The sequence below is a fragment of the Peromyscus californicus genome, unplaced genomic scaffold (genome assembly GCF_007827085.1).
Source record: "Peromyscus californicus insignis strain IS unplaced genomic scaffold, ASM782708v3 Scaffold_13__1_contigs__length_99412109, whole genome shotgun sequence".
Lineage (NCBI taxonomy): Eukaryota > Metazoa > Chordata > Mammalia > Rodentia > Cricetidae > Peromyscus > Peromyscus californicus.
In genome coordinates, this window is record NW_026294424.1 from 27,101,626 (window position 1) to 27,245,804 (window position 144,179).

The 144,179-nt window shown below is 47.2% G+C and overlaps 1 long non-coding RNA gene across 7 annotated transcripts; it reads left to right on the forward strand.

Moving 5' to 3' along the window:
- The first annotated feature begins 423 nt into the window (after positions 1 to 423).
- On the forward strand, positions 424 to 75,572 carry LOC128108335 (uncharacterized). Of its 7 annotated transcripts, XR_008217439.1 has the most exons (7): positions 424 to 2,389; positions 2,604 to 4,301; positions 4,995 to 5,038; positions 39,449 to 39,511; positions 40,763 to 40,857; positions 64,369 to 64,747; positions 64,850 to 65,187. It is a non-coding gene; the product is annotated as an uncharacterized LOC128108335 (long non-coding RNA). The 7 variants fall into 7 exon arrangements; XR_008217436.1 differs by lacking the exon at positions 64,850 to 65,187 and adding an exon at positions 72,991 to 75,572 and having other exon boundaries at positions 2,604 to 5,038; XR_008217433.1 differs by having other exon boundaries at positions 2,604 to 5,038.
- Positions 75,573 to 144,179: the final 68,607 nt, after the last annotated feature.

Consider the following 144,179-nt stretch of genomic DNA (forward strand, 5'->3'; position numbering starts at 1 on the left):
CAGTAACACAACTTCACAGAATTAAACAAATGCAACATAAACAAAAGTAACACAGCTTAAAATAATACTCTACAGCTGGGCGGTGGTGGCACATGCCTTTAATCCCAGCACTCGGGAGGCAGAGGCAGCAGATCTCTGTGAGTTCGAGGCCAGCCTGGTCTACAGAGCGAGATCCAGGACAGGCACCAAAACTACACAGAGAAACCCTGTCTTAAAAAACCAACAACAGCCGGGCGGTGGTGGCGCACGCCTTTAATCCCAGCACTCGGGAGGCAGAGGCAGGCGGATCTCTGTGAGTTCGAGGCCAGCCTGGTCTCCAAAGCGAGTACCAGGAAAGGCGCAAAGCTACACAGAGAAACCCTGTCTCGAAAAACCAAAAAAAAAAAAAAAAAAAAAAAAAAAAAAAAAAAAAAAAAACCAACAACAACAATAACAATAATAATAATATTCTACAACAGCAAGGAAAATTATGGGGACATGAGAAGGAAGAGGAGTCTGGCTGAAGCCTCCTACCAACCAAGAATCAAGAATTCCAATACAATTAACAACCATCATCTAAGGCCTTTCTCCCATCCAAGGCACCTGCAGAGCCTCAGAATAATCTTGTGAGAAGGGTGACTGAGATAGAGGAGGTAAGGGTCCCTTACATAACCACTGAGCAATAGGTATTAGTTACTGTCTTGTAGCTGTGACAAAAATATCCTGACAAAAGCAATGGGGGGACTTAGGGTTTATCTTGGCTCATTGTTCTAGGGTACCAAGCATCACGACAGGGAAGCCACGGCAGGGAAGCCACAGCATCAAGAGCTTGAGGTAGCTGGTCATATCGAACCCACAGTTTAGAAGTAGAGGGAGATGAGTGCTTGTATCTCTCTCTCTCTCTCTCTCTCTCTCTCTCTCTCTCTCTCTCTCAGTTTAGTGTATGACCTGGAATGATAGCACCAACATTTAGAGCAGGTCTTCTGACCTCAATTAACACCTAATCTAGGTGTCCCCTCATAGATGTGCCCAGAGATTTGTTTCCATAGTGATTCTAGATGTCACCAAGTTGACAGTCAAAATCATCTGTCCCACAGTGCATTTCAGATGCTTCCAAAGTCCTAGATATAAACTGGGCATGGTGGCATACACCCTTAATCCCAGCTCCTAGGAAGCAGAGGCACGTGGATCCCTGTGAGTCTGAGGCTAGCCTGGGCTACATAGTGAGACTCTGTCTCAAAACAAACAAAAATCCTGCATACAGCAAGCAGTAGGACATACCTGGGATTACTGCCATGTACCAAACACCTGGGTTTTTTTGTTTGTTTGTAGGTTTTTTGTTTGTTTGCTTATTTTGTTTTTTCAAGACAGGATTTTTCTGTGTACCCTGGCTGTCCTGGAATTTACTCTGTAGACCAGGCTGGCCTTGAACTCACAGAGATGTGGGGGCCTGTCTCTGCCTCCCGAGTGCTGATGACCTGATCTTTAAAGACTGACTTTGTCATGTTGCCTGAGATGGTCTTGCACTTTTGAGCTTAGGTGACCCTCCTTCCTCAACATCACAAGTATTGGGATAATAGATAGACCTGTGCCTCTGTGACCATGTGACATGAAGTCTAGATATTTGCCTACTCCTTGTCTTCCTGAGAGAAATCTGCAAGACTTGCCTCTGAACGTTCCCAGACTGCAGTGTCAGTTGGGGTTCCCCCAAATTGAAAGCACTTTCTGCCGTCATCTCTTTCATCATGAAACCCTACATGCGTGGTTCATCGGCAGCCACAGCCCTAGCGTCGGTGGGACAACACAGAGCGGCCATAAGGGAGCCAGAGCAGAGCTCGTGGAGACAGAGGCTCAGGCTGGGCGTCTGCTGTGCCTGCCCACGCTCTCCTCTAAACTGTGCGACCGAAGGAGAGAACCCATCAAGTCTCTTGAGTTGCCTTCATTTTAAAAGAGATGGGAACGGAGTTCTAGCTACAGGGTGACGGGGGTAGATGCTCCGTTTAACTGTCCTCGCCGGCGCAGCTTCCTCTGGATTGGTGCAGACGATCTTCCACCCCCTCCCCTTTTCCGGCCTAGACTAGTTGGAGGAAGTCTACAAAGCTGGTTATTTTTAGCCTTTGAGCCTAGGCTGATTCAACACCCCCCACCCCAAGCCCCGTCCTTTTCATTCCTCAGCCTGGCCCTTGAATTCCCACAGGAGCCGTCCTGGGGCTTTCAAGGCAGCGTCACAAGCCAGCAGGATGTCTGGGCTGGCGGTCGGGGGCGTGGCTGACCTGGCAATCGGAAGAGTCTGAAGGAACTCGGAGATTGGGGCTGTCACGATTTGACTGTTAGTCCATTCATTCAAGCATCAGGATGCGTCGGTGGTCTGTGTGGGGTGCTCTTTCCAAGGAAAGTACGGGGTACTCAGGTAAACGCGGAACTATTCTCTCGAGGATGCAATGCCCATTCCACAGCATTAGTTAGGAAGGAAGGAGGGAAGCAGGGAGGGAGGGAAGGAAGGAGGGAGGGGGGGTTGGGAGGGAGGGAGAGTTCTGTTGTCAGTGAAGGACAGCAGCTTCAGCAACAGAATAGATGAGTGTGCCGGCAAGGAGGGCTGGTCAAAAGCATTATTTCTCTTCCAGTCTCTCTCTACCTCGGCTGCTGCCAGAATGTGCTGTCGGCTCCGGGGGAGGGTCTTCTCCTCAGTCAGTCCTTGCAGGGACTGTCCTCACAGAGCTGCCCCAGAGGTGTGTCTCTTAGGTGATCTCAGAGTCAATCAAGCTAACCACGAAGATCGACCATTACCGTGGTCTTCCTGCCTGAGCCCTCCTGGTCCTGGGAATGCAAGTATGTGGCCCATGCCCATCACTCCTCCTTTCTATGGTGCTGTGGGGCACACAGCAGGGGAGAGGGCGCAGACATGGGGTTAAGGCAATACAAAGACTTTATTAGCTGGCCAGTGGTGGTACTGGGTGTTCGGGACTGAGCCTTTCTCAGGGTGAGCTTTTAAGCACAAAAACCACATCCTGGGTTGACACACCTCAGTTAGCAAGAACAGTTAGCCAGAAGTGGAACTACAGAAGCCAAAAGGCAAGGTTAGTATATCTCGAGACTTTCCCACACTGTGGACTGTGATGGATTAGGTCTCTGTTTTTGTTTGGGCAGGTGGTGCTGTCTACGTGTTTACAGCCTGGGTGGCTCCTCCATCATGGAGTCAGTTGTGCTAAGGTCTGGGGCCTGTTACAGTGGTCTTAAATTGTAATTAGAAGTAACATCGCACACATTGGGTAAAGCTCTCGGTTCTTCTGCTCTTTGCTCCCACCTCCTGGGGCCGTGTGTCTTTCTAATCCCCCTTTGAGACGAGTAGTCTCAAAGCTGCAGAAGAAATGGACATGAGGTCTTCTGTAAATAAGCTATTTCCATTAAAAAGCACTCCTCTAGCTGGGTGTGTTGGCTCACACCTATATTCCAGAACTGAGGCAGGAAGGCTCACATCAGTTTGAATCCAGCATCACGGACAGTGTGAAACCCTGTCTTAAAGTGAAACAGAACAATAGTCCCTTCCTCTTCTTCAAATCAGCTCTCTCATGGTCCCTGCCTCCACCATCATCAGTTCCCACGAAACACAGTGTGACCTGACAAGGTACGACAGAGTTTCCCAGTCACAGGTCATCAGTCCTGAAATGGGTCTGCATCTGCTGAAAAATACGGCCCCCAGGGGACAAGGTCTCTGCGATCAGACAGTGTGCATATGCAAGCTGAGGGCTGAGAAGTAGCCAAGAGATCTCCTCTGCAATATTCGCTGCACACCAGCTCTGCCCACGATCAAAGGAGCAAGCGGCACCTGCCTATAGCGCGCAGGTGGTCAGCACCCTCCAATTCACCCGCTTCTTGTTCGTTTGTTGAGACAAGGTCTCACTCTGTAGCTTAAGCCGTTCTCAAATTCAGGGTCCATCTGCTCCAGCTCTCTGAGTCCTGGAATTATGGTATGGGCCAGCACACCAGTCCTGAACTCTCATCCTCATCAATGTAAATCTGCTGGGGGAGCTTCCTCTTGTTCTGTATAATCACTGGGCTACTTCACATACAATCCTCCGTGTAGAATAGTGTTCCCTAGGTGTGCCTGTGTGTGTGTTCAGACAGGCAGGAGGATTTTTCAAGAGGTTGGCTAGGAGGTGTGACCTATACCTGTGGGCTACAGCTGGCCAAGTATTGGGTAATCAAACAAGGTTTAGCATGCCCCATAATATGCCAAGAAGCTACTGAATGTCTACTATGTTCCAGGAAATTAGAAGACACAATGAGAGACTGAAATGAAGAAGAACATTTCTTTTTACCTTGTGAGTTTTTACCCTTTGTGAGTTTACTGGCTCAGCTGTAGGGCACAGCCTGTGGCAGGGAATAGACATAACCCCTCTACCCACATTGGCAGTTGTAACTCTAAGCCATGTTTTTGCAACACCCAGCTCCGCACAGACCAAACTGGTTCCTGGCATCCTCAGGGATGCTACGTTTTCTCCCCAGGAATCCTGTCTTGGATGGCTGGTGGAGGGAGGCCTGGGGCGGTGGAGGGCAGGGCAGACAGATCTCAGGACTTCTGGGAAGAACTCATACTAGGACACGTAATTAGATGCATATAACTACATTGCTGGATGATCATAACTAGTCCTCTGGTGCAGAGAGAGGGTGCCAGGCACCAGGTGACACATGTCACCCACTAAATCCTCTCACAAACCTGTGAAGTACGAGCTACTCTGTCCTGTGTGCAGATGAGAACAAGGCTGGGAAGCCTCAGCCTACCCAGGGTTCTGTAGCTCAGGAAATGGAGTGCTGTTCTGCCATGCCAACTCCATGGCCCATGTCCTTCCTTACAGTAAAATTTACCCTTCTCTGTGGTGTACAGTTCTGTGGCTGTCAGCAAATGTGTACAGCTGGAGAGCTTTCACTACAGTCCAGTTGCAGAGCAGGTCCATTATCCTCAAAATTCCCTTAGAGCCTTTTGTATTTAATGCTTTCCTTTTGTTTATCCTCAGCCCTGGACACTCAGTGATGCCTTTCTGTTTGGTTATTTATTTTTGTACGTATGTGTGTATGTAGGTACATGTATGTGTGTGTGTGTGTACATACGTAGGTATATATATATTTAGTGCATGTGTGCAGGTGTGCATGTACCATATGCCTGGTGTGGAGGTCAGAGGACAAAAGCATGTGGAATCCTTACTGGCTCAGCTAGTGACGTGCTCCAAAACAACCCCTCAAAAGTAGATTCTATGTGCTGTCATCCATTTCCCACATGTGTCCCACAAAGGGCCACGCAGAGCAGCACACTGCTTCTCCCTTGGAACTCCGTATGCTCAGGAGTTCTTTCTCCCTTTCCTTGATCAATGAACATCACCTCTGCTCACTCCCTGTCATCTTTTCCTCATTCTTCTTGGGCACGAGATGGACCTGAGACTCCCTGACTCAGTGTGTGGTACCTTTGCTGCTGCTGTGATAAAACACCGTTGACCAAAGGCAACTTACCGAAGAGTGTGTTTGGCTTCTGGTTCCGGAGGGATGAGAGTTCATCATAACAGGACAGAAACATGGCACCCAGCAACAGGCACGACCGTAGGGCCGGAGCGACAGGTCACATCTTTAATCACAAGCACAAAGCAGGGAGAGCAATTGGAAGTGAGGCAAGGCTGTAAACTCTCAGCCCCGCCCCCTGAGCTGTTACCTCCAGCCAGACCACACCCCCTAAACCTCCCTGATAGCTCCACCCACTGCGGATGGAGTCCCTGGGGGCAATTCTCAAGCCACCACCCTCAGGGTGGCTTTGGTGCCTGCTGATCGTGCAGCACCCCAGCTCAGTTGCCCTCAAATGACACTTACCACTATGACCTGCTTCCAGAGAAGGCCCGAGAGTTCTTCTGTGGCCTGTTTAAGGGAGGGGGCAGGACCGTGCCACGAGACTCTCAAGTTCCTGTTGTTTTCTCAAATGCCACATTTTGGAGGTCTCCATCCTAAACCCTACTGAATTCAGTGAAAGGAATGATGATTGGCTTGGTCGTGACTGTGCAGGTCCTTCTGGGAGGTTGCCGGAGGTCAGCTCAGGCTCAGCCCAGAGCTGGTGGCAGGGAATGAACCAGATAGCATTTACTCTTTTGATCCAGCTCTGGGTGGTGAGGCTGCCCCTTGGCATTAGTGTGCTTGCATTGCCTATGGCTGAGTGTGGGGAAGGACCAGGGTGGTAACTCTTAGAGAATGAGGCCCGTTGGCATAGGGTGTCACCTCAACAACTTATGGCGGTGTTTGCTGGGCAAATGGCAAAACTGTTTGGAACCTTCCAGGATATGGTTGCTACCCCTATCTTCCTATAGCACTAAGTCAGAACTGTCTTCAGTCTGCCAGATGAACTGATAGAGAAGAGGCGTGTTCTTAGACGAGGTGACTCCAGGGAATGCGAATGGCCAGCTGCTCCAGAGGAGCTGGAGTTTAGAAGGAAACCTGGCATAGTGATGCATGCTTCTAATCCCTACACTGGGAAGCTAGGGCCTCTCAGTTTGTGCTCAATGCGACTACTAAGAATGCTGAACCAGGCGGGGCCGTGGTGACACACACCTTTAATCCCAACACTCGAGAGACAGAGGCAGGGGGATCTCTGTGAATTCGAGGCCAGCCTGGTCTACAGAGTGAGTGCCAGAACAGCCAGGGCTACACAGAAAAACCCTGTCTGGAAAAACAAAAAATCAATAGCAACAAAAACTGAACCAGGCTCAACAGTGCCTTGTTATAATCTCAGAGTTTGGGAGGCTGTTGAGGCAGGAGGTTATCTGTAAATTTGAGACCAGGTCATGCTTTAGAGTGGGTTCGAGTGCAGCCCTCGAGTGAGATCATGCCTTGAAACAAACAAACAACAAACAAAAAGAATGCTCATGGAATTTCTCCTTGGGAAAGGGCTGGCTGGGACATGAGAAAGCTCTTGAAGCTGTTTTTGCAGCCCAAGACGTCGCTGTGTCCTGGAGTATGCTGGGAGCAGGGTGCTGTTGGCTCTGGCACCGTCACCAAGAGAGGTCCTGCTTGTCCAGGCCTAGGTGCTGTGAAGTGTTCAGCCAGCCTGCTTCCTGTTATCCTTGTGTGCCAGTCTGGCCTGCCCGCTCCCTTGCCAGGGAGACAGGAAAACAAGCGAGGAAACCCTCTCCGAGCACGGGAGCCGAAGCCGGAGGCCTCGACGGCCAAGCCTTCGGGCGAACGTCTTCAAGTCTGTAGTTCGGGTCTCCTCGGTCCAGGCGGTGTGATGCTAGCACCCCAGTGAGGACTGGCGGGAATCCAAGTGTCCGCGGGGCTCGGCCTGCAGAGCCGGGAGCCGCTGTGATCACAGATGTCGTCTTGCTCAATCAGTCCTCTTAGAGCTGGGGGAAAGGTGACTACTTAGTGTGTGGCTTGTGCGCTCTGTGCGTGTCTGGGCTTGAAGGGCAGTCTCGAGTCTCCGTCTGTAGCCCTCAGCCGTGAGCCTCGGGCCTCAGGCCATTCCTGCTCAGCAGCTCTTCCACTCTGGATTTGTTTTGACGAGAAGAAAGGGAGAGGCAGCCAGGTGGCTTTCTTCCCCGAGGACAAGAAAATTGGGGTATTTCTCCCCACTTCCTGCTACTGCTTGAGGGCTACCCTGAAAGCTTCTCTCCCTGAGCTCAGCCTGCTGTCCACAGGCGGTCAAAGGAAGGGCCTAGGCCAAGAGGCTAAAACTCTTGAAGATGGAAACCTGGGGTCACAGCCCTCCAGATTTCCTGAGGATCTGTGGGGGAACCCCACGATGAAGGTGCTTATTAGAAGTTATGCCTACCATTTGTCATGTTGGTGAAGAAAGCAAACCCTCTTGAGGTTGTTTCGGGGAGATTCCAGCAAGGGACACGTGTTTCTGAAAAGGCTGCTGCCGCTGTGAAGTCCTGGCTGCCTGGGTCAAACTCTCTGAAGGTCAGCTCTTCCCACGCAGCCTGCTGCCAGAGCTCCAGGAAGGACTCCTTCCTGGTCACCTCAGGGAGCTCCTTTCCTGCTTCCTTACAGCAAGGATCCAAAAGACCGTGCTTCTTACTGCCTGCATCTTTCCCACGTTGAAGAGTATCTGTTTGAGGCTATTCTTTTACTTCCATGCGTGTGAATGTTTTGTCTGCGTGTATGGTCCACGTATGTGCTTGGTGCCTGCGGAGGCCAGAAGTGGGTGTCAGATGCCCTGGAACTGAGGTCACAGGTGGCTGTGAGCGACCACATGGCTGCTGGGAAACAAACTCGAGTCCTCTGAAGAAGCAGCCAGGGTTCTTAGCCATGGAGCCCTCTCTCCAGCACCTCTCCGCCACTTCCTGAAAGTTGAAACGGCAGAAGCCGAGGAGGAGCCAGCCATAAGCATGCAGGCAAGGGATGTGGGAGCATTTTGTCCTGGTACTTAGACGCCTCTGAGGGTGCAGGTCCTGCCAACACCTTGCTTTTGGGGTTGAGTCTCCAGAACAGTGAATCTCTATTTTTTTTTTCACCTTACTAATTGTTGTTATTATGTGTGTGTACACGTGTGGGCGCAGGTGTGCACGCTCTTGCTTGCTCATGTGCCAGCACATGCATGTGGCGGTTAGAAGTCAGCTTTTAGGAACTGGTTCTCTCCTTTTGGCCAGGTGTGTCCTGGGGTCAAATAAAGGTCAAATCAAATAAATTTTAAAAAAGTCAAATGAAATAAAAGAAAGGTCAAATAAAGCTTGGCGGCAAGCTCTGTTACCCAGTGAGATACCTCACTGACCCCTGAGTTTCTATCTTTTTTAAACATTGATTTATTGATTGTTTGGCTGTGCCATGGCGTGTGTGCAGAGGCCAGCTTGGACGAGTCTATCCTCTCCCTCAGGCATGTGGGTCCCAGGGATCAAACTCTGGTCATAGGCTCGGTCATCTTTGACCCGCTGAGCCATCTCGCTGCCTCCCCACTTCCTGTTTGTTAAGCCCCAACTGCAGCGTTTCTTCTCAGTAGCTCTAGGGCCTGAAGGGAGTGGCGGCCTGAAGGCATGGCTGGCGTGGCAAGCTTGGCAGACTTCTGTTCAAACCACGCTGTCTGATGAAAGGTGATGAAGGAACTCCTCGGCGTCTGCATCACGCTGTGCAATGCACGCTCTGTCCATCCTGGCCACTGTCACGCGGGGGGATCAGGGCATCGGAACTGTCAGGGATGCCGGGGCATGGGACAGCTGCCTCTGGAGGACAAAGTGGTACAGAGGAAGGGACTCATCCTGTGGATCTCGGGGGAGCCACGTTCAGCTTAATCTCCTGCCCGTTTTAGATAGAACCAGCCTGGTTTCGGGGGGGCCCTCGCTCCATGCTGGACTCAACGCTGTGCCTGGGAGTGGAACAAATTCTCAAGAATCCAGGGTCTTGACTGTGGGTTTTTTTTTTTTTCGGCTGGACTCCAGGGACAAGGCACGGGGAGGAGCGACAGTGTGAGATGAATGCAGCTGGGGTAAATAACTCTGTTCTCCATAGCTCGTTCCTTCATCCTCTGTGAAAGAACATAGGAAGTTCAGGGCTATGGGCACAGGTGACTGTGTGTGGTGTCTGTGGGGGTCAGACGGCAATTCACGGCAGGGAGCTTTCTCCTTCCGCAGCGTGGGTCCTGGGAATGAACCACGGGTCATCAGACCTGATAGTAAGTGCTTTTACCCACTGAGCCATTTCATTGGCCGTTTTTTTTTTTTTTTTTTTTTAATTTTTTTTTTTGAGACGAGTCTTGCCATGTGGCCTGAGCTAGCCTTGAGTTAATGGATATTTTGCATGTTTTTGATCCACGGTACTACATTTAAAAAATCATGAGGATGACAGTACCATTTTGCAGGATTGTGTTTTGCTAGTCAAACGTGGTTGGCTTATGCCTGTCATCCCCGCATCAATCCCAGAGGTTGATACAGTGAGACTGTCTTGGGTTTGAGGCTAGCCTAGTGAGTTCCATGCTAGCTTAGGTGTTGTATGACTTTTCCTGGGGAGCCAAGGACGAACATCAAGGCTCTGACACAGACCACGGGAACAATTTCAACCCAAGTGTGGCTTTAGTGAACCGGGGAGTTGCTTATTACTTGCAGGAGTGTGGATGAGGAGGACTTAGAGGGTGCGGATGACTCAGCCACAGCTGCATTCTGAAAAAGCCCATCCCAGCAGGAGTGACTCAGAAGACAGTTCTTGAAAGCTGTATCCCTGCTCTCTGTAAGACTTCCAAGTAGCTTAGCCAGTCAGAGGCCCCTTTCCCCAGCGATTGTTACTGCTTATACAACCCTAGGAAGGGCCCTGTGAGTCTTGTAACTTTTAGGAGTTTCCTGAGCCTTGTAAATTTCATTTACTTCCTGGCCTTGTATGTTTTGCCTATTTTCTGATCTTATGAGATTCCCTCCTCCTCCCTCGAGGAAGGACTGTTTAACTTTCAAGGTAACAGCTATATAAGGTTGGATTGCAGAGTGAGATCCCTTTCTCACACACACACACACACACACACACACACACACACACACACACATATACACAAAGTACTTTAAGTACTTATCTTCACATGCTACATAAGCTTTTTGTATTTCAAGAAATTATGATTGAGGGGAAAGAGAGATGGCTCAGTGTCAAGAGCACTGGCTGTTCTTCCAGAGGACCTGGGTTCAGTTTCTAGCACCTACACACCCCCTCACAACCATCTGTAACTCCAGGGAATCCTATGCCTTCTTCTGGCCTCTGTAGGCACTGTATGCATATGGCGCACAGATATGCATGCTGCAAAAAAACTCATACATAAAGTAAATATGCAAATAATATTATTATTATGCAAAACAATGCTTACTGCTTATCCTCAAACTTTTCAGGCAATATAAAAAGGCAGGTAGGGACTGTGGATGTGGCTCAGTTGGTAGAGGGCTTCCCTAGCATGAAAAAAGCCCTTGATTTGATACCTAGGACCACATAAACTAGATGTGGTGGTACATGCCTGTAATCCAGCACTCAGGTGGAGACAGCAGAATTAGAAGGTCTGGGTTATCCTCAGCTACATGATCCAACTCAGGCCAGCATGGGATACAAAAGACCTTGCCTTAAAAACAATAAAACAAACAAGCAAACAAACAAACTCACTCGAACCTGTGAAAATCATTAACCAGTATATGGTAGCACACATTTGTAATCCAAGCACGCTGGAGGCAGAGGTAGGGGGATTTAGAAGCCTTAGGAAGGAGGTTAAATATACCCCAGATGTCTGGACTTTGTCTTCAGAAGTAACCCTGTCAGAGTCGGTTGTCCATTTGACACACCTGGGAAGAGGGAATGTCAGCTGAGGAATCCTCCATCGGACTGGCCTGTGGGCATGCCTGTGGGACATTTTATTAATTGCTGATTTAAGTAGGAGGGCCCAGCCCACTGTGGGCGGTACCATCCCCAAGACAGATGGGCCTGGGCTACTTAGAAGAGATAGCTGAGCAAGCCAAGGGGAACAAGTCAGTGAGCATCATGACTTCCCGGTCTCTGCTTTAGTTCCTACTTCAGCTTCCCTGGATGATGGCCTGTGACCCGAAAGATGAAATAAACCCTTTTGATTTAGTTAGGGTGTTTATTGCTGAGAAAAGACACCATGACCAAAAGCAATTTGGGGAGGAAAGGGTTTAATTCATCTTATAGCTTGTTGTCCATTATCCAGGGAAGTCAGGGTAGGAACTCAAGGCAGGAACCTGGAGAGTCTTCACAGCACCCCTGCAGGAGACCTAATGTCTAAGGAAGTCTTCACAGCACCGCTGCAGGAGACCTAATGTCTAAGATGGACTTCACAGCACCCCTGCAGGGGACCTAATGTCTAAGGGAGTCTTCACAGCACCCCTGCAGGAGACCTAATGTCTAAGAGAGCCTTCACAGTACCCCTGCAGGAGACCTAATGTCTAAGGGAGTCTTCACAGCACCCCTGCAGGGAGGGTCCTGCTGCTTGGTATTCGAAGAGACTGGAGAGGTGAAGGAAAGGCAGCCCGGGATTGTCATTATCACTATCCAGGGGATTTCTGGAGGCTCTGTACACTGGATTTTATTTCAACAGCCATGGGAGCCCATGGCGGTGTCTTTCTTTTCTTTTTGTCTCCCTCCCTCCCTCCCTCCCTCCCTCCCTCCCTCCCTCCCTGTCTCCCTCCCTCCCTCCCTGTCTCCCTCCCTCCCTCCCTCCCTCCCTGTCTCCCTCCCTCCCTCCCTGTCTCCCTCCCTCCCTCCCTGTCTCCCTCCCTCCCTCCCTGTCTCCCTCCCTCCCTTCCTGTCTCCTTCCTTCCCTCTCTCTGTCCCTTTTTTCCTTCCTTCCCTCCTTCCCTTTCTTTTTTGAGACAGGTTCTAGTTAACACCCCTTCAAACTTGGGATTCTCCTGCTTCCTCCAGGTTTGGGGCTGAGGACAGAATCTTCAGAAGGAGGGGCTTGGGCACATTTGCACTCCCAGAAAGTCAGGTGGCAGGCGGTGGCCAGGGACCCTCTGGATGCAGTCTAAGGCTCCTCAGGAACCCTTTGATGGGGGTGGGGTGGGGTTTCCCCTGAGGCAGTCGGCAGGCTCCAGGCTCAGTTGTTTGCACAGGACTCACAGGGGCCTGTACCCCCTTCCTGTTCTCTGGATCTCTTCCTCCTGTAGGCTAGAGGCTCCCTCTGGTTTCCCAGGGAAGGGGTACCTGGAGGTGGGGAGAGCAGTGAGGACCCCGTGCTTGTCCTGCAGGCTGCTTTGTGATACAGGCTTCCTTCCTCCTCACTGTTTTTAGGGAAGGCTGAAAATAAACACATTTGTGATACTGACATGTAATTCACACTTTCTTGACAAGTTAACTTAAACTGCAGCCATGGCCTAGAGAGGATCGTTCTGATTTGAAATCTTCCAATGTAGCCATCTTGTTCCTTCTAAGCTAAGGGGCCAAGGAGGAGGGGGCAGACTGCAGACACACACACACACACACACACACACACACACACACACACACACACACACACACACACACACACACACACACACACACACACACACACACACACACACCAGCATTCAGCTACCAAGTCAAGATGTGAAACTGCTGGGGATTCCAGAAACCCTGGGCTTCCCCCATAAACCATGCTTGTTCAACTTCCCACCCTTCTCCTCTCCTCCCCTCTTCTCCTCTCCCCTCCCCTCTCCTCCCTTCCCTTCTTTCCTCCCCTCCCCTCCTCTCCCCTCCCCTCCTCTCCCCTCCCCTCCTCTCCCCTCCCCTCCTCTCCCCTCCCCTCTCCTCCCCTCCCCCCTCTCTCCTCCCTTCCCTTCTTTCCTCCCCTCTCCTTCTCTCCCCTCCCCTCTCCTCCCCTCTTCTCCTCCCCCCTCCCCTCTCCTCCCTTCCCTTCTTTCCTCCCCTCTGGTCCCAGCTTGCTGGAGTTGTACCACTTTGCCTCATAGTTTCTTTTTCTTTCTTTCTCCTCCTGCCCTCCCTCCCTCCTTCCTTCCTTCCTTCCTTCCTTCCTTCCTTCCTTCCTTCCTTCCTTCCCTCCCTCCCTCCCTCCCTCCCTCCCTCCCTCCCTCCCTCCTTCCTTCCTTCCTTCCTTCCTTCCTTCCTTTTTTCTTTTTTGGTTTGTTGAGACAGGGTTTCTCTGTGCAGCCCTGGCTGTGCTGGAACTCCCTCTGTAGACCAGGCTGGCCTCACCACCGCCGCCTGGCTTCACGCTGTCCTTCTGCGTGGCGTCCTCCTTACAGTCATCCTATGAGCAGGAGCTCAGGCACACACTTAATACCAGCCTGAGAGGATTTAAGAACGAGTCCATGGCCAAATATTTCCTGAAAGCTCCTGTAGCTCCCCCAAATGCCCACTCACCTCTCAAAACACGGACACACAGGCACACTTCTCTCCAAAGAAGAGAAGCAGAATACAGCCTCTCCTTAATAAGTTTAGGTTTCAGTGAAGAAATAGGACCAAGGTCGGGGAGATGGATAAGTCATGGAAGTGTATGTGGCGAAAGTGTGAGGTCTAGAGTTCAATTCCCGGAACCCAAGGGAGAAGCTATTTGCTGTGGTGCACTCGTGAAATCCCAGTGCTGGGGGTGTTGAGACAAGTGAATCCTTGGGCCTCGGTGGCCAGCCAGCCTCGTCTAATAGCAGACCCCCAGATCCCAGGGACAGATTTTGTCTTAAAACAAGGAGGTCTACTCTTGAGAAACATCTGAGGTTGACCTCTGGCCTCCTCATACACAGGTACATGTGTGTATACATGGACACATGTGCGTGCATGCACATATATACACATACACATATACACACACACACATGCACCCATGCACGCATACAAGTAAACGGATATTTAGCAGGTAATTAGTGTGTCTGCCAGAATTCAGGAGTTAATAATTGATAGAAATATTATATTTTCTGAAAGATTTATTTGCACAATGCTCAGCAAAAATACAAATGCCAATTAAAGATTTTTATTAGAAGAGTTACAAACAGAAATCCAGAAAATGTTCTAATGCTTTAGTTCAGACATTTAGAAAATGCTGGCTCAGTTACAGTTCATGCTGGTTCAGTAGGGTTATGTTGACTTTTAGAGGAATCTTTGTGAGTGAATCCACAATTTAGGGGAAAAAAATGATCACTTCAGTGCACTTCCAGGTTTTTACAAATGACAAATCTTTGAATCGTTGGCCTATAGTTCAGGCGGCTCCAGTTCCTGGTTCCGATGGACCCACACTAGACATTTTTCAAATATGGCTTAGAAGGACAAATTTAGTCTAAAGAATTGATTTTTTTTTTTTTTTACGGAGGCAAGAGGGGTTGGTTAATTATAGCCTTTTTTGAAGTGGGGGTTGTATGTGTGAGGTGGGTTGTTGTTGTTGTTTTGAGACATAGTCTCAAGTAGTCCAGGCTGGCCTTGAATTCACTTTGTAGCTAAAATGACTGAACTTCTGGATCCTGCCTCTGCCTCCCATGGCTGGGATTCTAGGTCTGCAGCACCTTGTACCTCACTTTGTAGGTGAGGTAACTGCAGTCCCAAGATGAGAGGTTCCTGTAGCCAGTAATGATGAAGCCAACTTTAAACTCAGTTGCTAGGATTCCAGAGTCTACCATATGTGGGGTTTTTCAATGACGGAAAAGCTAATTGATGCCAAAGTGGAATTTACTTCCAGCTCCTATTAGTTGACCCCTCCCTGAATAGTGCTTGCTTCAGGCCTGGCTTTATCCAAGCGCTCACCCGTCAGGGGCTGGTGCTCCTTCGAATCAGCTCATTCTCAGGCAGCCTCTCTTCCTGTGGCATTCCAGCAACGCTAGGTGCATGGCATCATCAGTTTCAGGAACGGACCAGGAAGGAGATCTCTCCGGTACTTCCAGCGTAAGTCTTAGGACCGACCGAGTCCCACTCCTGGCAGTTGGGCAAGAGATCATGTCTGAGCACTTCACCGTGAAGACATGCCCAATCTGGGTCCTGTAGCAACTGATCTGTGAGTCTGAGGGTAGGGCAAGCTGGCCTCTCCAGAACAGATAGTTTTAGTTATGGAGTGACTTGGCCTTTCCACAGGCTCTTTCAGCTCCTTACCTGGGGGATCTGTTCTGAAGAGACTCCACTCAAGATGCTGTTTGTGGTTAATATTGTCAGCTCGGCAAGCTCTAGAAGGACCCAGGAGACAAAGCTCTGGGCGTGGCTGTCGGGGATTATCAGGTTAGGTTGATGGGGAAGACACTTAACTGTGGGCGGCACCATTCCCTAGGCTGCTGTTCTGGACTGAAAGAAAAGGAGCGTTCCAGCAGAGTGCCAGCACTATCGGTCTGTGCTTCCTGGCTGCAGACGTATATGACCACCGTCGCACATTCCTGACACCATGCCTTCCCACCACTGTTGTCTGCTCCCTCGACCTGTGAACCCAAATAAATCCTTCTTTCCTTAAGTGGCTTTGGCCAGATATTTTGTCATGCAACGGAGGTTAAATAATACGCTATTAAAAGAGGCAGGATGAATACTGAACAAGGACAAATTTTGGACTGGCTAGGCATGGAATCTATGATTTTTATAGTTCTACTCAGGGGATTGGAGCAGGAAGAGCATGGGTTTGAGGCTAGCCTGGGCTACATATCGAACCCTGACTCAAAACAACCCCCCAAACAGAAACATTTTGGGATGGTTGTGATGAATAATTATGCCTTTTGCTCATTTGTTCACGTTTCATTCTTGATTTGGGGTTTTGTAAATGTGAGTAAATTGCCTAGGACCACAGGGCCAAACAGTGACATTGCTGTGTAGCCATACAGAGACCAAACAGAGAGTGAGTGCAGGCAGAGTCAGGAGACTGCCTGCCTGCCTGGGCTCTGTCTTCTCACCGGTCACCTCCCTCCTTTCTTCTCAGCATGGACAGACAGACAGGCTACAGGCCCACAGACCACTTCGGTGGAGGAGTGCATTTGGCCACAGCTGGGGGGTAGAGGCTGGAGCTTCCTTGAAGTGGGAACTTGGGGACTTACGGGGACTCCTCTACTATGGCCACTGGGCTAACATGAGGTGTTGGCTTAAACCTTTGGCAATTATTCTTCATTCTAGAAAGTCCCTGGTTTATTAACAGCACCATAGATTTCCCCCCCTTCGGGCAGCACAGTTTCCTTAGTTTGGGATCTGTTTAAAGAACTCACCAGTCCACAAGTCTCAGAACAAACAAACAAACACGAAACAAAACAAAATTCTGGATGTAAGCAGAGACACAGCCCAGGGCTGGGGGCAAGGATGGACTTCAAAGGAAGGAGAGCCTGGGGCCTGGACGCAGGGAGCAGTCCAAAGACATTGAAGCCATGCCTCTCTCTCCCTCCTCCCTCCCTTTTGTTCATCCTCCATTCTTTCCTTCTTCTTCTCCATTCTTAATTTGGTTGGCTTATAATCATTAAGAGTTACAAAGTATCCATTAGAAGTAAAAGTTTTGAGCCGGGTAGTGGTGGTGCACACCTATAATCCCAGCACTCGGGAGGCAGAGCCAGGCAGATATCTGTGAGTTCGAGGCCAGCCTGGTCTAGAGAGTGAGATCCAGGACAGGCACCAAAACTACATGGAGAAACCCTGTCTTGAAAAACCAAAAAAAAAAAAAAAAAAAAAAAAAAAAGGGAAAAAGTTTTGTGCAGGGTTTCAAGAAGGCAGGATGCCCCCCAGCAAGACACCTATAATTGCTTTCCAAACATTTAGCATAGACCAAGGGTATTGCATTTGTGCTGTTTGGTGTAAGTGACAACTCCAGAGGTAGCAGCTTTTGCCAAAACTGCATGGTCAGGTCAGGGAGCAGGTTGCTGCACTGGAATCAGGCAGCTTAGGCAGCTACTTTAGGTAGATTGATGGCCAAGACCAGAATTTGCTCGCTTTCTCTCTGTCTCTCTGTCTCTCTGTCTCTCTGTCTCTCTGTCTCTCTGTCTCTCTCTCTCTCTCTCTCTCTCTCTCTCTCTGTGTGCTTGCAGAGGTTGGAGCAAACCTTGGGCATCATCCCACAAGAGTCACCCGTCTTGTTTTTGAGGGAGGGTCTGTCACTTGGCCTACAGCTTGCCAGCTAAGCTAGGGCTGGCTGCCTAGCAAGCCCTGCAAACACCCGCCTCTTCCTTCCCAGGGCTGGGATCACTGCACTTACTTGCATTTATTTATTTGTTTGTGTGTTTGTTTGCTTATTTATTCTGTTTTGGTTTTCTGAGACAGAGTTTCTCTGTGTAGTCTTGGAACTTGCTTTGGACTATGTTGGCCTCAAACTTGCAGAGATCCACCTGCCTCTGGCTCCCCACTGCCCGGCACTGTACCTGCTTTTAAATGTGAGCTCTAAGAATCAAACCTAGATCTCTTGCTTACAAGCAAGTATTTTATTGACTGAGCTATCCTCCCAGCCCAGTTATTTATTTATTTATTTATTTATTTATTTATTTATTTATTTATTTATTTATTCATTCATTCATCTATCTATCATCTATCTATTTATTCATTTATTTATTTGTTTATTTATTTTTGGGTGAGGTCTCATTCTGTAGCTTAGGCTGGCCTTGAACTTGTGATTATCTTCTTGCCTCCCCCACTACCCACCCACCCTACTAGGGTTTCAACCATGAGCCACCATGCTTGACTAATTCTGCCTTTTAAAAAGAATTTAAGGTTTGGGATATGGCTTAGTTTTCCAACATGCACAAAGCCCTTGAGTTTGCTCAGCACTGCATAAAACAGAGTGAATGTCTAAGTATAAGTCTATAACCTTAGCACTGGGAAAGTGAAGGTAGGGTAAAGACCATCCTAACAAGTATGAGGCCTAGCCTGTGCTATGTGAGACCCTGTCATGTGAGTATGAGGCCTAGCCTGGACTATGTGAGACCCTGTCATGTGAGTATGTGGCCTAGCCTGTGCTATGTGAGACCCTGTCATGTGAGTATGAGGCCTAGCCTGTGCTATGTGAGACTGTCCTAATATGAAACAAAGCAAACACCAAACAACAAACAGTTCATTAAATGAGTCAGGTAGCCTTTTTAGAGCATCGCTCTCACTCTGAGCACTGCGTTTTATCTAGGCTGCTGCGTCATCGGGTCCTTTTTATTACGGGCCAGAGCTCTGCTGTGGGTGTGAATCAGTTTTTCTTCATTAGATGACACACAATGGGTTCTTTCCAGTTATGGCTATTATCAGTAAGCCTGTTATAAACATTTATATTTTATTATAACTTTTAGATTTGTTTATTTTATGTATATGGGTGTTTTACCTGCATGCATGTATGTGTTATCGCGTGTGGACCTGGTACCCTCTGAGGTCAGAAGAGGGTGTCATAACCTTTGGAACTGAAGTTACAGATGGTTGTAGGCCACCATGTGGGTGCTAGGAAACAAACCTGGGTCCTCTGGGAGAGTAGCCTGTGTTCTCAACCTCGGAGCGACTCATCTTTCCAGCCCCTCTGTTTTGTCTTTTGAGACAGGCTCTTCCTTATGTAGTGTGGGGCTGGTGTGGCACTCACTTTGTAGAACGGGCTGACTTAAAACTTGAGGCACTCTCCGAACCTCTGCTTCCTGGAGGTGCTGGAGTTACAGTCACGTAACTGGTTTCTGGAGAGTCAGAGGCAGGAGGATAAGAAATTTAAGGTTTAGACCGAGCATGATGTCTTATGCCTGTAATCCCAGCACGAGAGAGGGGGAGAGAGAGAGAGAGAGAGAGAGAGAGAGAGAGGTGATTCTCTTTGGTGGGGGGTTTTAGACAGGGTTTCTCTGAGTAGTCCTGGCTGTCCTGGAACTCACTCTGTAGACCAGGCTGGCCTTGAACTCACAGAGATCTGCCTGCCTCTGCCTCCCCAGTGCTGGGATGAAAGGCATGCACTTTGGGAGCAGAGCCAAGAGGAGAGTTGTAAATTCAGCCTGGCCTGATCTGTAATAGTGCGTTCCAGACCAGCCAGGGCTACATAGTAGCAAGATACTGTTCTAGTATTAAAAAGTTCAAGGCCTGCTTTGACTACAGAGTAAGTTTAAGGCCCGCCTGGGCAATATAGTGAGACTCCACCTCAAAATAAAAAGCCAAGAGGCTTGGGACATAGCTCTATGGTAGCACTTGCCTAGCATGAATGAAGTTTAGTCCTTAACACTGAAAGGGAAAAGAAAATTCTTCGAAAATATTGTTGCTCAGAACAATCCCTTCAGGTTGACTCTAGGACTGACTGATGGATGGATTATTTTTGAGGTAAAATCTTGTTATTTGGGCTGTCCTGGAAATCACTGTGCTTAAATCTCAACTTAAGTTGATTCTCCTGCCTCAGCCTCCCAAGTACTAGGATTACAAGCATGCACTACTCCTGGGAAACAGGCAGGGCCCCTGCTGACCTCTGGACTGCGGGGGGGGGGGGGGGGGGGGGGGGGGGGGGGGATCATGAGGGCGTGTCTGTCGGCTCCTACTTTATGCCTGGGCTCTAGCTGGTGGATGGCACACAGAAGGAATCCAATAGCATTTTATTGAATGAACTTGGCAGGAGTAAATGATGCTAGATATGTAAGTGTTGGAGGAAATTTAATATGTAAAATAAGAAAAAAATATCAAAAAGGGAGCAGTGATTTGTATTTTTTGTTGTTTTGGGGGGACAGAGTCTCACTATGTAGCATAGACTGGCCTTGAACTGGTGAAACCTTTTCCTTGGCCATCAAGTGCTTGGATTAGAGGTGTGCTCTACCCCAGCGGGACCATGTCTTCATGGCTCCAAAAGTCCTGAAGAGGACATGCTGTGGGACAGTAAGTTGGTTCCTTTATAGAATTACTAACTTGTATATGGAGAGGTCTAAGACTTTAAAAATGGAGGGAGAGTTGGTTTTGTTGTTGTTGTTTGTTTTTGTTTTTGCTTTTTCTTTTGTAACTCAAAAAAAAAAAAAAATCTAAGGAGGGAGACAGGGAAAGTGGATTTTCTTTGTACCTGTACCCCATACACTCTGAGATTTCTGTGAGCTGTAGGTGCTGTTAGCCAGGGCCACGATTCCTTGCCTTGGATTAGGTCTTTCCTTGGGGACAGAAGTTCCCTTCAGACTCCAGGGTCTTCTCAGCCATAGTCCTCAAACACGGGCTAACTAAGCCAGAAAGGATCTCTTCTATTGGCCACCTCCAAGCACACACGTTTCTCCGTGGACGGGCATTTTCCCTTCTCTCCTCTTCCTCCTCCCCACCTTCCTTTTGTGTTTTATAGTGCTGGGTATGAGCCCAGGGCCTTGCTTTCAAAGCACTCTACCGTGAGCCTCACCCCTAGCCAACTGCTCATGAGGAAGAGTCTTTCCTTTTTAAAATGTTTTCCTTTGGCAACTTCATGCATGCATATATAATATATTTTGGTCATATTCACTCTTATCTATTCCCCTCTCTCTCTTACCCCCTCCTCCTCCCACGGAACCACCTTCCTCTTTCCAATAAGCCCCCTCTTATTTACATCTCTTTTTTAGTGTGTGTGTGTGTGTGACTCACTGACACTTTTTAAAAATAAACTTTCATTTATTTATGTTGTGTACAAGCGTGAGGTGGGGGGAGGGGCACAAGTACCACAGATCTTGTGTGGAGGTCAGAGGATAGCTTCCGGGAGTCAGTTCTCTCTTTCCACCATGTGAGTCCTCGGTATTGAACTCAGGCTTGGCAGCAAGCACCTTTGTGTGATGAGCCATCTCACCCCAGATACTGAGTTTAACTAGGGTTGCTTGTGTGAGCATGGGTGGGGGTCACAGGCAGCTCGCCAGTGGCTACATCACTGAAGAAAGTGATACAGTCTCCCCGGAAAAGTAAAAGCTGCACAGCTACACTGTGAGAGAGAACATTTTCAGAAGTTTCTAGAGGGTGAATGACCCTTGCACCAACATCGTCCTCAGTTTGGGTTTTTGTGGGGGAACATGGTCATTCTCTGGATGTCTCTCTCTGTCTCTTTCTCCTGCTGGAACAGTGTCCTCCGTTCTGTGGCTACACGTATTTACTGAGATGAGTCTACATGTAGCGAGAAGGGATAAATGCTCAAGAAAACCCATGCAATCAATTGCAATACAATTTGAGAGTTCAATTTCCTGAGACCAAAAAGATACTTCACCAACCTCTGTTTTGTGTGTTTGCAAATCTGGCATGTTCACATATGAAACACCGAGAGTCTAGCTAATTGCTAAGTTATTCTAGGCCAGAAATATGAATTGGAGCTAACATTCAAATAGACAAAAGTTCCCTTCTCCCATATCCCCAAAATAACAATATAGTAACTAATCTCTCTTTGTATTAGGGACTCTTTCTTCTTGTCTGTAAAAAATGGTGGTTGACATGCTTATGCCCTTAGTGGGAGTGAGGAAAAGGGTTTGAAATGAAACAATGTTTCATGTGGTAGATCAGAAGCTGACCAATAAAGTATTGCAGCATTTATAGGGACCAACCCTGTGGTTATTGTTGCAACTGTGTATAATTATATCTTATTTTAATTTCCTTTAGTTTTGAAGAGCTCGGAGATTTTCCTGGGAGGGGGGCAGTACAGAGACCTTCATGGACCCTGCGGGGTGGGGAGCTGACAGGAAAGTGGCGTGGTTAAGGGGCAGGCACCTGGACCAGTGAGGAAAGAGAAGACCTCAGTTTAGGAACAAATATGGTCTGGAAGGTTTTGTTCTGGGCGTGGGGGGTGTGGCTCAGGTGGTAAGTGCCCTCAGCATGTGTGAGTCCTGGGTTCAATGCCAGCACCACACTGACTGGTAATTCCAGCCCTGGGGAGGGGTAGGGAGGAGGGGAGAATTTAAGGTCATCCTTGAATATAGGGGGGGGGGGGGGGTTCCGGACAACCTGAAATGTAGGAGACTCTAAAACACTACAACAGCCCAAATCTGAGAAACCTAGAAAAACAACAAAAAACCCTTTCTGTTCCTTTAGTGTTTGTGTTAGCATGCTACTTCCACACGATAAGGGCTCCTATTAGGGTATTTTCACGTATGTGTATAATGCATTTTGTTTAGGTTTTTTTTTTTTTTAGAGGCAGGTCTCTCTATATGTATTCCTGGCTGGTCTGTAGACCAGGCTGGCCTTGAACTCACAGAGCTCCTCCTGCCTCTGTTTCCTGAGTGAGGTGATTTGATGTAGGCCACCACAGCCAGTTTATATAAAGTGTTTCGGCATACTCACCCCATTGCCCTTTCCTGTCCCTCTCTCCCTCCTTCCTGACCCACTTCCTCTTCCAACTCATCTCCCTTCTACTGCCATGTCTTTTCTACACACAGTAATTTCTATAAACCAGAACACGTAATTAAAATGAAATCTACACAAAGACAGAGTGTCCTTTTCTTTGTGCATCTGGGAGTCCCCCGGAGGACCCCGAACTCCTTTCCAATCCACTGTCCTTTATAGAACTCAATCAAACCTGCCCCTGACCCCCAGCTCATGCATGGTTTGGAGATTATTCTCATCTGTAACTTCAGAATGGGGTTGTGTGAAAATGTGGGGGTTGTTTTTTTTTGGTTCTTATATTGAGGCTTGGACCCAGGGTTCTGTACACACAGGGCAAGTGCTTCTCATGGAATCTTGATCCCTGTTTTGAGACAAGGCCTCATTAAGTTGCCTAGGCTGGCCTTGAACCTGGGGTCCTCTTGCCTCAGCTCCCGCACCCCTCGACCAGTAGCTGGAGTTACAGGTTTGCACCACCAGGCTCAGCTGAACACTGTGCTTGGCCTCTGAATGGGCTCGGAGAGTCCACAGGCACCTTGACTGTCGATAATTAGGCATGTTTGTAGTCAGATTGAATACTGGGCATAATACCGGAAACAGGGGAAGCAGGGATCATGGCCCCGATGCAGAGACAGTATCTATTTTCCCTTTGCGACTTTTGTATTTTTGGGGTGGAACTGGGCCTTGAACTCACTGTGTCACATGTACTAGGAAAGTGCCATGCCTCTGAGTGACGCTCTCCCCTCCCCTTTTCACTTTTTATTTTGAGACAGGGCCTTGTGAAGTGGCCTAGGTGGGCGGTGCGTTTGTTCTGCAGACCACAGAGGTCTTAAACTTTCAATCCCTTGCCTCAGCCTCTCAAGTAAATGGGGATTACAGGTCTGTGCTATCAGGTCTGGTCCATTCTGTTTTTAGGTAGAAATAGAAGTTTCACCAAAGCATAATGCTACCCAGCTAAACATCCTAGAAGACCAGCCTGCCTTGCGGCTAGGAATGTCAATAGGATGGTAGATACTATATGTGTGATCTCCAGGGCATGCCTTTGAAGGAGGCAGAATATTCTGGACTTCCCCCACCCTGTCCCCTTGGCAAGGACAGAGTGTGGGCTTTATTATGAGACATCTTAGACTATGCATAGAACTAAGAAACTGAGGGGAAACGTAGGTGACACTCTCACCCACCTCCAATGCTCTCAATTAACCTCCACTCCCTGGTCCCCACACCTTGGCCCATAGGTATCCCAAATCTTGTGTTTGGGAAGATGCGCTCTCCTGGCTCCACACATAGGTATCTTGTGAAGAAACTCTTTTGGAAAACATGTCTTTTCGGTGATGGCAATTGTGTGCCCTCAGATGGCAGATTAAGAAAGCAGAAAAACGCCTGGCATGGAGGCTGGGGAATGCATTTTGGTTGGTAGAAGGCTTGTCCAGCATGCACAAAGCCCTAGTTTTGATTTCTAGCTGTGCATAAGCTGGGTGTGGTGGTGCTTGCCTATGATCCCAGGACTGGGGAGAAAGAAGCAAGAGGATCAGAAATTCAAGGTCATCCCCCGCTAGCTATGGGGTTTGAGGCCAGCCTGAGATATATGAGCCCCTGTCTCAAAAAAGAGGTATGGGAGGATCATGAGTTCAAAGCCTGCCTGGGCTACATGATGAAACTGTGTCAGGAATGAGTTGTGTGAGAACAGAGTAACAAGCTATTAACAGGAAGGAGACAAGCGTCCGAAGCCAGCACCTGGCTTTGTGCAGGGGAGAGCTGTGCACTTAGCTCTCTTGTGTCTTTTTTACCTTTGAAGGGTCTTGGGTCTGCAGGAAGTGAAGGCTGGCATTCTCTGGTGCAGAGAGCACCGTGTGAGTGGCCGGTCCTAGGCGCTTCTTAGACCGAGGCCCTCAGACTGACTGGCTCGCCCTTGTTCTTATGTCCTGAGCACCAAGCCATCTGCTGCCGCCATTTGGTTTCACACCTGGATCTCCTACAGTGAAAACGCTTGGAGTGCTTCCGGTCTTTGTGATGTGGGTGGCTCATAGCAAAAAAAAAAGTAGCTTCAGGTTAGAGTCTGGCAGAGTCTCTGGCAGAGTGAATAACGCAGATCATGACGTCATTGGATTCAGGCTCAGGCAGTTGCTCACTCTGTTTCTCTTTGTAACTTGACATGTGCATTCTGGGGTTGGCCTCAGGCTTGGATAAGTTGCAGTAAAAAGAGACTTGGAACTCATGGCTGCCCTAACCATGTGTCTTTTTCTTTTTTCTTCCTCCTCCTCTTTCTTCTTGAGACAGGGTCTTATGCCAGGTGGTGGTGGTGGCGGCGGCGGGTGGCGGCGGCGCACGCCTTTAATCCCAGCACTCTGGAGGCATAGGCAGGGAGATTTCTGAGTTTGAAGCCAGCCTGGTCTACATAGTTTCAGGACAGCCAGGACTACACAGAGAAATGCTGTCTCAAACAAACAAACAAACAAATAAACAAAGAACAGGATCTTGTGATATTACTGAGGTTGGCCTCCTCAAACCCATGATCTTCCTACCTCAGCCTACCGAGTGCTGGGATTAAAACCAACTGTCTGTCTGTCTATCTATCTATCTATCTATCTATCTATCTATCTATCTATCTATCTGTCTATTTATCTATCTATCATCTATATCTCATCTATTTTTGATGCTGGAGTCTTCCCCACATGCTTGCTAATCATTCTACCATGGAGCTACACCCCAGCTCAGTTCTGTGACTACAGATGTGTACCACTGAGGCCCTCAGCAGGTTTTATTTTGGGGACTGGAAAGCTCTGTATTTTTAACTTGAAGCTATCAGAACGACTTAGCGTAAGAAGAGCAAGCATTTCCCAGGCAGACCCTTGGCTATATTAACCAAATAGTACGTTATCTTGAGCATGATGAATCATCCGTTAAGAGAAGATGGGGGAACTAAGCGCTTTTGTGAAGCGCCAACTGAAAGGATGATCGGTGGTGCTGGTTGGAAGACGGAAGAGTCACAGTCATGGCAGAACCCAGTATTAGTTTTTAGAACCCTAATGGAGGGCGGGGGGGGGGGGGAGGGGGGAGCCAGGCCTGGGAACAGAACAGGAACAGAGAGAGGAAACACAAGGAGAGGCTCAGAGAGAAAGCGTGGGGGTCCGTGTGTGGCTTTTTAAGGCAGAGATTGCATGACCACCTGGCGGTACTCAGTCGCCCGTGCCCCCCTGGTGATGTAAGACATTAGACCCGGAAGAGTGAGAGCAGGATCCGAACACCAACCAGGGCCTGGGTTGTAAGCATAGGGTGCCCTTCTTTCGCATTTCTAGAAAGGGGTATCCTAGAGAACCCTGATTGGAAGTGACATTGTAGACAGGTAGTGGTGGTGGCACGCCTTTGATCCCAGCATTCAGGAGGCAGAGGCAGGTGGAGCTCTGAGTTCAAGGCCAGCCTGGTCTACAGAGTGAATTCCAATTCTAAGACAGCTAGGGCTATGCGGAGAAACCTTGTCTTGAAAAAAAGAGCTCAAAGAAAGGGAGGAAGCAGCTGAAAGTGGAGGTGAGCAACTGTATTTTAGATCTCAGGGGCAAAGGCCAGAGGTCAGAGTTTAAATAAAACCAGCTCGGGCTACAGAACAAAACCCTGTCACCGCAAACAAGTTGGGAAGAGGGATAGAAAGAGAGGAACTGAGAAAGTTCCTGTTGACTTCAGAGTTAAGCCAGTGCAAGCAAAACCGTCATGCGGGGGTCGTCCTTTGACGCCTTGGAGGGACCCGAAGGGAACCAGGTGACAGGAGACAGCTGTTGGTGGGGTAGAAACAAGTGGGTGTCCAGATTCTGGGTCCCAGGGTTCTTACAGAGCAACGGGATGGTTTTGACACTCGAGTGAGCCAACATCCCGCTTCAGACACAAGTTCCCAGATAACCAGCCCGTAAAGAGCGTTACTTTGTCAGTCTTAGAGGTTCAGGCTTATCGCTGTCTGGCCCTGCAGCTTGTGGGCTCTGTGTGGGTAGGACACCTTGTGGCGGGAGCCCTGATGGAGTGAACTCACGGAATGGCTGAGTTGCCAAAGGGAGAGGAGGACATGAGTTCCACAGTCCCCATCAAGGGCATACCTCCGATGACCCCAACTCTCCCACTAGGCTTTGCCTCCCAAAGGGTCTCTCTCCTATGAGCACTACCCTGGGAGTACCACCTTTTGCCACAGGAGCCTCGAGGCGCCGCTTAAGATCAAGCTGCAGGCCTTAGCTTGGTTTCCCCCTCTGTTAAGTCAGGTGAGCTGAACCGGACTTGAGGTAGTTGAGGAAAAGCCTTGCGCTGTGGCCTGTGACTCCTCCCTAGCTCCTACGTGAAGACATTTTAAACCACTCAGCAGATGAAGTTGAGTTTTGTTACATAGCTTGAGCAGACTGAGACATGGTGTTTATCCACTCATGGACCAGATTGTGAGCACTCCATGTTGACAAGGTTCTCCCCTCCCTGTCCCTCGGTACAGAAGACAGAGTTACAAAGGAGGTCACAGCCTCGAAACTATCAGTAGGGGGTGCAGCAGGAAACGCTGCTGTCACCCCCATCAGCTGCCCCCCCTCAACAGCCACCCCCTTTGGGGTCTTTCCTCTCCTTTGCCCTCATTCCCCGGGCAGCACAACTCAGCAGCATCCTGGGCTCTTAGGGGTCCTGTGGCTGTTGTTAGAGCAACTGCTTTCTAGACAGGACCAACAGTCCTTGGGGGTTTCTCCTCGGCTTTTCAATACTTGCTCCTCCAACGTGGAGTCCATCAAGCTCCCCTGCCTCTGGCCTTGCAGCTAGAGAAACTCTCGACTTCTGGAAAGCCGGGTCTCTGCAGGTTTGAAGGCTTTATAGGAAGAAAAAGTCAAGAACAGAGGCAAAGGGGTCTTTCCTGGGGTAAAGGTGTTGCTAGCCTGAAGGCCTTCCTTTGCCTTTTGCTCCTTCCTGCCCTTTCTGGAGGACCTGGGGTGAGGGTGGGGTTGGCCACGGAGCTCTGCCAGTGACACCGCCCTCCTCATTTTTGGTAGCATCAGTCTCAACTTTCTCTGCTGTTTGCATCCTGATGCGAGATTCAGAGGCCAGGTTTATACAGCGGCCCGGCTGGCGGGAGAATCAAAGCAGTCATGACTCACACTTTCATACTCCTTGGCTCCAGCCTGTTAGCAGTTCCTGGACCAACTTGTAACCACTTTGCTGGGCCCAGTGCAGGCAAAGAAAAGGAACTTAGCAAACGGGGAAGGGTAGGCAGCCTGCCACAGCTTGCCGCAGCCTGTACCCGGGCCTGGGCCTGTGATGTGGTCAGGCCACTGAGTGCCTCGCTCTGTAGGCCTCCCCAGCTCTGCACAGACAGGCCAGGGCATACACCAAGAGGGGCCCACTGGCGCCTGGATCTGTTCCTAGGTCCCTTGAAGGGTGGGGCAAGCTGGCTTGTGTGTTCCCAGTGCCACCCTGGGGGGGGGGGCTCTGTGGGGTGGGGAGGCCAAGGAGGAAGAAGGAGCCAGGTGTGTTGGTCAGCCTCCAGTAAGTGTGCCGTGGGCTCAGTGATTTCCCGCGCACCCTCCTTCTGCAGGGAGGGCCTTCCCTCAGGATTTTAAACCTCTTCAGGGGAGGAGAGCTGGTCTCCAGCTCTCTAATGTAAATCTACAGGCCAGGAAACGTACGTGGGGCCTGAAACCAACTTAGTGGAGAAAAGGTTACCAAATCAACCTTAAGTGTTAGGTGTAGTAATGGCACTGTAGTTATATAAGAGAATTTTTTTTTTTTCAAACACAGGAGGGTCTCCCAGCATTGCTCAAGCTGGCCTGGAGTTCACTGTGTAGTACAGGGTGGTCATGAACTAGCGCCGGATCTCCCGTCTTGGCCTCCCAAGTGCTGGGGCTGTGGACGTATCCCCACGTCTGGTGGGACTGTGCTGTCTGTAGGGTGCATGGTGAACTATTCAGTGGCGAGCGTGTAGTCACTAACTTGTCCTCCAGTTCCAATCCTGTTTCTGCATGTGCAGGAGTGTTTACTGGGGGACAGGAAGTGGCCTGGTGATGTGGTCACCGTGGTGGTTCGAGTAAGAACGGCCCCCAGTAGGCTCATATATTGAGTACTTAGTCACCAGGGAGTGGAACTCTCTGATAGGATTGGAAGGATTAGGAATGTGGCCTTGTTGACGGACGTGTGTCACTGGGGGTGGGCTTTGAGGTTTCAAAAAGCCCATGTCAGGCCCAGCCTCGACCTCTCTGCCTGCTGATCAGGATCTGGCTCTCAGCTACTTCTCCTGCATGCTGCCATGCTCCCTGCCATGATGATAATGGATTGAACCTCTGAAACTGTAAAGTTCAATGCTTTTCTTTCTAAGAGTTGCCGTGGTCATGGTGTCTCTTCACAGCAACAGAACACTGACTAAGACAGTACCTGTCGCTAGGTCTGGGCCCTTGCTTATCAACAGGGGTTGATTTTACTTACATTTTTGCTTGTAACAACTGGTATGGCGTGGGGATACCAGCAGTGTCTGTGGACAGAGGCCAGGACACATCTGAACAGCTTATAACGCAAAGACTGGCCCTCCACCAGCAGGCAGTGCGGAATGACGGCATGCTGAGGCTGATGGGGCCCTGCTAGGTGAGGGGTATTTTGTATTTCTACAACTATTTTGTAGGTTTGGAAACTTCCAAGAATAAATACAAATAAATTAGTGAAGCAAAGTAGACAGATAAAATGGTAACAGTAATTATTGCTTAGTGAAACTTCTTTTGGTGCATGTCTATTTCTAACGTTTATTTTTATTTTTAATTGTGATGTGTGTGGGGTATATGTATGTAAGTGTACATATGTCTGGAACCAGAGTTTAGGAGATTGTGAGCTGTCGTGTGGGTGCTGAAACTCGAAAACAGTTCCTCTGTAAAAACAGTATGTTTTTACATACTCCAAGCCGAAGGTACATCTCTGTTTGTTAACACTTGATTGCAATATAAAAGTATTTCTTTATGGGGACTGTCCTCAAATATTGAAAAATATTGCTTAATCTGTACCCTGGCTCCACAGGCTGTGGGAGATAGAGAGAAGGCTGCTTGAACTCCACCCACTTCAACTCATCCGTAATGGCATTATAATCTTACTCTGTGTGATTGCGTTGTGCTGTGCAGTGTGCTTAGGCAATGTGTCTTGTTTATTCTCCAAAGGGTAGGGGCTGGTGAGTTGGCTCAAAGGGTTAAAAAAAATCAATCCACCCACCCTGACCTGTGATCAGATCCCGGAATCCATTTTAAAAGCCGATGTGGTGGTCCTCATGTCACTAAGCCTCAAAAGGTGGAAGGTGAATGTCAGTTTCTGCGAGCTGTCCTCTGATCTCCGTTCACTCACACACACACACACACACACACACACACACACACACACACACACACACACACCCCTAACTGAAAATAAAGACATTTTTGAAAGGTAGTCCTGCTGTGAGTGATGTGGTCTTTCTCTCCATATTCTGCCAGTGAGGTCTTGGCTGAGAAACAACAGAACTGGAATTGGGTCCTTGAGATGCCAAATCTAAGCTCTTAATTTTGTGTTACACATTCTGCCCCCAACATCCTCAGACCTTCTGCCTTTGGTGTTGCTTGCTTGGGAAGTGGCAAGAGTCTCTTCCTCCTAAGGTGGGATGTGCCCTGTGCCTGCTTGGGGCCCAGCCTCTGGACGAAACCTGTGTGTGTGTGATGGCTATTTTTGGGTCCCTGAATAAAGATGGGGGCTCATCTTGAGGTGTAAATAATTTACTGGAAGATAAAGTTTTAGGGATGCATGACTAAAAGGCAACCTGTGATCATGAAAACATTGTCCTCAAACTGGAACTTGACCGAGTTGAATGAACCTATGTACAAATTTCACCAGAGCCCATAGTGTAGACGAATTTCTAAATGGTCTTATTAAATAAAAAACACCCCGGGCAGTGGTGGTGCACGCCTTTAGTCCCAACACTTGGGAGGTAGAGGCAGGTGGATCTCTGTGAGTTCGAGGCCAGCCTGGTCTCCAAAGCGCAAAACTACACAGAGAAACCCTGTCTCGAAAAACAAAACAAACAAAACAAAACAAACAAACAAACAAAAAACACGGAGCCAAATATAGGAATGAAAGCCTTAGAGATAAAGGAAATAGGGAATGCCACCAGCCAACCTCATCTCACCAACTCTGTAGCTTCCAAATGCGAGCTACTTCCTGTCTACCCACGCCCTTATTGCCTTGCTGTTCTGCCCTCTCATTGGCTCTTAGCCCAGCTACCTCACTTCCTTGTCACTGTCTGTCTTTACAGACCTCCAGGTCTCTATGGTTGGTACTGGGTTTAAAGGCGTGTGTCACCATGCTTGGCTCTGTGCCCTAGTATGGCCTTGAACACACAGAGACCTTGCCTGCTAAGTGATCAGATTAATGGTGTGTGCTGCCTGACTTTGTTTACTTAAAATGGCTGGCCTTTCCCCCCTGATCTCCAGGCAAGCTTTATTTATCAAAGCACAAATAAAATATCACCACATTTCAGCACAAATAAAATATCACCACACCAGCGTGCTGTTTGAGGGGTGGTAGTGAGACACTCACAGCCTTCCTTCCATCTGGGCAATTTTTAGAGTGTGAGTAACTGTTCAGTGACTTGCCTGGGGTCCATAATGGTGGCCCCCTCCCCTGCATGATCAGAGAATTTAGGGTCCAAAGTAAGTGAGGTCATGGTACTGCGTTCTCAGTCCTGACCTATTTCCAAAAATGACTTTGCACAGAGAACTCTAATCCTAGTTAGCATATTTGTTTACAAAGTTGTCATTGGCTGAGGTCACAGTCCAGTAGCAGAGCGCTAGCATGCTAGGTTTTCACCATTAGCCAGGTTTGGTAGTACGCACCGATCATGCCAGCACTTGACAAACTGAGGCAGGAGGATGAAGAGCTCCAGGCCACCCTGGGCTGCCTGACAAGAGCTTTCCCCTCCACCCACATTGGTTTTCCTCTTCACACTTTGGGAAACGAGTGGCTTGCTCTCTGTGAGTGGTGCGTGTCCTCGACTGCACCGACACTGGTAGATTGCTCGCAGCAGGAGGTTGTGCAAGCTGGATAGAGAGAATAGTTATTTTAACAGTTATGTGGGTGAGTGGATGGATGCCCTAGACCTACTCGGGGCCGTGTGTTGTGGCACCTGTAATCCCAACACTCGGAAAGTGGAGGCAAGATCAGGAGTTCAGGTCCTCTTTATCTACATGTTGAGTTCTAGGCCAAGCCTGGGCTACGTTCGATGATGCTGCAAAGCCGCAGGAATGTATCATAAGAACTCAGCTGGTTATGGCAAAGTCACTACCTGGAGGAATCAGGGAATTCCTCCAGAGGAAGCCAAATCCCAAGGAGTTTTGGTGTTACTTGGCTTGTTATATATCAACTGTCTTCTGTTATGAAAATCATGTGTGCCTTCATAGTTTTCCCCATTGACTTTTCCCTAAGAAGGGCTAACAGTGTGCACTGATCACTCTCTGGACATACACATTCCAGGTATTTGGAGAACAGCCTCAGGAAAGGCTTTCTCTGGAATCAGATATCTCCCTTAGCCACTTTCAAGGACTAGCAATGATAACAGTCCACGTGCAAGTCTCCTGATTTAAGGTAAATTCCACAAGGAGACACCACCTAGGTCAGGTGGACGTTAAGTAATAGCTTTACACAATTCAGCTCGGACCCTCCTTTCTTACAGCCTTACTAACTTTATAGACCTCTAACTCCTTACCTAACCACTTCTAGGAATATTTAGATAACCTTCTGTGCTGACAGCTATGCTCAGCCAGAACCCCAGTTTAAGCCTCCCTGTAATTATCATCATTGGCAGCATCCGGCCAGGTCCATCCCCAGATGGAGGAAAGTACCTTATCAGAGATACCTCTGTACTCTCTAAGAACAGACTTAACCATCCAGGCTACCTGTTTGAGAAGGCCTGGCGGATGTGCCAATTAAGCTTTACTTCCTCCTTTCCCAAATCTTACCTCTGGTTCCAGATCTCCCTTTAGCTATCACCAGAGGCATCTAGCTGTACACAGGTTGCCTAGCGACTGAGCACACTTTCCCCCACCCTGCAGAAAAACTGGCAGATAGCTTGGACAGATAGGAGCCACAGGAAAAAAGAAGACAGTTTTATTTTCTCCCATTGACCTAGCAACTTACAGATTCTTAACATTTTCTACCAATCACGTTTAAGACTATAGTTGAGCACATAAGAGCCCTCTTCTTAGACATTACCTGAATTCAGCCTTTAGTTAATTCATTTCCCCATTGGTCACTTCCTTTGGGGTTGCAAATGATAATGGTTATTGCCTCTCAATGTGATTCTTATCACCCTTCCATTTGACCCTGGAAGCCTGGCTTTATATACCAGGACTTCCAGGGCACGGGGAGACAGAGAAGAGAAAAGAGAATGGAAGAACTAGATGAGTAAGAACTTGAGAGGAACAAACTGAGATGGGGAAGAACTAGATTGAAGGGCTAGAAGAGAGGACTAGAGGAACGAGATGGAAGATGAGGAAGAGCCAGATGGGAAAGCCCTAGCTGGGTAAGAACAAGGTAAAAAGGACCTAGATGAGGCAGAATTAAGACAAGAGAATTAAGAAAAGGGCCTAGATGAGGCAGAATTAAGACGAGAGAATTAAGATAGAACTTAGAGGGAACAGTAGATAAACAGAGAGAAATCAGGCAAGAAAGGAGCTAGACATGAGAACAGAACTGAAGCTGTGTATAAAGGATGTTATGCCAGAGGAATTAAAGCAAGTGGACTATAGAGCTCGGTGTGCTGAGATTCTATTTCCTGAAAATAGTCCTCGCCATTAGTAGTTCTCTCTCCTGAGCCCCTGGGATGTATAATATTAAGGCTGGTCCCGCTAATATTATACAAGAGTTCGACACTGTGTCAACAGGACAAAGCATTTCTGCTTGGGTCTACGACGGCTCTAGTGGGCTGTGCACACGGACTCCTGAGGAGGACAACAGGAGACATGTTCTCCCGGGTGGAAGGCGCGGGCGGGCCCAGTCTGGGGCCGTCTGTGTTTTGTTGCTGTTGGTCTTGCTTCACGTTTTTAATCTTTTTTGGAGATTATTTCAGATTTATTTTATGTGCATGAGTATTTTGTTTGCATGTGGACCATACACATGCCTGGTGCCTGAGGAGGGCCAGAAAAGGGCAACAGACCCCTGGGTCTAGAGTTGCGGAGGTTGTAAGCAAACTTGTGGATCCTCTGCAAGACCATGCGCTGTGATGTCATCTGGGCTCCGAACCAGTGATCTGTGGCCATGTGGGATGAGATGGCATCTCTGAGGGCCGGAGTCCTGTCTTCAACTCCTACTGAAGGGTCCTCTGACAAGGGGTTTGTTGGGTCTGTGCGACGGTGGCCAACCCAGAACCTCAGGGTTGTGTGCTCAGCAAACGTCTGTCTTCATCTCTCTTCCTGCTGCCTTGGAAAGTTAGAGATGGCTTTAACTCTCATCTGTGATGTGACACACTGTGATGTCACCTGTGATGTCACCCATAGTGTGATGTCACCTGTGATGTCACACACGCTGTGATGTCACCTGTGATGTAACACACGCTGTGATGTCACCCAGGGTGTGTGTCACCTGTGATGTCACATACGCTGTGATATAACACACACTGTAGCGTCACCTGTGATGTGACACACTGTGATGTCACCTGTGATGTAACACACTGTAATGTCACCTGTGATGTGACATGCTGTGATGTCACCTGTGATGTAACACATGCTGTGATGTCATCCATGGTGTGATGTCACCTGTGATGTCACCCATGGTGTGATGTCACCTGTGATGTCACATATGCTGTGATATAACACACTGTAGCATCACCTGTGATGTGATATGCGCTGTGATGCCATCTGTGAAGTGACATGTTGTGATGTCACCTGTGATGTGACATGTCATGATGTCACCTGTGATGTAACACGCACTGTGATGTCACGCCAGTCCTCACAACACATTGTTTTCACAGTAATCATGACAAAGTTGAGTCACCAACGGCTTTGTGAGTCAGTGGGGGAAGGCTTGAGGTAGCATCCCTCCCCTGCAATTTTACTGTAAAATTTATGTACCATGCAGACTCCCTGAGTTTAATGTTAGCTAACCTTTTAAAAAGAACACCCATTGCTGACGTCGTACTGCTGAGAGGCCATCACCACTACTCACTTCTAGGATTTTTCTGATCTGTTGGGGTGTAGTGGTGGGATAAGATGGGCCGTTCACTTAAAGACTGTACGCCGTCACCACCGATTGCATGTATATTTGCTTCTCTACTGCCGTGACGAAACACTGTGACCAAGAAGGCTTACAGAAGAGCAGTGTGTTTGGGCTAACAGTTCCAGAGGTGAGGGTCCACGACCCATCACGGTGGAGCATGTGGCAGCAGACAAGTGTAGTTGTGGGAGCTGGAAGCTGAGAGTTCACTTCCGGAACCACAAGTGGGAAGGTGAGAGTGAACTTGGAATGGTGCATGGGTGGAAACCCCAAAGCCTGCCCCCGGGGACGTGCTTCCTATAGCAAGGCCACACCTCCTAAACCTTCCCAAACAGGGCCACCAACTGGGGATCAGATATTCAAATATCTGAGCCTATGTGTGGCATCCAAACCACCTGCAGATCACCCCCATCCAGTTTTGTGTGGAGATCCTCCTTCCTTGCCACTGAGAGCTGGGATTTTGGGGTGTACCACCATGCCTAGCTCATGTGACTGCCAGCTCTGGTTTTCCACACAGTCTCAACCTCTCTGCTGACAGGTGCATCTGTGGTGTAGGTTTCTTCTTCTCTTTTCTTCTTGCAAGTGTATGTGTGTGTGCACATTTGGATGTGTTGAGGGTGCACATGTGTGTATATATGTGTGAAGGCCCAAGGCCGATGCTGGTGTCTTTTTCAACCATCTCTACCTTCTGTGTTGAGGTGGGGTCCTTTGATGACCCCAGAGGTCCCCATTTCTGTTAACCTTGGTCTGGGGATTCCTGCCCCTGCCTCCTGTGTACAGGGGTTGTGGAAGGGCCACCGTGCCCACTGGGCTTTTATGTGGGTTCTGGGGACCCACACTCAGGTCCTCACACTTGATTTACCTACTGAGCCATCTCCCCAGCCCCATGCAGAGAGGTTCCTGCTGCTTCTGGCATTTTCTCTCCAAGCCCTTGACACCCACCTGCGTGTCTGGATGCTGACACCCTCCTGGTGACGTCAGGCAGTGGTGACGAGCTATGATTACCCACCTATCTGGTAACAACTGTGTGACACATACTGGTTTGGAAATGTGAAAAGTGTGGGTCTGAAAGCTGGTGAACTCAGCAGTCACTGCCCGGCCCCCACCACGCTGCAGCACTTCCTGTGACTCAGTCCTTACTCAGACCTCTGGTGGCATCTTTTGAAGCTCTCTGAACTCATGGTGCTTTGGACAGACCCTATTACTATCCCCATAATTATTTCTTTTCTTCTACTCACCACATCTTCTGTGCCATCGAGAGTATCCAGTCCTCTGGAACCATAAACCGTAATAAATTCTCTCTTCAATTGGCTTTTGGTCATAGTGTTTGTCTTAGTCGGTGTTCTATTGCTGTGAAGAGACACCATGACCACAACTCTTTCTTTTTGTTTGTTTGAGATCCACCTGCTTCTGCCTCCCGAGTGCTGGGATTAAAGGTCTGCACCACCACCGCCCGGCACCACAACTCTTATAAAGAAAACATTTAATTGAGGTGGCTTGCTTACAGTTTCAGGTTCAGTCCATTATCATCATAGTGGGGAGCACGGTGGTGTTCAGGCAGACATACTGGAGGAACAGCTGAGAGTCCTACGTCTTGATCCACAGGCAGCACTATAAAAGGAGGGACTATAGCACTGGGCATGGCTTGAGCATATAAGACCTCAAAGCCGCCCCCACAGTGACACACTTCCTCCAAAAAAGCCACACCTACTCCAACAAAGCCACACCTCCTAATCGTACCGCTCCCTATAGGCCAAGTATTCAAACACTGTGAGTCTATGGGGGCCATACCTGTTCAAACCACCGTGGTATTTTACCTTACAAACAGAAAGGAAACTATTATGGATGTGTTCTTGAATTCTGTTTGCAAGTATTTAAATGAGAATTTTTATTCTATGTTCATCAGGGAGATTGACCTATAATCTCCTTTTTTCAGTTGGGTCTTTATCTGGTTTTGGTATCAGGGTAATCCTGGCTTCATAAAAATGTTGGGGGTCGGAGGTCGGGGAGATGGACCTATGCGTAAGAGCGCTGGCTGCTTTTCTAGAGGACCCAGGTTTGATTCTCAGCATCAACATGGCAACACCCAACCCTCTGTACCTCCATTTACAGAGGATCCAAAGACCTCTTCTGTCCTCCATGGCATCCACACACACAGCACACAGACATACATGTAGCGAAACACCTATATAAATACAAAATAATAAAATTAAATAAGAAAGCATTTAGGAGTGTTTCTTTTGTATTTTCAAGAATAATGTGAGGAATATTGTTATTAGCTCTTCTTTGAAGGTTTGGTAGAATTCTGCACGGAATTTTTCTGACCCCGACCTGTTTTCCACTGGGAGATTTTGAATTACCGTTTTACCTCAACGTTGTTGTACATCCGCTCAAACTGTTTACTTCTTCTTGGTTTAACTTTAGTTTGTCAGATGCCTCTAGAAGCCCATAGATTTAGATTTTTCCACTTTTAGTGAATTAAAAATATTTCAAGTATCTCCTCATGAGTCTCTGAATTTTGTACGGTTGATCTATTCAGAGGTGGGGTGTTGAAGTCTCCTGCCATTATTGTGTGAGAGTTAATCTGTTATTTTAAATCTAGTAGTGTTTGCTTTACAAAATTGGATGAGCCTCTGGATGCATTTAAAATTATAATTTCCTCCTAACGGATCGTTCTCTTGGTCCGTGTGAGGTAAGCCCTCTTCCTTTCTTCTGACAGGATCTGATTTGAAGTCTATTTGTCAGACTGTTTCCCGACCCTATTCGCTTGGTACATTTTCCTTTTACTTTAAGGTAGCATTTATTTGATGATATTTTTCTTGGAGGCAGCACAGAAGATTCTGTTTTCCTTTTCTTTTGTTTTGTTGCTGTTTTCGTATTTTTGAGGCAGGGTTTCTCTGTGTTGCCCTGGCTGTCCTGGAACTCGCTTTGTAGCACAGGCTGGCCTCGAACTGAGATTCACCTGCCTCTGCCTGTGAATGCTGGGATTTAAGTGTGCACACCACCACTGCCGTCAGGCCATTTCTAGTTCTTTATTAAGTTCTAGTTTCATCTCTTCAGCTGCCTTCTTTATTTTATTCAGTGTCTGTTTGTGTTCTTGTAAAAAGTTCTGGAGTCCTCTTGACGTTGCTTGTTTTCCAAATTTGTAACCATTCTTTTGAATTCTGTATCTGGAATTCCTTCTAAGTCATTGTGATCAGGACTATTAATACAGAGTTAGTAAATGTTTGAAGGAGACAACTAATCTTGGTTTTTTAACGTTATATATATTTTTGTTCTGGTTTCTGCCCATCTAGGGTTAGATCCTTGGTTAATAGTGGGTGTTGCTCACACCTTAAATCCCAGAACTCAGGAAGCAGAGGCAGACTAGGCCAGCCTGGTCACATATCTAGGCCAGCCTGGTCTACATAGTTCTGGGCCAGCCTGGTCTACACAGTGAGGGACTCTCTCTCTCAAAATGCCAAAGTCGATTTTGTTCTGTTGCTCTGGTCCCTGTAATTCAGCTTGTCGCTCTTCCAGTGGACGGGACGTGCTCTCAGTGTCCAGGGGAGACGAGCTGGAGCACAGTGCGATCCTTGTCTTCTTCTAGATGCGTTGTTATGTTATCTGTATAATGTAGACGTTATGCTCCTTCTCCTCATCTGTTACACTAATTTTCCGGGTCCCTGGCTTCACCTGCAGTGTGCCCTGTAGGTCGAGTGCTGCCTGTGGCAGTGGTGATTTCCACACACTCTTTAGGTGGCTTAGGGAGTCAAAGGCTCTGATAGTCCTGCATGTGCTGATGTGCTAGTCGATAAGGGTCCTGAGAAGTTTCTGCACCCCATAAGCCTCTCCACCGACGCAGCAATCCAAATCAGACCAAATCAAACCGAATTAGAAAAGCCCCGGTTTAGTAGGTAAAACGCACTGGATGCTTTCCCACCCCCAAGAGAGGAGATGGGAAGAGAGACCGAAAAACCACGTGTCTGTTTTCTGGGGTGCAGTTTCAATACTCTGTGGGGGTGGTCTCGGGATCTCTGGGGGAGGAGCTGAATTTGGTGGGCTTGAGACCCGGCAGGGTGTGGGGAGGGTTGCTAAGGTGGGGGAGGGGAGCTGAGGTGGGGTTTCCACCAGAGCAGGTGCGAGTCAGAAAGGGCAGGAGAGGGAAGCCATCATTCTGAAACTAGTTACTAGGATTAGGTTGTTAGGTGCCTGCTTGTATTCTAGTGAGTGTGCCTGTGTGCACGTGAGCATGCAAGCTCGCATCACAGTGTTTCCCATTGCATGCGAGTATTGTGCACGTGTGTGTGCATGTGTGCATGCGCATGCATGAGTGTGCATGTGTGTGCATGTGTGTGCATGTGTGCCTGTGTGTTTGCACACATGCATCATGTACATGTTTGCGCATGTGTACGTGTGTGTGCATGAGTGTGCATGTGTGCGCATGTGCATGTGCATGTATGCATGTAAGCTTGCAAATGGGAGTGTGTGTGTGTGTGTGTGTGTGTGTGTGTGTATGTGTGTGTGTGTGCCTGTGTCTACCTGTGTGTATGTTCATATATACGTGTGTGTGTGTGTATGTGTGTTTAGGGGTGTTTTTGGGGTGTATGGACTGTGATGTGCTGGTTGGTTATTTTTTGTCAACTTGACACACCAGGATCCTCTGGAAAGAGAACCACAATGGAGAAATCGTCATCCTCACCCCCATCCTGGCCTGCAGGTAAGGCTGTGGATCATTTTCTTGGTTCATGGTTGATGTGGGAGTGTCCAGCACATGTGGACCGTGCCACCTCTGGACAGATGCTCTGGGGGTGGAAGAGGCAGCACAAGCCTGGAGACTCACGGCCAGCACCACTCCCCCATGGCCTCTGCTCCCATGTCTGTCTCAGGTTCCTGCCCCTTAGCTCCCGCTTTGGCATCCATCAGCGGTGGGCTGTGACCAGGATGTGTCCCCACGTAACCCGCTTTCTCCCCGGGTTGTTTTTGGTCACTGTGTTGATCAAGTAACAGAAAGCCTGAGACCAGGCTAGCCTAGAACTTTCAGGATTGTCCTGCCTGACCCTACGGAGTGCTCTGGCTTTGTCCATGGCCAGCTAGTCCTCAGCATCTACACCTGCTGCTTGGTGACTCTTCACCAGGGACAGAGGATTGGTCATCCCACCATGCTGGTTGTTTTCGCTATTTTAGGGGGGGCCCACCACCCAGCTCCCAAATAAATCACACACGGAGGCTTAGTTTTAATTACGAATGCCCAGCCTTAGCTGCCCAGCCTTAGCTGGCTTAGTTTCTGGCCAGCTTTCCTTAACTTAAATTATCCCGTCCACCTTCAGCCTCCACCATCACTGATTTCTTTCTCACAAAGGTAACTAGGATTTTTCAGCAACTCCCTCCCCGAGTACTTTGGGATGTAAGTCAAATGGAGGAGCTGGAAGCCCACTCACAGAAACCTGGCAGCTTGCCTTGGCGTCCTCAGCTGTGAGGTGGACGCAGTGGTCCTGGGTTAGAGCCCCAGGGTTGGCCTGTTGCAGCCACTTATGAGGCAGCTTGAGCGGACCAGGAAGGCAGCTTAGCACACTCAGGAGGTGCAGTGGCTAAGGCCGCTGAGGCCAGAAAGATGAGGGGTGGTTAGTGTGATGGGAAATGTCATCTTTAAGCTTCAAGGACCTGGAAAGGGACTTGGTAGCTGTCTGTTCACACCAGGGCAGCAGGAGCGGTGTTTAGAGGCCCATGGGTGGTTTTCGTGAATCTTTACAGTGGGGATGTTTGACTGTGTGTTGCTCCTTGGTTTACAGGAGTTTCCAGAGTGGGCAGTGTGTACAGGGGTACTACCCAGCCTGGGTATGCAGTCGGCGGCATTGCTGGTCTCTGCTGCTGCTAAGAGGCAGTGGCAGGTTCTGGGGAAGAGACCCAGGATTTGGGGGTGCAGATGATTGCCAGAGTGTGTTTACCCTTAAATCTGCCTACATCCCAGGTGCCAGATGTTTGCACCAGCTGCCCAGGGTGGCGGTGCCGCCTGTAATCCAGGAACATTTGTAGTCCAGTGGGTGGTCCTTGTGGACATGAAAGGTAAGTTTTGGTCTCCTTAAACCAAGCAAAGGTAGTCCGTTCTCTCCAGGTGGCTCTGCTCTCACCTGCAAAAGCTAAAAGTGACCCGCTCTGACGTGACTGGCCCTGTAACAGGCTTGCAGCCAGGGGCACAATTACTGGCAGCTTTTTCTCCCATCTGGAGCTGAGGTGTTGTAGGTGGGCTCTGTGGCCTCCCGGGTTTATTCAGAATACATCCCTCCGGGCCCTGATTTCTCAGAGTATGTATGGGCTGGGAATGTGTGTGCCCACTACCTGGCTTTTTCTCTGAATAGCCTGGGTTTGGTGTAATGCATGTAGTCCAAGGGTATGACTTGCCTGAACAAGGTTCCTGATGGAACTTTCTTTTTTCAGAACCAGGTCTATGTTTCCTTTGACAGAATCGCACTGCTCTAAACCCCTAAGGACAATTGTGTCCTAGACCACGCGGTTAACCTGCAAGTGAACTGTTCCCCCTCCTGTCTCTGCTAACGGAGGAATCTCAGCAAGCGCCCGGCCCCTGCTCAGCTTCATGCATATTACATCTCTGCTTTTGCAATGCATGCACGATCCATACTGGAGGGATATTTATTTCCAGACCCGCCACATGCTCCCCGAGGCAGCCCCCACACAGATTTTAATTGCTAAACCGACTTATTCTGACTCAGTGTCTGCTTAGTAAAATGTCTGGAGATACAAAGAAGGGGGAGGTAGGGGAGCTGGGCCAGATGCTGTCTATGACTAACAGGACATCCACCAGAGGGGGCTGAACAGCTCGCTGGCCTGTCACAGGTGGGTGGGTTTCTCGGAGCTCTTAGCTGTACCCCGTTGTGCTAAAATTGTAGTTTGTGAATAAGCGTTCGAGCCGGGCTGGGCTGACTCAAGGGCGGTGACGGTTTCTGAGGAATGCCTTCAGGTCACAGGCTGCTCCAGCTCGTGGGGTGCTGCTGCCTGGGCTCTTGTCCCTCATTCCCTCATCTCTTCGGTGGTGCCGGCCAGTGGTCTCTGAGAAAAGCAGAGCGGGGCACTGGGGACACCGGTTTCAGGGTGAGGTTTGGAAACTGCCTGCCATCCTCACCTTTTCTCTCCTCTTTTTCTTTTGTGTGTGTGTGGGAGGGACACACACACACACACACACACACACACACACACACACACACACAGAGCAGGGGGTGGGAGGGGTTGATTCATATAACTCAGATTGGCCTGGGATTTATGATCCCCCTGCCTCAGAGAACTGGGATTACAATCAGGCACCATTCCTGGCCCAAATCCTCCACACTTTCATTTACGGCCTTTGGCTCACACTCCAAGGCTGGCATGGGTGCCTGTGCGAGCTCCTTGTCTCCGGTCGGTGGGAACCCACACAGGCTCAGCGGCGGCGGCTTGTGCGGCGGGTCACGTAAAATGCTCATTGTCCCCGTCCCAGCTCGTGTCGTCTTGAGCCTTTGTGACACAGAATTCGTGTCATAGAATTGCTTCTAAGAAAGAGCTCCAGTAACGATGGAAGGCATGCGGAGGTGAACAGCTGGGATCCTTTCTCCATTAATAACTGACTGGGAATTCACTCGTCGTATTTTGAAAGAACAGAGCAGCAGGTCCTGAGGGCCCAGGTTTTAGTAACACAACTTTTTGAGAAAGAGAATGGAGAAATCTTAGCGTGCTGGGAGGAGGCCAAGGCTGCTGGACACTGCAAACACCACAGTCCAGCCAACGTCAGTTGGGGCAACATCGCCACCCCCCCCCAACGTTTGGTTCCAGTTGCAGACACCTTTGTCACAGTTCACAGGGCCCTGCTGTCGTTTCATGGGTAACATCTGGGACACTAAAGATCCCACAGTGCAAAGGTCAGCGAAGAACCGTCTAGCCCTAGCATTGGCAGGGCCACTCTGGAGACTTGTTGACAGGGCTGCGCAGCGTAGCAGTTTTGCTCGCATGCCCTTCTGCGGCCTGCCTATGACATGGTCTGTGTAACCCCCACCAACCCCCTGGAGAGGACTGTGTGTGCCGGGCACAGTGTTGTGATGAACAGGAACTCAGGTACAACTGAGGCCAGCTGGGGTGTGTCCGAAGGCAGCCGTTCTGTCTAGGGCCCTCGGTCTCTCCCAAGCAGTGTTTGATGGTGACCTTTGTCCTCAACAAGTGCCAGCGTCCACTGGGGACCCAGGAATCCGAGAAGAGGTGAATGTTCCCATGGGGTCCATGCCATGCCCTGTGCTGGTGAGATCTAGGGCCCACATGCTGTTTCAAAATCTTGCTGGTTTCTCTCCCATGAGCCTCCCACTCAAGGACAGTCCAGTCCTGTTTGGAGACCATGACAGACTGGAACTGAGAGAGCCCAAGGCTTGTGTCCCTTCTCAGCAATGACTATTCATGACTGACCTGAAGATTTCTGCTAAAAAATCCCCCGCCTCCAGCCCCAGGAATTCCTGCTCAGAGGCGCTCTGGGGGAGTGAGGGTTGAGTTCTCTCTTCTTTGGAGAAGAGAGAATCTTCTAGGCCTCACAATGCAATCTTTCTCACTGTGATGACTATTTTTGGTTGTTAACTTGACTACACTGGAATTAACTAAAACCCCAGAGGCTGGGTACACTTGTGAGGGATTTTTTTGTTTGTTCTTATTTTTTGAGACAGGGTTTCTCTGTGTAGCCCTGGCTGTCCTGGAACTCGCTCTGTAGACCAGGCTGGCCTCACACTCATAGGATCCGCCTGCCTCTGCCTCCCGAGTGCTGGGATCAGAGGCATGTGCCACCACCTTCTGGCAGGATTTTTTTTTTTTAATTAAAATAATTGAAGTAGGAAGACCTACTTTTGATCCAGATCTTTTGAGATGGAAAGACCCACCTCTAATCTGTCCACAGCTTCTGCTGGCAGCCCGTATAAAGGTCGTGGAAGAAGGAAGCTTTTGCTCTTTTCCTGCTTGGCTTTTTGTTCTTGATGGCAAGTCCATCCCTTCACTGGCATTATAGTCTGCTCCCTCAGGGTTCTGGCATATAGTGGAGACCAGCTGAGACATTCAGCCTTGTGGACTGAACAATTACTGGATTCTTGGACCTTTTTATCGGGGACTAAGGGGGTCCAACCCCTCGATAGTCCCCTCCCAGGGTCTGGGAAGAATCTACAACCAGCTGATAATTAATCTTTGATGAGAAGAAATGAATCTATGTACACGAAACTCCTTAGTCCATATACTTTATTATTCTGTGTCAGTTACAAGCTTGTATTCTGCTCTCATATTTAGGTCTTTTCTTGCCTGATTTCTCTCTACACTTGTCCGCGGTCCCCTCTGGGTTCTATCTTAATTCCTTCATCTTGTTCTGCTCCTTCTAGGTTCTCATCCATCTTGTTCCTTCCCATATCATCTTTTCTCCCATCTCTTTCTCTCTCCTCATCTCGTTCTTCCTCATCTCGTTCTTCCCCATCTGGCTCATCCTCATCTTCCATCTTGTTCCTCTAGTACTCTCTTCTAGCCCTTCAATCTAGTTCTTCCCCATCTCAGTTTGTTCCTCTCAAGTTCTTACCCGTCTAGTTCTTCCATTCTCTTTTCTCTTCTCCGACCCCCGTGCCCTGGAAGTCCTGGTATATAAAGCCAGGCTTCCAGGGTCAAACGGAGGGGTGATAAGAATCACATTGAGAGGCAATAACCGTTAATTATGATTTGCAACCCCAAAGGAAGTGACCAATGGGGAAATGAATTAACTAAAGGCTGAATTCAGGTAATATCTAAGAAGAGGGCTCTTATGTGCTCAACTATAATCTTAAACGTGATTGGTAGAAAATGTTAAGAATCTATAAGTTGCTAGGTCAATGGGAGAAAATAAAACTGTCTTCTTTTTTCCTGTGGCTCCTATCTGTCCAAGCTATCTGCCAGTTTTTTCTGCAGGGTGGGGGAAAGTGTGCTCAGTCGCTAGGCAACCTGTGTACAGCTAGATGCCTCTGGTGATAGTTAAAGGGAGATCTGGAACCAGAGGTAAGATTTGGGAAAGGAGGAAGTAAAGCTTAATTGGCACATCCGCCAGGCCTTCTCAAACAGGTAGCCTGGATGTTAAGTCTGTTCTTAGAGAATACAGAGGTATCTCTGATAAAGTACTCTTCTCCATCTGGGGACGGACCTGGCCAGATGCTGCTAATGATGATAATTACAGGGAGGCTTGAACTGGGGTTCTGGCTGAGCATAGCTGTCAGTGCAGGAGGTTATCTAAATATTCCTAGAAGTGGTTAGGTAAGGAGTTAGCGGTCTATAAAGTTAGTAAGGCTGTAAGAAAGAGGGGTCCGAGCTGAATTGTGTAAAGCTATTAATGAACATCCACCTGACCTAGGTGGTGTCTCCTTGTGGAATTTACCTTAAATCAGGAGACTTGCACGTGGACTGTTATCATTGCTAGTCCTTGAAAGTGGCTAAGGGAGATATCTGATTCCAGAGAAAGCCTTTCCTGAGGCTGTTCTCCAAATACCTGGAATGTGTATGTCCAGAGAGTGATCAGTGCACACTGTTAGCCCTTCTTAGGGAAAAGTCAATGGGGATAACTATGAAGGCACACATGATTTTCATAACAGAGGACAGCTGATATATAACAAGCCAAGTAACACCAAAACTCCTTGGAATTTGGCTTCCTCTGGAGGAATTCCCTGATCCCTCCAGGTAGTGACTTTGCCATAACCAGCTGAGTTCTTATGATATATTCCTGCGGCCTGCAGCACCTTTTGTTGGTAGACAGCCTCTGTTGGACTAGTTGGACCACAGTCTATAAGTCACTCTAATAAATCCCCTTCCTCTGTATCTAGATTCATTCTGTATGTGCTGGAGTGATCGCAAGGGCCTGTGACCTGGGTGACAAGCCCTGGATTGAGTAAGTCGTGTGTGTCTGTTCTATTATTTTATACACATTACCGTAATTAAGATGTAGGCACTGAGAGGCTAGAGATGGCCTCACTAGCCGAGTGCTCACTGCTCTTGCCGGAGACTAAGTTCAATTCCCAGCACCCCACAGGGTAGCTCACTTGCAACTCCAGCTTTGAGGGAATCAAATCTTCTCACACACACATGCTCTCTCACACACACACACACACACACACACACACACACACACGCACATGCACACGCACATGCACACGCACGCTTACACACGCTCTCATATAATTAAAAACATACAGCAAAAATGAGGACACTGATTAGCAATCCCCTCTTCTTCCTGCCTCAAGCTCCAGCCAGTGTTGAATCACCCCCTTGGTTTGCTTTGGGTCCCTCCGGCTCCTCTCTCTTTGATCAGGAACCTCGTCTCTCAGTTATTCCTTCACAGTCTTCTAAAGCGTTCCTTAATTCCGTAATCTCTGTCACCAGAGCCTGCCCTTATTGTTCCTCAACTCACAGGTGGCCACCTCACCACACAGTCTTCACAGGTGGTCACCTTGCCACACAGTCTTCATAGGTGGTCACTTTGCCACACAGTCTTCATAGGTGGCCACCTCACCACACAGTCTTCACAGGTGGTTACCTTGCCACACAGTCTTCACAGGTGGCCACCTTGCCACACAGTCTTCATAGGTGGTCACCTTGCCACACGGTCTTCACAGGTGGTCACCTTGCCACGAAGTCTGCAAGGCCTAACCCCTGACTGTCTAGCAGCCACCGAGTAAACCTTCCTCCTGCTCTACATAATTCCATGGTGGAAAAGCATCTGGGGCTTCCAGTCCCCTCTGCCTGCTATTCAGCTGGCTTCACGGAATGGAATTAAGAACTATTTTGTGGGCTGGGTGAGACTGCTCCGTGGGTATTTGTCAACCCTGATGACTTGAGTTGAGGGATCCCCAGGATCCACATGGTGGCAGGAGAAAGCACTCCAGCGAAGTGTCTTGTGACCTCCACAGAAGAGCCGTGGCACATGTATGTGCATGCATACCCCCCCCCCCCCAGTAATTTTAAAACATATAGTAAGAAGCTATTTTGTACTAGGCGTGGTGGGCCTGCCTGGAATACAGGCGAAAGTTCAACGTAGCCAATTCAAGGCCAGCCTGGACTAAATGAGATCTTGTTTTGAACAACAGAAAAGCCACCCATCCACAAACAATAGTAAAACCCCAAAACAAAACCTTATCTCTCAAACATAAAAACAAGAGCCGTGGCCGGGCGGTGGTGGCACACGCCTTTAATCCCAGCACTCGGGAGGCAGAGCCAGGCGGATCGCTGTGAGTTCGAGGCCAGCCTGGGCTACCAAGTGAGTTCCAGGAAAGGCGCAAAGCTACACAGAGAAACCCTGTCTCGAAAAACCAAAAAAAAAAAAAAAAAAAAAAAAAAACAAAACAAAAAAAAACAAGAACCGTAATTTTTATATTCTTATATTCTAAAAAACAACTGAAAAACCACGGTTGTGTCCCATCTACATACCAGTTATCTAATATCCATCCTATAGAATTACTGATATTATACTCTTTAGAATAAAAGGGGTCAATAAACACATACACTCAGCCATGCCTCGGATTGAATGTTTGTTACTCCAGGGCTCAGAGGGTAGAGGCAGGAGGATCAGGCGTTCTAGGCTCCGTTACATAGTAAGTTCGAGGTCAACGACAACTATATGAGATCCTGTTTCAAAAACTAAAAACAAAATAAAGCAAGTATTACCACCACCACCACCACCACCACCACCACCACCACCACCACCACCACCACCACCACCGAAACAACCCTCCCCTCCTGTACACATGATGTGAAACCGAGGTAGCAAAGATCAGAAAGTCTTTTTCGTGCTCGCCAAATTTTTATTGTTTTAAAAGAAGTTACCCCAAACCTCAGGGCTCTACAGAATTTTGTTCATTGGAGTTTTGCCAGGCCACCCGCAGCGGCGCAAACAGGCGCGCTGGCTCCCTCTCGTGGTCAGCAGGCAGAAGACCCGGGAAGAAAAGGGAGCAGACTCCTGAGGCTGTTTCCCTGAACTAGACCCTGGCAGTGTGGTCCGCAAACCGGAGTCTGAGCAAGTGTTGTATTTTGCGGGGTAAGGTAAAAAGGATTGCCCACTGGAGGGCGGTTATGAGACGTAGACGGCGGAATGTGCAGGTAAACAAACAAACACACGCTATTTGTACAATTCAACCGCAGCAAACTTTCCTATTCCAAGGAACAAACACTCCAGGCGTCTCTCTTCCCCCTGCTGCCATCTCACAATGGGAAGATGCAAAGGACGCGGCCTGAGTTCCCCTGGCCAGGGCTCCTCAGCATAGCCTGGCCCCACCTTCGAGCCCCCGGGGCTGCATGGGCCCCCGTGTCTCCGTTCGGTCCCGGTCAGGAGTTCCACTCACTCCAGGCCTCTCTGCCAAGTCGAAGTGACTGTACCCAGGGAGACGGGTCTGAGCCTGAGACATTTTCTCTCAAATGCGTGAGGCCCATGGGGCTGCGCCCGCGGGACTGAGAAGATGTCACAGTGAGGCACAGCGACCTTTGGCCCGTTCACTCCCTGCCACCCTGTTTTGTGGTCCCTAGCTTGTGTTTTTTTTGGTTTTCAATACCTGGTCTCACGTAGTCCGGGGTGGTCTCAGACTGAGCAGGTAGCTGAAGATGACTCTGACCTGGACCTCCCGCCTCCGGCTCCAGTGTTACCACCCGGTTCGTGGTCCTTTGCTTTGATGGTGAAGAGGCAGAACCATTTCTATCCGACAGCTCACGATGGTGGCACTCATGGGTCCCCAAGATCCAACTGCCTTCCGGTCTTAGTATAGAGGTCAGTGATTCCAGGAAGGCCGTCTTTGAGTCCCTCAGGCAGGGTGAGGTAGTTCTGCCATGGTTCCCTAACGCTCTGTCACTTCTAGGGAGATAGGACGTTCTGGAAGAATCGATTATGTGAACATGGAGAACACTCTCGTTAGATGTGGGCAGGGGGGACCCTGCCTGGGTGCTACACCTTGGAGGGTGACTTGTCTTTCTTCGGTCCACTAGTCTTCATGGGTGAGACTGTTAGGGCGCCTGTGCCTCCCTGCCATGCTTTGGGTATGTCAGCCCAGAATGCCTTCTTCCGGGGTCTATAGGGGCCTTCCCTAGCTTTTCCTTCCCTAAATGTCACTGTGCTGCTGGCCTGCAAGCCCCCAGACGTGTGTGCGCGCGTGTGCGTGTGTGTGTGTGTGTGTGTGTGTGTGTGTGTGTGTGTGTGTGTGTGTGTGCGCGCGCGCGCAGCTTTGGGGTGGGTGGATGCCAGTGTTGGATCATGCGCACAAGGCCGGGAGGCCCTTAAGTTCAGGATGAATGCAGGATAGAGGAGGTGGCTGAAAGCGGGGTGTTTCGCTGATAAACTCGGTGGGCAGGGAATGAGGAGGTGGGGAAGAGGCGGGGTGGAGCACATGGAGGGAGAGGCCCTGTGGGGACTGACCGGCTGCAGTTGAAGGAGCTGATACCTGGCGGAGAGCAAGACCTCTGGCCTCCAGCTACACCTGAGTCACTTTCTGTTTTACCTGTGTCATGGGCTGCAGCTGACTTGCCTCCAGGCAGCAGCTGTCTGTGTCTTATTTCCCCTGCTTGACCTTGGGGCTTCAGGGAAGGCTTCCCGTGTGATGAAATTCTGGGACCAGTTTCAAGAATGAGAAAGGACCTTCCAGGGAAGTAGAGATTTCTAGAGAGTAGTGATAACATGGTCATGAAGAGCCCCCAGTTAGATGTGGGCAGGAGGGACGCTGCCTGGGTGCTGCACCTCAGAGGGAGAGCCCCCAGTTAGATGTGGGCAGGAGGGATGCTGCCTGGGTGCTGCACCTCAGAGGGAGAGCCCCCAGTTAGATGTGGGCAGGGGGGACGCTGCCTGGGTGCTGCACCTCAGAGGCAGCTCTGCCCCTCATGGGTGAGAAGTCTGCAGGACAGTGACCATGTGCATCCCGGCTCTGGATCTGTCGGCCCACAGTGTCAAGGAGCCCTTGGACATTGAGGGAAAGAGGAACATTGGTGTCTTGGGTGACAACGGTAGCATATGTCACCTGGTTATCAAAGAGGCTCAGAGTGTCCATAGCCTTGGAGTTTCTAACACCACAGGGGACATCCCGTGCTAGCAATTTCAGTGGGCTAGCGAGGCAGGCCCCCAGGTGTCAGTGGGCCCGGGAGAGGGTGGGAGGCCAGAAACAGGAAGCAGAGAGCAGAGACAACCAAGAAAAGATCAATTTCCAACAACGGCTCAAAGGAACAAGAAATGTCTGGAGGGAGAGGCAGAAGGGGCCGAATGGTCGTCTTAGTTCTGTGATGCGTTTAATGGAATTACAGAGTGTGTGTTTAAAGAAAGCGAGTAATATAGTGCAGTAATGTGTGGATGAAAACCAAATTTCAGAGCCAAGTGGGAGTCAGGGCCGATGGGAAGTCACGGATAGCCAACCATTACTCCAGGGGCGGTGGTGGAACCCAGGGGACAGGGGACATCTGACATGGCATGACAAGGCTCCTGTTGGGACGAGAGGGAAGGGCAGAGAGCGGGGTGGTGAGAGGGAGGGAGGAGAGAGGCCAGTGAGCAGCGGGGACCACCACGAGAGGTTCACTGGGTGGCACAGGTCTGGATGAGGCCTGGGGGTGGAGGGATGTCCCCGTGAAGGGGAACTGTGAGCCTGGGGCTTCACGGTCCTTCCTCGTATGCTGCAATCTCTTGAGGTGATGGCCGGTGTGCTGTTCTCCACAGAGGTGAGACAAAGGGACCTTGGCCGTGGGAGCTGTTTGGGTGTCGGAGAGAACATCCGAGGGAGGGAGATGGATGTTCTAGAAGCGGCAACTGGGAACAGGAAGCAGATCTGTGCTATTTCCTGCCCTGGGCCCTGGGAGTGTGGGAGAGTGAGCAGCCTCCCCCTTGGGAAGCAGACGGGGGTGTGTGGCAGGGGGTTAGTCTTCATGGGAACAAGTTCTTTAGGATATTCTGGGTGGAGAAGGGACTGGGGAAAGTGAGGTGATGTTAGTGGCTTGGGTCCAGAGTGTGTGCGCGCGCGCGCGCGTGCGTGTGTGCGTGCCTGCGTGTGTGTGTGTGTGTGTGTGTGTGTGTGTGTGTGTGTGTGTGTGTGTGTGTGCAGCTTGGATGAAAGTGGGGATGGGTGAGAGGTGAGTGGAGAAACGGGCTGGTGAGATTGGCCTCCGTGCTCCTGTCTTCAGGAGCCTAGTTTTGTTGGGAAAATTGACTGAAGTCCCAGGCACGTCTAGGCAGGGTGTGAAGAGAGAAGCTGACCCCACCTGACGAGGCGTGGCCAGGGATCATAACAGCAAGCCAAGTCTGTGGGCTTGGAAATCTGTCAGCTCAGGAGCTGGGAGTCCACAGTGAAGGGCAGGGTTGGCTCCGAGGGTCACAGGAGACTGTTCCAGTTCTCCTGCCTGTGTGCCGGTCTCCAAGTTTTACTTTGTAATTTCATTGTGTGTGTGTGTGTGTGTGTGTGTGTGTGTGTGTGTGTGTGTGTGTATGGAGGACAGAGGGTTTTCTCCTACCCAGGGCCCAGGGATGGAACTCAGGTCCTCAGGCTTGGTGGCAGGAGCCCTCCCATGCTGAGCCATTTTACTGGCCCAAGTCTCACTTTTTTATCACAATAACAACCATGTAGGACAGGGACTGGCCCTGCCAATCTCATTTCTAATGACTTCTGTAAAAGTGTGTCTCTAAATAAGAGCGCTACCAGAAGCCCGGCTTATGTCTGTAATGTCAGCTCTTGGAAGACCGAGGCAGAAGGATTACCATGAATTTAAGACCAACCTGGACCACAGAATGAGACCCTGTCTCACTTTCCCCTTAAAAAGAAAACAGGAAGCAGTGTTAGTGTTACCTAGTTCTGATCTGGAGAGGGTCGCCCACCCCACCGCATAGTCGTGGACCCAGTAAACAAGGCTGGGTAAGGATTGATGGGTGAGGGCTGATTTAACCCCCTCCTCCAGGGGTGCTCACATCAGCGAGGCGAGCCTCAGAGGCCAGGGCAGGCCTGCAATGGGTCAAAAGAGGGCAGCCTGGGCTACTTAAGGGCTGGGAGAGAAGTGGCACTGCAGGGGTGACCCGGGGTGTGGTGTAGACACATCACTGCGGGGGTGACCCGGGGTGTGGTGTAGACACATCACTGCAGGAGTGACCCGGGGTGTGGTGTAGACACATCACTGCAGGAGTGACCCGGGGTGTGGTGTAGACACATCACTGCAGGGGTGACCCGGGGTGTGGTGTAGACACATCACTGCAGGAGTGACCCGGGGTGTGGTGTAGACACATCACTGCAGGAGTGACCCGGGGTGTGGTGTAGACACATCACTGCAGGAGTGACCCGGGGTGTGGTGTAGACACATCACTGCAGGAGTGACCCGGGGTGTCGTGTAGACACATCACTGCAGGGGTGACCCGGGGTGTGGTGTAGACACATCACTGCAGGAGTGACCCGGGGTGTGGTGTAGACACATCACTGCAGGAGTGACCCGGAGTGTCGTGTAGACACATCACTGCAGGGGTGACCCGGGGTGTCATGGAGACACGTCACTGCAGGAGTGTGACCCGGGGTGTCGTGGAGACACATCACTGCAGGAGTGACCCGGGGTGTCGCGGAGACACGTCACTGCAGGAGTGTGACCCGGGGTGTGGTGGAGACACATCACTGTAGCAGTGACCCGGGGTGTCGTGTAGATGTGTTAGCGATGCTTGCACACAGCACTTCAGGGCACACCAGTGTGGACGTGTGAAGAGAATTAAGCAGAACTGTCCCTCAAGGAACCCACACTCTTCACTGTCACTCATTCTTTCACAGAGTGTCCCCCCTACCCACCCCTGCCTTATCTTAGCCCCCACAATTAATCCATGCTAAAATCCCTTTCTGGCAGGGCAGTGGTGGCGCACACCTTTAATCCCAGCCGGGACAGGAGGATCTCTGTGAGTTCCAGGCCAGCCTGCCTGGTTGACAAAGTGAGTTCCAGAACAGACAGGACTACACAGAGAAACCCTGTTAAAAAAAAAAAAAAAAAAGGAAAGAAAAGAAACCCAAAAATCAAAACCTTTTTCTGAGCTCTGTGTTTAAAAGCACTGGTTGCTCTTCCAGAGCAGAGGACCTGGGTTCAATTCCCAGAGACAGCTTATAACCACGTGTGACTCTAACTCTGAGGTATCTGGTGTCCTCTTCTGGCCTGCCTGGGCACCAGGCACACGTGTTCTGCACAGACATTCGTGCAGGCAATGTTTTTTTTTTTAATTTTTTGAGACAGGGTTTCTCTGTGTAGCCCTGGTTGTCTTTGATCTCGCTCTGTAGCCCAGGCTGGACTCAAACTCACAGAGATCCACCTGCCTCTGCCTCCCGAGTGCTGGGATTAAAGGTGTGCGCCACCACCGCATGGCACAAAATTTAATAACAAATAAATTATAAAAAATTAAAAAAATGTTTTTGTATAGGTGGTATGTGTATGTTTGTGTGGTGTGTGTGCATGAGTGAATGAGTGTGTGCATTTGTGTATTTGTGTCTCTGTGTGTGTGTGAGGTGTGTTTATGTATGTGTTTGTATGTGGTGTGTATATGTGGTGTGTGTGTATTTGTGTGTGGTACATGTGTGTGGTGCGTGTGAATGAGTGTGTGCGTATTTGTGTTTCTGTGTGTGTGAGGTATGTTTGTGTGTGTGTGTGTGTGTATATATTGTCTCTTTTGTTTATTTGGATGTTTATTTGGATGTCTTCTTGATTGCTCTCTACTCTATCTTTTGAAACAGTGTCCTTTACTGAACCTCTATTTGGTAGTTACTGGCTGGCCAACAAGGTCTGGGGACCTGCCTGTCTCTATGTCCCCTGCCAGGATTACAGATGGAGGTAGCCATGCCTGGCTCTTTTGTGTGGATGTTGGAGATCTCCACTCAGTTTAACAATAACCACAAACAACTTTAATTTATGTGCATGGATGTTTTGCCTGCATGTATGTCTGTTCATCATTTACATTCCTAGTTCCCAGGAGAGGCCAGAACAGGTTGTCAAGCCCCCATGGAACTGGAATTATGGTTATGAGCTGCCATGTGAGTGCTGGGAATCAAACCCAGGTCCTCGGCAAGGGCAGCCAGTGCTCTTAACCACTGATCTCTCCATCTCTCCAGTTTCTGTTCACTGTAACATATGGTCTCCTTCTGTGGCCCAGAGCAGCCTTGGGTTTGTGTCTCAGCCTCTGGAGTACCAAGATCACGTGGCTCATCCTTGTGCCTGAATTATTTCAGGATTTAAAAATGGAGCCTGGGCCGATTTGATGCATCAGATAAACCTGCATCTGCGGATCACGTCACATGGTGACCTTTTGCATTTAGACTTCTTGGTGAGGGTCATCCAGGTCAAGAACTGGCTTCTCAGACAGGCAGACAGGCCCTGTATCAGGTCTTTTTTTCCGTTGCTATAATGAAACACTATGACCAGGTAACTATCTGGAGAGAGTTGAATTGGGTTTACGGCTCCAGTAGGTTAGCCTGTGACCTCAGGGTGAACCCTGGTGGCAGCTGGCTAAGAGCTCACATCTGGATCCACAAGAAGAAGGCAGAATACACACTGGGAATGGCTTTTGAACCTTCAAAACACCCCCAGTGACACATCTCCTCCAGCTCTACCACACTTCCCCAGACAGTTCCACCAGCTGGGGTCCATGTGTTCAAATACAGCCTGCGGGGGGCCATGCTCATTCAGATCACTCCAGGCTCCTTCGGGACACTTGCCTTGGTTTATCGACACCCTGGTGGCATCCTTGGGAATCCTCATGGTGCTGGATCCTTCCCTGGCCAGCAGTCCAGATGGACACTTGTTCTTTCGTTCTGCCAGAGCTAGGTGTGTTTGGTGCTGGTCTGGACGGGTGACTCCAGCTATGGTGTGCTGCAGCCCCGATTTCTGACTTGAATGAAATCCCCAGGGGGTTGTTGGGTTTTTGGTTCAGCCTCAGCAAGTCCTTCTGCTTCAGAATGGGAGGGGCAGGGGTGGGGCTCGCTTCCCACCGGTCTTGCTGGCACTCACACCGAGCAGGACTGAGCAAGTCCTTGTACCTTGTCTTCAACAGGAATGTTAACTGGGATGTGGCGAGGAGCCACGAGAGGCCTGCGGATAGGGCTGGCTCTGGTGTTGTGGTGGGGCAGCTGACTGTCACAGATGGACCACAGGGGCCTCAGGGGTTAGTGGCCGGGGTGAGGCAAGCTTCGGGGGGGATTATTGCTTTTACATGTAAACGGCCACATGAGTTAGGGGCTGCTGTCTTCAAGCGCTAGTTCTAGAGGCTTCTCTCAGGTGGTGGTCAAAGGATGGGAATGTACCTCATGCTAGCACACCAGGGTGAGCGGACTGCCAGAATCTCAAGCCCTCAGGAGGCTGAGGCAGGAGGATGGTGAGCTCCAGGCCTGCTTGCTGCAGAGTGAGAGACTGGGGAAGAGAGACAGAGACACACGGAGAGAAACTGAGAGACACAGTAAGAGACAGAGAGTTGGCCCTGACGGCCAGTACAGCACAGCCTCAGCCCTCTCTCTCAAGCCCAAGCCCAAGTGTCCTGGTCAGAAAACGGGGCCAAACAGCCAAACGGACGCCTTGTGTGAGCTACTTAAAAACTGCGGAATTAAAGCTGAGTGTCACGCGTGGCCTGGGGGAGGGGTGTGGGCCACTATTATCCCCCTGAGCCACAGCCTGGGAGGCAGCTGCCTCCGAGTGTCCTTCCGTGAGGCTCCACCTGGATCGTCTCTGTGAACTCTGTTCCTGCAGGGAGGGCTGTGCGAGCGCAGGGCCTCAGAGCCGCGGTTTGAGTCAGGCCCCTGCCAAGGCCGGTTCCGAGGAGAGGTGTGTGGAAGGCCGGCCTGACCCAGTGCGGCCATCAGGATGGCCACTTGGCAGCCCGCGTGAGGATGCGGCCGTCCGCAGGCTGAGAACACCCTCAGCTCACCCCGCACACCTCCATCTTGAGCTTCAAGCTCCAGAATTAGGAGAAAATAAGCGTTTGTCACGTAAGCGAAGCACACGGGACCAGTTTTACCTTATATTGTCATGGCAACTCCAGAAACTGAGTGCTTGGGATTCCTGTCACCTGCTTCGTTTACGACGAGGAGAATTTGAGGGATGCTTTTAAAACACACATTTACTTATTAAATTTCAAAATTAGGCTTGTTTATTTGTGTGTGTATGCATGTGCGTGTGTGTGCATCTGTGTGCTGTAGGACACATATGGAGCTCAGAGTACAACCTAGGGGAGTGGTTTCAGCTTCCGACGCATGCCTGCCTAGGATTGACTTCAGGTCCTGGTTTGACAGCAAATTCCTTTACCCGGGAGCCTTCTCACTTCTAACTGGCCCTATTAGTGTGTGTGCACACATGTATGTGTGTGTGTGTGTGTGTGTGTGTGTACATATGCATGTACATGAGTGCACTCAAGTGTGTGTGCATATGTGCTTGTGAGCGTGTGAGTTTGCACATGTATGTGAGCACTCCTGTGTGCATGTGTATGTGTGTGTGCATGTGTGAATTTGCACCTGTGTGTGTATGTGTTTGTGTGCTCCAGCGAGCATGCACGTGCTTGGGCCTGTCACACACCATGGTGAATGTGTGGAGGTCAGAGGGGAACTCTGAGGTCACTTCTTTTCTTTATGTGGTTCTGGGAATTGAACTCAGGTTTCAAGCATGTTACCCGCTCAGCCCTCTGGCTGGTACAATGCCTTTTTAAAAAGACTTTTTCTTGAATCCTGAATCTAGGTAGAATTAAGAAAAAATTTTTTGTTGACAAAAATTTTTTTTTAAATGTTCTATTTTCTTTCGTTTTAATTTTTATTTTATGTGCATTGGTGTTTTGTCTGATGTATGTCTGTGACAGTGTCAGTTCCCTGGAGCTGGAGTTACAGACAGCTATGAGCTGCCATGTGGGTGCTGGGAATTGAACCCTGGTCCTCTGGAAGAGCAGCCAGTGCTCTTAACCACTGAGCCATCTCTCCAGCCCGACAAAAATTTTTATACAACGTATTTTGTTTTCCCTCCCCTGTGCCTCCCAGGTCCTCCCTGCCTCCCTTACCACCCAATTTTATCTCTCTTTAGAGCATACAAACGAAAAACCAAACCAAGAATAAAACAAAACACCCACAAAATCCACCCAAACACCCTCAAAACCACCAAAGCAGAGATCAAAATAAACGAGCAAAAGACCAGCAAGACAGGAAAAAAGTTTACAGAAACACCCGAGTGAGTTTTGTGTTGGCGTGAGGCCCGCCCTGAAGTGTGGTTAACACACACAGTGACGCTCCCCGGGGAAAACGAGACACCCCAGAACCGATGCACATGAACCCAGAGAGCCGGTGGCAGCACCAACCAGACCCGGCAGGTTCGGGGCAGACGGTCCCGCACCGAGACGGGGTGGTAGACGCGGCTCCCTCCCCACAAGTTAGAATCGGCTGGCTGCCGAGCCGCGTTTCTTTTCAAAACTTTGGGGACAGCGGCACCTAGTGGTCATTCTTTTGTATACAATTTCTGTGGCTCTCCCCAAGGCCCCGCACTAGTGTTTCAGGGCAGTACAGCTTTTCTTTTCTTTTCTTTTCTTTCTTTTTGGCTTTTCAAGACACAGCTTCTCTGTGTTACAGCCCTGGCTGTCCAGGAATTCACTTTGTAAACCAGGCTGGCCTCAAACTCACAGGGATCCACCTGCCTCTGCCTTCCCAAGTGCTGGGATTAAAGGTGTGTACCACCACCCAGTCCTTTTTTAAAAATTTTTGATGCTCAGGCTTCACCTCAACAAATGTCAGACTCCCTGGGTGTGGGAGTCCAGCACTGTCGTAAACAAACACCCAACAAACAAACAAACAACCCTTTCTGCATTATTCTGAAGCTCAGCCCAGGTTGTGAGAATCAGAGCTCGCAGTCTCCACAGCTGATTCCGGTTTGTAGAAGTGTGACTACACTGGTCACTGGTCGGAGAGATGGCACAGCGAGGTTGCTGTCTTGTTTGAGATATTTATTTGCTTGTTTTGGCGAGGCAACCTCTGACTTCTTAGTGTTGGGATTCCTGACACCGGACACCATTCCCAGCTTCTGCTTGTAATTTTAAAAATGTATTGGAGGTCAGTGGGGGTGTGAGTGTTGTCTGTGTGTGTGTGTGTGTGGGGGGGAGTCTGGTGCACCAGCATTTCCCAGGAGCCTGGCACAGGGCTGGGAAGTGTGTGCTCACATTCACTTCTGTGAACTGGATGAGTGAACGGTACTGCCTTCTCCCATACTGCTTAATTATAAATAAGACTTTCACACAATGGATACAGCAGTTGTGTGGTGGAGTTCAGACTGTAACGGGCTCAGCTGAAGGTGACGTGGTCTGTCACGTGACACGCTCATTTGTTTTGTAAGGGCTTTGCTCTCTCTGATCCTAAGAGAGGGTTTTTCTGGGGTTGATAGAGCACATTTGCTAAGAGTGGACTAAGCAGTCAGTGCTCCTCCAGGCTTTCCCCATTCCCTTCACGTGGAAGGGTGGTCTAGCACAGTCTTTCAAATCCAATCAAGCATCCACTTGAAATTTTTCTAGTTTTGAGGTTATTTCTTATAAAATATTCAGTGGCAAGCTGAGCAGGATGGCATGGTCTGTAATCCCGAAGCCGGAGACTCATGAGTTCCAGGCCAGCCCGGGCTACCTAGCTAGACACAAAACAACCAAACCAAGCTAACGTGAATGGCACAGCACACTCAGGAGCTCATTTTCCTGCACGAGCTGCAGGGTCAACAGCTAACACTATTTCCTTTAAATCCACACACCTGTCTCACCCACTGGACTGTGGGCGCCGTGGCCCTGTGGGTCAGTCACTTCTCTGTTGCTCAGATAGAACACCATGACCTGGAGCAATGTATAGAAGGAAGAGCTTATTTGGGGATTACGGTTCCACAAGGGTAAGAGTCCGTCATGGTGGGGAGACACAGCAGTAAGCGGCAGGCATGTTGACCAGAGCAGGAAGCCAAGAGCTCACGTCTTCAAATGCAAGTACAGAGAGAGTGAGTGAGCTGGAAGTAGGCTGTGGCTGTGGTATCCCAAAGCCCACCCCAGGAATGCACTTCCTCCAGCAAGGCTCCACTCCCTAAAGAGAACTAGCTTGGAACAGATTTCTTGGAGAGCTTTGCTCCAGCGTGGAGGCCCTGACTTGCCCTTCGTGGGTGTGGGTGGGACTTGCCTTCCAGGCCAAGCTGGAGACCCCAAGCCTGGTGTGACATGTACCTCTGCAGGTCCCAACGGTCAGGTGGTGGAGACTTGTCTAGGTTACATGGTTGGATTTTGCCTCTTAGATTAAAAAGAGAAACAAGACACTGGCCGCTTGTCTTCTTCCTCTGTTCTGTAGGGAACTTTCTGCTTTTGCTTTCTTACCTGCTACAAATCATTTTGTTTGCTAAAATAAGCCTCAATTGCTTCCTCACTTAATAAAGCTAAAACCAAAATAAAGTGCTTTCCGTGAGGGAGGGGTGGCTGGGGCGCCCCTCCAGGTAGAGTGGGCGTTTTCATCCTAGAGCCTAGGCAGGCTCTGTGTATGGCTGTTTCTGTCCTGAACTTATATATGTGTATCATGTGCATACCCGATGCCCTTAGAGCCAGAAGAGAGCCTGAGATCTCCTAGAACTATAGGTAAGGATGGCTGTGAGCCACATGTAAGTGCTGGGAACTGAACCTGGGTCTGCTTCAAGAACAGCAAGTGTCCTTAACTGCTGAGCAGGCTCTCCAGTGCCAAGATTTAAAAAACATATTTTAGATAATATATGAATGGGTGCAGTTCTGTGTGTGTGAGTACATGTGCCCCGGGAGGCCAGCAGAGGGTGTCGGATCCCCTGGAACTGGGGTTACACTTGTTAGTGAGAGGCCTGATAGAGACTTGGTCCTTTGAAGGTCAGTATGTGCTCTTAATACTGAGCCATCTCTCCAGTCCCTGCCCCGCAATCCAAGTTTCTTGGCTACAGAGATGTGAACATGTCCAGAGGCCCAGATTGTGTGTGTGTGTGTGTGTGTGTGTGTGTGTGTGTGTGTGTGTGTGTGTTGAAGAGGTGGTGTTATTATCTTGGTTGAAGACAGTCACAGGTTTCCCTCTAAAGAGACCGTTATGTTCTCTTGAGTGCAGGCTGGATCCCAGACTTGTTCTAACAGATATTCAATGTGGAGGAAGTTAAAGGTCTAGCCGGCCAGGGCTTGCCAGAGGTCCCGATGCTCCCCTCTGGAGGTGACCGCTGTCGTTGTCTAAGGCTACTGGCTGTCTCCTATGATGCAGGGTGCTGAGTTCAGCTTGACCTTGGGCTGCTGCTGCTCGAGATGTGGGCAGAAGCTGGCGGCGGCTGCGTCTGGGGGAAGGGCCGGGATCTTTGCAGGTAAACTTTAAAGGGATGGAGGGCAGTAGCAAAGCAGAGTTCTGACAGCTCTGGGGCTCTCATGCACACCGGTGCGCGGGGCTGGTGTGCAGGGCTGGTTTCAGGGCTGCGCTGGTTGTCAGGCCTGGCCTAACATGCTGCACACGTGAGCCGTCTTCAGCCCTTGTAGCTGCTCCCTCACAGAAGAACTCCCCTCCAACCAACTGAAGCGGCAAAGACAATGTACCGGGAGGACGCACAGGTGGGCCAGTGGTAGGCACTTCCGGGGCTCTTGTACGCCAAGCGGGCACTCTGCCACAGAGCTGTGTCCAACACCTTTTTCTTTTCATTTTTGAGATGTCCGGGCCGGGCTTGAACTTGTGATTTTCCTGCCTCGGTTTCCACAGACACAGCATGGCAGGTGAGCACCAGCGGGTGTGGCTCCCAGGGGCCTCTCTTTCAGAAGTTGGGGTCCTGAGCTCTGGTTAGACTCGGGGTGGAGATGGGTCCCCCCTGTTATGACAGCAGGCTGCTCTCGGCACCTGTGAGCTTTTCACCCACAGTTCCTCTGTTTCTGCCACTTGGCTCTCTCAGTGCCCAGGGGACCTTTCTCTGTCATCCCCAAACTCGGGGGACCACCTTCTTTCTGCAGCTTCTACTTAAGTGGTTTTGTTTTTTCTTTTGACAGAGTCTCGCCGTATAGCCCTGGCTGGCCTGGAACTCCCTCTGTAGACTAGGCTAAGCTCAGAGAGATCGGCCTGGCTCTGTCTCCCAAGTGCTGGGATTAAAGGCGTGCGCTTCCACGCAAACGCTCTGCCCATTCTGCATTTGCTTGGGTGTTAGGGGCTCACCAGAGTGTGCTTGGCTTGTGCTGGGCTTGTGTGAAGGACTCTGCCTTCTCTCATGCATGGGCACAGTGGGACATGGCAGACTTCAGTACACACTTGAGGTGTAATTGAATCGAAGGCCCAGGAATGGCTCAAGAGCTCTGGCATCGCCCCTTCCTGGTGGGAAGGCATGGGACCAGCACAGCTGTGCTTCTGCAGTCAGGAAAGTGATGCAGCAAGGCTGCTCGCTGGAGCATCCCTTGGCTTTGGGGAAGGAAGTCCAGCTGTGGGTTACAACATGGACCTGGAGACGCTGGGCTGACAAGCTCATCACAGGAAGGCAAACCCTGCATGATCCAACTTACACGAGGTTCCTGAAGCCCCGACACTCTTAGAAAGTGTGGGGGGGGTGTGTGCTTCCAGGGCTGAGGGGAGAAGGGGAATGGGAATAGAGTGAAGGGGTAGGTGGGAAGGGTTCTGGAGGCCGCAGGCATTAGTTATGTTGCTGGACTGAGCATTTAAAAGTAGTTAAGGGGAAGTCTTCTGCGCTGTATGTTTTTATACCGTAATTATAGAAATTATTTATTGTGTAGTGCTGGGAATGGCACACCAGGTAAGCACTCTGTACTGATAACATCCCTTGCCCTGTGCTATAATAGCCATAATAATAATGAAAGGTAATGAGAGTTCAGAACAGGATCACATACGCGCCTGTTAGGTCTTGAGAGACAAGGCTGTGCTGGGAGGTGGGGGCGGGGTGGGGGTGGTGGGGTGAGGCGGGAGGTGGAACTGCTTCATCATCTGGCTCTGATTTGTGAGATCTCACTTGCTCATCAAACTCTGGGCTACCCCATGGCATCTCCATGCTACCTAACCTCCTGTCCTTTGCTGGCTGTGGTGTGGCCCTTTCTCCGCCACCCAGCTGCCAGGCCACAGCTGGAAGCAAAGGCACCAGCTCGTTCACTGCCGCGTTGGTCCTCAGCAGTGGGCAGACACTAGAGCAGCCAGGGTGAAGGATGCAGTTCAGTGAGATTTCCCTCGGCTACAGTAGAGGCCACAGAGGCTGTAGAGACTGCCCTGGCAAAGGCTCTCAGCACAGTGGGTGGCCTCACACCTAGCTTGTCATCCTCCTGCCTCCTCTTCCCAGCTCTTACCTGGGCTTGCCAACTAGTTAGCACTTCTGCTGAACAGAAGGGGCCTTGCGCCTCATTCCCACCTCACAGAGCCTTGCTGTCTTCCCAGGGTGCCGGTGGGGGTGGCGATGGGGGTGAGGAACCACCAGGGCTCCTCTGTTCTGAGAAAGTCCTCCGAGCTGGCTGTGTACATCTAGGAACAACAGGATGAAAACTAATGCCCAGCCCAGCCCTTTCTGCCTTTCCTGTTGGCATGTGATGTTTTACAAAACTGTTTCTCCCTGCAGTGATGCGCATCCCCACACTTCCTCTCTCTTTATTTACTTACATTTTTATTTTTTCTCTGTGTCTTTCACATCATACCATGCAGGCGTTCATCTGGTTCGAGGCCCCTGGTCTCTGCTACACCATCATCAATGGGCCCTCACTGGGACTTGTCCTGGACATCCTGTTGCTGCCCTGTGTCGTGGATATCCTGCAGTCCTGGGTCCACAGGATCGACACACACACACACACACACACACACACACACACACACACACACACACTCTCCAGCAGATCACAGATGGGGTAGAGGTTGGGGTGCACCAACACATAACCTTGGTTCTGAGTCTGGGTAGTTGCAGGGTTGGCCAGCTCTCCCTGTCTTCCCCACCAGGGTGGGCTTTCCAGCATTGTCCTGTCTAATATACCCCCTTGCATCGACCAGTGTGGGGTGAAGGGGCAGGGTCAGTTCTCTGGTTCAAGTCCTCAGAGTGGGCTCTGCCACACCTACACCTTCAGGGCCAGCTCTACCCCACATTTTCTCTTTACTCGTTTTGAACTACTTTTGCAACCAAGGTTAGTTATCCTTAAAAAGGTGTTTTCAGACTTGGAGAAAATGAAAGACTTAAAAAATCAGAAGATTTGGATGTGTTAGAAAGCAGAAATAAGCCGGGTGGTGGTGGCGCACGCCTTTAATCCCAGCACTCGGGAGGCAGAGCCAGGCGGATCTCTGTGAGTTCAAGGCCAGCCTGGGCTACAGAGTGAGTTCTAGGAAAGGCGAAAAGCTATAAAAAAACTAAGAACCCGTCCTGACCGCGCTGCCCAGAGCCATTCTGAACCCCGCTGTGGGATCGGTGCTCAAGAGGATGCAGAAGTGAAGGGCGGGCCTGAGGCAGGGAGGAGGCCATCCTGGAGATGTCTGCTGCTGGGGTTGGTCCTCTGTGTGAAATACATGACTTCAACACTTTGGTAGCTGGACCTTGGTTCTCAGTCTCAGGAGGAGGAAGTGGCCAGATAAGGGCATAGACCTTGATGGCTGACTTTGGGGATGTAATCTGATGGTTTAGCAAGGCAGCGGGAATGGGGGAGAAGGGCAAGGTCTGCCGGAGCCATGCTCACCATGCTGTAGTTGGCCAGAGACCCTTCAAAGGCCATGTAAGAAGTGTGAGGCAGAGTTTGGCATGTGGGAAGCCCATGCCCTGTGAGCTGGATGCCTCAGAGCATCCAGATCTGGTGCCTGGTAACTCCAGGGGGAACTGCTACTATACACCCTACCGGAAAGAAAGTTAGCTTCAGAGTGGTCATTTACCCAGATGACCCAGGCCCGGCAAATCCAGGAGCTGAGCCTCAGCTCTCTCTGAATCTTCCTTATTTATAGTTAGTGCAGGCTTTATGGTCTCTACGTGCTCGGCATCCGTTCTTGCTCAGGCTGCTTTGGGAGTGACGCTCTTGGTTTTGTGTTGAGCCTTGCACTGTATCAGCTGCTTAGTTATAAAACTAACAACCTTCAGAGTCATGAAGGCTGGTGTCTCAGGGGACGGAAATAGAAATTCCCGCTCTGCACCCCCATTCCAAGCCACCACTTGATCCGCCCAGCCCCGACGGCCTCTTCCTTCGTGAACCAGTGGCTGAGATCCAAGGAACAGAATGGGCTTGAGTCAAGTTCCACTCTGGTAGGATACACCTTCTCAGAATAAAGAGTAGAGGGCTGAGGGATCCATGGAAACCTGAGCTCTGCGGGAAGGTGGGACAGCAGGAGGTGGGTGCTCGGTAGACAGCCCATGCAGAAACGGGAGGAATGGGCTGAGGAACCAGTGAGGGGGTGGCACAGCTACCCAGAGTCCCTACTGGAACTTCATTGCCAAGCACCATGCCTTCTGGCTCCCCCATTGCCTGAATCCAGAAACAGTTCTCTCGGAACACTGTTTTTAATGAATTCCTCATAGTAGGTAACTAAGTAACTTTTTTTATCACATTTCACCAACAGCCCTGCCTGATACTCGTTAGGGCCTCCAAGGAAACACAACAAATTCTATCCTATTTCCCAGGACCCTCTGGGTTCCCAGACAAATGGAGGCACACAGCCAAGGATACCGATCGTGGTCAGGACGCCGTCAGTACTGAAATGGAAGAGTTGCAGCTGTAACTCAGTGTTAGAGTCACAGGGACTGCAGGCAGAAGCCTTGAATCTGACCCATGCGGGCAACTAGCTGTAGCTGGCACCAAGTTGGGTGACTCCTGACCTGGAGGACTGGTGGAGACTCTCCTTGCTGCAGCTCATGGCTTGAAAGGATGGAGGGAGGAGCCAGCCAGGGATTCCTTGACTCTTCTCACATTGACCAGGCAGGCCAGTCACCCTCCCCGGAGAAAAACGGACTTAAAGTGTGGAGGCCAGCCAGGGGACATCTCTCTCCAAGGAAAGCACAGGTGAGCACATACCCTCTCTCTTCACAAACTTTAAAAATATGACTGGTTTACTTTTATATGTATTTACATTTGCCTGTATATCTGTGCACTGCCTTCATACAGGGCCCACAGAAGCCAGAAGACGGCACCAGATCCCTTGGAACTGGAGTTAGAGATAGTTGTTGATTGCCACATGGGTGCTGGGAACTGAACCCTGATCCTCTGGAAGAGCAGCCAGTGCTCTTAACTGCTGAACCGTCTCTCCAGCTTGGTATAGTCTCTCTTAACAGAATATAGCATTTCACAGCCCTCTCTCCATTCATCTGATCTGTTTTACAAAAATGAATTTATACCACACATCCAGCTTTTCTGTCTAACAGCATGCCATGGATATTTTTCTGTATTTCTGTATATATACACCACCATTCTCTAAGTGGCTATGTGGTATCCTGTTATTTGATTTATCACGATTTATTAAATTCCTCTTAGCTTTAAATACTAAAGTATTAAGTATTGTATTTCCCCACCAATACAAGTGCTGTCCGTGTCACCACTCAAAATCCTCCTGTGATTTCCTTGGAACGGTCATGGAGGTGAGATAATGTTACAAGTGATTATTGGCTCCAAAGAGATGGTACATGTAAGGGTTTTAATTATCTTTTCCAGATTGCTGTGCAGAAATGTGTTAAATTATATTTTTACCAATAGTACACGGGGAAAAAAAATCCTCTGCTCATTTTATCAATGCTGGCTGGGGAGGTAGCTGAGTAAGTGGAGTGTGCATTCTGTGCGAGCGTGAGGACCTGAGTTCAATCCCCAGGACCCATGTAAAAAGCCAGGACTTGGAGTCCCTGCTCTGGGGAGGAGACATCCCTGGGACTCAGACCAGTCAGTCTAGTGTTCTTGGTAAACTCCAGGCTAGTGAGAGACCCTGTCCCCAAAACAAAGCAAAAAGTGCTCTAGATTCTGTTTGTCACATTTATATACTGTAGCTGGAGTTTTTCTGGTCCTGCCTGGCCCACGGTCAGGACAACTCTCTTTCACCTGCCAGTCCTGCAGCCGCTCAGACCCGACCAAGTAAACACAGAGACTTACATTGGTTACAAACTGTATGGCCGTGGCAGGCTTCTTGCTATCTAATTCTTCTATCTTAAATTAACCCATTTCTATTAATCTATACTTTGCCACGTGGCTCGTGGCTTACCGGTACCTTACATCTCCTGACATCTCCTGTGGCTGGCAGTGTCTCTCTGCCTCAGCCTTCCACTTCCCAGAATTCTCCTCTCTGCTTGTCCCGCCTATATTTCCTGCCTGCCTACTGGCCAATCAGTGTTTTATTTATTAACCAATCAGAGCAACACATTTGACATACAGAACATCCCACAGCAATATACTATTGAGTTTAAGGGAATTTAGCTTTCAGAAGGGACACATTACTGTTTAGCATAGTGGAGATTAAGCAGAATCATCATTGCTCATTTGGGAAGAAACGTCACAGAACTTGGTCACTTTTCCAAGAAGTGTCAGCAGTCAGTACAGGGTCTTTATCCTCAAAGGTATTTTGAGGAAGAATGATGCAGTTTTCTTTTTTTTTTTTTTTTTTTTTTTTTTGGTTTTTCGAGACAGGGTTTCTCTGTGTAGCTTTGCGCCTTTCCTGGAACTCACTTGGTAGCCCAGGCTGGCCTTGAACTCACAGAGATCCGCCTGGCTCTGCCTCCTGAGTGCTGGGATTAAAGGCGTGCGCCACCACCTCCCGGCGATGCAGTTTTCTTATGATATGCTTTATTTCCATCCTAGAGCTACTTCACTTTTAAAAAAATAATGTCCTCCAGGAAGCTGTCTTTATGATAAGGGCATGTGTCATCTGCTCTGTCTATGGCCACTGCCAGCTTTACTGTGGAATGAATGACTTACTAAGAATCAAGAAAGGAGAAATGTGTACCTCCAAAATCGTAGTTTTAAGTTATTTTGAAGTAAAATCTTTATATCCTGATGAAATTGAAAGATTCTTTAAAAATTAAAACTGTTTCAAATGCAAAGCAAAAACTAAGATAAAAACAAGGTGGGTAGCACCTGAGGAATGATACATGAGGATACCCTCCGACTGCCACATGAAAGCGCACACGTGTAGTGGCACCTACATCCACGTGCGCACACATGAACACACACAGTTTATGTGGTGGGAAAACTTAACTGTTTTGATTTGTAATTCTTGCTTAACAAGGTTGGATACTGTGTGTTCGTATGCCTGTCACTCATTTTCTGTCTTTTGCTCCTTTGCTTTTCTGGTGATGTGTTTTTATCTTGACTAAAAAGATCTTTTTTTCTCCATTTTTTTGGTTTTTTTGAGACAGGGTTTTCTGGTGTAGTCTTGGCTGTCCTAGAACTCACTCTGTAGACCCGGCTGGCCTTGAACTCACAGAGATCCTCCTGCCTCTGCCTCCTGAGTGCTGGGATTAAAGTCTGACTAGAAGGATCTTTGAGCCTGGCACACAGCTGTGATCCCTGTGTAATCACTGTGTAAAGCAGAGGCAGAGGCAGGAGGATTGTGAGTTTAAGGCCTGTCTGGGCTATTGTTGAAAAACAGTCTTTGTATATAAAGGACAGCAGCTTGTATCCTTCAATTTTCTCTCCCATTTGCAGTGCAGATTTCTGATCTTATTGAATTTATCTGACAACACCCCCCCCCACGCCCCAAAAAAGAGTTTCTATGATTCTGGTGATCAGGATACTGATAAGAACCTTCTGGTTGTCACCTTTGACACTGTTTCCATAGGCTCTTTAACTTCTAAAAAGAGGGCCTCAGATGCCCATGAGCCACATGTGGGGAATATGCTTTCCGTTTGTTTTCTTGAGAGAATCTTGCCAGGGAGCTGAGGTGGGAGCCATCACCTCCAGCTTGAAGTCTACGTTTACCCCCACAGTCACTCCGTGGGGGGTTGTGTTCCTTCCAGGTCTTGATCTAATGTCCTTCAGACTCTTCTGTAGGGTTCCTCTCCTAGGCTTAGTTTAGGGAATTCCTGGTGTTTGCTCTAATAATATAACAGAAGGCAGAGCTTCACCTGAGTGTGGTGGTTCACACGGATCTCCCAGCACTTGGGGACTGATGTAGGAGAGTTGCTAAGAGTCTGAGATTAGCCTGGGCTACACAACAACACCTTATCTCAGAACAACATCCTCCTAAACAAACAAGTCAGGCAAACAAACAAACAAATGCACACAAGCATAGCTCAGGGAGACCCAGTGTTAGTAAACCAGAGCCTCAGTAGCTGAGGGCTGGACGAGGTCATGAGCAGCTCTGGGAGGAGACAGGAGGACACTTTAGCAAGAATGTAGAGGCTAATGTCCAGGTGGAGGCTAAATAGAACTGGGGCCTGGGAAACTGAAGGATGTGCTTTCTGTGATGGTATGCGTGCATGCGTGTGTGCGTGTGTGCAGGCCTGTGTCCATGTACACAAATGGGTGGATGCTAGCATGACAGATGTGCCAAGGATTTGCTGTAGTAGGGTCCTGTTGTTGCTGTAACAGATGAACACAAACTTAGAGGCTTGAAACAAACACATGTATATTCTCTAAGTTTTGGAGGTGAAAACGCCGAAATTAAGATGTGAGCAGGGCTGCTCTGTTTCTTGGCTAGCTGTCCGTTTAACCTCACAGCCTGGGAAATAGCAGTCACCTGCAGATCTCTCCTTCTCTCTGACCTCTGCTCCTGGCCTTGAATCTAGCACCTTTCTCTCTGCCCCTCCAGGTGAGGAGGATGGAACCAGGGCTATGGGCCATGCATATGGTAGGCTAGTGATGTCCTGCGTGGAGTTTAGTTCCAGCCGTCCTGTTTTCCTCCCCCATGAGGACTGTGTGAGTCTACACCGGCTCTTAGGATGATCCAGGAAAACCTCTCCATCTCACTATCCATCACTTAATCCCCTTTGTTATGTAAACTTATGTGACCACAGGCTTTGGGGATCATGATTTCTGAGATAAAGTGTCTTGTGGAGCCCAGGCTAATCTCAGACTCTTAGCAACACTCCTGCCTCGTCTTTGGGGACATCCTTATGTCCACATGGGGGTGTGCTACCTTCTACTCCAGGGCTGATTCAGGGAGAGTAAGGGCGATGATGGTGATGATGAGGAGAGTGTCTGTTAAGGAACTTTGAATCAAGAGCCCCGAATTACCACTTACTAGACATATCTGTAGGAGATGCAGACAATTTACCCATCCTCCGGAGGCAGAGAAGTCACGACTGTAAATCAGGAAATGTCAACAGTAGGAAGAGTCAACCACATAGCAGCTAAACCAAGAACCACGGATTTCTGTGGAGCCCTTCCTTTGGAAAAGGGTTTTCTAGCTCTTCACAGTCTGGGATGAATTTACATACTTGTCAAGAAATATTTATTTATGTATTTGCTGTTACTGTTATTTTTTTGGTGAGGTTAGGGAGTATTGAGATGGAGTCTCTTATAACTCAGGCTGATCTTGAACTTGCTGTGTAGCAGATGACTTGGAACTCTTGAAAAATTACTTAGTTTGATTTTTTTTATGTGTGTGTGTGTGTGTGTGTGTGTGTGTGTGTGTGTGTGTGTGTGTATGTGTGTATGTGTCTTTCTGTGCACGTGCCCAGTATGTGGCTGCAGTGGGAGCCAGAAGAGACCGCCTTGTTTCCTTCTTGACTGTGTTGACGCGCCTTCCCTTATCACTCACTAGTGTGCTATTTCATCTCCACGAGCTTCTGTATTTCCTGTCCTTTCGATTGCTATTGATTCAGGCTTTAGTCCATTATAGTCAGATAGAATACAAGGATACTTGTTGAGATTTGCTTTGTGCTCTGTAGATGTATAATTATGTCTGTATGATCAATGATTCCATTTAGCATCAATTTATTTATTTATTCCTTTATTTTGGTTTTTCGAGACAGGGTTTCTCTGTGTAGCTTTGGAGCCTTTCCTGGAACTCACTCTGTGCCCAGGCTGGCCTCAAACTCATAGAGATCAATTTCTTTATTTAAAAAATATTTATTTTTAATTATGTGTATGTGTGTGTTATCAGTGTGTATGTGTGTATGCACACATGAGTGCAGGTGCCCTTGGAGGCCAAAGGAGAGCATTGGAACCCCTGGAGCTGGAGTTACAGATAGTTGGGAGCCACTCAGATCAGCCGCCTCACGCGGGTGCTGAGAACTGAACTCAGGTCCTTGGTAAGAACAGTAAAAGCTCTTAACCCTGAGACGTCTCTCCTGCCCTGACCTGAAGTCTGGACCTTCCTGCTTCCACCTCCACAGTGCTGAGATTCCAGATGTGAGCCAGTGCTCCCACCTCCACAGTGCTGAGATTCCAGATGTGAGCCAGGGCTCCCACCTCCACAGTGCTGAGATTCCAGATGTGAGCCAGGGCTCCCACCTCCACAGTGTTGAGATTCCAGATGTGAGCCAGTGCTGACACATTGCTTTTGCTCTCTGATAGACGATAAGTGCTCAAGGAGAGCTATCCTAACATCTGCACCTCCTGATGCACCCCTAAAACAAAGCAGCAGTCAGGATGAAGGAAACCAAGCGTAAAAGATGGGGTGGTGGCTGGGTGTGTGAGGAGGAACCTGAGGAGGAACTGGAGGAACCCTGAGCTCACCATGGCTTCCTTGTCAACACCCGCCAGCCGGCGAAGAAGCTTGCCAGCAAGCCTAGACACAGCCTTGCTGGTGTCTCCTCAGATACACCAAGTTACTGTGGGAACCCTGGAAGGTCATGGGGTCAAGAGGAAGTGGGAGGAGCTGAGCAACACACTGACTGCCTTGAGGAAAGTGTATATACACAGGATTAAAAAAACATGTAAAATCAAATTAACATTTGTATAGCATATATTTTCTATAATTCTGCCTTTAATTATCACACGACTATTATGTTTAAATGTTTGTAACTTATTTAAAAATTTTAATATTAGTATATGGTTGGGTCTTTAATTGGCATTTAAAATTTAATTTTTTTTTTTTTTTTTTTTGGTTTTTCGAGACAGGGTTTCTCTGTGTAGCTTTGCGCCTTTTCCTGGAACTCACTTGGTAGCCCAGGCTGGCCTCGAACTCACAGAGATCCGCCTGGCTCTGCCTCCCGAGTGCTGGGATTAAAGGCGTGCGCCACCACCGCCCGGCTTAAAATTTAATTTTTTTAAAAATTGTTTTCAAGATAGGGTTTGTCTGTATAGTTCTGGCTTGCTTTGTAGACAAGGCTGGAACTTGCTTTGTAAACAGGCTGGCTTTGAACTTAGAACTCCACCTGCCTCTGCCTCCCAAGTACTGGGATTAAAGGTGTGCACCATCAGGTCTGGCTTAAAATTTTTTTTTTATGTGTATGATGTTGTGCCTGTATGTCTATTCACCATGTACATGTCTGGTGCCTGTAGAGACCAGAAGAAGGCATCAGATCTCCTGAAATTGGAGTTACAGATGGATGTGAGCAGCTACGTGAGTACTGGGAACCAAACCCAGGTCCTCTGCAAAAGCAACAAGTACTAGCTGCTGAACCATCTCTCTATCTCCCCTGAAAGGGGCTTCCTTAAACTGTGCACACATGCACAGAGGCATATATGTCTATATAAATTGCATTTATGTAGTGTGTGTGTGTGCATATGCGCACATGCACAGAGGCGTATATGTATATTATAAAATTGCATTTATGTAGTGTGTGCGTGCATATGCACACATGCACAGAGGCGTGTATGTATATTATAAAATTGCATTTATGTAGTGTGTGTGTGTATATGCACACATGCACAGAGGCGTGTATGTATATTATAAAATTGCATTTATGTAGTGTGTGTGCGCATATGCACACATGCCTAGGTACTCATGTGAGAGGACAACTTGCTCTAGTCAGGTCTCTCCTTCCACCGTGTGGAACAAGGAACAGACTCAGCAGCAGTCTTGGTGCCAAGCACATTAACCTGCTGAGCCATCTTGATGGCCCCCGGTCTCTGATTTTTGAAGCAGGGCCTTACTACATAGGTCAGGATGATCTGGAACTCATGATCTTCCTGCCTCAGCCTCCATATATGCCTGGGTTAGAGGAGTGTACCTCACTGGTTTGTGTCAAGTTGACAAAAAACTAGCCAGCCCAGTGGTTCATCCACACGCTCTGGAACACAGGAGTCTTTTTTTTTTTTTTCCAGTTGTCTGACCAGAAAGAATTGGAGTGTTCTCTGAAGGTGTGCTGTTCGTGTCTGTCTCAGTCTCCTGACTTGGGACCCTCTGTGTGAGAGCTGTGTGATTCAAGAGGGCTGAGGTCACACATGTGCTGAGTGTCTTCAGGTCTTGGCCACCTTTTCTGATCTGCCTGCTACTGTCCACTTTGGTGTTCCGGGAGGATTTTATACTGTAACCAGCAGGAAGGAGTCTAGGATGCAATTTCCTAATCTTGATTGGCATTTGGAGTCCTCATACGTCCGAGTCAATGCTCGCTCTGCATCTGCTTCCGAGGTGTCAGCCATTTAATTCACTGTTTCCTGGCCTGGTGCTTCCTGCCTGGCCCCCCTTTCCCTCTCTCTTCAGCTTCCCTCAGTTCTCTGCTGTGATTCCTTCTGGAACACGGCTGAACGTAGTCCCAAGGTTCTCTTCCTATGGGTCTTTGCAGCAGTCACTGTCATTGTGCACATGTGTGTGTGTGTGTGTGTGTGTGTGTGTGTGTGTGTGTGTGTGTAGTATCTTGAGTTCAATGTCTATTGGTAGAAGTATTAAGGCAACTCCACGTAGTTAAAAGGGAGGTTTATTTTGTGGGGTAACTTATAAGTGAAGTGATAGGTTACAGGGTCCAGGAAAGGTGTAGCACAGTCCAGTGGTGTTCCCTGGAGAACTCTGCTTGGATCTACCTTCAGTGTCCAGGATCCAGGAAACAAGAGGGCTGGCACATCTGGATCTCAGGTCTTAAGGGCTTTTCTCTGGGCCTCACCTTGTAGGCATGACAGTTACCGGAAGCCTCAATGCGGGTAGTACTCAGGGCAAAGCTGGAACATCTACTCACTAAGCTCTCTAACACAGTGTATCCTCAAATCACATAGGTTTTAGAGACTCCAAGACCTTTATGAAGAGGGTAGTGGAGATCTTTTCTAAAGCCCCTCTCGTTCTGAAGACAGGTGTGCACATTGTATTATGTAGGTTTTTGTCTTCCGTTTAGCCTTGTCTTTGTTTATGGAAGCTTTTTTTGGCTTGCTTTCCCTGCTCTATTTGTGTACTTGAGCTGAACCTTCCTACAGAATGTGGACTTTTCATTCTACTGCTGTCTTAGAATCCAGGTGGAAAGACAGATACGTGCACATCCCACCCAGAAAGTGAGCCTGCATCAGGAAATGAGCTGCATCAGGAAGTGAGCCTGCATCAGGAAGTGAGCTGCATCAGGAAGTGAGCCTGCATCAGGAAGTGAGCCTGCATCAGGAAGTGAGCCTGCATCAGGAAGTGAGCCTGCATCAGGAAGTGAGCCTGCATCAGGAAGTGAGCTGTATCAGGAAGTGAGCCTGCATCAGGAATTGAGCCTGCATCAGGAAGTGAGCTGTATCAGGAAGTGAGCTGCATCAGGAAGTGAGCCTGCATCAGGAATTGAGCCTGCATCAGGAAGTGAGCCTGCATCAGGAAGTGAGTCTATGTCAGGAAGTGAGCCTGCATCAGGAAATGAGCTGCATCAGGAAGTGAGCTGCATCAGGAAGTGAGCCTGCATCAGGAATTGAGCCTGCATCAGGAAGTGAGCTGTATCAGGAAGTGAGCTGCATCAGGAAGTGAGCCTGCATCAGGAATTGAGCCTGCATCAGGAAGTGAGCCTGCATCAGGAAGTGAGTCTATGTCAGGAAGTGAGCCTGCATCAGGAAATGAGCTGCATCAGGAAGTGAGCTGCATCAGGAAGTGAGCTGCATCAGGAAGTGAGCCTGCATCAGGAAGTGAGCTGCATCAGGAAGTGAGCCTGCATCAGGAAGTGAGCCTGCATCAGGAATTGAGCCTGCATCAGGAAGTGAGCCTGCATCAGGAAGTGAGTCTGCATCAGGAAGTGAGCCTGCATTAGGAAGTGAGCTGCATCAGGAAGTGAGCTGCATCAGGAAGTGAGCCTGCATCAGGAAGTGAGCCTGCATCAGGAAGTGAGCCTGCATCAGGAAGTGAGCTGCATCAGGAAGTGAGCCTGCATCAGGAAGTGAGCTGTATCAGGAAGTGAGCTGCATCAGGAAGTGAGCCTGCATCAGGAAGTGAGCCTGCATCAGGAAGTGAGCCTGCATTAGGAAGTGAGCCTGCATCAGGAAGTGAGCCTGCATCAGGAAGTGAGCTGCATCAGGAAGTGAGCCACTTCCCGTTAGTATCACCCTTCATTCTGAGCACTCACAAGAGAGAAGTGTGAGAACTACCACAAATTCAGAGGAAAAATTTCAAGTTCAACTCCTGAATGTTTTCCCTTGAGTAGAGGTCTTGCTCTGTAGCCCAGGCTGGCCTTGAATTCAGGACCACCTTCTTGCTTCAGACTTTCAAGTGCTGGAATCATAGGCGTCAGCCCTCACACCCAGCTAACTTCCTTCTGGACTGCCTTTTGCCATTAGCTCTGATGTTAGCTATGCCCCCAAGGAGGAGGTGGTTTCTCTCTAGGAGGGTGGGGGCAGGTATGTACTTTCCTAGGATTTTCCTTCCTGTTTTGGAGCCTTCAGCTAAAGAAGGGAGCATTTGCATGCTGGTCACAGGGCCAGGCAGATGGCAATTTTCTGAGGCACCTGTTTTCCAGCTGTTTGTACCCCTCCAAGGAGGGCAGAGTGTACATGAATAAATAGAAAAAAATTCCACAGACTCTGGTTAGGATGCTAGTAAGTAGACAAATAGAATAAATGTTAAACAAAAATCAGTGCCTAGGGATATTTGTGTATATGTCATATTTTGCCCAGTGTGCATGTATTAATCTTTCACTGGGAAGGGTGAATTGGCATTAACTTAATCTGGTGCCATGCTCAGAAGTCCCTGGGCCCATTTTCCATTTGGAGTGAAATCAAGAAGATTAGGATGTAAGCCTGATCCTTTTTTTCTCCCATACCTTGTGAAAGACAAGCCTCTTGTGTTTTGGGGTGATGTAATTTTCTTCATGGGAGAGGAGCATGCGGTTAGTGCTTGTCTCCCCTCTGAGTCTGCCTTTTGATTCAATTATCCTGTAGGAGTAATCTTTTAGTAGAGTGTTCTGTTGTAGCTTTAATGCCATTTCTGATTTTGCCTATGTGGACAGGCCTGAGTCTCCTCCAAGTGTTCAATTAGGATAAGTTACGAGAACCCAGTGGGGGACGTGACATTGGATATTATACCAAAGCCATTTATGCTCTCAAATAATGATGTCTCTTTTCTAGAAACACATAATTATATTTGGAATTCATGATAACGTTCTCCAGTATTTCAAAATCCAGACCACAAACAGATAAAGTATCAGGGGAAGGCAAATGCTTTTGATGTGTCCGAGTTAATTTCCTTCCCAAGTCATTGTGCTTTGTCTAACAGTAAGTGAATGAGCACTCACCAAAACATGAGAAGGTTGTTGTTCAAGTGTTCCGCTCTGAACATTGCCCAGATTCACTTGAACATACTCTGTCAACGAGAAGAATGCTGAGGAGGGATAGCACAGGCCCAGAAGAGGTTGGAAACCTAAATTAGGCATTGCCTCTAAACATTTTAAAGATGTTTATTTAAGTTATAGAAATAATACATGAACAGTTACTTAATATAAAAAAGTGCAAATAATACTTGCTTAAATATATTACAACATGAAGTAAAAAAATTCTGTGAGAAATTTGGGAATATATCTTTTCATGGCTAATACCTATAATTTAGCATTTTAAAAAAATAATAAACTAATTTTGTAGCTGCCCATTAAAGTATGTAATTTATTATTTCAGTTTCTCTTTCTAATATTTTGCATTTTGGTTTGCCTTCTTTAGCAAGGAGATTTATTATGTAATCTTCTAAAGTGTAGCACTTTTGTTTTTGCCCACTAATGTCTCTATTTTTGCAGTTTGCTCTGATGAATCCATCACTGTGGTATCTCACACTTTTTTTCACAAGTGTCTTAATCTCCTGCTAAACCGTAAGCTCCTTGAATAGTGCAAGTCTGAATCCTGTGTTTTCTTGTTCTATGACATTGAAAGAACATTGCATACAGTAGTTGTTAAGTAAATGCTTTCACTCCACAGACATGATAGACCTGCAGATGAACATTAGATTAATTCCCATCTGCTTCCCTGGGGTTCATGTTATTCTCAGGAGATGATGGTGCTGGTGGTACAAATCTTTGCTATTTCCAGCAGCGGTTGTGATTTGACTTGACTCTGTTCTCTCTCTCTCTCTCTCTCTCTCTCTCTCTCTCTCTCTCTCTCTCTCTCTCTCTCTCTCTCTCTCTCTCTGGAAGAAGGGTTTATTTGAACTCATGATTTAAGAAGGGTGTATACAGTTCATTACTGTGGGGCAGGCAGGCAGGCAGCAGGACCAGAAGGCACTCGGCACAGGGCTGTCATCCAGGACTCGTGATAGTCCTCTGGGCTCCAGCAGCTCTGGGTAGCCCTGCCTCCCCGGCTCTGCTGCCTGCAGCATACACACAGTTCTTGGGACCAGCTCCACTCTACACCTACAGCTTTCACTGGTGGGTGTCACATGGCCTTGGCGTCTCTATTGCAATTTAGGCTCCATTTTCCATCTTCTGCAATGACCTCTCAGGACCTCCTGGCGGGGAGTCCATCCTTACCACACACTGCCTGGCTTCGGCAGATTTATGGAACCCCGATATAGGCTCCGTGGTCTGTCCACTGCCACATCTTGCATGTCTGCAGAGCCAACACTGTGTTGACAGCACTGCTGAATTCTGCTCCAGCTCCCTTCTACCGAGGCTGTGACGACCCCTGGCTCCATCAGGGAAAACTCTCTTCTCAACAGTTGCACAGGACGCCCCTTCAGAAGCGTTCTCAGGTCATGCTTAAATCATTGGAAGTTCCACAGATTAGAGCCTTCGATTGGTGGGCTCTTGCCTGCAGTGTCCCAGGGCAGAGCAAGAGGTTTCTCTGTAACGACGTGAGTCTGTCTGTCAATCACAGTTGCTTTCCCAGCATTCCCTGTCTACGGCTTTCAGCCCCTCGTGCCCCTTTCCTTGCGGACCTGCGCAGTTTCTATCTCTCCGCCACACAGGCTGTCTTCGCTGTGGACCTGGTGACAGTTATTGCAGGAAGCGATAGCCATGTCACAGTACGACACTGGATGTTAAATTGCCTTGAAGTTTGCTCTTCCGAACAACCTACCCAGTCAGCTTTAATCCAGTCTTCCGCGAGTTCTCAGGACATGGGCAGAAGACAGGCGGATTCTTTGTCGGGTTGTAACATGCGTGGCAGCTAATCTAGTTCCCAACAGATTTTGTTCTTCTCGGAAACTTCGTGATCCAGGCCTCCTCTGGCTGCATTTCCTTTTTTTTAAAAAAATTTATTTTTTGGTTTTTAGAGACAGAGTTTCTTTGTGTAACAGCCCTGGCTGTCCTGGAACTCCCTCTGTAGACCAGGCTAGACTTGAATTCACAGAGGTCCACCTGCCTCTGCTTCCCGAGTGCTGGGATGAAAGGTGTGCGGCCCCCCCCCCCCACTTCTGCCTGCATTCTGGCTTTCCAAATTCTTACCAGAGTGTCCCATTCAACTCTACTTTCTAGGATTTCTTTGACCACTGCTCCAAACTCTTCCACATTCTCCTAACAACCAGTTCCAAAGGTCTAAGGACCACACAGTCAGCAATGGCCCCACCCCTCCGTGCGAATTTCCTGCGCTAGCTACTTACCTTGTTGTGACAAAATATTGGACAAGCCAGTAAAAGAAGGCAGGTTTGATTTTGGCTAATGTGAAGCCATTAATGGTTAAGAATGTTAGACCTTCTTAAACGAAGGGACACAGTCCATCACGGTGGCAAGCGCCTGGTGGCTGTCACACTTCATCTGCAGTTAGGAAGTAGTGATTCTTTTTTAACGAAAGAATAAGCTAGGTATGGTGGCCCGTGTCTATAATCTCAGCACGGAAGAGGCCGGGGCAGACGCACTGTTGCAAGCCCCAGAGTGAGACTTGGTCTCCAAACAAAAACCAAACAAAGAATCTGTTGAGTTTCATCTTATGAAGAGTTTGGGAAAAGGGAAATGAAACCAACATTTAGGTTTGAAAGTGGGGTAGAGGCCAAGCACCCTCTCTTCTATGATGCCATTCTCCCCTCCCCACCCTCCTCGTATACATATGGTCCCCAAGCTCTGGAATTACATCAGGGTCAAGGTGAACATCCCCTCCTCTGTAGAGAGGACTGCGAAGTCTGAAAGTCTGCTGGTGTCAGAGGGAAAACTGGGTTTTCAGACTGATTCCACGGAGTAATTTTTGTCAGTGGTGACAAGGACAGAGGCATGGCTGTGTGCCAGTCGCCCACAGCAGTCTTAGCAATTCTCTCTTTTGGAGACCCCAACTTAGGGAAAACCAGATCCTTGGCTTTGATGCAGAAGGGAATTTCAAGATGAGCCAGTATGAAGCCGAATTGGAATTTATTGAGACTTCAATAATAGAGCTTCATCATGAGGGTTGAGAGAGAGGAGGCACCGGGAAGGAGGTCGTAAGACACAGGAGAGCACGGACGTGGGCTTCCCCGAGAGTCACTCTACACAATAGCCATTGTCTTTACAGTAGCTATATGTAAGATTTGTTATTTTTAATGCCATTATCTTCAAAAGGTTGTTAAGGAATTCAGATGAGCTCACAGGGTGGGTCTGGAGGTGTACCTGACAGGGTTATGACTGACAGCATAAAAGTCTAAATCACAGAGACGCAGGAAGGTGGGCCGGCTTCATTATAAACAAAGCTAATAGTCTCATTTGAGATTCTCAGAAAATGTGTGGGAGGGAGATGAGGAACTACCCAAGGTCATAGGCATTCAAACCTTAAGCCTGGCTCACTGCTACTTCACATAAAATACCTGTCTAGGAAAAGAATGTCAACTCTGTCAGCAACCTTAACAGCAAATGCCACTTGTGTTGAAATTCTTGCTCATTCTCTGGTGAAAAGTTCTAAGGTGAGAGGCTCCTGTCCTTTCCTGCCTCACCATAATTTCCCCTGTTCATGTCATTTCACTTGTTTTGTTCTTTGTTATTCAAATGATAGATTTATAATTTGTTTATAATTATAAATAGTCAGATTATATAAATTAATGTGCAGTCAAATTGGTTTTCCCATCCTAAGGATATAAATACTTTAATGTTATTAAGAATAGGTTCTAGCCGGGTGGTGGTGGTGCACGCCTTTAATCCCAGCACTCGGGAGGCAGAGCCAGGTGGATCTCTGTGAGTTTGAGGCCAGCCTGGGTTACCAAGTGAGTTCCAGGAAAGGCGCAAAGCTACAGAGAAACCCTGTCTCGAAAAACAAAAAAACAAAAAAACAAAAAAAAGAATAGGTTCTAGGGGCTGGAGAGATGGCTCAGTGGTTAAGAGTGCTTGCTGCTCTTCCAGAGGACCCGGGTTCAATTCCCATCACCCACATCAGGTGGCTCACAACTTCCTGTAACTCCAGCCTCAGGGGATCTGACCAACACTGTCTTCTGGCCTTTGTGGGCACCTGAAGACTCTTGCTGTGTGCATGTGCTCTTAACCACACACACATGCATAAATAAAAATTCTAATAAATATAGATGATTACATGTAAATGAGACACCCCATATGAGAGTTCCTTTTGGAGAATCAAGCTCCCCCCCCATAACTGTTAAGTAACCTACAAAACCATTTTTTATAGTTTAAGTTGTCCTGGCTAGTTTTATGTCAACTTGACACAAGCTAGAGTCATCTGAACCCCAACTGAGAAAATGCTGCCGTAAGATCCAGCTATAAGGACTTTTCTTAATTAGTAATTGATGGGAGAGGGACCCCCATTGTGGGTGAGGCCATCCCTGGGCTGGTGGTACTGGGTTCTATAAGAAAGCAGGCTGAGCAAGATATGGGAAGCAATCCAATAAGTAGCACCCCTCCATGGCCTCTGCATTAGCTCCTGCCTCCAGTTTCCTGTCCTGTTTGAGTTCCTGTCATGACTTCCTTTGATGATGAACAGTGCTGTGGAAGTGTAAGCCAAATAAACCCCTTCCTTCCCAAGTTGCTTCAGTCATGGTGTTTTGTTGCAGCAATAGAAACCCTAAGATGTAAGTTGACAATCCGATGAGGCATTCTGTGGAATAAAGAATGAAATAGACGTGGTGGTAGGAGCAGAGGCAGGAGGATTGTCAGTTATAGGCCAGCCTGGGCTACAGTAGAGTAAGACTTTAAAAGACAGACAAACAAAATAAATATCAGAAGCAAGCAAGCAGGCAAACAACAACCCCCCTAAACCCTAAACAACAACAAAACCTCCATAAAGAAATAGAAGAAAATGTAACCGTGATTTCAAGGAAAATCCAATAAAGCTTGGCAGCAGCTCCCAATGGCTCCCTTGTTGCATTTTTTGGATAACAGGGATGAAGAAAACAATGAAGATGAAATTCCAGGAAATAACCCAATCAGGTGTTGCTTAATGGGGTCTACTATCATTAAAATCCAATTCGATTCATTTGGAGAGTGAAATACCACAAGTGCAGCTCCACCAGAATGGCTCTTGGAAGATGGAATTTGTATAAGCTGGGTTAATTCCTTGATCACCAATTTAAATAAAAATTGATAAAACATGAGGAGGTTGGCAGGCGTGAAGGCCTGGGATAGCAGCGAGGATACCAGAAGGTGCCTTTCCTGCCAAAGGGAATTGGCATAGGCTGCAGCCTCAGAGCCCACATCCTGGAAAACACAAGCTGTGGAGACAGAAGACAGATCACCTGTGTCCAGCTGTGGAGCAGGAACCCTGCAGGCCCGTGCAGCTCACAGGGGACCTGCTCCTCTGACCCGCACATGTGGCTCTGTGGGCAGAAATGTGTGTGTCTTTCTGTGTAGAGCTGTGCTTCCTGTTAGCTGGTGAGCAGCTTAATGGCTTGTCATTAACAGGTTATATTTTTGGAAAACACAACAGGCAACAGAGTCTCTCTGGGACAAGCTACTCTGTCTCAAGCAGAGCCCCTCTCAAATGTAGCAGTTAGGCAGTCGCTCAGTGATCCAGGTTTTTACACAAAAATGGCTCCCTGGAGGTCTGAAAGAGTTAGGAGTCTCTGCAGGGGCCCGCTGGACTTGTCACAGGCTGGGCTGGAGACATTGGGGGCATTGTGTTAGGAAACTTTAATTATGAGGACTTGGCCTTGGACTTGACCTATTTTGACAATTGGCTATAATGAGTAAAAATTGGGATATTTGTTTCTGCTTGGAAAGTTCTTGTAGGATTCTATAGGCAAAGTGAGATTTCAAAGGCGTGCTTATATTGTTCTTGACAAGCTTTTAATTGCTTCACATACAAAAAATTGTTGGCATAGTATTTAGGATTTTAGTGCATTCAGTAATAAGACCCGATAAAAATCCCTATTAGCTTTGCTTGAGTTGCCTGTGTATGGTGTAGGATGCTTTGAGCTGAAAGGTTTGGAGAGTGTAGGTCAGAATGATATAAACAAGGTAGACAATCTTTCATCTTGAGTAATTAGAACCCCAAAGTAGGGAAACTTTAAGGATTGACGCAAAATTTATACCTTGAAAACACCCTGCTGTCTCTATCTGCCCGGCCCCTCATTTTGTCCTTGGCGAGCTTAGGGTCTTCTCCTTTGAGTTTGAACATCAAAACAGATATGAGTGTGGTCAAGCAGAAGGGCATTCTGCGTGTTGCCTTTTATTTTCAAGGAAACACTTTCTAGAAATTCCTCTACCTACTTCCTGTCTATCTCGTTGTTCAGGACTGGTTTATCATACCTTCCCTAAGTCAACAGTAGCGTGGTGTGCTTACACGGATAGCTGTCAGTCCGCTTTGGAGCTGTGGACCAGTCAGCGTGCACTCCTAGGTCGGGAACAGTGGTGGGGGGTGGGGGGGGAGGCGAGTTTCTTACCCGAATCCTGCACATGTGTATGGATGCTTGTCTAAGGATAGCCAACTCCTTCAGTGTGTGATGTCCAGGAGCAGCTGCCGAGACAGTTAGGGCTGCAAAATGTCAATAGGGCGTTTGCTTTCTATGAAGAGAAGCGGGAGGGAAAAGGATCGGCCAGAGAGAAGTTGACTGTACACAGTATGCTTAATAATACCTTGATGGTGGCGGAACGCTCTGCGATGAGTGTTTACTGTCAACATTCTGCACTGGGTTGCAACAGCAAGGATCTTATGTCCAGGAGAGAGCTGATCACGTGTTGGATCCTGGGCAAGTCAGCTGTCTGCTGCTGGGGAAACCAGGGAGGGTGCACTCCCTATGGCTAGGCAGAAGGTCTATGGATCTTGGTGCTATATCCTACCCAGTGTTTATGGCCCAGTGCACATAATTAAAACAATTCTCCAAAATGCATTTATTTAAAGGGATTCAATTGTCTCTTGGGCCATGAATGCACTGTGGTCTTTTTTCTTTACTCCCCTCTCAGGTGCTGTGGAGCGTCTTAACTGTATGCTAAGTGAAATAAACCAATTACAAGAGGCAAATTCTGTAGGTACCATGGTACCTGTAATCCCAGTACTAGGGAGGCTGAGACAGAGGATGGGGAGTTTGAGAACAGCCTGGATCATGTAACGAGGCCCTGTCTCAAAAGCAGCTAACAAATCAATCAATCAAACAAACAACCGAAGACAATGGTAAAATGAAATGATGGCTGAGATGTTAAGAGCACCTGCCACGCACGGAGATGCTCAGGAGCACGGATTCCAGCACCCTCACAAGCTGGTTACTGGCATGTCTGAAACCCAAGCACCGGTGGAAGGGGTTCAGACAGGGTCATTGGGACTTGCTGGCTCCCGTCCTAGCCAACAGAAGAAGACAGGACAGGGTGAAACGAACCACTAGCTCCAGGTTCAGGGAGAGATCCTTCTTCATGGAATAAGACAGAGAGGACAGAGGGAGATACCTGGTGATGTCCCTGAGCTTCTGTGCATACACAGGCATGCACCTGCTCATGCGTGTGTGTGTGTGTGTGTGTGTGTGTGTGTGTGTGTGTGTATCAACCCAACCAACCCTCCGTCTATCTTGTACTATCTTAATAAGATGTCTAAAATAGTCCCCAACCCACCACTTCCTGAACTTCCTTAATATGCTTTCTAACTAAAGTAGTCACATTTATGGAGACAAAGTAGAAGGTTGCCGCCAAGATCTGGGGATGGGGAGAGGAGAGCTGTTACCTAAAGGCTAGAGTGTCTGTTCTGCAGGATGAAGACGTTCTGGAAGCCTCTCTCATAACAATGCGAGTGTGCTTAGCACGGCTGACCTGTAATGTAAAAAATGGTTAAGATTGCATTTAAAATTATTTCTCTTTTCTTTTTGAGATTGTAATATAATTACATTTCCCTCTTCCCTTCCTCCTCACAAACTCCCATCTACCACTCTTTGCTGTCTTTCAAATTCATGGCCCCCTTTCCATGAATTGTTGTTAGATTACCAGGCACTCCTGCCTTGAGCATCTGGTGAGGCGTTCCCCACTCTTTGAGGAGAAGGACCCACTCCTGCTTTTCTCTGATTTATTGTGCTTGTTTACGCTCTGAGATCACCACAAGTCAGTTGTTGATGTGAAACCGTTCTGAGGCCACTTTCCTGCTTTGGTTCTGGCCTGTGAAGTCTCTCTAGCCAAAGTATGTAGAAAACCGTCCTTGATGCCCGAAGTGAGGCCTGGATGAAAGACCAAGGGGCACACGTCAGGAGGGCCCTCATGTAGCCTGGCATGCCCATAGCCTGCACTTAGAACTCCTGAAATGCAGGGTCTGTGTCTTCTGCGTGTGTCTCAGCGTGCCACTGGCCCGACAGGAGCTACTAAAACGTCTTTGAATCAAGGACTGAGTGAATGAATGAGTGGGGCTGCGTGTGCCTTCTTCCAAGTAAAGGGGGGGTTAGTGGTTTTTAGGGGTGACTGCAGGTTAAGCTATCACTCAAATTAGACTTTTAAAGATTGCTCCTATTCCCTTTGGGTGTCCCATGTGTTCTCAGGACAGGCTGTCTGGTGGCTTTGCTCCACAGTGCGTGCTGACTGATGGACTGGCTTTTTCAAGGGCATTTGCTTCTTGCCCCACTTGCATTGTGAAAAGGAAGGGCTGTTTTTGTTAAGGGAATTTTCAGGTGCAACTTGTTGGGAGGGGTTCTCTGAGGCAGTTTGTCCCTTCCTGGGCCCCCAGATCCACCGAGTACTTAATCCACATTGCTTACGCTGTAGGTTGACTCTGGTAATCCTTACTCTACCTGCAATTATCAGGCTGTCAGGAGGATGATGTGGGATGATGAGAAGGACTTTGAAAGTTAAAAAGCTTCTCAGAGATGCAGACTGTTAATCCACAGCTGTCAGAGAGGTGCATCCCTTGAAAACAGCCCCACCTCTGAGGAGATGGGGACAGCTGGGAAGAAGTATCATTTATGGCTTCCTCCTACCTCCTGGCCCACTTCAAATCCTCTAACACGGCATGGTGGGCAGGTCTACTGGTGGATGTTGGGGGACGATAGAGCCTTGCCTTTGTGCTCCTGTCCCATTACTTCAGGACAAGTCTTAGCTTGGAACCAGCTGTAAGCTTCGGGAGGTTGAGTGAGTGGATTCCCTGCATTTGATTTGGCTGTGTGAGGGGAGAAGAGTTTCTTCAGGGACAAGGTGGGGTGCAAGGGAGGACAGCTGGGGGCTCGGAGGAGACAGGAGCTGCAGCTTGAGTCTGGAATCCCTTCTTGTTTCTGCTTTTGTTCTGCTGTGGTCTTGCCTTTGGCCCTGAGGGTGGATGGGGTGGGCGAGCAGGCAGGTGGGAGGCTCAAGCCCTGGGTCAGCTGCCTGACCTTCCTTCCTTCCTTCCTTCCTTCCTTCCTTCCTTCCTTCCTTCCTTCCTTCCTTCCTTCCTTCCTTCCTTTCTTTCTTTCTTTCTTTCTTTCTTCCTTTCTTTCTTTCTTTCGGGCCTCACTGTGTAGATCTGACTAGAACGTGCTGTGTAGACCAGGTTGGCCTTGAACTAGCAGAGATCTGCCTGACTCTGCTGGGATTAAAGGCGCGACTCATCATGCCTGGGCTTCGAAGTATTGCTGCTTCCAATACTTGTTTGAAGCAGGAGAGAGAGGTCCCTGCAGCCCCTTTTACCTCCCTGGCACCTTCACCCTTTTCTTGAGTGAGGCCGGAAGGAGCTCTAGAGCAAGCTGGCCACAGCTGGCACATGGAGACTGCTGTCCTTGAGAAGAGCCCTACATGGGAAGGGTCTTGCTGGCAGCTGTAGGGGGATGGATGTGTTCACGTCAGGAAACAGCTTTGTTTCTGACAGTACTATAAGAGATAATCTGGATTCTGGAAACTTCTACGGCATTGTGGAGTATCCCTAGAAGGTGACTCAGTTCTTTCCATGGAGTTCCCCTTCCTCTTTCGCCATTACTATTCAAATCCACTCACCCTCCAGGGCTCTCTGTTCAAATCCCACCCCCTCCTATACTTCCAGAATAGTGTGCACTGTATTTCATGAGCACCCAGAATCTTGCATACACAAACACACAAATGGCCCCTGGTTACCTGAAACTCCACTGGACAATTTATTGATCTTACCAGTTTACTTCGTGTGTCTTAAGGACTGCCCTCTGTCTTTACAGCTTACGTTCTTTTTTTTTGAGACAGGGTTTCTCTGTGTAGTCCTGGTTCTCCTGGAACTCGCTCTATAGACCAGGCTGGCCTCAAACTCAGAGATCTGCCTGCCTCTGACTCCCAAGTCCTGGGATTAAAAGGTGTGCGCCACCACCAGCAGCACAGCTTATATTCTTAAAATTGACTTCTTTTGAACAACCCTATGTCCACTTTTCACACATTTTTCAATTCTGGATTTTGTACTGAACACTGCTGCTTAAGAATAACCTATTGCTTTTCTTTTTTTCCTGTTTGTGAGTAATGACAGGCCATGGAAGGGGAGCCATGACCCCAAGGGGAGAGGAGTAACCTTCCCTACACCTCAGAGCTACTCTCCCCCACCCTCTCTGTCATCCAGAAACCCATTAGGGTTGCCTCATGCTTGGCAGTTCTCATGGCACATGTTGTCTCTTTGTGATCTCTTGCCTCTTTTCACGTCTGTCCTGAAACAGCTGGAGTCATAGGGTGACATGCAGGCTAGTCAGAGTGCAGGGGCGTGTCCTGGGCATGGGAGAGGATCCCTGGCAATTTAGCCACACTAGGGGAGTTGCCTGGTGGTCATGACAGAAAGGGAATCAAAGTGCTCTGAGGTTCCATGGGTACACAGATGTTTGCACACCTGGTCTGGGTGTACAGTAGACTTTGCAGCGTGATGTTCTAGATGGAGCAATCAGTGCTGTGAATGTCTTTCTTCTGGTTCTCTGAGATTTTAATATTAATAATTTCTACAAGAAATGAAGGTTAAAATACTACTGTTGTTTACTTCTCTGGGGTGTATCCATTCTGCCTGTGCTCAGTTACCAACTGTGTGTATCCCCTTTGCGTCCAGGCTGGCACCCAGGCTTCATCAGGGGGTTCCAGGATCATGCCTATTCCTTCTGCTCTGAGGTGGAGAGTAGCAGGTGGCTGGCTGTGTGGAGCTGAGAAAGGCCAGCCTGATCTCTCTGTGGGCACTTTGCACTCCAGATGTCCCGGTGAATCAGACGGAGGGAGCATGGCTCAGCCATACGTGAACTCGGCTTTCCCCCTCTGAGCACACGTCTGATCTAGTTTCGCCTGGGAACACTTGACTTCAGTGGTCTTGGAAAGTCAGCTGTGGTCCCAAGGCCTGACTCTGGGGAACATGGCTAGAGACCTGGAGCAGAAGTGGATGGTAACGGTGAGAGGTTGTAGGTCATAGGTGACCCCAGTCATGATTGACGTGGAGCTGAACTGAGTCTTGACTGAGCACACGGCCTGTACACAGGTGCCAGATGGCCGGAGGGTTGCTCACCAGCAAGGCTACGCAACTGGAGCTGGCAGAGTCTAGAGAGGAGTGCTCAGGGTTGAGGCTAGAAGTCTGGGTGGCAAAAATCAATCTGTGTAGCTCAGGTCCAAGTGCCCCTGGATGACAGAGGGTTGGCACATGGATTTCTGTAGTTTCTAAGACTGGAGACTGGCACCATCCTTAGTGAGGATGCTCTCTGGGCCAGAGAGTCATCACATGGCCCTGTCCCTGGTGCCACGTGAAAGGGTTCACTCCTAGACTGGACACTTTCTATGCCTTCATGGAAAATCCACACTCGCTGCCCTTCACTGTGGTACTCATGTGCGCAAATTCCTTCTGTGCGAATGAATAGAAAACAAAGTCTCACATTATTTTCCAGAAATTCTAAATGTATATGAACACTTGGTCAGCTGTGGCCACGCCAGATTCTCTCTTTTTCTTCCTCCTTCCTGTGCCTTCTTGGATTTTTTTTTTTATCACTATCACATGAGTCAGAATGGGTGTATCACTTTTAATTATGGTTGATTACCATTCATGTTGGAACAGCTACCTTGTAATGCCATCTCCTATCAGGAAATAAATGCCGACTTAGTGACCTGCGGGAGAGAGCTGGCGACCCTTCTCACTGGGGAGACGGCAGCCAGCCGCCTGGCGCTTGTTGAATTAAGAAGTGTGACTATAGTAATTAGCAGGCACTATCCGGCGCGGGCTAGAGTAGATTCTGGGTGAGCACAGTTGCCATGCACGCTGACCTCAGTGTGGAAGAAAGGAGGGATTTGGGATTGGGGCCTAGGGGGCTGGGGCAGGGGTCACAAGAGAGAAAGTCAATAGCAGAAACCAATTTGGTGTCTCCGAGCTTGTAATAGGGTTTACTGTGGGCCTGTGGACCTCGGAGGCGTCACCTGTGTACAAGCTTGTTGACAGTCCGGCAGCCTTTGAGGTATGCTTGGGACCGGAAGAGTTAAGTCTTGACTGCTTCGCCTGTAGTATGTGCTTAATGGAACCCACACGAGAAGGGGGAGTCGCGGCGTTGAAATAGCAGTGAGCCACAGATGGGAATGATACGTGATGACTAGCAGTTGTACAATTTATGGAAAAAATGCGCACACAGATCTTTTAGGAAGTGTAAATAAAACAGATGGATTTATGGGGGGGGGGTATGTTTAACTCACCCAGCTCCCATATCAACAAATGCTGCCCTCAAGGTAAATGAAAAAAAAAAAAAAGTTCTGAGCTTGTATTAGTCACACCCATTTATTTTTGGCAAATTTGTGTGCTATTTGGAAGTTGGCAGGAACAAGAACGTTAGGGCCAACATTCGGTCTTGCTTCAGGAGTTTCTATGAACATGAATGCCTGGAGTTTACATAGGCTTATGCTGTCTCCATAGCAACCCGTGTTTGTTGTGAAAATATAGCCTTTTAAAGTCAAAAGTCCGTATGTTAGCTCCGAATTCAACATGCTATCTAATTCTGGTGTTTTAAAACATTTCTAGGACTGTTCTACTTTCAACATTGGACTGGGTCGGAAGGTGAGCTGAGGGGTGTCCTTGGAATCTCTGCATTGGGAACCCCCTGATTATAGGAGCTAACTTTAACATTTTTTTTTTCCAAATGGAACCGCATGATATGGACTGTAGATCATAGAGGAGCTGGGGGAGGCCTGAGGGGTGAAGCATTAAAGAGAAAGGGTTGTGGTAGATTGTATTTCCCCCCTAGGGTGTCTGCAACTTGGGGGAGACCTTGGCAGGCAGCTATAATCATTACTATACCACCAATGTGGCATCTTGGGGAGACCTTGGGGATATCATCTGGCTGCTTTGTTCTTCCATACCCTGAGAATCGAGAGGAGCTGCTGGGGTGCTGGCAAAAAAGAGGTGTGTCCAGCTTGATGCCCACACGGCTTCGTGTGGTGTGGGTCATTCTTGATGGGGTTCTTAGTGGAATTCTGGTCAGATTCCAGGTGTGGGTGGGACCATTTACTGGTCTGTCCAGGGAAAGGGTGAACTTTTTGTGAAGGTATGGCATCCTTTCAGACCACGCTCGTTGGGTTGTGAGGCCCTATGTCTCTTGGCAATGTGTTCTTGTATCCTTAGGACTTCTTGGGGTCCTCCTATTCGCCCCTCCAAAAATTGCTGTCAGAGCACGGTAGGGTCAACTGCTAAACCCGGGTGTGAGAGAGGGGTGCTTCAAGAAAGAGCAATGGGGGGGGGTGCTGGAGAGATGGCTCAGTGGTTAAGAGCACCGACTGCTCTTCCAGAGGTCCTGAGTTCAATTCCCAGCACCCACATGGTGACTCACAACCACTTGTAATGAGATCTGGTGCCCTCTTCTGGCCTGCAGGGACACATGCAGGCAGAATACTATATACATAATAAATCAATAAACCTAAAAAAAAGAAAGAAAGAACAATGGGTCTGGAACAGGCTTGGGCGCCATATTGCTCTCTGGGACCTGCTTCTTATGGGTGATTGTTGAGTGTATGGAAACTCTTTAATCACCTGTTCTAGTTTAAGAATAAAAAAAGAATACTTTTCAAATGAGATAAATTTGTTAGACTGTCAACTGCTACTCAAATGTAAGTTTACTATTGCTGTCACTTTAATAAAAGATGGCAAATAATTATCTGTGTGTGTCCCAGTTTTTCTCATTGGGTGGTAGTTGCTTATTGTGCTGTGCCAAAGACTCTGAGATCATCTCATGGGGCAGAATTACTGAGATCGATTAGTCATGTCTGCCACTGTCACAGGGAGAGTAGAAGGGTATACACCAGTGTGAAATGTTGGCATTCCTAGTTCATTTGCTTTTAACAGAGGTAGAGACTATGAAACAGGATACATCTATAACAATACAATTTGAAATATCAGCATATGTGTAAAGCTTTGCTTTGAGGAAGCGAGTTCCAGGATGTCTACAGTGTATGTGGTTCTTACTCTGTGTATGGTAGACAGTGCTGGAATTATTCCCTGTGGTCCTGGTCAGGGAGGTACTAACCAAGACCACCATTTCTTCTCTTCCAGTTGTTTAGTGGATCATATATGCTTTGCTTTTCTACACTGTGACATTTGATAGGATTCAGTTCAGCCCCTGGCTCTTCATTGTCCTCTCCGTATCTAGATGACAGAGTCTGTCCTTAATTTTCGATATTGGCTTGAAATCAGGGCCTTGAATATGCTAAGCATGTGCCCTACCCTTGAGCCACACCCCCGAGATGGAACTTGGTATGCACAGATCTCTAACTGTGCAGATATTTTAGCTGTATATCCATTCATCTATGAAACTAAACAGAGGAAAGGAATTCTGTCCCATATTTTCTGTCTCCTTGGTTCCTCATCTAATGTAGGAGATATTATGATATGCTAAGCAAACTTCAAGTTGATTATTATTTTTTTCTGAACTTGTATTCATTTTAAAATTGAAGTCTTTGAATAGAGGTTGAGGCAGACGGATCACCTAAGCCTTTAAAGTTGTCCTGGTCTATATACTGAGTTCCAGGACAGCCAGGGCTACACAGTAAGACCCAGATTCAGAGAGTAAGACCCAGATTCAGAGAGTAAAACAAACAAGGCCACAAACAAAAAGGTGTCTTTAGGGACCCAAAGATGTAATTATAATCTAATATAAAAGGAAAACCCCAAGCTAGATGTGCTGGTGCAAGTCTGTGACATGGAGGCAGGAGGTGACAAGTTCGTCATCCTTAGCTGCATAGTGAGTTTAAACAAAAAGGAAAGTCAAGATTGTGTAATTATGTTGAAAGTGTTGTCTATATTATTTAAAAATTGTATCTAAGTATTTATGCTGAAATAAATACTGACAAGAAAGGCAGTAAAATGGTAACATCAATTATTACTTCTAGAACTAATGTTATGACTGGTAGGTAATTATTGTTCATGGAGGGCAAATTTTGAAAGGCATTTTCTGCTTTTGGTGGTGGTAGTATTGCCTGTAAGTAGCTAAGTGTCCCTCTCACTGCCACACACACACACACACACACACACACACACACACACACACACACACACACACTGAGACCCTCATGCTGCTGTCTTTAACTCGGGATTGACTTTGAAGATTTTAAAATCAGTGGTCAACAGATGCAGAGACCCACAGCCAAATATTAGGTGGAGAGACAGCCCAGTTTTGAGATCTTCATCAGGTCCCTCCCCTGGTAGCTTGGGGAGCCCTGAGGAAGAGGGAAGGAAGAATTGTAGGAGTCAGAGGGATCCAGGAGAACACGGCCTACAGAATCAACTAAGCAGGGCTCATAGGGGCTCCCAGAGGCTGAAGTGACAATCATGGACCCTGAGTGGGTCTGAGCTAGGTCCTTTGCATATGTTATAGTTGTTAGCTTGGTGTTTTTGTGGGACTCCCAGCAGTGGGAGTGGGGGTGTCTCTGACTCTTTTGCCTGCTCTTGGGACCTTTTTCCTCCTACTGGGTTGCCTTGTTCAGCCTTGACACGAGGGTTTGTGTCCAGTTTTATAGTAACTTGTTGTGCCATGTTTGGTTGATGTCCCTGGGAGGCCTGCTCTTCTCTGAAGGACAATGGAGGAGGAGTGGATTTGGGGGAGAGGAGAGCTGGGAGGGGGCTGGGAGGAGTGGAGGTAGGGGAAGATGTGGTAGGGATGTGTTGTATGAAAGAAGAGTAAGTTAAAAACACTTTCTGGCCAAGGTTGTCATTTGGATTTCCCAAGTTTAGGGCCACTTGTAACACGAAAATGACAAACTTACAGGGAAACCTGACTCAGACACCCAGGAATTCTCCTCACGCTGCATCCTGCCTTTAGCGTTATTTCCTTTTGCGCACCCTGGCAGGCCTTGAGAATGGAATTGACATTGGTGGTGTTCTTTCCTCCCGAAAACCCCCTGTGCCGCGGACCTCCTTCCCTGGGCGGTTGTGAAGTGTGGTCTGTACTCATCAGGGTTCTTTCCAGGGTGAGTCTGTTAGGCTTCTAGGATTCTTTAACCCAGGAGAAGTGACCGCAGCATGCCACAAGGGCTCTGCAGGGGCACTTTATAAATCTATTGTGCTTGCTTGTGTTAATTGACATTTACATGCCCCAAATCTTTATATAGCAATGGGATAATAGCCTTTAAGGCTATAGTTACTATTTTGGGTCAGGCTTACTTGTAAAATGGGATCTTTTTATTGGGAAGCTGTTTTCAGTTAGAGGAGTATATAAAACCCTTTGAAAGACAGAATTTCAATTTTGTGGTTGCTTTCTTATATAGTTTAAATGGTAAAATCATTGCACTTAAATATATTATATACATATAACACACACATGCACATATGCTTAGAACAGGTTAAAATCATACGCTGAAGCCTGACTTCTTTTATTTTAAATTATTTGATTACTTATTGTGTATAGGTGTTTTGTCTTTATGCATGCCTGTGTACTGTGTGGGTGCCTGGTTTCTGCACAGGCCATATAAGAGGGCATTAGATTACCTGGAGCTGGAGTTACAGATGGTATGAGCTGCCATATGGGTGCTGGGAACTGAACTGTGGTCCTTTGGAAGAGCAGCCAGTGCTCTTAATTGCTGAGGCATTCCTCCAGTCTCTGAAACCAGACTTCTTGATGGAGAACCACAAAGCTGAGCAGAATTTGACCTAATGTGCAACTTTTCTTGTGACTAGTAGTATCTTTAACTTTTGAGAGTCAGGTTCCCTATGAATTGTGTGCTCCCAAGGTACTATGTCTAGTGTTGTGTAAAAGTGTAGAGGACACAGGTTGTATGGCTACAAAGAGAAGTCAGAGTATACTGGTGTGTATTGAAATAGGTTTCAGAGCACTAAGCTCAGAAATTTCTGTTCTTAGAGACAGAATGCCAACTTGGCATAGTAAGAGGCCCAAGGCCCCAGAGCTGGCTGTCTTGTTTTGTGATCTTGGATCAAGCAAAGTGAGTGGATTGTGGGTAGCCCATTCTGCTAGATCTGATGTGGGGTGGTAGCTGGAGTCAGCTGACTTAGAATTGCATGATGTTTAACAGTTTCCCACCAAGCAGACAGGTCAGGAAGTTCCCATAGCCTGTAGGTTATTTTATCAGAAAAGGCTGCTCCTATAATACCTGAGAACATGGCGTTGTTTTTTATGTGTAGAAAACCTGCCTCCTGCATCCCCATCTTGTGGCTTCCATAGTTGCTGGAAGAGGAGTTGGTTAGTGTGATGGTTGGAATGTGAGATATCCCACATGGGCTCATATATTTGGATGGTTGGTTCCCAGCTGGGAAGGCTGTAGGAGGTTATGGAAAGTTTAGAACATGGAACCTCGCTGGGGGAAGTGGGTCACTAGGGATGAGCCTTTGGATATTGTACCTCCTTCTGGTTCTGGCTTGTATCTCTGCCTCCTAGTTAGTTGCGAATGTGAGGCCCCACTGCTATATGCTCTTGTGACTCTAGAGCTGTTCTGCATGCTCTGATTGGCTGAGAGCCCTCTGAAACTGTGATCCTGAATAAACCTAACTAATGGAGATACACAGAGGCTGTTTCCTTTACAGTGGGGTTACATTTTGATAGCCCCATCATAAGGTGAAACATCATAACTCAAGCATGGATTTAAAATTCATAACCTGATGAACATTACAGCTTAATAATACAGTGATTGGCGCTGGTTGTCTTACTCTTGCCCAACCTTGTGACAGAGGATTGTGTTGCCCAAGGAAAGAATAAAATTCAAAATCCAAAGTGTGGTTTCTATTGAATATGAGTGATTTTTTACACATCACCATGAAATATTGTAAGTTAAATCACTGTGAGGCCAGGATTCTCTACACTCAGGTGATAGAGCATTTTAGTCAGGAGGGAAGCCCATTGTGGAACACTCACTCACTCAAGTCAAGAATGGATGTTATCTCTCATAGGAGGGAGCAGGTAGATGGTCATTGTTTCAACTGCTGTTGAGAGGTCACTGGTGTGCCTAGCAGCATAGCAGCTTGGTGAAGTTAGGCTTGGTGCAGTCATGAGTCCGGTGGAAGTGAGGCTGGGAGATGAGGGAGAGGATGGCAAATGTAGGCAATCCAAGATGTTTGTGGAGGAAAGAATCGAGAATGTAGTAGCTAAAGGGACACGTGGGTGTGAAGGTGAGATAGTGAGGGTAATGTGGGGAAGATGAGACTAAAAGGTAGAAGCATATAGGGCATGAAGAAGGTAACAGATAATGGAAGGTTCTAGAAAGGGCAAGAAGAGATGGGAACTAGTTATGCAAGGCTGGATTGATTCCACATAGGTATGTTAGTGAAGTTGGACTAGAATGTGTGGATGTTGAAAGGTCTGTCAGTTCGGTGCTGAGTGACTGGTAGAGTTCCTTCTTTATGAATTCTTTTGACTCTCTGGAAAAAGAGCAAGGCTGTCTACAGAGAGTAAGGTAAGATTTGCATGATAAACCAGCTTCGATGAAGACTGGGGATGTCTGCAGAGAGAATTAAATTGTCCTTCTAGTACTTCATAATTTCTACATTGCCTCTATGCACCTCGTTTCATGTCATTTTACCCAGTCATACACTATGTTGTATTTTTTATTTTTAAGATGAGAAAAAGATCTAAATTGGGCTTAAGCTACTCCGGGAGCCATGCTTTCTCATTTGGTCCCAGGAGAGTCTGGTAGGCAGCTCACCTTAGCCAGCTTAGTGGCTGTTCTCTTTTTGGATCTGCAGTGCACTAGAACCTCTTTCCAAGTTCTCCTTGCTCAGGAAACTATGCATCATCTAGACTGTGCTTCTGAGGAGAACAGGAATTCTTTGGGAAATCTAACAAAGTAACTTTTTTTTTTTTTGGTTTTTCGAGACAGGGTTTCTCTGTGTAGCTTTGCGCCTTTCCTGGATCTCGCGCTGTAGACCAGGCTGGCCTTGAACTTACAGAGATCCTCCTGCCTCTGCCTCCTGAGTGCTGGGATTAAAGGCGTGCGCCACCACTGCCCGGCTACAAAGTAACTTTTTACATGGCCGGTGTCTTGTTTTGAATTTTGGAGACAGGGTTTTACAATATAACCCAGGCTGGTCTTGAACTCCCTATGTAGCTCAGGCTGGCCTCAAACTCATAATCCTCTTGCCTCAGGGATTATAGGCACTTACTATTATACCTGGTACACGGCAAGGGTTTTTTTCAAGTGAGTGGAGGAATTTGGATGGAGCCCTCCCGACCCTCCTGACCTCTGCATTTGTCTGGAGCTTTGGAGCAAATCAGGAAGCAATGTTCAAGTCACTGTGCTGACTTTGGGTCATGAGTAGCCCTTAGCTTTTAGACGTGGTGTTAGTTTCCAGTCAGAGTCACATTTGCTTTCCATTGATAGCAGGGCTGCCACAAAAGCTCAGTCAGGCTGGCGGAGGTCTGGCTGTGGAACGGTTGGCGATGTTTGCCAAGGCACAGGACCTGTGGAGATTACTGACTTTGATCTAGTTGGAGGCCGAAGAGCACATGGGGTTCAGAGTTACATCCATGCAGTTAGACTGTTGAGTTCTCCTTTGGTTGACAAACTAGACAAAAGCATGATGGGTAGCCTGAATGCCTTCAGTTCCCATTTACTCACTACTGTGAAATTCCTATGCGGTTTTGAGGGATCTGACACACTGTTCACTGACTCCGTGTTATTCATCTACACAACAGTCTTTTCTTCTTGGGAAATTTATAGCTCAGCAATTATAGCTCTGTTAACATACCAAGGAAACTGATAACGCGGTGAAGCAGCCGCAGCAAGCTAACCATGTTATTGCTTGGATGTAGACTGTTCCTCACAGTTCCCCTCCATCCCGCCCCGCCTCCTGCCTTCCTTCCTTTCTTCCTACATTGTTTGTGTTCATCCATGTGTGTGGAGGCTGGAGGTTGACGGCAGGTATTCGTCTATTGCTGTCTGCTTTTATTTTTTAGACCGGGTCTCTCACTGAACCTGGAGTTGACTGTTTTGGCGAGACTCGCTGGCCAGTGAGTCCTGGGATCTGCAGAATAGAAGAAATGGATGGATTTCATTAAGTAGAAGTTAAGCAATTTTGTCCACTGAGAAGACAAAGTTAACAGATAATGATTTTGGAAAACACATTTGTAAAGTATCAGATTCCAAGAGATAACGATTTAGAATTTCCAAGGAACTATGACAGGTCAACACCAGGAAGACAGAAACTGTTATGGAAAAGCAGTCAAAGGGGTGAATTGGCAGCTTACAAGGGAACGTCATGGCTGACAGGCATGTGGAGCAAACCCGATCACTAGTGGGTTGTGTAAAAACAATGAGCCATGCTGTGGCCATTGGATCACAGAGCCGTGGAAGTGGACTATGTTTCTTTCCCAGGCTGCTGTACTGCATTACCAGAGGCTAATGGTGTAAAGAAACTGGTGGCTTTAGTGACCTATGATTTTATAGGTTGTCTGCTGACTTGGCTCCGTTTAAGGCTATTGAAGGATGCTCTGTTCTGTCTCCCTACTAGCTGCTGGTGATGGCTGGCCATCTGGACATCTCCCTGGCTTACAGACGTTTCACCTCAGGCTCTGTCTTCAGTTTCACATGGCATTCTCTCTGTGTCTCCCCACGGTCCTCTCAGCGTGTCTGTCTGTCTGTCTGTGCTCCAATCTTCCCCTTTTCTGTGGACACCAGTCATATTGGCTAAAGACCCTCTTTAATGACATCACCTTTGTTGTCTGAAGTGACTACTTCCTTGAATGGTCACACTCTGAGCTACTGGGAATTGGAACTACAGCATATGTGTATATTGTGTGTGTGTGTGTGTGTGTGTGTGTGTGTGTGTGTGTGTGTGTGTGTGTGTGTGTAGGGTGGGATAGAGGCAGTTATTTTAATTCTGAACATGTAGTATTGGTTGCTGTTTTGGGATGTGGGTCTCAGAAACTCCCAGGCTCTGTTGACTGGAGGTGGGACAATCCCATGGCTATAGGCCTGTCAGTAATTAGCCAAACTAAGTTACACACACCAAATAGTTTGACTTTCCTTTCTTGGGAACACATACTAGGCAATTTCCCACACAGAAAAGAACAGATGTGAGATTGTCCATAAGAGTATTATGCTTGAGTGGGATGTTGGAAGTCGTCTGTTACCCTTCCTTGGCAGTTTGGATCACAGATGACAGACTATTATTTGACATTTGGGAGAGAGAACTTGATGGACTATTTGGCAATATATTTTGGAAACATCATGCAGGTTGAACACAGGGATGGATAAAAATCTCAGGACAGTTTCACTACATGACTCAGTTATACTGCTTGGGGATGTATCCCAAGGAAATGAAGTTACACACCAGTGGTATCTGTGTGCCCATGGCCACTATAGTGCTGTTTAAAACATGGAAAATACAGAACCAGCTTAGGTGTTCATCAGCAGATAAATGAATAAAGAAAATGTGGTGCCTGCACACAGTGGAGTATTATTCCACCATAAAGGAAGAGATCTTGTCATTTGCAAGAAGATGGTAACCAGAGGACATCATGTTAAGTGAAATAAGACACACAGAAAGACAAGGGATGCACATTCTCTCTCAAGTGTGGAAGCTAAAAACAAAGTTGACCTGAAAGTTCAATTACTAGGGTCTGGATAGGGTGGGGGAACTGGAAGAAGGATGTCTAGATTTGATTACTGCATGTTGTATGTGTGTTTGAAAATATGCCAAACCCAATTAATATGTGCAGTTAAATACATTAATAAAACAAGCACCTTGTGAGCATACACTAGTTTTATACATGAATTTATCTGCATATACTCTTTAATTATAGCCAAAGGTATACACATATAAACATAAAGAGATGTCAATTGTAGGGAAAGGAATCGGTCTGTGAATGAGGACGAAAGGAGATTTTTTCAAGGCAGAGCCAAAGCGTCTATAGACGCTAGTCGGTGATATTGTAGGAACTGAGCTGTTTGGGGAAATCAGTGCTGAGCCTTGAAACAAGCACTCCTCTGCAGCTGCTTCGTTTCTACCCATTTAAGGCTCACACAGCTACGTCATCTATTGTCATCTGTTGTTCTTAGTTTCCCTATGGGGAGTTTCAGGATCTCAGGGTGGAGGAGAGTGTCCCTTGGTCAGTCACTGCTTGCTCTGTATGGCCTGCCTGTGGAGGAGTGTAGCACGAATCTTAACAGGTCTTATTAATGAAAACAAACCTGGAGCCAGGTATTGGGGTGAATGCTGGAAGATCAGAGAAGCAGAACAAGCCACAGCTAACCTTGCCTTGCCAATTCCTCAGCTGATCCTGTTTCCTCAGACTGGAAGCCTCTGAGTCCTCACCTGAATGGATCTCAGCTGAACTGTTGCTCAAAAGCATAAAAGCTTAACCTGCTCTAGTTCCTGGTTTTCATGTCTTATATACTTTTCTGCTTTCTGCCATCACTTCCTGGGATTAAAGGCGTGAGTTACCATACCTGGCTGTTTCCAGTGTGGCTTTAAACTCACAGAGATCCAGATGGATCTCTGCCTCCCAAGTGATAGGATTAAAGGCATGTGTGCCACCATTTTCTGGCCTCTATATCTAGTGGCTGTTCTGTTCTCTGACCCCAGAAACATTTATTAGGGTACACAATGTTTTGGGGAACACAATACCACCACAGAGGAGATTGAGGGAAGTAAGGTGCACGTCTAGTCCTCAGGAGTGTGCACCTGCATGGGAAGAAAACACAGGCAAGCAGCCTCAGCATCCAGCAGAACACCTGGCAGCTGCTGGTGATGGAGGCCTGGGGTGTGCTCAGTGGCTGGCACTTTCTTAGTGTGGGCAAAGTTGTAAGTTTGAATGTGGGCACCCTTCCAAAAAAAGTGCTAGGTGCACATGTGCTAATGGAGTGTGTGCATCCATGCGTGTGTCCTTCTAAGTTCCTGCATTTAGTTACACACGAATATTTGAAATGGGGTTTCCCAGCTTTTAGGGCCTGCCTATGGGCTAAATTCAGTTTATGGTCTGTTTTAGCCTAGAAGCCAAGAATGGCTTTTATGTTTTTTATTTTTATTTTTGGTATGTATATGTGTGTGTATGTGAATGTGTGAATGCATGTCTGTGAGTGTGTGTATATGCATGTGAGTCTGTGTGCATGTGATTGTGTGTGTGTGTATTTGAGTGTGTGTGTGTGCATATAAGTGTATGTGAGCATGTGTGTATGTATGTGTATGTGGATATGAGCCCATGTGTGGAGGCCAGAGGAGGTGAGCTTGGGTCCTGTGCCTTATTTCCTTGAAACAAGATCTCTCACTGACCCTGGTGCTGGGCCAGTGTTGGGCAAGCTGGTTCCAGCCTCACTCCCCACAGCTCTGGGATTACAGTCATGTGCACTACCGTGCTTGAATTTTTTTTTTTTCATGTGGCTTTTGGAGATTTGAATCCAAGTCCTCATTCATGTTCAACAGTCTCTCTTACTTCTCCCACCCCTTCCTCCAGCCTGGGTTTATGTTTTTAAAGACCAAAGGAGAAAACTAAAACAAAAAACAAAACTAAGATTATGTGGTGGAGACTGTATTGTGGCCTTCCAACTATAAACTATTATCTAACTCTCAATAGAAAGTTTGCCAGCCTATGGGATTCAGAAGACCCCGTGAAAGACCTGTGGAGCGCTGGCTGCGATCAGCCATTAGTACTGGCTGACACCAGCTGTGTTTAGCTATTGGACCTGCCCCTTTAGAAGCTCTTACATTTTAGATCATTTGATTCTCTTCTAAATGCTACAAGGATGGTATTATTATTAATCCCATGTTACAGGTAAAGAAACTGAGGCACAAGATCTGATTTTGCTAAGGCTTCACAGTGGCTTTTTTTTCTGATGAGCCTGAGTATCTGGCCTGCCTGGTGGGCCTAAGGGGTTCGCTGAGGATGATTAGCTTAGTGCCTGAAACCACGAAGCAGTGTTTCCTAGGACTGTTACTGTGATGCTGCAAGAGTCACACGAATAAATGCCACCGCAGCTGCAACGGGATGGGAAACGTCCTCCACGGGACTGGGGAACTGTGACTGGCAGAGCTGTGCTCTGGGCACACCCATGATGGAGCAGGAGTAGCTGGAGACTCAGTGTATAAGTAAAAGTGGTGTGGCTTGAATGGAGGAGAGAAAGATGATGTAGGAAGTGTGTGTGTGTGTGTGTGTGTGTGTGTGTGTGTGTGTGTGTGTGTGTGTAGAGGTGACTAGACACATATGCACATATATGGATGTGGGGGAGAGTGAGAAAGGAAGATACGGGAGAGTATACAGATGTTCCATTTTACAGCTCTAAAGCTTTGATAACAGAGTGAGGTGACTGAGGGGATTAGTTGGAAGTATTTCTTGTTGAAGCATTTACATAAAAATTTAAATAATATTCCAAGACTGTTAGTGCTTTTCAAAACTCCTGGGAATATATTTGTGTTGTCTCTGACTGTATTTTTATGTTGAGATCCAATCACCAATATTTACATGAACTTTGGATTGACTGATCACAGGATGTAGTATTGGCCTCTCTACCCATGGTCCTATATGTTTTTTATATAGGATCAGAAATTGACAAGAATATTTGACCATTTTCCCAGAAAACATACTGTTTGTCATAATTGACTAGAGTTACACCTAGACTTGTCCCACATGTCAAAGGTATTGGGAACTTTTTAAAGTCCCTGAGCCATGCCTATCCAGTGGTTTTCAGGGAGCTAGTTTGCACCACAATGTAAGAACCAAACAGCTGTGTGGTCTCAAATCTGTCACTGAGAGACATCACTTTAGTAACTTAAAATTGGTCATGATGAAGGTGTTCACATTATGGAATTTAGCAGCTACTAGGCATTGGAGTTACCCCGATGTTTCTGATCTGAGTGTTAAACCCCAAGCAGCATAGCACTGTAGACAACACACTTACCCCTCTTAGGAGGTCCCAAATCCTAAGACTGTAAGGATCATGTTAAGAAGGGCAGAAACACTGGAGAGGAAATTTCTTTCACTGGTAAAAATTTTAATAGGGTGAATATTAGAATATCAATTCTTAGTTTTGAGGAGATTTTTTCCCATGCAATTAATCAAATTTTGCCTTGTTTTGACATCATGAATTCTAGGGACATAAAGTGGATGTAAAAATGATTGAGTTTTTATGATTAAATGGGGTGAGGGGGGGGAGGGGAGAGAGGAAGAGAGAGATGGGGAGGGAGGACGGACACAGGATATTTGAGTTGTGTTAAGAATTTTGAACAGGAAGGAGTTGATATATGGTTGTAGTTATTAAAATATATTTCGTCCCATTATTTCTCCGTATTTCAGTTAAGTTTGTTTCTTAGTCTTTGTTTTTTATCCTTTTCATTGTGTGTGACCTGCTGTCTCCCCATGAGGGTATTGCAGGGAGAGCAATGGATTTGTAACCGTATATGTTTTAAGATGAGGTCATCTCCTAGGAGAACTAAAGGTTACTGAGTTGTCCAGGCAATGCTGAACATTATCTGGAGACTTTTTGTTTTTTCAACAATAGCTAATTTTCAATGAAGAGATTATCTTGTAAAATTGAAGTGAATTTGGAAAAGAGTCAATTAAAGTTTCACACATGGATGCTGCAGAAGTTGGCTATTATCAGTGATTAACGCTAATTAACACAAGAATGTGATTCCAGAAAGGGTGTATGGTGCCTTTTCTTGTGGCTCCTACCTTGTGGACGAGCCGACTCCTGTGGAAAATGGAGCCTCTGCAGCCACTGGCATACAATTATGTGGGTTTTGTTTGTTTTTATAGAACAGATGTAAGACAAAGAGCATAGTATGAGATATTGGAATGCAATTTCGAAACATATGTTTCCAAAATTATGGAAACGTTCTGGATGATAAATAAATCCTTTCAGCCTCAGAGGGTGCAGGCTGCAAGGGTGGGGGAAAGGCGGGTGTTGGATGGGGAAAACGTGGTTTAAGTAACAGGATGAATAGTAAGTACATCAAAGCCATTAGAGCATAAACCCCCAGCTTTAAAAACGTGAGAGGCGAAAGATTATGTAGCGGGTCTGGCGGCTTTATAGGGCCCGTTTCAAATGAGGGATAGAACAAAGAATGTACGATTGAAGCTCTTGAAGAGATTTATTTCAGGAGAGAGGCAAACATTTTGTTCTGATACCAATTAGCCAGGAAGAAGTACCACGTCATAAATGCCAATATTGAAAATGTAAATCCCACACCCGAGGGTGCACTGAAGACAGGTCACAGTGCTTTGAAGATAGAATGCATAAAGAGACACCAAGAAGAGAGCCTCCACCTGCTCAGCCTACCTGCTTCTGTGTTCTGGGTCGGGGGGAGGGGTATTGCCACGAAGACACGCACCCTCATCTGGGGGAACTTGGTTACTTGATCTGTTGTGTGGATTTAGATGCCATTTGAGAGAGTTCATTATGGGAATCCCAAAAGATCTTTAAGATACCAATTTACCCTACAACAGCTCAGGGATGCTCCAGGGTTTTCCTGAATTATTTTTGATAGCATAGTTTGTACCAGGGATGTGTATGGGTATTTGCAAAATGCAGAGTGAACACCAGCGTGGGCGGTGAAGAGCACTTTTATGCTTTTTAAGATATTCGCATCCATTGACTGTGATCCTGTGTAAAAGCAGAGATATACAGAGCCACAGTCTTCAAAGCTCAGAATGAAATGGGATGATACAACCTAGCTCTTTCCAAGTAGAAAAGAGGCCCAGATGGGGGGTGGGGGTGGGGCTGAGAGATTTTCTGTCTATTAGTCTCTCTGGGGGAAACTGAGCAAGGAGAGAGTTTAGCCTCTCTCTCAGCACCAGTGTTGCATGCTGGACCTTGACATCTCTCATCAACACTAAGGCACCATTCTTCTGAAAGGGAAATCCTCTAGAATGTCAAACAAAAGGTGTTGTCTGGAATAGAGATGTCTGTTGCTACAAAAATATTCAACTCCCGTCACTGAACTAGGGTAATAAATTGCTTTACCTTTTGTATTTTGGTGCATTGAAACATTATCTTTTATGATTATAGGTGTTGCTTTGTTATTTAAAGCATACTTGTTATTGCAGGAAAGACAAGCTCACATTTGATTTATAATGGGACAATTGTGCTTTGAGTTAAATGAAAGTTCAAAGGAAAATGAATTCTAAATAAGAATAATTGAAGAGATTCAAGGTTCATTTGAGTTTATATTCATCAAAGCAATTGTCTCCAGAAGTCCTCTTATTTAAAGCAACAGGACAGATCATAACTTATAAACTTCTCCTTTCTAACACCACTTAATTCTATATATCATAATCAGAAACGTTAAGCCTCAGCAGTAATTTATACAAAACGTATTGTTACAGAGTTATAAATGTCATTAAATGGTAGACTTATGCCTCAGTGTCATGCAAGTTGAAGCTTGGATTTAAAAGAATTACCCATAATGCAAGATTTTTGTAAAAACATTCTTGGTACTTTTCTTTCCAGGGCGGCCTCATATTAAAGTTGAGTTTCATTTTACACCTGTTCTCTGCTCTGGGAAGTGCAACCTTCATTTCTCCCTCCTGTTTTTAAAGTCACCTTCTTAATTCTGGTAGAACATAACTCAAACAACTGGAAACGTTAGGAGTGGATTTACAGTCCCTCTGGCTGCTCTCTGTCTGGGACAGAAAGGAGAGCAGAGCTGGAGGGAACCTTTCCTGCCATCAAGGGACATCTAGAGAGAAGTGGCGATTAATCGTAACGTGCCAACTAGTTTGATTATTCTGGGGCCTGCGATGGAATCTGTGGGTTGTTCAGGCCCCCTGGTTTACTAATTTGATGTTTCATCGTTCAGTGGCCTGCTGTGACAGGTCTTTAAGGATGTGGTAGCCAAGGAACTGTCCTGTTTAGGCCACCTGCATTGTGCAAATACAGAGAAGTATATCATCTTTATTTATCTCTATATCAGTATAATCTATATGCCTATAGATCATCTCTAGCCACATCATTTACAGCATATATATCCATTTCTATGTCTACACCATCAATATCTATATTAATCTCTACAACAATGCCTAGGAGGAAGTTATTATGGTAACGTGTAAAAATAAAACGACAAAATCTCAGTTCAGCGAGTTAACCTCTCAGATCTTTGTTGGGTGTATCCTGCTCGCCCGCCCTAAGATCAAATGGGGAAATGAGAGAGTTGTGCTGTGGTCCCAGCCCTTACTGAGCTTACTGTGCGGAGACTTGTTCCATACACAGAGCATAAAATTATAAAAGGCGTATACATGTGTTCTGAGCAAAAATTGTAAGGGATTATGAGGCTCAAGATTCATAAACAAGGGACGTGCTCTTTTTTGGGGGTCAGCCAGAGGCGCCATCTCCCAGGGCCTAACCTCTGAGCAGACTCAATTAAAGGACAGAGAAGTTGTTGCAGGTTGTACACATAATCAGGCAGAATTGAGATTCAAATGCAGGCCTGCTGGAGTCGGGTTCTGTTCATGTTGCCCCACTGTACACATTTGAAGCTCTGACTCTCGATCTGGGGCAGTGGACTGCGTGTGGGTGTGAATCGGTGATGCTGAGCCCTGTGGCTTGTGGGCAGGGATACTCGAGCGCGAAGCCGCCTGTCCGCACAGTCCTCTCACTTTCTGCGTGGTTTTGTCTAGATTGCACTGGGGGGCTGTACGGTGTCCATCGGTTCTAACTGAGGGAGAGACCAATTCCGAACACCTGGGAGAGGCTAAGTAACAGGCTGTGGCTGTCGAGGCCAGAGCTCAGAAACCTCGCCGGAGCCTCTGCACAGCTCTTCTCCCGGTCCAGGCTCCTCCCCACTGCCCCTGCTTCCTGCTGTCTGCTCAAGTCTAAGGCTGTCTTGGAGATTGGCAGCCTGCCCTCAGAACTCCCTGACCTGCGCAGGAACTACAGCGAGGAGTCCTGTTAGCAGCCCTAGGAGGGAGGCTGGAGTCCGACCAGAACATTCCTCGTATTTCCACCTAGTGGCTGTGTACCGGATGAGGTGCCCCTGCTGGACATGGTGGCTACCCAGAGCCAAACCTTCAGCCAGGCACAGGGGTGGGGATGGCTTGGTATAGAAGCAAGGGATGTGTTGCTTTCCTGCTCTGTCTGCTAGTAGCAAGGCAGGGATTTACTAACGGCACAGAGACGTTGATGACTCTTTAAAGGCACTCTTCTACCCACTCCAAATTCTGCCATCCGTCATTCACTGTGTGCATCAAGCAGCATGCCTCTGCCTCCGTGCTCTTGTTAAAATGCAAGCGTACTGGGGAGAAGGTCAGCTTCAAGTGCTGGCCACCTTGACATGAAAGAGTTTATTGAATCTCTTTTCTGAGGGCTATGGACAGCTTGTGGAAGAGATTGCTGAAGTAGAGGGAAAACAGGGGCAGCCACTTTCCTTGATTCCAATTCTCTAGCATCCTCTTGGCCAAAAGCAACAGTGTGTTATAGACGCTAGGGGGCGGAAGTAGGCCAGCAATGGCGCCTGTTACTTGTTAACAGTTCTGGGAAACAAAGTTAGCATTATCAATGTTTTCGTTTTCTTAAGAATCGGAATTCTCTGAGATATTATGAGTGTGAGCATTGGCCGCTATGGTACAATGAAGAAATATTCAGAAAGTAACATGGAAAGCAGATTCCCCAAGAGATTCCATCAATGGGCTTCCACATTGTTCTCTACTGTCTTTATTATGACAATTTGTTAAATGTTTCTGAGAGCTAAAGTTCAAATGAGAACAGTGGAAAGGAATTGGCTTCTCAGATGTCTAGCCTTGCCCTGATTTCCCCCAAAGCCGGTGTGCCAAGTACACATTTGCTCATTATAGAGAATAAACCCACGTGAGGAAAAGAGAAAAAGAAATCTCCCCACAGCCAAACCCATATGTAGTGTTCCTGGTGGCTGTTCTTACTGAATAAATCTTGCTTAGCAACCTTCCACACAGAGTAAATAATAAATCACTCTCCAAAAGCTCCAGGCATCCATCGGATTCTATCTGGGCAGTAAAACTCTGCGAATGTCTTGACAGCATTTTGTAAAATCATAATTGCTTAGGGAAAGTGATTCTGGATGTCTTAAAATAGACAGAATTAAAGTGAGGCTGTTCCTTTGAGGAAAATTATCTTAATGCGGTGTGCGTTATTCTTTTTATGAATTCTAGATTATAATTTACAGATCCCCCATCCTTTCTGTGAAAAGTGTACAACCAATGCATCGTGCCTAGGTTTTATAGTCAGTCTTGTGACCATCAGGGCAAAGGTGCTCAGCTATTTGTATAGTTAGCTGGAAGTGTGTTTATTTTATCAGAGTACTCTAGAGATACTGCCTCAAAAATATGGTACCTAGGTGTACAGAAAGAAGGCTTCATTGTCCCTCAGTTCGTAAGTTAGGATCTTAACACTCCCCCCCCCCCCCGCGCCCCCGTACCTCAGCATGTTACTGTATGTGAAGATAAAGTCTCCAGAGACATACAATAGGGTAATGTCTTAGTTACTTTTCTATTGCTGTGATAAAAACACCATGACCAGTTAAAGCCACTTGAGAAGGAAAGGGTTTATTCCAAGCTTACAGCTCCACATCACAGTTCATCATAGAAGGAGGTCAGGCAAGAACTCGGAGCAGAAACCTGGAGGTAAGAACAGAAGCAGAGGCCATGGAGAAGCGCTGGCTTGCTCCCTATTGCTTGCTCAGCCTGCTCTCATAGCACCCAGGACCACCAGAGATGGCGCCATCCCCCAATGACCGGGCCCTCCCACAATCAATCACTAATAAGAAAACACACTACAGATTTGCTTACGGGGACAGTCTTATGGAGGCATTTTCTTTTCTTTTTGTTTTTTTCGAGACAGGGTTTCTCTGTGTTAGCTTTGTGCCTTTCCTGGAACTAGCTCTGTAGACCAGGCTAGCCTTGAACTCACAGAGATCCGCCTGCCTCTGCCTCCCGAGTGCTGGGATTAAAGGCGTGCGCCACCACCGCCCGGCTGGCATTTTCTCAGTTGAGAGTTCCTCTTCCCAAATGACTCTAGGTTGTGTCAAGTTGACCTAATGCTAACCAGCACAGGTCAGTAGCACAGCCCTGGGTCCAGTGGGACTGGTGTCCTTGTCAAAGGGAAGTCCCAGGCAGACACAGTAAGAAGACCCTGTGAGGACCCAAGGAAGAAGTAGCTGTTACGCAGAGAGAGGCCTCACGAAAGATCTTGTTGACACCGTAGACTTTCCCAGAACTGTTAGCTAGGGAACAGTTTCTACATCGAATGTGAAGTTGTATTCAAAACAACAAAGAAGACATTATTTTCAAAAAGTCCCTGTATAAAATTCATGCTTCTGAGTATTGAAGCAGAGCTCAGAATATGGACCTTTTTAATACCAGTAATTCTTAAGTAGAATGATTTGAGACGAAATCTTTATAGAAACTCCCATTATTGGGTCATTACCCCTATTTGCTTTGCACATGAGCTTAGCATCTGCCGCTGGATTTGAGGCAGTGACTTGTCCGCCTCAATTTCTCCTTCTTAGGATGTGGGACAATGCACTTGGGTGTGCTCCGTTCTGTCTTTTCTCCAGATTGTCAAGGCATCTACCCCCAAGTCTTGCAGAGTTAAGTGGAGCCTGTTTCTTTGTCTTCTTGTAACCAGCAAAACAACAAGGCATTGTTCCCCAGCTCTGCAATGGGTAGAAGAAATGCCACCTTACCAGTGGTGCTGGAGAAGGGCCCACAGGACCTTATCAAATCCCCCGGGGGTGGTGTATAGCGGTTAACCACATGAAAGCATGGACCTCAGCTCATCTGGGGAGTGTTTCCATGTAGTTTTTAATCTATCTGCCTTCTATCACCAGGTTGACTCGCCGGATAAGAACTTGGATGAGAAGTCGGGAGGCTGAGGTCAGGCCCAGTTTGAGTCATGGTCATCTTCTGGGATCTTAGCTTCTTCCTGTAAGGGGTAGGTGACCCTGTGGTCCTCCTTACGGTGCTAACATCAACTATGGTAATTGATATTTTAGGCCAGTGGGCAAGGGCTAGGTTTGCATGCCTCCCGATGCAACATTCCTACTTTGGCCCGGCAGCCTGGTGCCTGATGACTCTTTCCCAAGGCTTTTCAGAAAAGGTGTGTATGTGTGTGTGTGTGTGTGTGTGTGTGTGTGTGTGTGTGTGTGTGTGTATGTATGTAAGTATGTATGTATGCAAGGGTGTGTGTATGTATGCATATATTATGTGTGTGTATATAAGTATGACTGTATGTGTGTATGTATGTATGTATGTGTCTGTGCATGTGTGTGTGTGTGTGAATATGTTCACATGTGTGGGTGTGCATGCCTATGTACACACTCAGAGCTGGAGTTACAGGTGTTAGTGGGGATGCCTAGCTTGTTACACGAGTGCTGGCATCTGGATTCTGGTTCTCATGATTGTGCAGCAAACACTCCTAATTGCTGAACGCCGCCGCCCCCCCCCCCCCCCCCCCCCCCCCCCCCCCCCCCCCCGCCTTAAGAAAATCCCCTTTAGGGTATCACAGGCCCATCTTCTGGTGGTATCTTTTCTGACTCTACCTCTGTCAAAATTCCTCAGAGTCCTGGATAAGAGTCTTTTACAAAAACAGATTCCTGGCTAGGTTACCATGTCAGCTGCGTTTCCATTGCCAGGACAAAGGGTGTGGGATCAGAAGGTAGGGCTTGTTTTCAGCTCACTGAGTGTCCATCATGGTGCAGTAGCAGCGGCTACCTTATATCCAGTCAGGAGGCAGAAGGAGGGGGCTCCTGACGCTGCTCAGAGAGCTTCACTTCCTGTTTTCCTCATTTTATGCCATCCAGGACCCCAGTCCACATGATGGGTGCTGCCCATAAACCTTCTGTAAACCCCTTAGAGACACACCCAGAGGTGTGTTTCCATGGTGATTCTTAATCCCGTTAAGCTGACAATGACCAACCATCACAGCTACCACAACAAAGGCATTTAAACTACATCCCAGGTCTCATGTGCTGAGCCTCCTTCTGAGCGCAGTCCCAAACAGCTAGGAGCAGGTGGAGAGGAGCCAGGGCCAGGAACCTCTGTCTGCGCTGGGCACTTGGGAGACAGTTCTCTTTCTTGCTGGGGTAGTTGTTCTGAGCTCGTGAACATCACTTTTGGCCAGGATTGGGAGAGCATGTCAGCAAACGCTGTCTTTATCCTTTCCCGGGCAGATTTTTAGCACAGAACGTATCCTGGCAAATGATGTGTACTTTGATGTATACTCGTATTCTGGCAGCTTGAGGCTTGTAGGCAGATCCTTGGATGGGTCTTGAGTAGCAGAGCACGGTACACACGAAGAGATCTATACAGTGCTTTTTGTGTGTACCAAAGGATGGATGCCTAAGTCCTGCCAGCTTGGGGCTTTCCCTGTGTCCTCTCTAGTTAGGGATGAGGTGACCCTTGGGGGACACCAACACTGTGCTACTCAACTCTGTATACTCCTCCAGGCAGTGCATTGTTCTGTGTAGCACCCAGCACATGACATGCACACCCCTTATGCCCTATCTAGAAAACATACACAGTACAAGCAGAAGTCCTAGTCTTTCCTCCCGCTCCATAGTGGACCAGAGCACATCCTCTGGGAGCCGACAGAATCGTCACAGAGGGCCTGTGCTTAGGGCCTGGCTTTGCGCTTGACCTTGGCCGGAAGGTGTCATAGCAGTAGATGAGGTGAATCTGGGATTGAGGGAAACACGTTTTCACTGACTGTCTTGTGGTGCTTGGCCTGCTGACTGTGAGGGTAGCAGTGACCTTGTGCTCTGGATTATTCCAGTAGATGCAATTTAAAATTCTCTCTCCCACTTTCCCACAAAGGGAATCAAGGCAAAGATTGTTTGCATGCCTAGATTTTCAGCACAGAACACACCGAGAGGAGCTGGGGGAGACAGAAAAGATGTGGAAGACTGACTGCTCTTGGTCATCAGGCTACCTGAGGTTACACTTTACGAGGGTTCAAAGATTCCAAAAGGCCCCCAGGGATGGGCACGCAGGAATATCAGGCCTTGTGGTAGGGTCTGTTTGTTCATCCAAGGAGAGTGCTCAGCATCCCTTTATTATTCTTGCATATACAGCACAGGTGCCCTTCTGAAAGATGAGCTCCGTTATGAAAAGCAAAAGGAAATATGAAAAGGCATTCAAGAGCGTCAGGTCCTCTGGGACTAAGTGTAAAGAGAGTAAAGCAGACAGTGCATTACATAGATCAATGGGCCTGGGGCAGTGTGGAGAGCCTTTTCCAGGGAGGCCTGCAGGACCTGCCTGTGAAACCTGAAGCAGTGGAGAGGGGTCTGGTCACTCCAGGAAAGCAGAACTCAGGGTGGAGGTAGTGCTGAGCCTGCACGGGGTGAGCACCTGCAGGGGGAGCTGATGGCCATTCATGTTTTCTTGGGATAAGGTCTTGCTCTGTTGCCTAGGCTGCCTGAGCACTTGGGCTCAAGAGATTCCTTTGCTTCAGTGTCAGCTGACTTCCTGTTGGGTTATTGTGAGGATCCGGTGGAGCGAAGGGGGGGAACAAGGCAGGAACATGCTCTGAAAAGCAGAGCCTAGCCTCCTTCCTTCCCACCTTATGCTCCTGTCTGTTTTCTGTGCTTTCGGCTGAAAACTCCTTTGTACATGCTGTCTGAACCGGTTGCTCCCCTGATCAAAATTATTAATGATCCCACTGCCTTTTCAATAAAGTTTGAATGCCACAGTTGGACACACAGGTCCTATGTGCCTTGCCCTGGTCCTCTCCAACCTCATTGTCCGCTTCCTATTCTGGCCAACCCAAAACACTTGTTCCAGAATAATCCATGCCCCACTTTGTATCCAAGCTCCATCACTGCTTCCACTCCTTTACTTTGGGCAATTCCTGTTTATTCTTCAAGACTCAGCTCAGGCATCACAGTTCTGGGGTCTGCGCTCCTGCGGCAGCTCACGCTCTCTTGGGCATTTCCAACCTCAGCTCAGGCCCACATGCAGAACTTGCCTTGGCCATATACTCTGGGAGAGTTGCATGCATAAGGAAGCCCTAAAGGTGCCGTTGGAGGAACCTTATCCATCCTTCTGTACCACGCCCAGTCTGACGTGGTCCCCTGAAACAATCTGAAACAGCGTCTGTTGACTCCCTTGTCCTCCCTACTAGGCTTTGACCCTTTTGGGGATCTGTGACCCCATCATCTCCTTCTTTGCCGACTTAGAAAAGAGCACATAGTTGGTGCTCCAAAAATGCTGTGGTAATCAGTAATCAGTAATGGCTCGTCCTGGAAATAAATAGTGGGCTGCTACTTGTGTCCTAATGCTTCCTTGGGACCTGGCTTAACCTTTCTCTTCAAAACCTATTTTTTAAAATTATGATTTTTTAAAAAAAGACTATAGTAAAATTACATCATTTCTCCCTTCCCTTGTCTTCCTCTAAACCCTCCCCCTTGCTCTTTTTCAAATTCATGGCATCTTTTTCTTTAACACAAATATGTATGCACACATGTATCCTAAATATATAAATACAACCTGATCAGTCCGTCACTATTACATGTATATATATGTATATATGTGTATATATATACATATATATATATATATGCTTTTAGTGCTGACCACGTGGTATTAGAGAGCCGACTGGTGTGCTCTTCTCTGGGGAAGACTGTCTCTCCTGCTCTCAGCATTCCTTTGTCGCCTGTAGTTCTTTGTCTAGGGTTGAGGTCTCACGAGCTTTCCCCCATCCATGTTAGCGTGTGGACTGATGTCATCCTTGTTCAGGTCGTGTTTGGGCAGTCATGTTGGGAGACATCATGGGTGTAGCTTCTCTCACGTTTCTAAGAGGCACAATCTCATAGCAGACTTTTTGTTCTTCTGGCTCTTACCTCCCCCCGCCCCCTACTCCCACCCTCCCTGCTCCCCCGGTCCCCCAGCCTCCCTCCAGCTCTTGTGAAATGCTGAACCTTTCACGCACAAGACTAACCAGGCCCTCCGTCCCTCCAGATCCCAGGGCTGGGCTGGCACGGTGAGATTGACACTTATGCCCAAGAGACTGCCCCCAAATAGGAACAGGAATGCCCTAAAGCCCCTTGGATGAACATGAACTATTCCCCAAAAGTAGCCTTTTCAGCTAGCCATTTTCCTTCTGGTCAAAGGTCCACTTTGAAGACTTTTAAATCTGGCTTAAAGTGAGGATTAAGGGACCACATGACATGGGGCATCACCTCTGACTCCTCCTGGGGATTCCCCAGTGACTCCTAGGTCTCTGCAAAGAAGGAAGTGGTCACCCAGTCCCAAAACTGGGCTTCTGTCTTTTGTTTGGGAGAAGGAGGTGGGTAATCTCATGCCTAAATTTCGTGGTGAGAGGCCCCTCTTTGAGCAGGAATTCCAAGAGGGCAAGTTCATAGCCCGGTTATAAGGTTTCAGCACCCTCTCTACAGAGAAAGAGGAGGGACTGTGGAGGGCAGGCCTTGACCTCAGAAACCCTCTCTCTGCTACAGAACTGTTTTGAGTCCCTTCTTTCCCATACCTCTACCCCATGTTTTCTCTTTTAGAATACTTGGAACAGTATACTGTATCTGTGGTGGAAGGAACGCCTCGCATTGTGAAGGGTTTCACTCGTTCACGTGCTCTCCAACTTCCCACTCTGACTGATTCTCCTGAGAGGGGGCAGAATGTTTTCCTTGAGTCCACTTTAGACATGTGGAATGAGATGGGAAGAGGCCTCCTTCAAGACCACACAGATAAATGGCGAGGCTGAGCTGGGTCCTTGTGTCTGACTCCTGGTCCAGAACTCTTTGCAGCCTGCTTTCTGCACACGTGTACCATGTTTAAAGATGCAACGCACTCTCTTTAATTCTCACTCTTCTGAAGGCCGGCACTCTGCCTTCCCCGTGGAAGGCTGGGAGTCTAGTTGAATACTCTGTCTCAGCTGGTCAGACCCAGCTCAAGCCTGGAACCCCTTTTCTTCCTCTCTAAGGCCCCGCCTGACTTTCCTTTATTTTGACTTCCCAGCAGCTACGGTTGTCTCCCCCCAACTTCTTTTGAACCTGTTTGTCTCTGTAACCACCTGTATTCGGCTACTGGGTCGTTTGAATGTGCCTTTTTTTTTTTTTTTTTTTTTTTTTTTTTTGGTATAAGATTTAATACAGGATAACAATAGTCTTTCCTCTTCTGAAATTTCATCTCAAGTTTTGTTTCCTTGGGGTTCTCTGGAGTAAAGAAAAAAGTGCATTATCCATCAGGGCACATTTGACAGTTGTAAGTGATTATACTAATAGTAGGCTTATTTCCTATGTGTCTAATGTATTCAGGCTTATTCAAATGAGCTGAACCTTAAACACATCCCTAAAAATGAAATGAGCTCTTTAAGTTTTTCCTATTTACCTGTTTCTTTTTTGTCAAATTCTTAAAGCCTTCCTTTCTAAAAATTTAGTATGATGAGACTACCTGTTGCCTGCAATTTAATGAAAACATCCTGTTACAGACAGGCTGACATAAACTCACATATGTGTATTTGTGCATGTGTGTTCACACCAATGCATACTTAGGTTGGTGTATAAGCTATTTGTGTGTGGATCTATTTTGACCTTTGTGCCATGGACAATAAGCTGTCTTCAAAGGGAACATGTCCTTTTGGCTAGCTATCTGGTGTTTGGAAAGCTTCTGCTCAGTATTCTATGCTCCAGAGGTAGATTTCAGGCAAGGTTTTCTCTAACAGACCTCAGATTGTTATTTTTCATAGTTGAAAAGAGTGGCATTTAAATCCATGGATTGGCCAGAAGTATTGTAGAGCAGCAATTCTCAACCTGTGGGTTGTGACCCCTTTGGGAGATTGAATGACCCTTTCACAGGACTGACTATCAGATATCCTGCATATCAGATATTTACAATTCATAACAGTAGCAAAATTACAGTTATAAAGTAACAATGGAAATCATTTCATGGTTGGGGTCACCACAACCTGAGGAGCTGTATTAGAGGGTCTCAGCATTAGAAACATTGAGAATCATTGCTGTAGAAGCTGTCTATAAGCCCTGGTTAGTTGTTTTTTTTTTCTTACCAACTTGACACAAACTAGAATTATTTGCAAAGAGGAACCTCACTTGAGAAAATGTCTCCATCAGATCAGTCTGTAGGCAAGTCTGTGGGGTTGGTTAATGGTTGATATGGGAGAGCCTAGCTCACTGGGGATGGGGCCAACCCTGGGCAGGTGGTCTTGAGTTTTAAAGAAAGCAGGCTGAGCAAGCCATGAGTAGCAGGTCCGTCAGTAAGCAGTGTTCCTCCATGGTCTCTGCTTCAGTTCCTGCTTCCAGGTTCCTGTTCTGACTTCCTGCCTCGGAATCCCCTGATGATGGACTGTAACCTGTAATCCTAAACCCTTACATCCTCCCTACATGCTTCTGGTTATGGTGTTTTATCACAGTAATAGAAACCTAACTGAGACACTACCCGTGTGCAGATGAGGCGTAGGCACAGAAATCGATTCTAATAAGCCTATGTTTTAGAGTGAAACCCAAGGCTTCATTCTGAAATCATCAGAGAATTGTGGTGCCGTTGTCTGCCACAAGGTTATTTGTTACGTTTTCCTTTGGTTGGAACTACTTGCAGCTTGTAGATGAAGTTTTATGACTGCTTGGGGGTCTGCTTGCTAAAAGAATGGATGTGGAAGAATCTTCATTGTGACTTGCTAACATTGTGGGTCTCTAAGCTCTACCCACCTCTAACTGTTAGATGCTACATATGTTTGTTAGAAAGAACACAGTCATCACTTAATAGCTAGATTGATTTAGATAAGATTATGAGAGGAGGTCATGGAGTAACAGTTCCATTTCACAGAGTGGTCTGTGCCTGCTCTAATGGATGCTATTTCCATTTTTAATGATACTCAATAATCAGCTTTCTCAATTTTTCAGAGGAGTATAATAAAGCATTCTCCAAGCAAACAAAGGCAAGAGCTAACTCCCTTAATGATGTCTTAGATTCCACTCATTATCAGCTAAAGCCAGTTTTAAAAAAAAACAGTGGGTGCATGGACAAATGGACTTCCACTTGACACGCTTCAGTCTTTTCAGAGAGGCTGGACCACAGGATGGTGTGCAAGAGGCTGGACCACAGGATGGTGTGCAAGAGGCTGGACCATGGGATGGTGTGCAAGAGGCTGTACCACAGGATGGTGTGCAAGAGGCTGGACCACGGGATGGTGTGCAAGAGGCTGGACCATGGGATGGTGTGCAGGAGGTAGTACTGCTGTCAGGATCACCAGGAAGATTCTTGAACTTCTTCAGCACATTTTGTGGGGTGTTTTAGGGTAGTGGGGAGGACTACTGGTACCTTTTGGCAACTCAAGGCCTTACAATGCCATTTTGTCATTGTTGTATAGACTATTCAAGGAGGCTTATTGAGGGGAGGAACATGCATTGTTATCCCAGAACTCAAAGACAGGGAGTATGGTCATCAGCATAACACAGGCTGCGGTGGCAGTCGGTGAGTCCCAGAGATCCACTGTCTCTGCCTTCTCCAACACTGCGATTACAAATGTGTGCTCCCATGCCTAGTTGCTCTATCTATCTATCTATCTATCTATCTATCTATCTATCTATCTATCTATCTATCTATCTATCTATCTATCTATCCATACATCCATCCATCCATCCATCCATCCATCCATCTATCTATCCATCTATCTATCCATCTATCTATCTATCTAACTACCATGTGGGTGCTGGGCTTGAACTCAGGTCTTTGTGCTTGCAAGGCAAGCATTTTGCAGACTGAGCCATCTCTCTAGCCCCAGGCTCAGTGTTGTTACCATTTCCCCCATTGCTTTTTAGGGAGGCAGTACCAATACTGACGTCCAGTAGCAGTGTAGAGAGAGACTGCAGCTTCTAAGTCGGTAAGAGATGGAGTTGTGACTCTAGAAAATTGTTTGCCCATGTGCTAGGTGAAGGGAGAGATTGTATGTGCATTTCTTTGGTCATTGGTAAAGTACATGCTTTCCACATGTTTTCTGGCCATTTCTACTTGCAAATTGTCTGTTCATGAACTTAGCTCCTTTTACTATTGGTGTGATCAACATTTAATTTTAATTCATTAGTTGTCTTTTGCAATGGTTGGAATGAACCCAGGGCCTCGTCCAGGTCAGGCAAGTGCTGTGTCACTGAGCTATATTTCCATCTACACACATGATTTTTAAATGAAACGATAGTCACAAGGACAAGAGATAAAAAGGAAAACAAAGCAGAGCGTCTCGACTGGTCTCTGTCTTATTCTTCTTCCCTTCATTGTTCACACAGGAACAAAAGCAACAACCACACCCCAAGTCTGATCTGCCATTCTTCCTTTAATAGCTCCATTCGAATCTCAGATTTTGGAGCAGCACGCTGGTGCAGCCTGTGAAGCCCTTTGTGGCTACTTGCTGTCCTCTCTAGGCTCATTTCCGATCCTTTATGCACAATGCCAAGAGTCATCCACACTGACCTTTCATTTCCAGGAAGCAACAGTTTCTCTCCTTGGGCACTGTGGCCTCTATCCTCTGCATGATAGTCTCTTTGGTTCTTTTTCTGGTAACTAGTACTTACCACCTTGGTTGAGACTGGACCCAGGTTCCGTTAGGCCCGAGTTCTCAAGTGGGGATCATGTTTATGGAGGCCTTTTGACCATTACAGTAGGAAAGACTTACTCTACTCACATCTAGAGAGTAGAGGCCAAGGACAGGGCTAGGATTCCTCAATCTACAGGATAGCCTCCACCCATGAATTACATGACCCCAGTGTCCATATTGCTGAGATTGGGAAATTCTGCTTGAGATCCACATAGTCCTTATTCCCCCGTCCCATTCTAACCACGTGGGACTCCTTCCTGGCTCCTTCTGGCCTCCCCATGTCCTACGTTAACAACCTTACAATGCTGTGTCATTATCGTTTAGGTTGGAAGCTTACTGACTGATAGAAAGAACATGCCTTGTCATCCCAGGATTCAGATAAAGGCAGGGAATATGGCTCCTACCATAGCATGGTTTGGACTGGGGAACCAGTGCCTAGATTTCCCAGACTCTGTGGCTTGAGGTCTTCCACTTGAGCCAATTGCTAGTTTCTCTGTGCCTCAGTTTCCTTTTCTGTAAAGTAAAGATTCTGAACACTTACCACGTAGATTTCCAGGAAGTGTAGCTGTAACATTCTAAAGTTAAATCGAAAGAGGAAGTAGAAGGACCATAAAAGTCCAAGGGTCGGGGGAATGGTGTGACCTGGCTGGCGGACTCATGAAGTCACTGTAGCTGTGGTTACCTGCACGAGACCTGCATAGGCTGGGGTCATCCAACATTCCGTCTGGAGGGGAGAGGGTTCGGAATGCCCCATCCCTCCCTAAAGACCCATGGACAGTTAATGGGCACTGGGGATGGGGAATGCTTTTCTCTAAAGGTGTAGTCTTGCTCTGGTAAATAACCCCACTCCAACTCAGCAGGCTACCCTAATCAAACTCAGTGGGTCAGAAAAAGAAAAAACAAAAGACAAAATTAGTAGGAAGACTTGCTGGGAAGGAAAAAGGGGTTCAGCAGGAGTGGGAGGGGGCCAGAGGAAGTCATGGTGGGTGTAAACATTTGAGAAAGGATCAATTACTAAACAGTTAAGTTGAAGAACATAAATAAGAATACACATAGTGCGTCTGTGTGGTCACGGGGATTGGGCCTATGATCTTCCACATGGCATGCATGCACTCCACCACTGAGCTGTATCCCCAGCCTTCTTTTTATTTTTCTTATTTTAAGACAAGGTCTTACCAAGTTGCATAGGCTGGCCTTGAACTCTCTCTGCAGTGCAGGCAGGGCTCGAACTTGTGATCTTCTTGCCTCCACCTCCTGAGTAGCTGGGATTTCAGGCCTGTACCACCAAGCCTGGCTAAATATTTGTTGGCGAAGGAAAGGTGTGTGTTGCACTGGCCATTTCTCTCACTCTTGCCCTCCTGTCTCAGCACAAGATTATTTCCCTCAGCAACTTCACAAGTTTTCTGTCTTTGTAGCTTAATTTTCTTAGGTTCCTATTATATCTCTAATCTCTGCAGAGAAGAATTGCTAACTTTTCTGGAAAAACTGTTGGGGTTATGTTATAGGGCAAATGAGAGGGGCAAACGTTATCCAAACACATGTCTCAGGGACACTTTAATTTCTAATCTCACATGTGGGATATGACACACACACACACACACACACACACACACACACACACACACACACACACACACGAGTGTATTTAAATTGAGAGTTATTTGAGGTCTGGGGCACAGTCTGGAGCATGCTGTGTATCACAGCCAACCAGTGTCTGCTCTGGCATAGTTGAGGTTGATTTGACGTTGAAGTAAACAAATCCAAGAGTGTTTACAGAACAATTAGGCCCTATTCTCAATGCTGTGGCTAAGAAGTTTTGTCACAATTACCGAACAGTGGTTTCTTTTGTTCTGTTTTAGAAATTCCATAGCAACACACCAAAATAAAGCTGCTGTTATTACTTGCATAGTCTCAGAATCGAAGAGCAAGCATGTCCGAGGATGAAGCCAGCACATGGCTGGTCACATCTCAATGTGGCTCCAAGAGTGTGACCTGGGTGAATCTTTGGGAACTGATAAAAAGAGGGACTTTTGTAAGCAGAGTCTAGTTGCCCAAATGGCTTTCAATTGGTTTTCCTGGTTGGTGCTTCACATGCAAGTTCATCTGCCCGTGCACTGGCCTTTGTCTCCCTGCCACTGAGGAGAGCCGTCCAAGTTGTGAAATGAATGCTTCCTCCCCGTCTGCAACAGGAAACGTGATATTCTTGAGAAAACAAAGTAAGGGAGTGCCACACGGCATGGTTTCTTTTGTTTGTTTTCTTCAACAATCGCATTTTCCAGGGAAGTCCATTAACTTCCCTCCAGTATGGCTGGGCACCCATAGCCCAGACAGCTCAGCTCCCAGAGCTATGGTGGGTGTTGAGGTGCAGAGCAAATGCCCTGAAGGCTGATCTGAAATGTCTCCTTGGATTCATGTCTCCGGCGGTTTCTTAAGCCTCAAGACGCTGCGTCCTTCTGTAGAGTGCCCGTTCATCTAGGGTGCTTGTCTCTCTCATGGCTTATTTGAAGACCTTGGGCGAGAGTGAGCGCTGCGTGGCTGTCAAACCTGGGGTCTGCTAAGTGTTATTTTAATTTATCTTCATCTAAATTCCCTAGAGCTGCTTTTGAGACACAAGACTGTCTTCTTAAGGGTACTTACTGTAAAGCAGAGTGAGCTCTACCTCTGATGAGGGCAGAAGAGACCAAGCTTGATGGGTTGAAATCTCTAGACAAAGAGAGTAATTAACAGCTTAATTGCCTCTTCACCCTTTTCTTTGTAAGTAAAAAAAAGAAAAAGTTTTTCTCCATTTCTTTAAAAACTGTCTGGCAAAAAATTGAAATTCCCAATGGTATTTTATAGTTAAGTTAAAAAATAAAAAAGATAAAGAATAAACCAGAGCCCAATCTCTCCGTTACATTTTTCTTTTTGCCTGTAACATCCGTCTCACCCTGCAGACTCGTCTATCGATTTTACCTTTAGTGGCGTTGGAAGTTGTAGCCATCTGTGGAGAGTTCAGTGGCTTGGTGGGATTTCCTTGTGTTACTCTAAATGCTGATAAGATACATGGCCAATTAATGAAATAAAAACAGCTTTGTCAATAAACAGAAGCAAAACCACTTTCAACATTTGTTCAACACTGGCTGCTTCTCAGGCCTAGACAAAATTAGCGGGCAGGATTAAAGAATATATTCGTCTTTTATCCCATGTTTGAGTACTTGATCACAGAGGCATGGTTTAATCCAAACATCAATAGCACCTCATCAATTGTATCAGGGACAGCTGTCAAAGTGGACTTGGGGTTTGTTAGAGGTTTGTGTTTTATCCTTTTTTAAGGTCACGGAGTATTTTCTTTGATTTTTGATGCTGAAATCTTTCTTAATCTTCTAAACTTGAGAAACATCTGTTAAGATTTAATGGTGTGGCTTTTGTCTTAAAATTGGAGGCTGTCTTGCAAATCTCTCTACCTCCTTTTCTTCCTAGGACCCAATTAGGAAAATGGGGAGTAGGGGCCCAGGCGACACAGCGCAGAGGCTGCTGATGAGCCGAAAGCTCTCAGCTGGGCCAGAGAACAGCTGGGCACTGCTGCTCAGTGCGTGCTCGGCAGGGCTCGAGTCTCTCAAATGCCCACCGCTGGGAAGCCAGTGTTCCATTTTGGTTTGTTTCTCAGTGATACTAGCAACTTCCTTGTAGGATGTCACTTAGTCTGGATCCAAGTGACAGATTTATGGGTCTTGCTGAGTAGTAATGAGACAAAAATGATGTAAGGAAGGAAAACAGCTGGAAATAGGAATTTTAACCTTTCCCCCTACGCCTCCTTATTACCAGTTGCACAGTGTCAACAGAACGTAGCATGTAAAATAACTGGAGATACAGTAACAGCATCTAAAAATACACAGCTCCCAATCTGCACAGGCAGCTGTCCCGACTGTTGGCGGAGGATATTAATGATTATCCTCACTCAGACACCAAATCACCACGGGTTTCCTAATGTAGGCGTTTACACGAAATGCCAGCAATTTGAAATGTTCTCCGATCAAGCCCTCACCACTGGAGTCAGACTTGTTTCTGTTCAGCCCTTCAAAAATATTTTTTTTTTTTGTTTGTCTGCCGTGATGTTGTGTGTGTGGGCACACAGTGCTGAGGCCCACATGTGGAGGTCCGAGGACGGTTTTGTGGGGTAGGTTCTCCCCACCTCTGTGTGGGTTCTGGGGACCAAACTCAGGTCACCAGGCTGGAGTGGCAGGCACTTCGCCCTCTAAGTTATCTCACAGACCCTGCTTCAGTCTTATTTTGTCTTCTCACTTTTTCAACTGCTGGGGAATGAACCTTGGGCTTTGTACACACTGTGCACATGCTCTGTCACCGAAGTGAATCCCTGCCTGGTGCAGGTCAGACTGAGCTCCTCAGAGGGGCATGGAAGTGCTTCTGCCCACTGCTGGAGGGAGGCTTCTTTTCTTTTCTTTTCTTTTCTTTTCTTGTTTTTCAAGACAGGGCTTCTCTGTGTAACAGTTTTGGCTGTCCTGGAACTCGATTTGTAGACCAGGCTGGCCTTGAACTCACAGAGATCTGCCTGCTTCAGTCTCCCGAGTGCTGGGATTAAAGGGGGGGGCAGTTCTTTCTTTTTTATGAGAATTTTTTAAAAGAAGATTTATTTATTTTATGTGCATTGGTGTTTTACTTGCATGCATGTCTGTGTGAAGGCATCAGGTCCCCTGGAACTGGAGTTACAGACAATTGTGAGCTGCCATGTGGGTGCTGGGCATTGAACCCAGGTCCTCTGGAAAAGCAGCCAGTGCTCTTAACTGTGGAGCCAACTCTCCATCCCCCTTGTCTCTCTTCTAATTGAAGGCTCCTCACATCTGGTACCAGATTTAGGTACACAGTGGGGCTGGAAAGATGGACAGTCTTCCTCTCTTCTCCTTGGACATTCTCCAACTAGGCAAGGGGAGAAGTCTCATTGTTATAGATAAATGTTAATGGATAATTAATGCTGCTGTATCCGACATTGTTTGAAATGGTTATTCATGTATATTCACCGCTAATCTTTGCCATGACCCTATGAAGTAGATGGAATTCTTATTCCTGTATTAGAGGGGAGGCCGAGACTCAGAGAGGTTGAACTGCTCACCAGGATCACTGTTGAGGGGCACGGGGCTAGTCCTTGACCCAGGCAGCATATTTCTAGAAGCAGCAGGCACTCCACATTTACTCAGTAAGCAAGCCCCGGACTTGGGCAGGTGTCTTGAGGCCTATCAGCTGCATCTGTGTGGTTTTTGGGTTTGTGGGTGCTGTCTCAAAGACTTAGCCTGAGTCTGGATGCCTGGGGGCCAGGACTGCCTCGGCTGCTGTGCAAAACACGAGAGGTGGGTTTTGGCAAGGGGTGGTGTTCCTTTTGGACAATTCTTGCCATTTCTGACAAGGTATTAACAGCATGTAGAGGCCCAGAGCCTGTAGTCCCCATTTCACGTAAGAGATACAGCAGGGTTCCCCAGGAGGAGAGCTGTGAAGTAAAGGGCCTGAGTGGAAAACAGAAATGTACCCTGGGGGACAAAAGAGAGTAAGCAGTTCTGGTCACATGGGGACAGGGTCATTGGCTTGCACAGAGATGGAAGGGGAGACTTCGTTGTTGCCATGGCAACAGTCATGGCCACTGGGCTACAGGCCGTTGAGTCTTTCCATTGGCCTCTGGTTTCTGGAGTATGTCCCTTCTGGAAGATGAGTGAATCTCCCAGATCCCTCAGGTCCCTCCCCGTGGAAGGCCTTGGTCATGCTTAGGCATAGACTGCTCAGTGTGTGGTCTGTTTTCAGCCTGTGCCCATGCTCCTGACTTGCTGGGGCAGCTAGGACTCCTTTGTGTCTTCTCAGTACATGTACACTTCATCTGGAAGCTGGGTTATCTTTTGATCTGTCAAAGCAGGGTCATTGTTTTATGGAAGAAAACACTAGTGTGCACATGCTTTCCAATGCAAATAGTACACATTTGCCATCTTCTTCCAACCCCAAGTTCAGGGTCTACCTGAAAACAAGGGCTCCCTGAATAGCTGAAAAAGATGATGGACCAAAGCTGCCTACATCAGTCTGTTTTACATGGCTATAACAAAATACCAGGGGCCAGGTAACTTACAGAGTAAAAAGGTTTATTTCTGTCACAGTTCGGGTGGTTGGAGGACCCACATGGCACAGAATCCTCACAAGGGCTCCAGGCTGTGTCATAATGTGGTAGAGAAAAGGAGTGGGGACATGTTTTGTATTGAATGGACCAAAGTCACAGGGCTGCCCTGCCTGAAGAGAACTGACATATCCTATAAACTAGCATCAGTCCCTCCTGCATGTGGGACTTCCACGACCGGATTGCCGCCCACTAGGTCCTGTCTCTTAATGGCTCTGCCATCTTGTCACCACACTGGGGACTGAGCATCTAGCACATCCGAGCCATGGTGAAGCCACATTCTGTGTTTGAAAACAGGGGCAATAAAAATCTTTTAATGAGGTGGTGAGTGGCCTTTAAGTCCCCAGTCTGTGGTTCATGTCCTTTTCCTATGGCCCGGTTTGCTGCCTGAGAGAACTGAGGGACTAGGATAGGTTGAGAGGAGACCAGACTTTGGATGAACCAGAGAGAAGATGTGCTGGAGGCCTGGATACAGAGCATAGCCCTTCCTCTGGGCCCTGCAGGCCTCTGGGTAGCAGCTGTGACATGGTGTGGGGGTTCAAGCCTCTGCCCCGTTTTGTTGGTCAGAGGTGACAGCGAAGGTGAAAGGTCATGAGTCATGTGGTATCTGACGTTGTCTCCAGAGCTCTCCTCTGCCCAGCCCACTCAGCTTTGGCTTCTCCTCTATTTCCTTTCTTCCCCATCCAACAAACACATCATCTTTCCAGCCAACTTCTTGTTGAGGGCTCTTTGGAGTTATCATTCCCCACGGGACAGACCTGAGTCATCCCGCATGGGGTGGGTAGTCATGAGAAGGGGACATGTGGAGACAGGCTGTGTGTGGGAGACTTGGCTGTCACTGCCAGAAATTTTGGAGAGAGTGAGACTCAGTTCCAAGTATGGCCCTCGGTGCTGGGCAGTGCCTTGGTAGGGGACAGAAGGGAACAGGTAGAAAGAGGGAGAGTAAAACCCACTTTGTAGTGAAGAGTGGCCCGAATCTCCAGAAACGGGGAGACACAGTTTTAACTTGTAAACTAGCCCTCTGGACTGAGAGTCTAGCTCAGTGGTGGAGAGCTTGCTGCTTGCCTAGCATGTGCACGGCTCTGGATTTGACCTCCAGCACCTCAGAACAGAACCAAACAAGGCTGCCTGTATGAATGACATGGACTGTTCCTGCCCCTGACACTGACCAGACGGAGGCACATGATGGACATTCAGGGGAAGCTGAGGATCCCCAGCTATTGACTGCTCTTGCTACTGTGAACCCCACACATAAAAGGCCAAGTACCATTTCCCTCTGAATTCTTGAGGAAATTGCTCTCGTATTCAGCACCAACCTTTGGCTGGGTGACAGAGACCGAGTGTCATTTGCATGCCATTACCAGGCTGTGAAGTCTAGTCTGAGCTGCCTTTTTGGAGTTTCCAGTCTTTTGGGATCCTTGGAGGGTTGGCCTGCAGGTCAGGTTTGTTTAGTCTGGTCCACAGTGGTGTGCAGTGGCCTTGGCTGCAGAGCCTACCCAAATAATACTCTATCTGTGTGACTCCCAACCATCCCTTGGAGTTGTGGACGCGTTTCGTTTTTCTAGGAGGCAAGGCCGAATTGGATTTCATTGTTAATAGATGGCAAATTGTTTCTAAAAACAACCTCATCCTTGCTTTGAAAGTTAGCCAGAGTTCCGTGGGCCCTGACTTTAAGGGTGCTTGTCATTTCCCTGGGAAAGATGGCACCCCACTTCTGTGTTTTGCGTGCACGTTACATACTTTTTGCATTTCTTTTGGGAGACTCATCTGAACATCAGCTATTTAAAAACTTGTAATTGAAGGATAACACACAGGGAAAGTAGCCTCCATTGAACGTGCATGGTGACTTTTAATAAACACAGAACAGTGCGGCAACAAGAAATAGGCCCTCCTCGCCCTCCACTGGAGTGCAGACAACTTGCAACTTCTTATGTTTATAGTTTATTCAAGTGTTTTATGTATTAGAACTGATCTGTTTTTGTCTACCATGTGACTCAGCCAGTACAGATGGAGAGGGAGAAAGTTTGTCTGATCTTTGGATAATTAGAAACAGTGCATGTGAAGTCCTGAGTGTGGCCTTGTTGCATCCGATGCCCGCTCTACAGTTTGACCAGGCTCAGGTTAACATGGGGCTCACTTGTCTATGCTTCCTGCTGAAAGCTCAAACCATGTTCCTTTACATAGTTCTCACAGTAAAAACCGTCTTATGGGCCGGAGAGATGGCTCAGCAGTTAAAACACTGTCTGCTCCTCCAGAGGACCCAGGTTGGAGTCCCAGCAACTATGTGGTGGCTCACAATTGTCTGTAACTCCGGTTCCAGGGAATCCGATGCCTTCTTCTGGCCTCTGTGGGCAGCAGGCACGAAAGCGATGTACAGATCACAATGTCCGTGAAGGCGAAACACCCATACACATAAAATGAAATATTAAAAAGAAAATCTACTTCTAGAACATTAGCCAGTGTGATGAGTCTGTCTAGCTCATACTCTGGTTTTCTGACGAGTGTGGACACTACTTTATGAATGTGTGTGCATGTGTCTGAACATACATGTGCTTGGGTGTGCACAGAGAAGTCAGAGGACAACTTCCCAGAGTCCGTTCTCTCCATCCACCATGTGGGGCCCGGGGATCAAACTCAGGTCATCAGGCTTGGTGGCAAGTACCTTAACCTGTTAAGCCATCTCACTGGACCCTTATTGCAAAATTTTGAGTCAGAGGTGTTCAGGAGTAACTGGGCCCTTCTCCCCGGCCCTCCTGTATTTCAGAAGGAATCTGTCCTAAGCCCCATATCTACAGGCTTTTCCCTCCTTTCAGAAACAGTTCAATTTCTTTCTTCACAAGCCCTTCATCTCCCAGAACAGCTTTCATTACAGCAACATAAATAAAAAGTGACATAAAATTATATAGCCTTGTGTAAAGTAGTTTAAGGAAAATGTCTTTTATGGCAGCTTTTATGATTTCACCAATTAGTTATTAGACTTTCTCCATTTTGAATTTGCTATCCTCCAAGTCATTCTCCACGTTCCTCCCGTCTCTCCTCTGGGTAATGATGCTGGGGCTGATGGCCCCCAGTTCAGGCTGGCTTTCTGGTTTCATGGAGGCATTCCATTACAGCCTGTTGCTAGATATGGGCAAAGAAAGACCCAGGTTGGGGAGGGAACCGGCACTGAGTGGTTTTGAGTGAGGACTTTTGCCCTTGTGTGAGCTCTGTCCGAGGCCGCCACTGAAGCTAGTGGCGGGTAGACCGAGCACAGGGTGCTGTGGCAGTGCCTGGACCTTAAGCTGACAAATCCTGAGACTTTAATGACTTTCCAAACATTCCCAGGAAGTGTGAATAGCAGAGATTTACTCCTGCCAAAGTTTAATCATGCAGAAAAAGTAAAATTTAGATCAGTGTATAGATTATTTTTAATGTGATTGCTTGACACAGAAGGGCAAGGGAGCCAGAAGTGGGGTACTTAGCCTGGGCGAGTCTAGACCGTTGCAATTTGATTCATTTAGGGGAATTGTGCTCGGTTTGAGGCTTTGGCTTGGGCGAGGCTGTTCTTTCTGGGAGTGCATGATGTCATTGTGTCGAGCATGTCACAGCCAAGGCATCCTGGTATTTATGTTGGCCTCAGATCTAGCTCAGAGTACATGGCAGCCTCAATTTATTGCTACTTTAACTTTGTTTAGTCATGGAGAGGTTTTATTTATGTTGGTAAATTTCAAACAGTGGCCAACAGTGACCACACAATGAAAGGGCCTGCAAGATTCATCATCGATAAATCACCTTGTTGCCGAGTTTCTTTAATTAAGGAAAAACTCCGTCTGTTGATCCCTGCGGTTGCTGGAAGGAGAGTGGGGTGGGGAATGCTTTGATTAATCCATCTATCAGCCCAGCCTTGGAAAGTGAGTCTCCTGTTTCTGATTGTAGCTGGGCAAAGACCTAAATAAAAATTTATCTTGTCAAAACCTATGGGCTAACTGAAAGAAAATAAAAAAGTTTTATGACATCCACATAAAGTTAAATAAATAGCCAGAGAGTGCAGCACATCCTACGGATGTTCCTCAGCAAAGCATGCGGCTGTTCTGGGGGGCGGGGGGGGGGGGGGGGGGGGGGCCAGCAACCTGAAGAAATCACCTTTAATGGGCCGCTCGTTATTGTCATCATCAAATGTGCTCCTTGTCTGAGGTCCCAGGCTTTAATCCCTGGTTAAAACCCAAGGCTGGGCCTTGAGACTGGCTGCGGTTTGAGTTAACCAGGCTAGAAGGCACGGTGTATGTGGCTTCAAAACAAACAAACAAACAAACAAACACCAAAACAAACAAAAACCAACCCAAAATAAAAAAAAACAACCCAAACAAACCAAAAACCAAATTCTTCAAGAATTTTATCAAGTATACAGTGTATTTAGATCTTATTCACTCCCCAATGCCCAACTCTTTCAAGAGTGCTTCTAAAGGGGGAAAATGTGGACCTCGAAACTGTCCGGGACCTTTTTTATTGATCTCTGCCTGGTGGTCACCCTTCCCCTGGTTGTCACGGTATGGGGGAGGGGTGCAGCAGTAGGGAATTTTTGTGTCTGACAGGACCTGGGATTTCATCTCCCTTAGGACTCACCTTTCAGGTATGGTCTTCCCTTTACTGTAGTAGTCTAGAGGTGCATATTGGGCCAGAAGGCTTTTCTGTCAAGTATAGACTTCTCTCTGGGCGTACGTGGGCGCACAGTGCATGCAGTACATTTTATTTCTAGTTAAAAGTGTCTTTGAGCCAAACGAAAGACAGCAGTTGGTACTGAAGGCCAATGCTGCTGCAGGAATGGGCCCAGGATGAGTTGCTTTCCTTTTTAGGTTGTGGAGAATCTGCTCTCTTGGTCCAGGCTTCAGGAGCCATTCACAGCAAAGGGCGATCTCTTGGCACTGGATGTGTTTGGCAACCAGTCCCTGTCTGTCTCATAGAACTGAACGGTGAGTATGGACTCATGGGAGTCAGATACTTCGAGGGCTATCTCCTTGGGATCCTTGGTGCTGTAGACTTCTACTTTGGGACATAGCATGTGTTGACAGAACAAAGCTGAGTGTGAATGTTAGCTGATGGGTATGCAGGTTGTGCTTTTTGGTTCCTCCATCCAGCCTTTCCTAGTTGAGTATGGCTCTCGTGACGCCGTCCGGTAGTCATGTGTGTGAATGGGAAGCCTGCTCTACCAGAGCCTAGTTAGGAGAGCAGTGGGGAGGGGACCCACACTCTCACTTAACTACCTGGGTCAGGGCCACTGAGCTGGAAGGCTGAGTTTCCTCAGATGCCAAGGTATCCCTGGATCTACAGGTTTCTGGCCATCCTTCCTTCGGGCTGGGGCACAAACGTTTGCTCAAATGTGAAACCATTTCAATGTAAGCTTTATAATTTGAGCCGTAGGATTTGGTAATAGATGGATTAAAAGTTTTCCAGACACACATCATAATGACTGTGTATTAGTGAACTTTCTAATCCCCTCGTTTGTTCCAAGGTGTCATTCAAGGGTACTTCAGAGCCACTTCAGTTGGCCCTGTATATTGGAAAGGACTCCAGTTTGGTTCAGTATTGAGGTCATAGGTTAACATCAGGGCTCTCGACAGGGTCTAGCAGATACAGGGCAGCAAGAAGACCCCACCTTGTCCTGAGGAGGATTCTCAACTTTTTAAAGATTTATTTTATTAAAATTGTGTGTGTGTGTGTGTGTGTGTGTGTGTGTGTGTGTGTGTGTGTGTGCATGCGCATGAATACAGATGTTTGTAGAGGCCAGAGGAAGGCATTGGATCCCCTGGAGCTAGATTACGGGTGATTGTGAACTACCCTACATGGGTGCTGGGAACTGAACTCGTGTCCCCTGCAAGAGCAGCATATGCTCTTAAGCACTGAGCCATCTCTCCAGCCCCCTGAGGAATTCTGGTTTCCTTGAAAGATGCCAGCTTTGATGGAGCCCAGGGACTCACTCCCGCAGGATGCCACGGTGAACACTGTCATCCCTCCCTCCTGATTGTAGGCTATACTGTCCTTTCTTCATTCCCCAGGTGAGACAGAAAGTTCTATCACATTGCTAGTCACTCCATGATCTTTTGTTTGCAAAAATGTTCTTAATTCAATATTACCACCATGGTTCTTAGCCTAGGATGCCCTTCAAAATCTCCTGGGCAGCCTTAAAAAATATTGATGCCCAGGCTGCCCCCTGGACCAATGAAATAGGAATCTTTGGGGACAGTGCCTAGACATCAGTAATTTTAAAAGCTCCCCGGGTGATCCTAATGGGCAGTCAGGGTTGAGAGTATAGATATGAAATATGCAGTTCTGGATAAATAATGAAAACTACAGATTCGATTTCAAATTATGGTTTCTCTTTTCTTCCTGTGGCCTGCAGCGCTGAGCTGGAGTGGAAGGCAGGGACACCTGCACTTCCTGCTGACTGTCCTGTGTTTGGGGGTGAGTGGGGGAGGGAGAGCAGGAACAGCATGGAGAGTCAAAGTTGATTGGCATTGATGTCCCCTGGGGGGGGGGGGGTAGCCATTTCTGGCTATGGCATACTTCAGAAATTTTTTTATTTTTTGATTGACAAATAGTAATTATGTATGTTTTGGATATATAACATGATGTTTTGATCACAGAGAGATTCAATCAATTTAATTAAATATCCATTGTATCACCAACCCATTTCTTATCGTGAGAACATTAGAAATCTATTCTTTGATCAATTTCCAAACACACAATACATTATTATGAACTCAGGTCCTCATCTAGTGTAACAAACCACAGAAACGTATTGTTCCTGTAAGACAGACTTTCCGTAGTTGAGAAAGTACAGTATTTGGCTCTCTGTGCCTGGCTTATGTTGCTTAGTGTTATGTTATCTAGGACCATCAGTGCTGTTGAGAATGACAGAATTTTTTATTTATTTATTTATTTTTATTTTATTATTTTTTTTTAAAGATTTATTTATTTATTATGGATACAGTGTTCTGCCTGCACATATCCCTGCAGGCCAGAAGAGGGCACCAGATCTCATTACAGATGGTTGTAAACCACCATGTGGTTGCTGGGAATTGAACTCAGGACCTTTGGAAGAACAAGCAGTGCTCTTAACCTCTGAGCCATCTCTCCAGCCCCCAGAGAATGACAGAATTTCTTGTACTATGTACAAGAGGTAGAGGCTGTATGGGCATCCGTTAGCATATGTGCATGTCTCATCCTAGTCAACTATTTGCTTTTTGAGGGACACGTAGGTTGCTTTTGCCTTGGCTATTGTGGACCATGCTTTGATGCCTGAGGGAGGGCAGACGTCTCTTCAGCATACAGATCCAGTTCCTTTGAATGTATACCCAGCAGTGCATTGCTGGATCAGACAGTCACTTTTCCAAAGTGGCTGTTACAATTCACTCTGGCAGGTGTTTAAAGCCAGCTCCTTTTAGGGTAGGGACGAGCTTTTGTGCATTCTCCAGAGACTGCCTTCCTTCCTTGGGACTTTCTTCTCTGCAGTTGCCTCTGGGTTCTAACAGTCTGATCTGCCCTAAGAAGCTTTCCCTGTGTCCCAGTGGCTCTCCAGGTGGCTTTCTCAGGGAAAGCTCTTTAGGATAGTGCCAGATTCTGGTCTTCAGAATTGGTACTCACAGCTTCCCTTAGGCTTTCCCATACAGCATTGTGCATCAGCTCTATAGATTTTAGAGGACATTGTGGAAAAAACTCTTTTTTTTTAAATCATATGAGTATTGTACATGTGCATGCTCCCACCCACTCCTCTGCCAGCCTTCCCTTCCCCTAGAATCCCCGTGTATGTGCCGTGTTACCCCACTACCCAGATACCAAAACATTTCCTCAAAGCCGTCCTTTCCTCTTAAAAACTAGCCAGTTGGGTATAGAATGTAAGAATGTACCCGAGTCAGTGAGGAACAGCCAATGTTCCCCCTGCTTTAGGGAAAAAAGACGAAAGTCATTTCAGCTGGATGGGCTTGCTGTCCTGCTTTGGACTGCTAAGCACCCTGCTGTGCAGCAGTAAAATTGCCTTGTTGAGATCTCTTAATTTGAGTAGTGCTCTCTTGATTTGTGACCTGATCCTGTCTTCAATGCTGTCTCACTCACATGGGCCATCTCTGCCTTCACAACTGGTATCCATACTTTCCCCTGAGAATTGCGTACACATCGTTAATGCCACCAGTCTCTGGTACCCTATAGATTTTAGGGGACACTGGACAAGCTCTGATGGATCTCTTTGAAGATCTTCCCACCAGATTTCTGATGAGGGAACTGCTACCTAAAGAGCAGCTATCCCCCAACATTTGTCCTGTTTTTTCTAGAGTAAGAGAGTGAGTTTTAGCTGTAACTGTGGATGCTTTCCCAGAATAAGGACTATTCTTGCTTCTCTTGCAGCTAGGCTGTGCGACCAAAGTCATGAGTCAGTGGCATGTTGAGTGTGGATGACGTCTAGGAAATGTCTTTGAAGGGTAAAAGCACCCCCTTCATTACCCTTTTTGGCTGGACAGATGCAGCCAGCTGGCTTAGAAGAGCCATCTGGGTCCCAGAGTTGGAAGCTCTATGCTGAGGAGGTCCAGCAATAAGTTGCAAGCAGCTGGGGCCTCTGATGACTCATGCACAGAGTGACCACTGAAACATCTGCATGAGAGAGAAATAAACATTCATCTTTTAAGATCCACTGTATATGAGAGCCTGTGGCATTCATGACTAAATTTCATGCTCACCCATACAGAGTTTTGTCCCGAGCTGTGAAGCACATTTGTCCTGAATGTGAAGCAGGAACTTCAGGAGGATATAGGCTGCAAGGACCCAGACACCACTAGAAAGATGGCATTAGGTAGGAACAAAAACATGTGGTCAAATTGCATCTCCGAAGACAGACCAGATGTTTGCGGAAACGGTTTTGGAAAATCAGCATGCTGGTGGTGCTAGCCACTTGCTGCTGCAAGTGGCAAAATCCTGCCAGAGAGTTGAATTTAGCCAAGAGCTATGGTCAGTGAGTAGATGTGGAAGGAAGTGTCGCTCTGCTAAGGGACAGACCCTTCTGCAGCTGAACTCTCATTTGACAGTGTCTAGCCAGTGAGCTGAGGTCTCTCGATGTTGAAGAAGCTGTGCCTGTACCTACAATTGAAGGTATTCTAAGAAGCGACTGCAAAATGGCAGCCTAGCATCTCCCTATGTGAGTTCTCTGCCCTGGAGTGACAGCCCAGCAGGATAAGGTGCTTGATCCCCAGACCCCACATAGTGGAAAGACAGAACCACTCTCCCAAGCTGCCTTTGACCTCCACAGGTGTACTATGGCCCACGCATCCACACACATAAAATAATATAAACACAAATGCGAAATAGGAGAGTTGGTAGTTGGTTGCTTTTACTCTTTTACTCTTTTGGGGGGCCCTCCACCCTGCTCCCAAATAAATCTCTCTCTCTCTCTCTCTCTCTCTCTCTCTCTCTCTCTCTCTCTCACACACACACACACACACACACACACACACACACACACACAGGCTTACTCTTTCTTATGAATGCCTGGCTTGCTTCTAGTCAGCTTTCTTTAACTTAAATTATCCCATCCATTTTTTGCCTCTGGGCCTTTTCCTTTTCTTACTTCTGTATATCTTACTTTAACTCTTACTCATGTCTGGCTGTGTGGCTGTGTGGCTCGCTCCTTCTTTTCTCACTCCTTGATCCTCTCTTGCTTCCCAGTCCCTCTTTTTCTCTATTTATTCTTTCTGCCTGCCAGCCCCATCTATCCTTTCTTCTGCCTTGCTATTGGCCGTTTAGCTCTTTATTAGACCAATCGGGTGTTTTAGACAGGCAAAGTAACACAGCTTCACAGAGTTAAACAAATGTAACATAAAAGAATACAACACATCTTTGCATCATTAAACAAAAGTTCCACAGCATAAACAAATGTAACACATCTTAAAATAATAGTCTACAACAAGAATTCTCTGCCATGCAGTGAGGGTTAGCCAAGCTGGATGTGAAGTCAGCACTACCTGAGTAGTTGCCACTGTTCCCAGCTAGAGTGCTGAGGCCAGAATGCAGGTCAATGTATACGAGGTCCAAGATTTCAGGCTTGACAACTCTGTGGTTCCCATACGTACAGGCGAATATACTGGGAGAATTCTATTAGGAAGCAGAAGTCCACAGACCCGCCTCTACAGTCCTACCTGGGCTCTGGAGCTGTGTTCACAGAAAGAGGCTGCAGAAGGCAGTGATGTCGGCATCAAGAGGATGATGGTTAAGGAGCAAAGTTGCAGGGGAAGCCAAGGGGAAGCAGCCAATGGGATCATTCTTAGAAAGGTGAATGATGGCTGCCTAAGAGTCCAAGCAAGGAGTACACGTCTTTGTCCAGGGTGAGCCACCCGCTCCTGCCCAGTGGGATGTGACAAGTTGCCCATTGGTACCTTCTGGGCATTCCCCATTCTCCTCTCTTTCAAATTAGAGTTTTATCCACTTTGTCTGGTTTATTAGCTACCATTGCTATTCAGGTATGTGATGGAGAGAGAGCCCACAGATCACCCAGCCATTGGGAGCTCACTTGGGTTAATGGCGAGTCCTGAGCCCCAGGCACATGCTCCAGGTTTGAGCTGCCTGAGGTTGCTGCTGCAGTCGGTGTCCTTTCCGTGTATTCTAACAAGGACTCATGAGGAGATTGGGAGTACAGGTTGGGGGAGTCTAAGCAAGGGCTTTCTCACTGTCGCTGTCTGCCCTTTCCTTCTTCCTGGTGATGTACTCTTGGAGGCTTCCCGGAATAAAGGTCGCATTTCCTGGTCTTCCTTGTCACTTATCTGGGGCACTAACTTCTGTGCCTCCCCTTCCCCTCTTGTCTTTCCTGCTGGCAGGAGTGTGGTGGGTCCTCCCCAGCAATTCTGAACTGTCAGTTTAGATCCTTGCAGGAGACACAGTTCTACCTCACAGGAGACGCAGTTCTATACCTTGCAGGAGGCATTCACTTGCATTTGCCTCCTCTTGTAGTTGAACCCAATGCATAGCACCTTTTTTTTTTTTTTTATTGAGCTTTCTTGTCTGTTTTCTTCTGGAGTTAATAGATAAACCACATGAGAGTTTCTCAACATCCTTCCCCCTCAAAGTATTCCCCATCTACTTGTGGAAAACTTTCAGCTGTGGAAGAAACGTCCATCTCTCTTCTTCTCAGTCATTCCCTGTATCTAACCACCAAGCCAGTGCCTAGCTCCAGAGAATCCCCTGCCAACACACCTGGGTTCTGTATGTAATTCGGCAGCTGAGTACTTCACGGGAGATCAGGGCCCCCCTCCAAAGCAGAGGTGACATCTTTAAGCCAAGCAAGAGCTTTCCAGCACATTTTATAGTGATGATGGAACCGCTATAGTGTTTGACCATGGGTAGAGGCCACCATGCAGGGACAGATTAGAGGACGAAGCTAACACGTTTGGGAGAGCAGGCCTGAGAGATGGAAAAAGCTGGGTGTTTGTTGGTAGTGGATTAGGAATCAAGCACTGAGGTTTGGTTTCTAGTATCCTGTGTTTATGGAGGGAAGCTTTAGTGCTTGGGCCATTGGCTTGCTCTCTGCTGTCTGCCTGACACGCCAGAGCACTGAGTGGCGTTCACAAACAGGGCCTGGCAGTACCTGCTTATCCTGAGCTCACCTGGTCAGAACACTTCCTGCTCTGCAACCCTGACACTAATCTTCTGGGAGATGGTCTAGCCTTGACCACTCACTGCTTCATGGTAAGCAGGGGTTAGTCCCTCCAGGAATGACCCACTGTAAGTCCACACAGTTCAGTAGAGACTGAGATACACCTATGAACACGATTTCCCGGAAGGCTCGCAGCTCATGGAGTGAAGCATCTGTAGCCTGTGGGTACAGCTGGGGCTCTGGCACAGACCCATCTCCGGAGTGTCTTAGCAGGCTGGCAGTCCGTCTTACTCTCTCGGCTCAGCTTGACCAGCCTTTGTCATCGTGCTTTTGGAAGAATAGAAAGACGTCTTGGCATCAGTCCCTGGGCTGTGCAAAGTGTGGTTCAAGGATTACCTGGGAAACTGTTAGAAATGCAGAATTTCAGGCCTGCCTGACCACCCACGAGTCATAAGCTGTGTTTGACTGTCTAGGCAGACTGTAAGAAAAGGAAAGCTTAACAAAGTCATTCTAGCTTGCTTTTGAGTTGTCTGTTATGATTTGGAAATTATTTAAAATGTGTTCCTTAAAGGCTCACATCTTAGACTAGGAGCAAAGTGCAGCGATGTATATTTATGAAAATGTCACAATGAAACCTGTTATTTTTGTATACTAACTAAAATAATTCTTTACAGAAAGCTCCAGGCCACAGAGAGCTGGTATTAGCAGGTATCTCAGAACCACAAAGAAATGGGGTCCATTGGGAGGTCTTAAGGTCGACTAAGCCCATCCCTCAGGAGGAACCAGGCCACCCGGGTCTCCCCTGTTTTGTAAAGTGATGCTGTGATGTATTAGGCTCTCCCCAGAGGCCACACCAGTAAGGCTACTGGAGGCTGTGTGCTAAATAGATCTCTTTATGAGGTTAACCTGCCTCAAGCATTTCATTATAGTAATGTGTACCGAGTAGTTACATCCTCATTTCCTATTCCAGGTCTGAACTCTCTCTGGGATGATTGACAATGGGAACGCTCATTATTTAGTTATTTGTTGTACGGGGAAACTCCACCCCCACAGTGATGTGGCCCCAAGGGCTGAAGAAGACAATTGCCAGCATCTCTACCCAGATCCAGATTGGCCATTTAAAAAACAGACCTACCTGTGCAACATTGACAGCCCCACCCGGGAAGAGGCTCCTTTTATTCTTCCATCTTCTTTTATTAGGAAAGTAATATTAAAATATTAGCATTTAAGATAAAAAATGAATTTTATATAGGTTGACATTACCTTTCATCCTTGTCTACATACATATTCAATTTTTACATATTTGATTCAATATTTTATGATTCAATTTTATATTCTATGCTTTCATTGACTATTACATTGAGATGCACTTACATTCTACCAGCCCCTCTTCTTTTTCCTGTGTTTTCCTGTCCTTTGTCTCAGGACATAACTAACATTAGAAACTTAATTCCCATGCTGCAAACCCTTCTCTGTTCTCACATAAACAAATATGAAATGCATAAGTAAACAAAATTCCATTTTGAGGTCAGGTTTTCTTTTCTGTTTTAACACAAATCAGATTGTATAATGCATTTATTTAGCTGATTGCCTTTTCCCCCTTTACTATCACGGAGCGCTCTCTGGGTCAGCAGGCGTGGAGCTACCCTACAGTAGATGCACACTGCTCTGTGGCACGCATGCTCCGTGATTCTTCCACCTCAGCCTTGTGATGGGTCTCAGGCCGTTTCCGGTCTTTCCAGCTGTTTCTGACCTGTAGAATCTTATGCAATGTGATTTTCACCCCTTCCTGTGGACGCCTGTGAGGGCTATTAGCAGGGCAAAGGTTATATAGGCTATAGTAGGTAGATACCGTAACAGGTAGCTCCACACATAAACAATGTTCCAGATACAATAAGATGAAACAGGCCAGGTTCCTGTCAAGTTCTCCGGAGTCCCTGCTCCACAGAGTCATTCAGAAGTCCAGGCTGTCTGGAGTCTGTCCCCATTAACAGGTGAGTCTGGAATCACAACTGAGTGAAGGCATCTGGGAATTATAGTTTAGGTGTGTCTGCAGGAGGAGAGCCGGTGTTTGTGAGCGATCGGTTTCTGCTACAAAAGCATTCATGAGTGTTTGTGCACACGGGAGCAAGCTGCTTCTGAAATGATGGTAACAACTGGCGTGGCCTCTGGTAAAGCATGGAGGGACCAGGGATGAAAGGGATGCCGGATGAATCAGTCTTTACACTTTTCTAAATGTGATAAATAAATAATAGTATTACTTTCACTTTGATTGTCCTGGATGTCCGTGTTTAAGTATTTCCCCCTTAAGTTGAATATTCATCTGGCTAATTCATTTCTTTTCCCTTTGCTTTACCTCATCTGTCTTGTTGTTATCTTTCTGCCTTTTTCCTTTGGATGAATTCATTTTTATTATCTCATTTATCTCCCCCTTCAGTTTGCTAACTTTACTGCTTTACTACTCTTTTTTTGAGGTCACCCTAGAATTGGAATGTTTATTTTATGCTATGAATGTTTTACCTGCATGTTGTCTGTGCGCCACATGTTGTCGGTGCTTTTAGGGGACAGAAGAGGGCGACTCATCCCCTGGACAGATATGAGCCACTGGGAATTAAACCCACGTCCTCTGCAAGAGCAGCCCACGCTCTTAACCACTGAGCTGTCTATCCAGTCCCAGAGGTTACCCTAGAATTAAAAAACTCCAAGGTAATGACTTTGAAGTAATTCAAGATGGGGAAGTGAGTCTACACGAAACAAAACAGTGAATAACGTTGTACTTGGAGTATCTGGGTAAAAAGAACGGGCTTTATGGTTGGTTATTCTGCAAGCTTGAAGTTTTTCACTATCCGAAAGAAAAATAGTCTCTGAGAAATGTTGTAGAGAGAATCTCCGACAGCTCATAGTGTGATTCCAAACCCTGTCTATTCCACTTTGCGTACTGGCCCCCAAATGAGGCCTCTAGCATAAGGGAGCGTCCATGTTTGAAGAACACAGCACATATTGTGGGGTGGATTTTCAGTGTCACATGAAATGAGCATTGGCTTTGAGCCTGGCATCTCCGAGGCTTAGTGCTTACAAGCAACGTCAAGGCCATTCTATTTTTTCTTTTCTTTGTGCCTAATTCTTCAGTATTTTTGAAATGGGTTTTTACCACATGCCACAAGACCACTCTGCTAGTCTTGGTCCTGAGTATTCCACACAAAGAATGAGTGGACAAGGTGGAGTCTCCTAGGACCCCCATAAAGATAATATTAGCTGGATTAACATTAGATGCCAGGCATTAAGCTCATACAGTATTTCATGGAATTCTCTTAATGACCCTGTGGAAAGGTACAATCATCGTGCCGTGTTCTCAAAACAAGAAAATGAATGCTTGGAGCATTTACATATTTCCACAAGGTCACACAAATAATAACTAAGGTACAGGCCTAGACAGGGCTTGATCCCTGGGCCGGTTGACTCTGAAATGTGAACTCCACTGTGAATGTCCTATGCTACTTGAATTTATAGAGATTAAGTTAACTTTAGGTCCTTTGAAGTATAAAAAAACAAGCAAAAGAAAAAAAATAAAGGTTATTATGAAACGAAAGGGGTCGGGGATATGATCAATTGCTGGACTGACTGCATGAAGCCCCGAGTTCCATTTCCAGTGCTCAGTAAACTGGGTGTGGTGGTGGCAAACACTAATCCCATGACTCAGGGGGAAGAGGCAAGAGAAACATCCAGCTCATCCTCAGCTACACGTCAAGTTTGAGGCCAGCCCATGCAACAGGAGAGACCATCTCCGCCACATCCAGCATGGCTTCCAGGGGACTCGGATCTGACTGCGGGTCGTGAGGGAATGAAGAAGCGAAAGCTGTGGACAGACACACAGACAGAAATCTGGGATCAGGTGGTCTGAATTCTCTTCTGCAGAAACTGTACCGCTCTGGAAGTTCAGTGTGTTTATCATATACAGCTGAACAGAGAGGCAGGGGTGTCGCACACAGCTGAACAGGAAGGCAGAGTTTATGGTATACAGCTGGATCCAGGAGACAGGTTTAGCTAACCTCGGTAGGAGCAGTCTCCTCCATAGGGGAGCAGTCTTCAAGCCAGAAATATCCAGTAGTGAGGGAGAAAGCTATGGTGGATGTTTTCTGCACACACCTTTAATCCCAGCACTTGGGAGGCAGAGGCAGATGGATCTCTGTGAGTTCGAGGCCATCCTGGGCTACAGAGTGAGTTCCAGGAAAGGCGCAAAGCTACACGGCGAAACGCTGTCTCAAAAAACCAAAAAAAAAACCCCAACAACAACAAAAACAAAAACAAAAACCAAACCAAACAAACAAAAAACCAAAAACAAACAAACAAACCCCCCCCCAAAAAAACAAAAAAACACTTACACTCTGTCCCTTGAGGAAGGCTTTGCCATTTAGCACTTGGCTATGAGGTCCTCATCATGACCGTGCCTGTGTCAACAACACACATTCATTCAGTGCTTCAGACACTCAGGGCTTCTCTGCTCTTACATGGCCCCAAAACCCAAAGATCAAACCCTAAACAATGGCAACACCCCCCCTCCCAAAGGAACAAGCAAGCAAGCAAACAAACAAAACCGAGTTTCAAAGACATCTTTTGGCTTGTTAAGATGTAAAGGCTGTGAGGCTGGGCCAAGTGAAGAAACTGCAGTTCTGGAATTGGCCATCTGTGAAGGCCTGTGAAGTCTTACCCCGATTACCTAACAATCGCATGTGGCACATTTTTATTTTTTTCTTGGCCATGGAAGAAAGGGACGAGATGGGATTGCTTGAGTCACAATATTTGGTTGCCGAGGTGGTGACCTTGTTTTCCATGAACGTGGTTCCACTGCTGTTGGCTGAACACTGGCAGATGCTCACCTTCTGGACACGCTGTCTCCTCTGGTGATGCGTGGTGCCCAGATGACTCCCAAAGGGAAACAGACCAGGGCTCCAGTGTCATATGAAATAGTTTCATTTCCCACCAGGTTGGGGCTACATAAGTCCTGGCAAAGATGAAAGCCCACCATGATGAAGGTGGAGGAAGATTTAGAAGGTAGGACCCAAGAATTATTGAAATATAACCTACCCTAGAAGCTTCTATGCCTAAGTTGGAGAACTTCACATCCGATCATCATTTCAATGGACCAGGTAGACAAGAGAAGTCTGTGGCTGTGACTATGCCTGTAGAATGTGGTTCTCCCAGAGTGCAGACAGTGAGAGGGGCTCTACAGGTGGGACTAGCCACGCTTGATGGCACTGGGAGAGGAGACAGGATAGACTTAGGAGGAATCACCTGCTCCAAAGATCAAGGTATGTGGGATCTTCGTGACAAGGCACTCCAGGTGTGTGACTGTTTTTGGATGACTGGACTGGACTCAAACACTAGGGATGAGGAGAAGTACAGTTTGATGGGTTGCACATTATTTAAAATCTGGGGGAGCGGGGAATGAGAGGATAGGGAAAACCAGGAGGGGGTATCTTAGGGTTACTATTGCTGTGATAAAACACCAGGACCAAAGCAACTCGTGCAGCAGGGTTTATTAGGCTTACATTTCAATATCAATGTTCATCATGGAAGGAAATCAGGACAGGAACTCAAACAGGGCAGGAACCTGGAGACAGGAGCTGATGTAGAGGTCATGGAGGGATGCTGCTTACTGGCTTGCTCCTCATGGCTTGCTTAGCCTTCTTTCTTATAGAACCCAGGACCACCAGCCCAGGGACAGCACCACCCACCATGGGCTGGGCCTTCTTTCATCAATCACTAATCCTGGTCTTACGGAAGCATTTTCTAAACGAGGCTTCCTCCTGTCTGGTAACTCCAGCTTGTGTTAAACTGACAGAAAATCAGTGCAGGTGGGGAGGAGGGTTAGCAAGATTTACAAGGAAGGGCGCATGCAAAACCCATGTGGAAACCCACCACCCCACAACACAATGAGAAATATAATTGGAGAGATAATAGAATACCTTTGGTATGAAAGGAGCAGAGGAAGATATTAACCTGGGATGAGGGAGGGAGGATGGGTGATCATAAGTGGGTTAACCAAAACTAAGGCTATATGAAAAATCCTATGGAAATATGCCTGTCAGTAAGCTATTTTCAAAATATGATTAATAATAACAACAACAACAACAACAGCAATAATAATAATAAATAGAGGAGTTCCAACAGAGGTGCCTTATATAGGTAGGTAATGCTGCTCCAGAAGACATGGGCTATTCAATTAAAATCACAGTGCAAGGCATGGGATAACTCTTTACAAGTTATTGGTCAAGGAGGCCCTGGAGGTCTCCTAAACAAATAGACTAATGCCATTGCCCTTGGTTACATGGGAAGGACCTATTACAAAAGATACACTGCATTTGCTGCAGGACATAGAGAAATCAATCTCAAATCGGCTAAGAAAGTTTCTCCCTGCTAGCTAGCTTTCATAGTGCTGGAAGAGAGAATCTCAGATGTTGAAAATACAAAAATAGAAATAGATTTAGGATAGAAATAGAAATAGGTCAAAGAAAATGTTAAATCTAAAAAAACTCCTAACACAAAACATCCAGGAGATCTGGGAGACCATGAAAAGAGAAAAACTTAAGAATAATAGGGTCAGGCGGCGATGGCACACACCTTTAATCCCAGCACTTGGGAGGCAGATCCAGGCAGATCTCTGTGAGTTCGAGGTCAGCCTGGTCTACAGAGCAAGATCCAGGACAGGCACCAAAGCCACACAGAGAAACCCTGTCTTGAAAAAAACCAAAAAAGAAAAAAAAAAAGAATAATAGGAATAGAAGAAGGAGAAGAATTGCAGCACAAAAGCCCAGAAAATGTATTTAACAAAATCACAGAGGATAATTTCCCTAACCTAAAGAAGGACATGCTTATAAAGGTACAAGAAGTTTACAGAACACTAAACAGATTGGATCCAAAAAGAAAGTCCCTGAGCCACATAGTAATCAAAACACTAAACATACAGAATAAAGAGAGAATATTAAAAGCTGCAAGGGGAAAAGGCCAAGTAACATATAAAGGCAGACCTACTAGAATTATACCCAGCTTCTTAATGGAGATTCTAAAAGTCAGAAGGGTATGAACAGATATCTTGCAGACTCTAAGAGATCACAGATGCCAGCCCAGACTATTATACCAGAAAAACTTTCAATCACCATAGATGGAGAAAACAAGATATTCCATGACAAAGTCAAATTTAAACAATATCTGTTCACAAATACAGCCCTACAGAATGTGTTAGAAAAAAAATACCCCAACCCAAGGGCATTAACGACATCTACAAAAACCCAGGCAAAAAAAATTCTATACTGGTAAAACTCAAAGAAGGGAAACACACGCACACATGCATGCTGTAGATGAATGCTAAACGGTCTTAATAAATAAAAACCCAGAGACAGATATAGGGGTGAAAACCTGAGAGATCAGAGGAATAGGAAAAGTCATAAGCTAACTTCACCTCACCGACACCTCAGTCTCCAAAAAGATCTACTTCCTGTATACCCACGCCTATATGCCTTTCTGTTCTGCTATATCATTTGCTCTCTCTGTCCAACTACATCACTTCCTCTTACTGCCCAGCTCTGTTACTTACTGTCTGTCTGTACAGACCTCCATGGTTAACTAGTATTGGAATTTAAGACATGTGCCACCATGCCTGGCTCTGATCCCAGTGTGACCTTGAACTCACATAGATCAAGACAGATCCCTGCCTCCTGAATGATAGAATTGAAGGCATGTGCTACCATTGCCTGACTTTTATGTTTATTATAGTAGCTGGCTTTTTCCTCTGACCCTCAGATAAATTTTATTGGGAGACACAGATAAAATATCACCACAACACACATACCCATGTACACTACCACCACCACTAACATAATAACAGGAATTAACAATCAGTGGTTATTTATGTTTCTCAATATTGATTCACCAGCAAAAAGACACAGGCTAAGAGAATGGATTAAAAAAACAGGATCCATCCTTCTGTTACATACAAGAAACACACCTCAACATCAAAGATAGACATTACCGCAGAGTTGGAAAAAGATTTTCAATCAAATGGACCTAAGAAACAAGCTTGTGTAGGTGATATTGTTTCCTAATATCTAACATAATAGACTTCAAACCAAAATTAATCAAAAGAGATACGAAGGACACTTCGTACTCATTAAATGAAAAATCCACCAGTAGGACATCCCAGTTTTGAACGTCTATGCCCCAAATGCAAAGGCACCCACATTTGTAAAAGAAACATCACTAAAGTTTAAATCATGCATTGAACCCCACACATTAATAGTGGGAGACTTCAACACCCCACTCTCACCAGTGGACAGGTCATTCAGAAAGAAACTAAAGAGAGAAATAATGGAATGAACAGACGTTATGACTCAAAGGGACCTAACAGACATCTATAGAACATTTCACCCAAACACAAAGGAATATACCTTTTTCTCAGTACCCTGTGGACCTTCTCCACAATTGACCATCTACTAGGCCACAAAGCAAGTCTCAACAGATACAAGAAGATTGAAATAACCCCCTGTAACCTATTAGACAACCATGGATTAAAGTTGCATTTCAACAACAACAACAACAACAACAACAACAACAGAAACAACAGAAAGCCTACAAAGTCATGGAAACTGAACAACTCTGAATTATCAATGTGTCAAGGAAGAAATAAGAAAGAAATTAAAAACTTCCTAGAATTCAATGAAAAGGAATGCACAACATACCCAAACTTATGGGACACAATGAAAGCAGTGCTAAGAAGAAAGTGCATAGCACTAAGTGCCTGTATGAAGAACTTAGAGAATTCTCATACCAGTGACTTAACAGCACTAGTTCTGAAAGCTCTAGAACAAAAAGAAGTAGACACACCCAAGAAGAGTAGATGTAGTATACAGTTATATAAACAAATACATAGTTTTAAAAAATAAAGTCTTTAAAGAGACAGTAAAATTAACATAAAAAATAAGCCACGTGAAGATGAATATTACACAGAGAATCTGGATTGTGTTGTCTTTGGGATTTTTAACTGCAGAAAAACATTTGATTGTAAAAGCTGTTGAGTTATTCCAAAATGTATATTTTAAAGGTACCTTGACTTCAAAATTTGGATATAAGGATATATTGCTTTGGAAAAGAGTCTCTGCCTTTGTTCCCACAGAAAGCCAGAGGCTATTGATTTGTTCCAGATTAAGATACATCAGGTTTGACCAGCCAAGACCCCCTGAAAGGTCTCTGATGACACCATGGCCCAGATGATCCAACATCCAGAACGATTTGAAGGCAACTGGCTCAGACAATACAGCCTTATGGACTATTCCATAATCCTAAAATTTTCTTTGTGTCCCCATAAGATGCAGTGCCCCCCTCCAGCAGAAAGTAGTAAGAGAAGCTACACCCAAATTCCCAAATTATATGTAATTTTACTTTGTTAAGGTTAAAACCTTCCTTTTTGAAAAAAAAAAAAAAAAGAAAAGAAAAGGGGAAGTGCTGTGGGATGGTCTGTATGTCAAGTATGTTGCTGATTGGTCAATAAATAAATCACTGATTGGCCATTGGCCAGGCAGGAAGTATAGGTGGGACAAGGAGGAGAATAAAGCTGGGAAAAGGAAGGCTGAGTCAGAGAGACACTGCCAGTCACCCTGATGACAAACAGCATGTGAAGATGCTGGTAAGCCACGAGCCACATGGCAAGGTATAGATTTATAGAAATTGATTAATTTAAGCTGTAAGAACAGTTACCAAGAAGCCTGCCACGGCCATACAGTTTGTAACCAATATAAGTCTCTGTGTTTACTTGGTCGAGTCTGAGCGGCTGTGGGACTGACAGGTGAGAGAGATTTGTCCTGGCTGTGGGCCAGGCAGGAAAACTCTAGCTACAATGCAGGAAATAATCAAGCTGAGGGTTGAAGTCAATAAAATAGAAACAAAGAGAACAACACAAAGAATCAGTGAAACAAAGAGTTAGTTATTTGAGAAAATCAACAAGATAGACAAACCCTTATCCAAATTAACTAAAAGGCAGAGTGAGAATAATCAAATTAACAAAACCAGAAAGAAAAAGGGGGGCATAACAACAGACACTGAGGAAATCCAGAGAATCATTAGGTCATACTTCAAAAACCTGTACTCCACAAAATTGGAAAATCTAAAAGAAATGGACAATTTTCATGATAGATATCACTTACCAAAGTTAAATCAAGATCAGCTAAACAATTTAAATAGATCTATAACCCCCAAGAAAACAGAAGCAGTCATTAAAAGTTTCCCAGACAAAAAAAAAAGCCCAGGGCCAGATGGTTT